Source organism: Notamacropus eugenii, chromosome 4 (genome assembly GCF_028372415.1).
Source record: "Notamacropus eugenii isolate mMacEug1 chromosome 4, mMacEug1.pri_v2, whole genome shotgun sequence".
NCBI classification, from domain to species: domain Eukaryota; kingdom Metazoa; phylum Chordata; class Mammalia; order Diprotodontia; family Macropodidae; genus Notamacropus; species Notamacropus eugenii.
In genome coordinates this window covers 75219416-75327399 of record NC_092875.1, presented here as the reverse complement: position 1 = coordinate 75327399, position 107984 = coordinate 75219416, and the positions used below count along the sequence as shown (strand labels likewise).

Here is a 107984-nt window from a genome sequence, read left to right as displayed (position 1 = left end):
ACCTGCTCTGTTACCCCTCTGGCTTTCAGGTAAGAAAAGAAAGGCTCATGAAATGAAATAAGTTGACCAAGGTCATTCGCTAATAAGTGGATTCTAGACAAAGCTTTTTGGGTCCAAATCTAGTGTTCTTTCCATTTCACACCAATAGTTGTACCCTCATTTTACAGGTGGGGAAACTGAGTCTCAAAGAAAGAAAACAACTTATGTAAAGTCTTTATTTGTAGATGTGTTACACATGTGATTCTGTATGGCTGAACATATCTTCTACATGTCTGGGATTTTGTGTCTCTGTCAACACACGACTGTGACTACCAGTGGGGATGTGTGTGTGTATGTATGTGTGTGTGAGCAAGAGCATGTGTGTATGCACCCACATGTGGTGATGGGGGGAGGGAGGAAGGATAGCGTGGAGCAGGAAGTGGTAAGGTTGACAGAGAGATAGGGCAGCCCCCCTCCAACCTGGGGGCCACCTAGCCTCTGTCAGGCAGGACTCAACCCCAGCTCATCTCTCCTCTCACCCCCTTGCCAACATTAAAGCTCCCTTTCTTCTTTCTGGCCCGTCAGAGCTGAGCTGTCAGGCTCTTTGCGGGCAAGGAGCACCCCCATTCTCAGGAAAGAACCCCCCCCATCCTCTTCTTTTATATCTTTCTTTAAATTGACTTCCTTCAATTAAGGAGGAAGCCAAAGTTTCATAAATTAACAATCCCGGGGCCTGGGCCTGAGAATTGATGAGAGCCCTCCTAGGGACCCTGAGTGGTCCCCCTCAGGCCATTCTCAAAGGTCCCTGCTTCAGGCAGTGCCTCAGCTCTGGAGAAACCCGGCTCCCAGCCTCAGCAGTACTCTGAATAGTCTTCCTCCACGTAATTAGATGGAAACCAGCCAATCTAAAAAGAGGCAGGAAGAGAGAGAGGGTAAGATTAGAACTGGCCACGGGCCCCCCTGGATGTGCCCTGCCAGCTCTGCTGGGTAGCATCTTCTGACATTGGAAGGAGGGCGGGTGTGGAGCCACCCTTTGCCTGCCTCCAGCAGTTCCCCACGGCTGACAGCAAGGTTTCTTAACCTGGGTCTGTACACTTGGGTTTTTTAAAATATGGACAACTTTTTTACAGTAAAATTATTTTTCTTCATCACCTTATGTATTAAATAAAATACTTTTGAAAATATTTTCTGAGAAGGGACTCCATAGGTCACCTAAAAATGGTGAAGAACACCCGGTCTATGGGATGAAGCCTAGACTCCAACCCCTCAGTTTAATATATGAGGCCTCTACAGTCTGGCCTCAGCCTCCTCCCCACCCCCCACTCCATCTGGCCCCCTTCCTTGCCTCCCGTACCCTCCCTGGCCTCAGCCCAGGCCCAGCTCACCCGGCCATAGATCTCCCCTCGCCACCAGCCCTGATGTCCCTTCTTGCTGATAATCTTAATGATGTCACCCTCCTTGAGGGACAGTTCCGAGCGATCCCGGGCACAGAAGTCATAACGAGCTTTGGCTGACCCAAAGTATCTGGTGTTCCCTGCAGCTGAAGACAAGAGCCACCTTACAGCCTGCTTGGTACCTCAATGCCAGAGGCCCAGATGAAGCAGCTGGCACATCAGAACAAGCAGGGGGGTAGAGGGGAAATGTGGACAGCAGGTGGCCCCCATAGAAAAGCTCCTCTTAGACAAAGATGCTGCCCAGGAAGACAGGCCTTTCAGAACATGTCTGCCTGCCCTGGTGAATGCAGCCCCCTCTGCTGCCCAGCCATTGCTGACTCCATCTGACCCTTCCGTTATAGCGGGGGACCCCAGAGCTGGACAGCGCTAAGCCTTCACTCGCCCTGGCCCCAGGGGGACACCCTCTGTCAAGTCCTGTTCCTTACCTCCAATCACACACATAAGCCCCAGATCTCAGAGATGGAAGGAACCTCCAAGGCCTTCCCTGAGCCCACCAGGAATCGTGCCTAGGAAGAGCTAAATCCCTCTACTCTGTGCCCCTGGAGAACCATGAGGCTTTCCCCCACATTCCCTGCAGACACGTCCTTAGCCACTACCAACCCATCAATGCTATCTCCTGCTATCAGAATGGAAGGTCCCTAAGGGCAAGGGTTGTCTGCTTTTGTATCAGTATTCCCCTCCTGCTCAGCCTGGTGCCAGGCACAAAGTAGGTGCTTAATAAACGCCTATTCACCACCCCTCCCTGGTTTCTATTCTCTGGAGTGAGGGTGGGGGGAGGGTATGTGGTGTGTGTGTGTGTGTGTGTGTGTGTGTGTGTGTGTGTGTGTGTGTGTGTGTGTGTGTGTTGGGGGCAGAAGGGATAGATTTAATATGTATGTTCTTTTCTGTGTGTTCTTTCAATAGGTGACTAGAATTACATGTGAGTGTATGAGGCAGAGACAGAGGGACAAAGAGACAGAGACAGATGCAAAGGAAAAAGAGAAACACAGAGAGACAGAGAGCATAGAAGAGGAGGTGTGCACAGGCCCACTCTCCTTGGTGTATTGTCTCCTCCCCGCTACAGTGGAATCTCCTTGCGGGCAGCACTGGATGTGTTGTTGTATTTGCAGACCGACGATAGCACTTAACTTGGTACATGGTAAGAACTTATTAAATACTTTTTCTTTCATTCATTTCTCTGGGATCCAGGTCACAAACTCCTAAAAAGTGAAGCTGAAAGGAACCTTAGAAACCAAATGGCCGACTGCCATGTTTTACAGACAGGGAAATTGAGGCCCAGAAATGGCTTGAGTAGGTCATGAAGAATTGGTGGTAAAGTGGGATTTGAACACAGGACTCAAGACTCCAGACTGCCCCTTAAGAGTCTACCTGGGGCTCTGGCAATGGCCCTCCTCTCAGGCTCCTTATAAGGGAACTGCAGCATCGTGTCCAGGGACTTGAAGCAATCCTTCAGGGAGTTTTGCTGATAAAACTCCACCAGCTCCTGGGAGGAAAACACAGGGAGCAGTTTGGAATCCTCGGTTTGGGGGCTGCCCCGAAAACGTGACCAAACTGGGCCTGGCTGAGCTTAAGAGAGCCATCCAGGCCCCTGGGAACCCTGAGACTAGGAGGGAAGACGATTGTCTCTGGGAGGGGCCTTAGGAAACACACATACCCCCCTTCACATCCTCCCAGGTACACGTACACCCATGCCTACACAAACACACACATGCACACACACACACATCCAGCCCCCCCAGACATGACACCAGACCCCTTTCCCACACACCCACCCCCATCCTGCAGGGTCCTCACCACGAGCCCCCTGAACGCCTTCTTCTCCGTGATCCGGTACAGCCCCTCCGCTGTCATGATCTTAATGTGCTTCACTTCCACATTGAACCTGCCCAGACAGACGGACACAGACAGAAATGCCAACCAGGACTTTTTCTGGGATCCCAGGCAGAATGCCATCTTCCTCCCCACACTTATGACCTGCCATGGGACAAACAGGGAATATTTGGACTCCAGGACATCTGGCCCATCTTTGGAAGCAGGACTGGCAACCTGTCAGGAGGGAGCATCCACTGGGCATACAGCCCCGGCCTCCATCAGAGAGCAGGGCACTCAGCTCCCTAGTACTGACCCAGAACCTCTTCCAACAGACATCACCTGGGGCTCTATTCTACCAGGGCTGGGCTGGTGCAAGCTATGGGACATCATAGAGAAAGCCTTGAACCAAGTGTCAAAAACTGATAGTGCCAGGTTGTAGGAGTAGCCATGCTACTGAATCCTGCATCAGTCACATAAGCTAGTGCCATTGAAGACTGATTTAAGAGAGGCACAGTGTCCAAAACAAGGAATGCAACAGTCCCATGATGGTCTGCCTGGTCAGATCCTGTCTGAAAGGCTGAAATTGGTTTTGGAATCACATTTTGGAGGAGTTGAGGCACAGAGGAGGACAGAGGAGGGTGACCAGCATAATAATAGCTAACATTTATGTAGTGCCCAGTTTTACAATTATCATTGTATTTGAGCTTCACAGCAACCCTCAGAGAAAGGTGCTATTATTATCCCCATTTTACAGATGAGAAAACTGAGGTAAGTGACCTGCCCAGGGTCACACAGCTAGTAAATGTCTGAGGCTGGGGAACACCAGGTTATATGACGACCAAATGATGGATCTGAGGATCTTTGGCAGAAAATGGGGATGGGATAACTGTCCAAATCTTCGAAGGGCTGTCATGAAGAAGAGCAGTTTTATTCATTCTGCTTGGCCCCAGAGAACAGAATTAGGTCCAGTAGGTAAAGGATGAAGAGGCAGCTGGAGATCTGATGTACAGAAAGATTTTCCTAGCAATTAGAATGGGGAAGCCTTGGCAGGGAGGGAGCCCCCTATCCCTGAAGGCCCTCAAATGGACATTGAATGGCGACTTGTCCAGGATGTTATAGGAGGGGTCCCTGGCTATTCACTGGACTTGATCCCCTTTAAGATCCAGTCCAACTCAGCAGCAAGAAGGGCACAGTAGAGCCCTGGCTTGGAAGTCCAGAGACCAGGTTCAAATCCTGTATCAAATCTGATACTGCCTATGTGACCTTGGGCAAGTCCCTTCCCCTTGGGTCTCAGGCTCCTCTTCTATAAAATGGCGGGGTGGCAGTGGGGGCCAGGGTGGGGTGGGACTAAATGGCCTCCAGGGTCCCTTCTCTCTCTGAGCCTATGGTCCCTTTGTTCTATGGGGGGAGTGGGCAGAAGGGCAGGGACAAATCTGGAGAAACCCAGGCCAGGGGCAAGTTACTTGATACTGATGGCAAACTCCGCACTGTCCTTCACCCTCTGCCGAACCAGGAAGGTCCCATCAGAACGATTGGTGAGGATGCTTTCTGCTCCTGCACGCTCCATAGGGCCTGCATACCTGCCAGACAGATAACCACAAAGGAAGGGGGTGACTGCAGGCCAGGTACCTCTCCCCACCACCCGTACCCCTAGCCAATCACAGCTGCAGAAACTCTTCATTCATTGGGTTAAGCAGGGCCCTCCCAAGGCTTCTTTAAAAATGCAGCCAAGAAGATGGAGTGGGATGGAGAAAAGGCATTAGAAAAGTACCATCAAGGCTCAAGAAGTCCTCAGCAGAGTTGAAATCTGAACCTGGGGTCTCTTGACCCCAAATACGATCACCACAGGAACACCAACCCTGCCCCCACCCCATTAGTCCCATAATATTTACAGCAGACATTCTGCATGGTGCCTTAAGGTTTGCTAAGCGTCTTAGATCTATTATCTCATTTGCCTCTCTCCTATGACGTAGATGTTATTATGATCCCCATTTTACAGAGGAGGAAACAGAGACACAGAGAGGAAATAGAGGAGACTAAGTGTCACAAAACTAATAATCAGCAAAGCCAAATCCAGCCCCCTAACCACTGAGCTATGCCACCCCAACGGGATGGGGGTGGGGGAGTACATAGAACTCAGTACACACAGTCATAGACAGACCTTGATTTAGACAAGTGCCCTACTCTTTCAACAATGTTGTTCAGCTGTTTCAATCATGTCTGACTCTTCATGACCTCATTTGGGGTTTTCTTGGCAAAGACACTAACGTGGTTTGCCATTTCCTTCTCCAGCTCATTTTAAGATGAGAAAACTGAGACAAACAGGGTTAACTGACTTGCCCAAGGTCACACAGCTAGTAAATGTCTGAGGCTGGATTTGAATTCAGGTCTTCCTGACTGAAGGCCCAGTGGGCACTCTGTCCACTGTGCCACTGAGCTGCCCCTTCCAACAATGAGTATTCATCAAATTCATATAAACTGAGCCAGTGAGGCACCTTGGGAAGGGCAGGGGATGTGGAGTCAGAGGACCTAGTTTCTCATTTCAGCTCCAGCATTTAGCCTTTGTGACCTTGGAAAAGTCACAACTCCTAGGCTTCATTTCCCTCATCTGTAAAAGGAGAAGTTAGGACTCAGTGACCTTGAAGATACTTTCCAGCTCTAAATCTCTGAGCCTCTGAGTCACAATTTAAACGCCTTTGGATAGCGGATGAGTCTTGTCCCCGCACCCCTCCCAGCAAGACTGTGGGCTCCCCCAGGACAGGGACTGGGCCGGATCCACCTCTCCTGGCCAAGCACAGCCCAGCACAAGGGCCTCCTCCCAGGGGTGTGCTGAGGGTTGCATTCCAGGATCAGATAATGGAAAAGAAAGTATTCAGTGAGAGTAGATGAGAGGCTATTATTGTGGTCATGTTTTTTAATTTGACTATGTCTCTAATTCTGTGTCTTGTATGAAGTAAGAGACTGAAGAAAAGCCAGACTCCACCTCATTGAGGCAGTGAAAAGCGTGGAAGATTGGAAGTCAGAGGACCTGGCAGTAGGAGAGAGGCAATATGGCGCCCTGGCTATTGTTGGAGACCAGGGTTCAGATCTTGTCTGATACACTTACTGGCTGGGTGACTTAGGCCAAAATACTGGTATCTCTCTGGGCACTTATTTGCCCATCTATAAAATGGAAATAATAATACCTGTAGAAACTATCTCACAAGGATATGGTAAGAAATAACTAAGATGATGGATATAAAAAAAACCTTATGAACTTTAAAATCATTTGTAAACTTCAGTTATTAATCAGTGTTATCCATTTCTTCCATGTGTGACCTTAAACAGCTCCCTTCCCCTCAGTTTGCTTATCTGTATAATGGGATTGGGCTGGATAGATGGAGAATCATTTATTAAACACCTAGGTGATACACTAGACTCTGTGCTGACCTTTGATGTCCCTTCCATCCCTATGATTTCATAATAATCCCAACACTAATGAAGATTTATATAGTACCTTAAGGGTCACCTTCTATAAGAAGCTTTTCCTAATCCCTCTTAATTTCAGTGCCTTACCACTTTTAATTGTTTCCTATTTATCTATACGTAACTTGCTTTGTAAATATTTGTTTGTACGCTGTCTCCCCCATTAGACTCCTTGAAGGCCACCTCTTGTATCCGTAGTGCTCAGCACAGTACCTGATACACAGTAGGTGTTCAAGATTGATTAATAGATAAGTGTTCTCCTCACTGTGTCCTGAACCAGGTCTCCATACTGCTTCCAGGCCAGCTCCACAACAGGTACTCTCAACTCTCCCTTGTCTTCCCCCATAAAAATGTAAGCTCCTTGAGGGCAAGGACTTGTCTCTCTTTGTACTTGTATTTGTGTTCCCAGCCCTGGCTTAGCCCTATGCCAGCCGTACATTTTTGTCACTGTTCAGTTATTTCAGTCCTGTCCGATGCTCCATGACTCCACTTAGGGTTTTCTTGGCAAAGATACTGGAGTGATTTGCCATTTCCTTCTCCAGTTCATTTTATACATGAGGAAACTGAGGCAAACAGGGTGAAGTGACTTGCCCAGGGACACAAAGCTAGTTAGCATCTGAGACTGGATTTGAACCCAGGTCTTCCTGATTTCAAGCCCAGAACGCTCTATCCACTGCACCACCTAGCTGCCTTATGGCAGATAGTAAGCACTAATTAAATACTTTATCTATCTAATCATCTTAAGGTTTACAAAGAGCTTTGCATATATTATTTCATTTGCTCTTCAAAACAGCCCTGTGACACAAACTCTATTATTAGCCCCCTTTTATAGATCAGGAAATTGAGAGACAGTGAGATTAAGTGACTGGCTTAAGTCACATAGCCAAGAAGGGTCTGAGGCAAGATTTGAACATGGTTCAGCCTGACACTGGGTCCAGTGTTCTATATATAATGCTGAATCTTGTGGCCCTGCCCCTGCCTCTCATACCATGTCCTGACACCTTGGCCTGAAGAGATCAGAACACCATTTGAGGGGAGGGAATTGTGTCCCCAAACTCACCAGAGATGGACAGACAGGTCCTGTGGGGGGCCCTAAGAAATACACAGAAGAGACAGTGGGATCAGATAGAACACTCCAAGACCATGGAAACCTCAGCTCCCCACCTCCTCCCTGCCCCAGGGGAACCTGGGATAGCTACACAACAATCCTCCCATGGTTACTCCCCCTCCCTGGCCCAACTGGACCTGGGACAGAGGCCCAGGCCACACTCACATGAACATAGGGCTTGACTTTCTTGCAAGGAAACCAGCCTGTCTCATTGGTAGCCGTGTTCCTGCCCTACGTATCAGGGGAAGAGGGATGACATTGAGAAAGAGGCATTATGGGGGCAGAGGAGGACAGAACAAGTGTGTCTAGCTGCTTCTCCATTAAGCTGCCTGTCAATCTTCTCATCTATCTCCTCTATTTGTCTACCCGCAATCTCTCACCTGCCACCAGTTCTGCTCAGCCTCTGCCTTGGTCAGCTCCACAATGTCTCCTAGGTTCAGCCTCAAGAAAGGGCCAAAGGCTACAGGGGGAGGAGGCAGCCCATAGTACTCCTGGCATACCTCCATCTTGGGCAAGCCTGAGGAACAAGGTAGGGGAGGAAAAGAGGAAGGGTAGTCAGCACTCAGCTTCCAGATGACTGGGGAGGCTAGGGGAGCACACGTCAGGTTGCTCCCAGGAGGAGGATGTGGAAGGTCTCTGGGGCATTTTCTTCCTCTCCCAGCCACCACCCAGCCCCATCTGAGCCCAGATAGGACTTCTTCCAGAGGGACTCACCCAGGTCATTCCTCCTCTTGTCCTGGGCCAATCGGCTTGTCTTGTGCTAAGAAGAAAAGGGAGGAGGGTGGCCCCTAACTCTTGCCATTCCTGCCCTCTTTCCATCCCATCTTCCTCTTCTAGATACCCAGGAAAAGTAGGGAGGAAAAGAGCACAAGGATGATCATCCCCATTTTACATAGAGGGAAACTGAGGCCCATAGAAATTAAGGGACTCAATGTCATATAGCTAGGAAATGTTGGAGGCACGATTTAAATATAGTCTAAGATCCCATTCATTCCAAATCCTTCTCTCCTTCCCAAACTATATATCCCATTCTACAGTCCTCAGACTCCTCTCCTAAATCCCAAGTCCAGACTCAGCCCCAAGCCAGACACTGTCCTATTCCCTGCTTCCCCATTTCCAGCTTTTGATCACTGGTCCTGGGTCTACTTTCCTGATCTAGATGCCACCATTCCCAGAGCTGGAAGACCGGATTTGTAGGTTCCAATTCTGGTCTTGACTTCTTCTCTTACCCCCAAGACCACCCTCAAGCCTGACCCTGCTGCTACTCTGGGAACAGGGACTTGCCTTACCTTTCTCATGGTTGTCCCATGATCTATGAGGAAGCAAGAAAAGGGAGTCACTCTGATGTCAGAGACCCTAGGGGAAAAGGGGAAGTATATCCCCCCACCACAAACACACATACACACTCTCCCCTAAATACCAAAAAGGCAAGCAGCCTGAAACTCCCCACACACACTTACCATGGTCCCCCATAGTTACCCCTGCTAGCCCCTCCATAACTGTGTGCCCAGTACAGCCTTGCCCCACTTACCTGAGCTATGTCGGCCACAGGGAGGCACCCTCCCCAGACACTCCTTGTGAGCAGGTGCCCGGCAGCGGTGGCAGCGATATCCCTGGTAGAAGGTACCTCTGGGAGTAGGGTTGGGGGTACTTTAATGAGTCCTGCCCTGCCTGCCTCTGAATCCCTCAATCTCCCTCCTATGGATAGGGGTGGGTGTGGGAGAAGAGGTACCCAGAGTGTTAGAATTAGAAGGGACCTCCTCAGCTCACTTTATAAATGGGGAAACTGAGGGCAGAGGACTCAGTGACAGAACAAAGGATTTGGTCTCTTAACTCTGAACCCTAGGCTGAAATCCCCAGGCCCCTAGTACCTAGAAACTTAAACCAGGGGACCCACCAGCCAGGATTTGGGAACATGGTTCCTTGGTGAAAGATAGTATGCAACCCAGAACTGGGGCCTCAGACCCTCCCCACACACACACCAGTCACTCTAGAAAGCATCGGCCCCCACCTCAGCAACATCTGGCAGGCTTTGCAGGAAGCTGTCTCCTCGAAGGAGAACATCTGGAAGTCATGGCCATTGGCAGTGGCATTCTCAGGGTAAATGTTGGAACTGGAGGCATCGAAAGAGAAGGGGTCAGTTGTGGCCCAGGGAGGGGGAAGGGAAGAGAAAAGGAGGCCTGGACTGGTGGAGCACAGAAGTTCCCCATGACTCTCCCTGCATAGAGCTAGAAGATCTGCCAGAGAACATTTAGTCCAAGCCTTGGAAGGCCCAGACAGAAGGAACCTGACTGAGGTCACCTCCAGCTCACCATTCCCTTCATTCAGCACCCTTCCCTCTCCACCCACTTTGCTGCTTCTCGGGGACCATCCTAGATTCCTGCAGCCTGGGCTGGAACAGGAGCTAAGGTTAAGGAGGGGCTGGGGAGCCTGGGGCCAGTTCTCACAGGGCCATCTCAAACTGTTCCATCCATTTCTTCTTCAGTTCTCTTGTCTTAAAGAAGAGCTCATAGCCTTGGGTGCCCTGGTCCTCGATCAGGAGAAACATGTGGGTCCACTGGGGAAGCCAGGAGAAGGTGGTCAGGGAAAGTTCTGGCTCTTACATCCCTCTCCCACCCAAGGGAGCCCCCAAACTGAGAGACCCAATCACCCACATATGTGAAGGAGATAGGGTGGCAGGGCTTCCGCCTCTGCCTATGGGGTGACCTTCATGTCTCCTCTTGTCAATTCCCCACCTCACCCCCACCAGGCAGGAGCCCAGCCATCCTCAGACAAGGTACCTTCTTGTTGTCTCGCTCCCCAGAGGAGTCGTCTCGGACCTGGTAGCTGGGCAGGTTCACAAAGTCCTTTAGGTCATAGATGTCTCCTCGCCTTTTACAGATGAGCAGGGCTTTGTCCAGCAGGAAAGCGTACCTGGAGCAGGGAATAGGAGGAGCCAGGCCCTAAGGTGGAGCCTCTGAGCCAGGGAATGCCAGTGGCTTTCCCCGTTCTTCTTCCAGCCTCACTTTCATTCATTCATTTCTTCATTAATTCATTTAACATGTTTTCATTACATACCTACTATGTGCCAGGCATTGAGCATACAAGACAAAAGTGAAATGTCCCCTGCCTTACGGAGCTTCCATTCACTCCACTGTGGGAAAACTACATGAACCCAAAGTTGGTTGGTTGTTGTCCTTCATTCTCAAAGAGGACCAAAATGATATCACTATGTTAGAGTCAAGTTACACTGTGGCCAACTGTGGCTGACCAGATCAACATGAACTTGGAATGCTCTACCACAGATCAGGGACAAACAGTCTGCATGAACATTTGGGGTGGATTCTCTAAATTTGCAGATCTTGCATTTCCAAACCCAAGTAAGTATATACTTAATGCATATAGACTATCTGCAGACTAAATTGGGGACCAGGAAGAGGACTGGGGGGAGGGAGGGGGAAGGATAAGCTTCTAGTATAAGGGGTCTTCACCTGGAGTCTATAGACTTCAAGGGCTTCATGGATAGATTTCAAATGGTCCATTTGCTTGGATTGGGGAAAAAAAATACATCTTTATTTCACTACAGTGGGTTTCCTATGTAATCCTATGAAACGCCTAAGAAGTCCATTATTAATGTTATTAACCCCTGCTCTAATAAGCGATGGTGTCTGGAGGCTTGGGAGGAAGCTGGGCAGAATTGGTACCTATCTATCTTGGATCTCCTCTCTGATGTGGTGATCTTGAGTTCCCCATCGATCTTGGGTCGTCCATAGGGTGCCAGGTTCTTGGTCTAGGGATGAAAGAGGGAAAGAGGACACAGGCTGGCACTGTGGATGACAGAATCTTCTTGCCTGTCTCCCCAGGCCAGTTCCCCACAGGGATGCCCTATTTTGTCCAGAGCCCCAAACCTCACCAAGTTCTCAATGGAGAGCTGGAAGGTGGTGATCTGCTTCAGCGTCTCATTGTCCCTCTTGACCTCATTCACACACTGGGCCAAATCCTGGGGGTAAAGAAGACAGAGCAGCCCTGAGTCAGGTGTGGGCAATAGGGGTCCTCAAGCGGAGGACGGGGGAGACCCCAGTTCCCAAAAGACCCCAGAACTAAGAGCCAGGAGGGCCTTTGAACAATTATCTAACTCAAGTTCTTCATTTCACAAAAGTGGAATCTGAGGTCAAGACAGAGAAAACGACTTCTCCAAGGTTACACAGGCAAGAAATATCAGAAATATTCATGTCCATATTCTCACTCAGATCCTCCAGCTATGACTCTATCACCCATTTTATCTACACCGGGAACTGCCTACCTTCTGTGTCTTATGTCTGTGTTTCTCAAGTCTCCCCCAATGCCAGGAGTTGTCCCTAGTCTGTTGTAGCTACACACACACACACACACACACACACACACACACACACACACACACACACACACACACACACACACACACCCTTCCCTTTCTCCTTCTCACCCTCATGGCATCCAGAGCCAGCCGCATATTCTCCTTCTCTGTGGCATCCGTTGTATGCTTCACCAGCTCCTAGGCAAGGCCAAAGGTTCAGAAGTAAGAGAAGGGTCTACCTGCCCAGTTTCTCCCATCACTCCCCCAAGTCCCCTATACCTTTCTCTAAGGAAACTGATTCACACCAGGTAAAGTGGAACAATTTCTCTTCAACTATTTTTGTACCCTCTCTCCCTGCTTTCCCCTCTCCCCCGCCACCCAAGCTAGTCACTCAGGTGCCCTGAACCACTCAAGCCCATATTGGTTGAAGTTGCTATGACATCCCTTCCCCTTCCCCAGCAGGGGCCACCCCATGGGAAGCTAGAGCACTCACCTGAAGGAGGAGATGGTATTTTAGCACCCGCTGCATGGGCACCATGAGGAGATCTCTTAGGGTGAACCGCCCATTGTTTGCTCTCTGGGAACATTCCTGGGGGGGTGGGGGGGAGAAGTCAGGGAACCAGGTCAGGTGAGCTCATGTCTCCCTGTGTCTAACCATCCTCTGGGCAAGAAGTCAAGCCCTTGAGAGGTTAAGAGGCAGAAAGATGCCTACTTCTAGAAAGCAGCAAGTTCACCTGGGAAGCCACTAAGGAAACAGAGCTCGTAGGCTATGAGAGAAAGAGCACTGGGCTGTCAGGGCACTGTGAGACAAATCTAGCTCTAATTCCTCAGAGGTGTCCTGGCGTAGTAGAAAATGCTGGTCTTGCAAGTTCAGAGCCGAGCCAAAGTCAAATCGGACCCATGCCCATCGGGAAGAAGACGTTCAGACTCAGCATTCACATCTTGGAAGTTCCACAAATGCTACAAGTCAGGGCTCGATTTATCAATCAATTCCTGATCGTCTAGACCAGCTATAGCAAACTGGGGCCACTCGACTGTATGTTAAGATCCCTGGGGGCAGCACATTGATTTAGAAAACCATATAGTAACATGATATTTATTTTGCTCAATATTTCCCAATTACAGTTGACTGGTGCAGCTGCACTGGGACATAGCGCACAGGCAACGAGTTTGACACCTCTGGCCTAGATTTAAAGTGACAGAAAAAGTGAACAATGCAGACTAAACTTAAAAGCGAGATATGGTTGGGGTTTTGTTGCTGCGGCTTGCTTGTTTTGTTTTGTTGGAGAGCTGGTTGTTGATCATCTACCAGCACACTTGCTGTCTGACTGCAAACATACTGACACTTACCAGCTGGGTAACCAGAGGCAAGTCACAGCCGCTTCTCTCCTCTCTGAGCCTCAGCTTTCTCACATGTAACATAAGAAGGCTAAGAATAATGTCTGTGTACCTAACACTAGTAGCCACAAGGCTACTCGTTGAACTAGAGGTTGAAGTGAGATAATGTATGTAAAAAGGATATCGTTGGTCAGTTATTATTCCAACTGTGTGACCTTACACAAGTCACTTCCCTTCCTCTGAACTCAGTTTCCAAATCTGGAAAAAGGAGATAATGATACTTGTCTTCCTCATGGTCTATTGTGACGACTGTGCTTTGTAAACTTATGAGAACTGGAGGAGAGGAATGATGATAATTATCACTATGGTGCTGTCTGGTACAAAGAGCACTAGCTCAGGAAGCTGGGGAGCTCAGCTCTTTACCAATCTGATGACTGTGGGCAAGATATTTAACTTCTTTAGGCCTCAGTTTCCCTAGCTGTAAACTAAAGGGTTTGGACTAGGTGGTCCCTCCCAGTTCCAAATCCTGTGATTTATCATTCATAGAACTTGACAATTTTCCAAAGGCAACTCAGTCCATTCTGCAGTTTCTCCTGTTCAAATCTGGTGTCATACATGTGTGCATGTATGTACATGTAGGCATACATATATGTGTGAGTGCCCATATGTGCGTATACATATACACCTATACTGACATATGAGTTCTATAGATTTTCCAACCAACTGTATGCCAGTCAGTCAGTCAACAAGCATTGTTGTTTACTATTTGCCAGGCACTGTGCTAAGTGGAACTGATACAAAGAGAAGCAAAAACAGTCCTTGTCCTCTTCATCCATTTAGTTTTTCCAGGTGGATAGTTAAGACAAACTCTTTTCTTGATGAAAGTAGCACAGTAGCATCCACAAACAGTAGCATCTAGAGTCCAGCATCCTATGGGGGAAAGCCCCTCTTCATCTTGAACTCTGAGCTGGATCGTTTCCATGACAGTAGCAAACCCATTTTCTGAGTGTAGACCTTCCACTTTTAGGTGTCTCCTTATCTCAATGATCACAAATTGGACAAACAAGGTTATCTGTTGCCGTATCTTTAAAGGAATCTTGTATTATGATGTGTATACATAGCAGACACTTTGTTGAAGGAGAGGGCTTAAGTCAGCATTTTACTTTACCAAATCAAATATTTTTTATAGTCAACAAACAACATGGGAGATTTGTATCTTTCACTTAATTTCATGATGAAAAAAATGTGGTCTGTGGTGGAATTTTGCTTGCAAAATTCTACCTGGTTCCTTCTAATCACTTTCTCAAGGATATCCTCAATGCGCACACATATATGTGTATGTATATACATATATGTGTAAGTATATGTCATGCATGTGTGTAAAATATGTGCATATGTGTAATATACTCAATGCACATATGCATGTATGTATATATTTGTGTATGTGTGTGCCATATGTGTGTGTAACGTGTGCACATGTGTAATATAGTCAATGTACACACATTTGCATTGTGTATATACATGTGTGTGTGTGTAAAATGTGTGTATGTGTAATATACCTGTGTGTGAAAAAGTAGGCTTCAATAGTTTATTATTTTCCCTATCTTTTTTTATAGTAATAAGGTTCAAGTTGCTGTTGGCTTCCACATCATTGGTATTTTCACCTCCTTCAGAAACCTAAATTAATTAATCTTTCAATGTCCTCGTAGTTATGTCACCTCCAGCATGGACCTCCTCTGGGAATACTTGCTCTAATCCAGTTTATTTGTCCATCTTTGTTTTCTTTAGTGACATTTCTTTCTTCCCTTTAAGCGCTTCCAGGAATGTAAGGCCAGAGTGATACTTCTACTGTCCTCCATGCTTATTTAGAGCTTATTTTTTTAAAGACCTCTTCAGAGTTTTCCCATTTGTTGTTGCCTTCTTTCCAGCTTCATTCTTGGGATGACTTTGCTTAGTTGAGTCTCTTGTTAAACTTTCTTTAATTGGTTTGGCCCGTCCACTTCCCTCCTTCTGTCCTGAGACTTCTCTCTCTAGGTTCGACTATCATGGATTCGACTATCATCTCTCTACAAATTATTCTCAGATATACATCGCCACTCATCATCTCTTTACTTGAACTCCAGTTGGACATCTCCAAGTCCTTGCTGGACATCACTACCTCAGAACTCATTATCATTCGCCTGAAACTTCAATACCTCCTAATTTCCCAATTTCTATCAAAGCGCCACCACTTTCAGTCACGTAGGTCCACAACTTAGGTATCATCTTCAACTCTCCGCTACCACTCATAGCTCCCCCTTCACTTCCATATATCAAGTCTTCCATGTGTCAAGTCTTAATAATTCCACTTCCTTGATATCTTTCCTCTGCCCCTTTTTTTCTTCTCTCTATTCACATTAAATCACACTAGTGTGAGCCCTCATCATGCTTCCCTTGGACTATTACACTGACCTCCTTACTGGTCACCCTTTACCTAGGCTCTCCTGTCTTTAACCCATCCTCTATACAGCTGCCAAATTGATATTTAATGTGCCATATAAACTGAATTGACTTATCAGTGAATATTTTATATATCCCCAGTAGGATGTAAGCTCATTACAAGTAGCAATCATTTCATTCTTTGTATTCGTATCCCCAGCACCTACCACAATGCCTGGAACCCAGTAGGCACTTAATAAATACCTGTTGATCAATTGTCTCTAATTTCTTAGGTATTACTCATAATCACCCCTCATTTTTATCTGTAAGATTCTGCAAATCAGTTTATGTCCTAAAGTGGCATAGTCCATGGGAGCCTTATCTTTCCTCCCGAAAAATTAGTCAGGTATGTGCTAAAGCACTTTTTTAGACTCCTTTGTTCCCTTTTTTATGATGATTGGTTAATAGCAGCTAACATCTATTTGAAATTATTATAGTTTGTGTCGATCCTTTTTTCCTCCCATATTTCATGGTATCATTGATCATTTGTCTCATATAATGTAAAAATAAAAGGCATCAATAAAATTTTTAAAGACTTGTTTGGCCATATCAGATTTGAGTTGTTTTAATTATACAATATATCTTTTCCTCACTTCTTTTCCTCACAACTTGAACCTTATTACTATAAAAAAAGATAGGGAAAATAATAAACTATTGAAGCCTACTTTTTCACACACAGGTATATTACACATACACACATTTTACACACACACACATGTATATACACAATGCAAATGTGTGTACATTGACTATATTACACATGTGCACATGTTACACACACATATTGCACACACATATACACAAATATATACACACATGCATATGTGCATTGAGTATATTACACATATGCACATATTTTACACACATGCATGACATATACTTACACATATATGTATATACATACACATATATGTGTGCGCATTGAGGATATCCTTGAGAAAGTGATTAGAAGGAACCAGGTAGAATTTTGATCTTTGCTCTAACAAGTTGGTGGCATAACCGTACAAACAGTTAATAATTCAGAGATGACTCCTCATATCATCAATGACTCATTTCTCTCTGCTAAGTAAAATAAATTTCCGCAGGAGGGAGAAAAAAAATTTGGAACTCAAAATATTATAAAAGTGAATGTTGAAAAGTATCTTTACATGTAATTGGAAAAAATAAAATACTATTCAGTGGAAAAATAAATAAAATAAAATAAATGTCCTTTTCTGAGATGCTATTCAGTCTTCTCCACGGCCAAAGTCTTCCAAAAGAAAGTATTTATGATGCATAAATGTAAGGTTTCTATGTAGCTCACCTGACATTGGCTTTTCTCATTCCTTACTCCTGAACCACATTTTCCATCATAGTTTTCACCATCCTCATCTACTCCCACTTATGCATTGAAGTTTCCACGTATCAAAGTATATGTTGATTTAATTTAGAAAGTTTTATTAGGTTTTTGTAGAATTTCTCTATCTCTTCATTCTCAAGATCAGCTGTTGGTGTTTTGATGGTGGTTCTTTTTGCAAATTCTTATCACAATGAGTACAATACCTGATAGCTAAATGTCCCATGAAATGATGCTCCTCTTTTCCTTTTGACACATGGCTAAAATCAATTCCACCAGCTCCTTTATTTGGCTATCTTTAAAACAAAACAATGAGCCATCATTCCATCCAGAGGCAAATTCCTTCTTTCTGCTGGTTTTCTGTAGGGTGAGAGTGTCAAGATGAATGTGATTCAGGACCCGTCAGTAGCATGTACCCTTGTTAATTATTGGACAAGGATCTCATTTTTATTGCATCATTGGCTAGGAGAAAAGTTGATTCAGGGTATTAAAAACTTCGATTCTTGCTGCATCTACCGCCTTTCTTCATGTGTTGCCATCATCACTGCAGAAGCAGGCAAGAAATGAAGGCCATTTTGCATTTTTGTTTCATGGGTGATCATGGCCAAATAACTCATTCTCAGTTGTTCTGTCTCTCCAGATTCTTCTAGGACTGTCTTTAGCAAGCAGACCCAGTCTGCGGTAACCTTTGCAGCTTTTCCTGAGTAACAGAACCTGACAGAATTTATGCTTTGCTGACATAACCTGGAAAACCCCCAGTCACTTTCATACTACAGTGAGGCATCAGAGAAAAGGACTTATTCCAGGGGGAAAACAAGGCACTATTCATTTAATGCTAATATACTCTCCTGGTATTCTTGAACAGCTATGAAACATGAAACACTACAGTCTCTGAAGAATTAAACATCACCCAGAGGGCAATGGACAGGCACATGGTGGGCATGGGCAAATTGTAATATATTACTAACAGAGAATCATGAAGGAAGACTGGGGTAATAGGAGTCATCAAAGAAACATATGAGTGAAAAAAAGAAGATAGAAGTGACAGTCAAGGAGAATGAAGCTCTGAATTTAGAGTCAAAGGAGCTGAGTTCAAAATCTACCTCTTCTACTCATTCCCTATATGATCATGGGCAAAGCACCGAATCTATTTGGATCTCAGTTTCTTACCTGCAAAACAAGGGTGTTGGATAGCCTATAGTATCCTCATAGTGTCAAGGGAAATCAAGAAAGACTTCCAAAACTTTGACTGATCCTCCTGTGGTAGACCACAGGAAGGGAGGAAACGTGAAAAAGAGCTGTACTGAACGAACAGACATAGATGGGTTGTAATCTGCATCATGGGAGAGAATGATGAATACTGATGAAAACAGTCATTTAGGTATTTTAAGCTATTGTTGCTGTTAGCTCAGCCTAATGTCATGAACCAAGCACTAGTTGTTCCTACCAGCACCTCCTTCCCCAAGCCACTTCAAGCCCACCAACCTCCAGCTTCATCTGCACGTCCTCCCGCATGTTGGCCACCCGGTCTAGGTGCTTGCTGGCTGACTCCACCTGGCTGCAATAACGTCCATATATGAGGAACCTGCAGTAGAAGAAAATCAAGGATGTGCTGGTAAATGTTTAACAACCAGCTCTCTAGGGGAGTGGAAATGTGTCCACAACATATTTTTAAGTTTGATCTATGTCATTAGCATTTTATCCATCATATTCTTAAGTCTAGATCAGCGGTGGAGAATCTTTCTAGGTCCTTGGCTACAGCCTTTTGACCAATTCCAAGTTTTACGGAACAAATCCTTTTATTAAGGGGATTTGTTCTATGAAGTTTGGATCTGTCGAAGGGCAAGACTTGAGGACCTAGAGGGCCACATGTGCCCTCAAAGCCACAGGTTCCCCACCCCTAGTCTAGACAATTAACAAAACAATAAATTAAGCCCTCATTTGTAAAGTTTGTCAATTTCTAATGTTAATACTCACACTGAAAATTTAACCATCAGCTCTCAAGAAGTGAATTGGCCCTAGCACACCCCTGAGAACCCAAGGGCATTTTAGTGCCTAGGTATCCCTTCCCCTAACCCCTGAGCACCATTCAGCCTTAGTGTACCCCCATTTGACTGTGGCAGAAATTGATGTCCAGGGAAAGGGAGTGATTTATCCAAAGCCACACAGCCAATCAGATCTATACAGTACCCCCAGTGGCTGAGCACTAGTAGTTCCTTTAAACTCCCCTCCCCCTTCCAACCTCACCTTTCCTTATAGTTGATGAACACCTGATAAAGGTCTGGGGCACCATTGGCTGAAAGCGCTTCCTTCAGGTCCCTCAGGAAGCTGCTATGGACACTGAGAAGGTCCTGAGCAGAAAATACAGGATCAAAGGATCTCAGAGGTGATCCCAGAGGGATCAAACACAAGACATGCAGCACCAAATTAAAATGTAATTGAGAAATATTTAATAAAATAAATAAAAATATAATTAAATAATATTCCATTTGAAAACCAAGTCTATATATGAGTGGGAGGGATCCTTATGGATGGACTGGTGGCCCTCATTTTTATTTGAGTGTGACCCTCATGGCTCTGGTTCAACCCACCCATGACTAGGAATCTCCTCCTAACATCCCCTGCAGTTGACCATCCCTCCTCCTTCTAAAGATTCCCATGTATGAGGAAACCTCCTACCTTCCATTCTGAAAAAGTTTTGATTGTTAGGAATTTGCATTCTTTCCTAAATCTATCTCTGGGCGCTTCCACCCACTGCATCTAATCTGTCCCTTTGGGGTCAAGAAGAACTATGAACATCAAGAGTCCATATTTCAGTTTTACATGGCATTCTGAGGTCAGACAGATCTTGACCTCTTCAAAGACAGCTATGCTATGTCTCCCCAAAGTCTCCAGTCTTCTCTTCTCTTCTGCAGGATAAATATCTTGGAGAGAACACTGAATTTGGACTCAGAGGAAAGAGGGAACCAAGGTTCAAACCTGCTACTTACTCCCTGTATGACCACAAAACATTTACCCTCCCTAGAGCCAAGTTTTGTATCTAACAAATGAAGGCCCCTTCCAACTCTAAATTAATGACCTTATTTCTTCAATCAGCCCTAAATCACCTGGTGTCCAAACCCTTGCTCTGCATTTGTTCCAGCTTGTTAATAGCTTTCCTAAAATGAAGCACCCAGAATGGTGTTCCAGCATTCCAGATGTGATGTGATCTGACCAAGGCACAAGAGAGGAGGATCAACACCTCCCTTCTGGACTCTGTGCCTCTTTTAAAGCAGCCAAATAGAATATCAGTTTGAGGGGCACCATGTTGGTTTTCACTGAGCTTGTCATTCACTAAAACACTCAGGTCCTTTTCACGTAAACTGCACTTGAGCAGTTTGTTTTTTGAACTCCAGCTAGAGAACTTTACATTTATCTTCATCAAGTGTCAACAAACAGAGGTGAGGATAGGTGGGGGGATAGATGGCTAATCTTGAGGTATGAGGGCTCCCTTAGGAACAGGTTAAACCCAGGACAAAAAAGATCGCTAGAGGCAGGTAGATGTCCCAGTGGATAGAGCCCTTGACTTGTACTCTGGAAGACCAATTCAAATCTTGCCTCAGACACTTACTAGATGTTTAACACTGGGCAAGTTACTTAACTGCTCTTTGCCTCAGTTTCATTATCTATAAAGTTGGAATAAGAACAGTCACCTCTCAGGGCTGTCATGAGGATCAAATAGGATGATATTTGTAAAATACTTAGCACAGTGCATAGCACATATTAGAGTTTGTTTTTTGAGGCAGTAAGGTTTAAGTGACTTGCCCAGAATCACATAGGTAGTAAGTGTCTGAGGCCAGAATTGAACTCAGGTCCTCCTGACTCCAGGGCTGATACTCTATCCACTTCCCCCACATAATACGTATTTTAAAAATTTCTGTTGACTTGGTTTGATCCTGTGAGGCAGATAATAAAAGTATTATATTTTACAGATTGGTAAGTGAGGCTCAGAGACCCTAAGTGACTTGCCTAGGGTGATACAGCCTATTAAGTGTCCATCAGGGACAGTATTTGAACCTGGGTCTTCCTAACTCTGAATCCTGTATTCTGGACACTTTACCATGCTGAATGAAGGGTAGAAAGAGTGAATGAGTGAATGAATGGAGAATGGGCCAGAAAAGTTGGTAAGACTTCAGGCAAGGTCTGGCTCAGCTCACCTCCAAGTTGATAAAGATGATCTCAATGTCTTCTGATCTTAGGAATCGTTGCAGGGGCTTCAGGAAGTGCTAGAGGTTGGAGAAGAAAAAGGTGAGCTAGGAGAAGAGCAAAAGGTCCCCTGCACCAGGCTGCCCCAGGCTGGGTGCTCACCTGCTGGATAGAGCTGAGTGTGTCAGTATATTTCTCTTCTGTCTGCTGGATTTCCCGGAGACAACAGATCCTCTTGTCCAGCTCAGTCATCTTTGGCTGAGAAAGAAAGGAGACACACACACATTAGTGGAGGAAAAGGGGGAGGTGGGAGAAAAAGAAGTCATTGATTAAATGAGTTGTAAGGATCTGGTAAAAGCAATTCTTGGTGAAGGAGGCATCAGAGACTTGGAGGGATGGGTATGGGTGAGAGAAGTTAAGTTAGACAAGGCTTCCTGGTGGAGGGGGGCTTTGAGGAGGTCCTTCCAGAGATCACTTATCAGCTACTCCCCATACCCAGGCCAGAGTACCACTTCCCACCAATACCTCAAACTTACTAGCATGGGTGTGGGTTCTGTCCGCATGAGGTCTTCATAGATTTCATCTCCCTCTTCCTCCTCATTCTCCACACAGTCATACAGCTCTTCATCTTCCTCCACGGTGTCACTTAGGGGAAAGCACACTCATCATACATAATACCTCTCTCCTCTGGTGCCCAAAGCATAGGGATCAAGATGGCCCTACCAAATCCCCTCCTCTGGGAAGCCTTCCTTGGTTACCAACAGTTCTATCTATGCCTTCCTCTTTTCAGGTCTCCCTTGGGGTAAAGCTGTCCCTGCTCTCCCTCTTTCTGTCAAGGAATGGTAAGAAACATAGTCTCCAGCTGCTGGTTCCTGATCCATCTCCCAATGTGGGGCACTCACTCGATCTGATCCGACAGTCCGCTGTAGATGTCGTCATCCCCAAGGTTGTCATCATTTGTGGGGAAGGGCCTGGGGAGGAGAGAGGCAGAGTTGGGAAGAGGAGGATGTGGAACATTCCCTGGACAGTGACCTGATGTTCTGTCCCAGGCTCAGGGATTTCTGCAGGTTCTGTCTGCATCATCATCATCACTCTCATTTATAGGCATTGTAAGATGTGATTAAAAAAACCAACCACAACCAAAAAATAAACCAAAAAAAGAAAACCCTGTATAAACTTTAGTCTCCACCGCAGGACAATAATATGGCAGCAAGAGGACCAAAAATGGAGGGTCTAGGTGATGGAAGGGAGGGGGGCAAGAGGAGGGGCTTAGAAACACAGGGCCTGAGGCTACCATGTGGAAGAAAATAATGATTGAACTCACATGATCCCCTTGTTCTGGGCAATTGTTGTCCATGATAGAGCTGACAAGGTGTAGATTACCTGGACATGAGAAAAGACTCATAAATGGGGACCAAGATGGGTCTGGCCAGATAACCACTGGCCATAATGGTAGGAGCACCATTAATTCTGATAAACCCTTAAGCCTAAACTCTCCTAGAATCTTAATTTCAACAATCCAATATTCTGATCTTCCTAGATCCCAGAATTTCAGACTCTTAGAGCCTAGGGTTCTAGACTTCTAAGAATCCAGGAACCTGGGGTTTTAAAACTCTATGAATCTGGGTTTTTGATGTTCCAGGATTTCCCAGTTCTAAGGCCTCAGGACTCCTAGAGTCTCCAAGCTAGTTATCCATTAACCTGAAGCCATATAATTTGCATCTCCACTCCCAAGGTTCAGCATTCCTGTGCAAGGACTACCAGTGCTCACCCTTTCTTTCTTCTTCCTTTCCTGACAAGACATGAATCCTCAGAGCATAAGCTCAAAGCCCCCTTCCTCCAAGAAGCCTTGTCTAACTGAACTCCTCTGCCACAAACCCATCCCTCCAAGTCTCTGATGTCTCCTTTACTAAGAGTTGCTTTTACCAGATTCTTACAACTCATTTATTCTTTTTCTCCCACCTCCCTGTTCTTCTCCACTAAATTAAGGATCTCTGTTTTCTCTCCTGTATAAATCCCCACCATGCCTCAGACTAAGCTCTCTCTACTCATATATAGTAGGTAGACTTGAAGTTTATGCAATTCAACTTTTCTACTCAGTCATCTTGCTCCTATGGCCACTCCCCATCCCATACACACATGCATCAGCTAGTTTCTTTCAAACTTTGGGATGTTGGACTTTCACTTGGAGGAGGTAGGGAGCAGTTAGCATTAATGATTTTAGATGGGTTCTGATATCTCTTCTAGTTCTAAATCCTGGGTACTAGTACCCAAGCCTCTAATGGGTCTAGGCCTCTTGGTCCAAGAGAAAGACCATGGGGCCCAGGGTCAGGGCAGAGATGGCCAGATGTTCAAAGGACTGACCTTCCCAAAGTCCTGCACATCAAAAAGGTCAAAGACCTCAAACAGCTGGCTTCTGTGAAGGCCAAACTTCTCACAGCAGGCCGACAGGAAAGTGCGGATATTCTTGAGACAAAGGAACTGGAAGAGAAAGAGAAGTAAAGGGAATTGGGGGGCAATGGGCCCTGAGCCCACCCCTCCTCCCCCACCCTCTCCATCCCACTCAAAGCTTAGCAGCCAGGCTCCTTCCCCAGTGCTAAGCCTGCAAGATCTTGGCCCATGTGCACAAAATATTATCCACATCAGCATTTTATGCTGTGGCAAAGAATTAGAAGCAAAGTGGGCGCCCATCAGTTGGGGAAAGGCCAGGCAAATTCTAGCATCTGAATGAAACAGTGTTTTTGTGCTCTAAGAAATGACAACAAGAAGAAACACAGAGGAATCTAGGAGGACACTGCTGGAATGTTGCTGAGAAGTGAGCAGAAAAAAATCAAGACAATTCCTACATTGACTGCAGTCGTGTCAAGTTAAACAAAACAAATTTATTTTGAAACTTCAGAGCTGGGACCATGCAATGCCCAAGGAAGGAAGGAAGGCCCATGCAAGGACCCACAGAGGAAGCATGCCAACCTCCCGCCTCCTGATAGAGAAGCGATGGATGGGCTAGAGACTCAGAGAGGGACAGACGTTTTTGGATGTGGCCAATGTGTTTTGCATGAGGGAGAATGTTTGAAGGGTTGGAGGGAGGTGGAGTTCGTAGTGACAGCGATACACACACAAAAAAGAAGAAACGAAAGAGCGACGAAACAAAAAATGTTCCAAAGAAAGCAGAAGGATATAGACAAGACAGTTTTGTTATTATTGTGTTTAACTTAATAATATCAATAATCATAGCTAGCATTTATTGCTGTTTGATGCGTCAGGCATTGTGCCAAGTCGTTTACAAATATTATCCCATTTTATCCTCAAAACAACCCATAGAGGGAAGTGCTGTTAGTATCCCCATTCTATAGGTGAAGAAACTGAGATAAAGAAAGGTTAAAATGACTTTTCCACACACACATGCACACGCACACGCACACACACATAGAGACAGAGTGCACAGAGTGAACTGAAGAGGAGGGGATCATATCTTAAAAAAAAAAAATGAAATCAAGCAGTGAGAGAGAAATATATTGGGAGGAGAAAGGGAGAAATGGAATGGGGCAAATTATTGCTCATAAAAGAGGCAAGCAAAAGACTTTTTAGTGAAGGGAAAAAGAGGGGAGGTGAGAGAAAAACATGAAGTTTACTCTCATCACATTCCACTAAAGGAAGGAATCAAATGCACACTCATTTTGGTATGAAAACCTATCTTACAATACAGGAAAGTGGGGGATAAGGGGATAAGCAGGGTGGGGGGGATGATGGAAGGGAGGGCATGGGGAGGAGGGAGCAATCTGAGGTCAACACTCATGGGGAGGGACAGGATCAAAAGAGAGAACAGAAGTAATGGGGGACAGGATAGGATGGAGGGAAATATAGTTAGTCCTATACAACACAACTATTATGGAAGTCATTTGCAAAACTACACAGATCTGGCCTATATTGAATTGCTTGCCATCCAAAGGGAAGGGGTGGGGAGGGAGGGAGGGAGGAAGAGAAGTTGGAACTCAAAGTTTTAGGAACAACTGTTGAGTACTGTTCTTGCCACTAGTAAATAAGAAATAAAGGTAAAGGGGTATAGGATGGAGACAAGGGCAGAGAGGGATGATAGAAGAGAGGGCAGATTGGCAGACAGGGGCAATTAGAACACTTGGTGTTTTGGGGTGGGAGGAGGGGACAAAAGGGGAGAAAATTTGGAACCCAAAATTTTGTGAAAATGAATGTTAAAAGTTAAATAAATTAATAAAATAAAATAAAATGACTTTTCCAAGGGTCACACAGCTATTAGGCATCTGAGGCTAGATTTCAACTCAAGTCTTCTTGAATCCAGACCAACACGCCATCCACTGAACCATCTAACTAACTGATAGATGCCTTAACATATGCTTTCTTTAAAAAGAAAATAGACTGTGTGACACAGAGAAGGTCACCTATAGTCCTCTCTTCTGTTCTTTGTGTATTGAAATGTTCATGTTTGCGAAGTTCATAATAAAAAAAGAGGAATTTTAAAAATAATAATTTAAATTAATTAAATTATTTAATTTATTAAATTAATTAAAACATTTAATTCAAATTATTTAATTATTAAATTAATTAAAATATTTAATTCAACTTAATTTTTAAATTATTTCATTCAACTTAATTTACTTAACTAATTAATAATAATAATTTAAAATAAAAATAATTTTCAGGCAAAAATGTATCAAGTCTCAGGTGATGACCTTTGAACAACTCTGGCTAGCCAGCTCTCAAGTACCTGTGAATCATCCTAGATCCTTCCCTCTCCCTCACTCCCAAATCCGGATAGCTGCCAAATTTGGCCTCCCTAGCATTTCTCACCTCTGTCTCAAGCCCTTGTTACCTGTCACTTGTTCTATCACAACAGCCTCCTCATCAAATTTCTCACTTCGTCAATCCACCCTCAGTCCGCTTCTTAAAACACAAGTCTGACCGTGTCATTGCCTTGATCAAGAAATTCCAGTGTCTCCCTATTTCCTGTGGAATCAAAGATGCATTCCTCTGGCATTTGAAGCCTTACATAACCTAGATCCTGATGAATATCTGATCACTGGATTCAGATGGCTCTGGAGGAGAAGTGAGGCTGGTGACCTGCGCAGCCCTCCCTCACTCAAAACAAAGTCAAGTGCAAGTCATGTCATCATTTCTCTGATGGTATGGTCTTCTTCGGCAACGAAGGACGAACACACAACCTAGATCCAAACCTACCTTTCCTGGTTTATCTACATGATTCTTCACTCACTCGACCATGGAACGTTCCATCTCCCCTCTGCATGTCTTTTCATTGGCTGGTCCCCCATGGCTGGACTACCCAACCCTTCCTCCTTCCCTCCGTCCTTCTTTAAAACTCCCACAAATAGCACTCCCTCCATGTCCTTCCTGATCCACTCCCCCCCAAAGAGGGGGAGCACCTCCACTAAATGACTTTGTAATTTTTTAATGTATTTATAGGAGAGGCAATATGGTCTATTCACAAACAGAGCGGTCTGCTTCATTAATACGTTTTCCTTCCCTTTCTTAAGTCTAGATGATCAACAAAACAATACATCAAGCTCTGATTTTTATCATTTTTAGATTTCCAAAAATCCCTCTTGCAAGGTGGGTTGGAGATGACTTCAACACATCCCTGATGTTCCGTCACACCCTGGTCTGGGCGGGGCTCAGATAACTTCAATGACTTATCAGGACTTGAAACCATCGTCCTCTCCCTGGGAGGGGAGCAAAGATGGAGCGAAAAAGAAATCAATAGACTTATATGTCTATGTGTTGTTTCTGCAGATGGAGTCCAAGCTGCTGGAGGTCAAGGACTGTTTCCTTTTTGATCCTGTAACTTCAGAGCCACAGTGCTTTTAGAGCCTGGCCCTCAATCAAGAAGATCTGAGTTCAAATCCAGCTTCAGCTATTTACAAGCTGGGTGGTCCTGGAAAAGCCTCTGAACCTGTCTTTGCCTCAGGTTTATCATCTCCAAAAATGGGAATATAAAAGCATCCATTTCACAGGGTTGTTGTGAGGGGGGAATGAGATAATATTTATAAAGCAACCGGGTCAAACGAGGCGCTATCTAAATGGTAATTGTTATTATTGGGTTCTTATTGGCAGGGGGAGCAGTGGGGAGACTAAGTGTACCCATCTCCCCCAGGCTCGAGGTGAAGTGGCCACTCACAGTCCAGTGTCAGAATGGGAGCCTGGGCAGGTCAGCCCCTCCTTAGACAGGCTGGGGGTCCGCATTCCAAGGGACTTCCCATACTGGTACCATTCTTAACGTGGACCCTGCTGTATCTCAGAACTTCCAAACTCAAGAGAACCACCAGCCTCAGCCTTCCAAGTAGAAGGCATGAGAGAAGAAGGAAGGGCAGGGGAGGGCAGGGGAGGAGAGGCTGGGGAAGTTTCTCCCTGACCTCTGGATGGTCAGCTGATGGTGAAGAACCCACTGATGGTTGCCCTCAGTCCTGTGACCAGGGAACTGTGATTTGAGGCCCAAGGCCCAGGCTCCCAGAGGCAGTAGAAGGGACCCTGGTTAGATACAGGGAGGACCCTCTCAACTAACTATACCCAGGGTGAGGGTGGGAGGGACCTCACAGCCCAGATCCCACAAGGGGATGGAAGAGGAAAAGCCATCCTTCTCTCCAGGCTCAGACAGGCTTCGGCTGGGGGGGTGGGGGGGAGGTTGGGGAAGGAGGGTACCCTATTCACTCCCCACCAACCACCGCCCTTGGGAGCAAGGCCGGAAACAGGAAATGACAGCCCAGAATAGGCCCTGCCTAGGGGGGAGGCCCCTTTCCGCCAGCAAACCCCCTGCAGCTGCTGTCTCCCTCTAAAGCCACCACCAGAGGAGCCTGCCTACCTGACCAGAGAACTCCTGCATGCTGTGCATCATGCTAGCCTCAGGACTGGACGCTGGAAATCTACGATGCTAGGGTCCCACATTCTTTCACCTCATTAACTCATGTTGCAGCAAAATCAGTCCCTTAAAGAATCCTAGAATCTCTGAGCTCTCAAGGACCCACAGAACCCCAGGTCCAACCTCCTTTCCCAGTACAGGAACCCCCTATAGCCTTCCTGGAAGGTAACATCCAACTTCTGCTTTGATACCTCCTATGTTGGGGAGCTCATTAACTCTCAAGGCAGTTCATTCTTTCTTAACTACTGATATTATGATAATAATGTTAGTATAGCACTTAACATCACAATAACTATGAGTATTGGTATCCTGAGTTTGCATATAGAGAAACTGAGACTCAACAAAGCCTTGCCCTAATTAATTCAGTTCAATCAGATGAGATCACAGACATTGTTGTAGATTCTGTGAAGAAATTCACAAAAAAGGTAGTTACTGATTACAAGTTTGAGTTCTACTAGGGAGAAAAATATGCATCCTGATCCATAAAGACAAAAACAGAGAGAAAATAATTTCAGTGTTACAGCATAGAATGAACTTGGCTCCAAAGAAGGGCTATGAGAAGTCACTTCCTTATACTCCTTTGCAGAGGTGGGGGGTTCATAGGTGCATAAGAATATACATAGTCAGATTTTTTTTTTGTTTTTTCCCCTCTTCTTTCTTTTTTATCTTTTAAACTAAATTATTTGTTATGCATTATAGCTCTCTAGGAGGTAGAGAGGAAAGGGATACAAGGGAGAATTTAGGTGATATAAAAATGAAAGACATCAACAAAAATTTATTTTTTAAAAATAAAATAATTTCAGAAGGTAAAGAAGAAGAATAATTAGAAAGTTCAAAGTCACAGAATTAGAAAATTTCTAAATTTTAGAATATTTAGAAAATTTAGAATAATTTCTAAAAAATTAGAAAAAAAGTCTCCTCAGTCCAGGTCCAAAGATCCTTCCTCTGGACCAGATTGTCTACCTATAGAGAGATATTCCTAAAGTTCAGGTCACTCTGACACTCAAGAAGCTTCAACACTTCCCTATTGTGTTCAGGATAAAATACGAACCCCTCTCTTCAACAGTTAAGAGCCCTTCGTAATCTGGTTCCAGCCAATCTTTCATGGATGATTCTAGGCATGTTATAGTTTAAGTTCTCCAGGTATGGTCCAGGGATCCCTCGTGGTCTCCTGGACCATTTCAGATGGTCCAAAATGATTTTCATAATAATACTAAGACAATTTTTGTCTATTAAAATGCTCCTCCCTTGTCCAACGACATATCTGTGCAAAGCCAGATGTTCTGCATATACCTCAACCAAAACAACATAATGCAACAGATTGAATGCAGAAGCAGAGATAAGAATCCATTTGTTTTCGACTATCAGACATTTTAAAAATATGTCAAACAATGTCAATCTTCCTCCAAAGGCTGCCGGTGGTTCAGTGGATGAAGGGCTAGAACTGGGGTCAAGAAGACCTGAATTCAAGTATGGCCTCGGAACAGATATCTACTAGCTGTGTGACCCTGAGTGAGTCATTTGACCTCTGTTTGTCTCAGTTTCCTAACTGTAAAATGGGAATAACAATAGTACCTGCCTCCCAGGGTTGTTGTGAGGATCCAATGAGATATTTGTGAAAAGTGGCACATATTAGGCACTATAAAATCTGTGTTCTCTTTCTCCCTAATATTTTTTGTTTTAGAAAACATAGCTTTTTTTAATAAAGAAGATGTTATTTCTATTAACATATAATGAGTTTATCATTACTATTTAAATGAGCTAATAAATATTTAATTGATCAGCTTTATTTTTAAATACAGCAAATATTAATAGATAACCCACAACATCAACAAAAGTTCTTTAATGATTTTAGTCATTTTTAAAATCTAAAAGGAGTCTTCAGATCAAAAAGTTTGAGAACCACTTGGTCTAGTGGAAAAAAACTATCTCTGGAGACAGATTCTTTCTCTCAGGCCTTAAGCATGTGACTTTATCTCCTTGGGTTTGATTTTCTAGACTGTAAATTGAGAGGGACTGGACTTTCACCAGATAAACTCTGAGGTTCCTCCCAGCTCTCCTCATAAACGCTCCATTCCAGCCAAACTGTCAATTGCTTCCTCCATTTGCAATCTTTCCATCTTTCCTGCCTTTGCATAAGCTATTCCCCCAGGTCTGGAATGTTCTGCCCTTGGGTTTAGCTCTACTACCACATCCTGCAGGAGACCTTTCCTAATCCTCCAACACTTCTCTGCCCACCTTTCAATTCCACTGTAGCTCCAGATCTGTGAACATGCCAGCTCCCTCACCGCAATAAATTATGAACTCCAGGAAGGCAGGCAGGGATCATCTTGGTTTTGTCTTTGAATCTGAAGACACCAAGCACCCTGCCTGGAAAACAGTAGGAGTTTAATAAGTGCTTGTTAAATTGAACCATCTTTAGGAAGCTCGGATAGCCAGTGAAAATCTATCTACCTCCTCCAATTTCCTCTCATTCACTCTCATTGTCTCTTTAGGGGAAAGCAGAATAAATAATCTTCCGCAATCCAGGACAGGAATAGTGAGCGAGGACAAATTTCTGTCTCTCCTGGTAGTTTTTCAGAACTTTAAAGATCTTCAGCCATTCACCCCCCAATATTTCAGAAGGCCAACCCTTATCCATAACATTAGCTTTTCCTCCCAACTTCCTGAGATCTACAAATTTGAGAAGCATTTCTTTTAGACTTGTGCTTTCATTGATTCCAAAAACAAGACCAAACCACACCATTGACCAAAATAGGCCAAAGGCAAACAAGTAGCTATGGTGTACTGTGGAAAGCACATGATTCAAAGTCAGGAGACCTGGACTTATATTGCATCTCTACCACTTCCTAACAGTGTAATCTTGGGCAAGCGATATGACTTTCCTGTGCCTCAGTTTCCCCATCTTTCTTCAAGAGGGTTATAATAATGTTTGCACTATCAATCTCATGAGGTTATTGTTACATACAGCATAGAGCATTTTGCAAACTAGAAAGGTCAGTTAGAATCATAGTCATCATCACCCCTGGGATATAACTTTATGAGAGATCTCCCTCCTGGAAACTGCCATTCCTGGAGTTCAGTTTTTCAACCAGTTCCAAATCCAATAACTGTACTATCTATCTACCTGACCAGGAATATCATGATAGACTCTGAAATGCTTTGCTTGAAATGTGGGATACTATATCTATGGCATTCCCCTGTTAGGTCAGTCTTGTACTATCCTCCTGTCAACAAAACAACGAGCAAACTAACAAACTAAAAAGGAAACAAAGTTTGGCTATCATAGTATAAGCTCATAGTGAATCCACATCAGCTCCTAATGATCACTTCTTTCTTTTCAAAGTGCCTACAGGTAATAATCCCTGGAATCAGAGGGCCTGAGTTTGAATTCTGGCTCTGTTGCCTACTCTAGATGCAACTTTAAACAAGTCAATTTATCTCACTGGACCTCAGTTTCAACATTTGTAAAATTAGGAGATTGGTTTATATCATCTCAATCTACATTCTGCACTTGCATTAAATATTTGCTCAGAGCTTCAACAAAGAGACTCATATCACTAATCTACCATGTTCCTCATTCAGTCATGCTGAGAATTCATTTGGTTGACACTCCCCCGTACCCCACCCTCAAAGTCTACTCTGTTTTCCTGGGTGTGAACATAGCTACACTGACCATACCTTAGGCCGCTAGTTCTCATACTTTTTCCCCTCATAGCACAATGTTCTTCACTTAGAGCAATCAAAGTATATTGAATGAGTAATTGTTGCTAAAACAATGAAATCTTCCCAGACTGAAAACCATGGTCTAGGCCTTAGGATTCTACCAGCAATCCTTCCCTTCCTTCATCTCCTCATCCTCTTCTTCACTTCCCCAGAGGAGGAAGTGACTTTGTGCAGGATTTGCTACGACCGGATCTCAAAGTCAAGCGAAGAAGAGCAGGTGGGGGGCAAGGACCGGAGATATCCACACATACCCAGAGAAATCCAAGGCACACCTTTGGAAAACTACACCCTTTAACAGTAATGGGGAATATTCTTGGTTATAGGACTTCAGAAAATTTGCTTTATCTTTCCAAGCCTCAGCTGTTTCATCTATAAAATGGGATAATAATACCTTCACTACCATCCTCATGGGGTTATTTCAGGGAAAGTGCATTGTAAACCCCAACATGCTATAGGACAGAAAGTTGCTTTTATTACCCTGGTGCCATCTTGGCCTTCCCCCGTTCACCAGAGAATGACATGAATCAGGGTCCCTCTGGCACAGAATCTCCCCCTCTCTATATTACAGATTCATCTTCTCTGGTCACAAGCTGAAACCATGGATCAAATCATAGGATTTAGAACTAAAAAGAACCCAAGAGATAATCAAGCCAAAAGGGTCTTATAATGGGAGGCAGGATTTGAAGGAAGATCTCCTGACTCTACGTTAACTCTTTCTCTTTCCTCCCAAACCATATCCTGTTGGTTGTCAGGTCCCGTTAATCCTTCCTCTATGACATCTAAGTCAATCAATCCCCTCCTCTCCAGACTCACTGGCTCCCCTGTAACCCAGGCCTCATTACTTCTACACAAAAATGTCACAACAACTTCTTAGGGATTTCCACATAGTCTGTTGTCTCTCTCTTCTTTTTCCCACTATAATAATCACAATTAGTATTTATTTAACACTTGAAGGTTTGCAAAGCACTTTATGTGCATTAATTCATTTGATCCTTACAACCAACTCTGAGGAAGGTGATTTCATTGTCCCCATGACCAGAGCACAGAGGCTAAAGCAACTTGTCCAAGATCACACAGCTAGTGAGTGGAATAGGTTTAGTGAAGACTTCTCAGATTGTAATTCTTCTCCCAGGGTGAGGTAAGACCAAGAGGCTCAAGGTTACAATATTTTTAGAGTGGAATAATTCCATATAAGGATATAAAACTGTGTAGTACATTAGGGTCTCAATGATTGGATAAAACTTACATAATTCTTCAATGTCTTCATTTCAAAAGGGATTGGTTAGATTTCACGTCTAGAATGTAAGATCATATTCTCAGCTAATGAGAATAATGGTCAGTGGGGGGCCAGGGACTTGCGTTAGGGTTTATATAAATCACTGCCTTTTCTTTGTCTTCGGCTTTTTCCTGCTCCAGGTGAACTGGTACAGGAATTGTCCAATTCTCGAGAATCTAGTAAATAAATCTTTCTGTCGTCACTTTGAGAGGCCTTTGAGTAATTAATTTAAGTAGGGATTTGAGCCATCCCACACACTAGTGTCTGAGGTAAGATTTGAATTCAGGACTTGGAGACTCCAGTTCCTGTACTCAATCCATCGCACCACTCAGTTGCCTGCATTGGCAAGCAATCCTCTTCCTGAGGTCCACAAGAGACCACACTGGACCACACCATTCCAGGAAAACTTTCAGACCTCTTCAGTTCCTATCAAGCTCTATCTCCTGAGTCCCCCCACCAAGTCCCTCATACTGATCCCTAGCCCTCCCAGGCCAAGTATCACTGGGAAACCCAAAGGCAGTGGCTTCTCATCCTCCCCCTAAAGAGTTCCTGTCCAGAGTACTCTCAAGGACATGGTCAAGGAGGTCTTGGCCTCACCAAGGGCCCTCAGAACATCTGCTGACCGGAGGCACCATGGAAAAGTAGCATGCTACTAGATGAGAGATAGGAGACCTAGGTTCGCATCCCAACTCTGCCATTTACTGGTGGGCAAAAGACCTTGATTGAATCATTTCCCTTTCTAGGCCCCAGTTTCATTACATATGAATGGAAGAGTTGAACTGGGTGGTCTTTAAGGGTCTTCTAGTTCTAAATCTTTGTGGTAGCTGAAACTTAGCTTCTCTCCACTGCCCATCTTCTGCCCTTCTAGACCCTGGTCACCACAGACAGACAGGAGCAGGGGGAGGGTTGGAAGCAGAAAAAGAGTTCTTTCCCCATCAGGGCTTAGACAAAAGGAGTTGTATGCAAATGATATGCAAATGAATTCAAATAAGCACCTGCCAGTCTCTCTACAATATATCCTGTGCATCCCTGAGGGAAGGGAGAAGGGAAGAGGCTGTTGCCTGGAATCTGGCCCCCACTTCTGATACTCCAAGGAAATTAGAGGAGACAGAATAAGAAGGCACCTGAGAGATCATCTAATCCAATCCCTTCCCTTTACAGAAAGGAAAACTAACATCTAATGGGGGCAAATAATTTCCCCAGGGATCACACAAGTAATAAGTAACAGAGCTCAGAATTCAAACCCACATCTTGTGGTTCAACACACAATGGTCTTCTCAGGGCCCTGTGTTCCCTGGGGCCAAAGTGTACAGGGTGAGAGTAGAGGAGGAGGAAGAAGAGAGGGAAGAGGAAGGACAGAGGAACTAGCAACCACCCTGTCCCAGATTAAGCCATCACTAAGTCTGGGAAAACCCCATAGACCCTTGAGGCTCATCTCTGGTCTCACTCTTTGATCATTCACTTCCCTTTTTCACTCAGCCCAACACTTCACCTCCTCCTCCAGGAAGCCTGTCCAGATTACTCCCTCAACAACTCTTTTCCTACTACCACTATTGTGTTCAAGTGGGGTCATTCTAACCATTCTCTCTTCCTGTGTCCTTCTTCCCACCCCCTACCTTCAGAGTCTAGAACCCTGGAAGATAAGGCCTACATGGAGAGAGGGCCTATGTCTTCTTGCTTAGACCTAACTTATGGAGAGCTCAGCATTTCTGGAAAGATGCCATAATATCTCCTCCTCACTTCTGGAGACTACATACATCCCCCTTGGGGAGCCAGACACCCTTCCCTCACCAGCAGGAGGGGTAGGAAACAGTAGGGTCCTCATAAAAGCCAAGGAGCCCAGAGGAAATGGAGGGGGCTCACAGAATCAGAGAGTAGGAAGGGACTCCAATAACCCTGTTTCCCGACTCTCACATAAAGGAGATCCCTATGAAAATAAGCAAGGGGTTATACAACCTCTGTTGGAAAAGCTCCAAGGAGAAGGACCCTACTATTTCTTGAGGCATCCAATCCACTTTGGAACAATTAGGAAGTTTGGGTTTTTGTTTTTTCTTTCCTGAGAAGAAACCTAAAAGTTTCTTTGCCACTTGTACTCATTGCTGTTGAGTTAATCCCTAGCCCCAAAAGCCCTTGAAGGACATAGAATAGGAAGCTTCAGGACCCTAGGGAGTTAGGCCTCAACCCTAAGGCTAAGAGCCCAGGAGAAAACCCAGGTGTCCAGGCTCCCAACCTCCCTCCCTGGGGAGCAAGAGCAGGCAGAGCAAGTGAGGCAGATCTGACCCCTTCACCTCCTAGAGGGGTCCTTCCTTAAACTCAGAACCTTCCCAGAGGTTGGGGCAGGAAGCTGCTGGGGAGAAAGGGGAAGAGGAAGGAAGTCTGGGGCAGTCTGGGAAAGAAGGGCCCCAAAGGGAAAGGGGGACAGAAACTGGGGGAGAGCATTATAGGGCCAGCCAAAACCTTGGTCCTAAGACCAATCACCTGATCTGGGAAGGACCACAGGTAGACTTCTGGGGGATTGTGTGTGTGTGTGGGTGTGTGGGTGTGTGTGTGTAAAGGTAGGGGAGGCAGGGATCCAGGGATAAATATCCTGAGGAAGTCACCCAGCAACCCAGTGAGGATGTCCCTGGAGGGAGGGGGAGCTGCAGCCTCCTATGCTGTCCCCCACTTACCAAGGGGGATTCATCCCACTACATCCCTCACCTCAGTTGCCTTAACCTTAACTGTGAGGGCTTCAACTCCATCAGCCTCCTCCTAGAATCCTCCACTATGGAGGATTCTAAACTATAGATCCAGAGGAGGGGAAATGACTTGCCTAAGGATATACAGTAAGTAAATGGCAGAGCTGGGATTTGAATTCAGGGCTCCTGTTTCCAATTCCAACAATCTGAAACCTTTTAGTCTATACCACTAGCCCTACCTCCCACTCCCAGCACTCCTTTCTTCTCAAGCCTCCCCTAACATATACCACAATGATTTCTATTCCGTCCTCCAAGTTCCCCTTACTATGGGGACTTCAATACCCCATGAGACCCCAACCAAACTTCTGGGTGCTTCTCCCCAGTCTAAAAGTGCCCCCCCAAGACGTGGGGACTTCAACTCTGAATGGGTCTGAATCAAGTTATGCTATTCAGGGTACATTGGAGGCCACAGCCCCTGCAGCTTGGGACTCAAGCCCTAGTGAGGACATACCCAGGGTCAGCCATGACCTAAGTTTCTGAGCCCATAAATGTCCAACAGGATACTGCCCTAGCCTAGGGTACAAGCCTAGCATCTTTGAGTTCCCAGCCCTCTCTGACCAGAATCCTCAGGTTCCTTTATGCTGACTGGGGGTCTCCCCAGCACAGACGTCAGGACTCACCTGGGACATTTGGGGGCGTAGGTTGATCTCTCGAAGATTGACCGCATGGGGCAGTAGGTTGTTGAGCAACTGACATAGGAGGACGCCATCACGGAGGGCCTGAGCAAGCTCACAGACCTGGGCCCCGTCCCACGTCACCCGGTGGTTGGGGGGCAGCACCCGGCACTGGATAAGCCAGTGGGCACACTGGCGCCACAACTCCATGGTGGGCCCCCCAACCTGGCCCAGGCAGACCCCAAGGCCCAGCCCCCCAGTCCCACCACCACCGCTGGCGCTATTTGCTCCCTGAGGCCTACAGTACCACTTCCTCTTCTCTACCAGTTACAAAGATGTTAACTCCTGGAGGAGGGGCCTGGGGGTAGGAAGGGGGAGGGGAGCACCCCCAGTGAAGGAGGAGGAGCCCTGAGCACCTGGTCACTCAATCCCTTGTCCTTTAAGCTCCAATTCTAACCTCACCTCCTCCAGGAAGCCCGGACAAATGAAAAGGGACAGAGGAGTCAGCAGGTCTGGCTGCCCCTGCTGATCTTGGCCAAGTCTCCTGTCTCAGCCTCATCTATTCAAATGACTGAGATGCAAGGATCTTCCTGCTTCTGTTCTCGTCTGGTCTTCCTGGGTGTCAGGACTGAGGATTTGAGAGGGCTAGAGCTTCCAAACCCTGGTCCCCCAATCAGTTCTGTTCAGAGTCAGGGGAAAATGACTCAAATGGTTTCTTACAAGTCCTCCATCCTACCCTTAAGAAGCTACAGAGAAGAACCTTCCACCCCCACCTCAGGACTCCAGGACTGAGGAATGAAGGGGTGCTGGGGAGGGAGAGAGGAGTTGGGAAATTCTAGTCTCCCTCCTCCTTCCCCATCATCACTTAGGGACTTTGAGAAGGAGCAAGTCCCCATGGGAAGACCAGCTAGAAGAGGGGTTGGACTTGAGAGGCCCTCAGAAGCCCTTCCCAGTTGAGTCTACCTATTCCCAGTTCCTTCTCCTGGGAGAAAGGAAGAGACTTAACTTCATGGTCCACCACCACCTCCTCCTCTCTCCTGTCTCTGGGCATGATATCAGATATTTGCACATATATGCAAATAGACAAACAGCCTCTGAGACTCTGGGTCTTTGGTAGAGACTCGGTTTGGCCTCAAGGCACTAGAATTGGGAGAGAGAAGGGAGGTGAGGGAATCAGAGCTCAGCTCTACCTGGGGAGGTGGGAGTAGGATCACCATAGGATTTAGAGCTGAAAAGACCTTGGAAATCAAGCCCAACCTCTTCATTTTCAGGGAAACTGAGGCCGAAGGAAGTTTCCTTTTTTTCTTTGACTCTCCAAGGCCTAGCACAGCGTCTGACATATAGCAGGCATTTCATAAATGTTTCTAATTGACTAAGTAATTTCCTGAAGCCCACACAGAGGTAGAGTTCAACTCAAGTGCTGATTCCTCCACACATCGCGCAGCTCCTCTGATGCCCCTTTGGAGAACTCGAGGCGTTCCTCTGGGACCCCTTGCCTGCCACATCTCTCCCCGAACTAGGGCCCAGAAAAAAATTTCAGCACCAGAAACGGGGTGGGGATTGGAATGGGAAAGGAACGGCAAAGGAACGGCAGAGGAGATGATTAACCCAGTCCAGGGCTCCGCCCCTCCCAGGGGGCTCGCTCTTTGGAGGAAATTGAGGGGGTGTGGCGAGGTGAGCAACGGCAGGAGCCAGCTCTGTTCTGAGGGCGGGGCCAGGTTGGGGCGGTGAGCGGGGCGGGGCCAGGTGCAGTCCAGTGCGGGCTGTGGGTCTGAGTCTCCGAGTTGGAACCGCCTCGACTGCCTTAAACCCCTCCAGGTGTGTTCTGGGTTTGGGGCAGAGGTTGGGGGGGGGGGAAGGGTGAGAGGGCGTTGCTGAGGGGGCCTCAACTTTGTGCCTGCGGGGTCTAGGAGGATGGGGAATCGAGATCATCCCCTCTCGAGGTTAGCCCGAGGCAATAGGGAATCTTCTACTCATCCACCCCTCCCTTCCCACATCCCCACCCTGGATATTTCTGTAGATTGGGGGTGGGGGGGATGTCGATGCTTGGGGTCTTGGATGAGGAGAAAGGGCTTGGAACTGAGTCCCTTCACCCTTTTCTGTCCCCGGAACTTCCTTCTGCTTCTCTCCACCCTCCCCATCCCACTTGACTCAGGGCGCTGGAATCCCAGGTACAGCCACAACCCCAACTCCACGCCCTAAGGTCCTGAATTCTCCCTACCCCTCAGGCTCAGCAGAAACACTGGGGAAACCCTCTCCACTTACTCCTTTCCCTTCCTTTTCTCTCCCAAGTTGTACCCTGCCCCTCCAACATGATTGGGAGCTGAGTCCTGAGTTCTGTCTAAAATCAGTGTTACTCTCTGTGGGACCCTGGACAGATAATGTCCCCTCTCTGAGCATCAGTAAATAAGGAAGGAAATAAACATTGAGTAAGCCACCTACTATGTGCCTGACACTGTGCCAAGTAAGCTCTTTGAATCCTCACAACTCTGAGACAGAGGCTCTATTATTCTCTCCACTTTACAGTTGAGGAAACTGAGGCACACAGAAGTTAAGTGAATTACTTAGGGTCACACTGCTAGTAAGTATCTGAGGCTGAATTTGAATTCGGGTCTTCCTGACTCAAAGTCTGGCTCTCTATCCACTGCTCTCTCTAGCACCTGAACTAGATGACCTCCTCTTAAGGTTCCTCTGGACCCTGGCCTTCAATGTTCTATGTCCTAAAGCCCCCCTCCAGTTCTGACATTCTATGTCCTAAGGTCTCATCTTGCTCTTACACCCCTTTAAGGGCACTCATTGCAGGGAAATGCCTTTGTAAACCTTTGGGTTTTGTATACATGTGGCATTGTTATTTTCTAAAGGCCTTGACAGCTCCGGAATGTTTTGATTGATCCTCATGCTTCCTTCACAGTGTGGCCTGGGCTTTTTTTTTTTTCTTTTTTTAATAAACGAAGGAACTGGGACCCCTTAGAAGGGAAGAGACTTATTCAAGGTATCCCAGTCAAGTTAGGGGCAGAACCAACCCTAGAATCTAGGACTCCTGGCTCCTAGTCCCCCCTCAAGGATCCCCATCCCCTACTCTGTCTTTTCGAAGTGGGGCTCAGGAGCTGCCAATGGAAAAGGGAGAGGAACCTCTGGACCCTGAAAAAGAGTTGGTTGAACAGACCTGGTACCATGGAGGACTGTCCCAAAAGGTAACTGCTGAGCACCCCCTGGTGGAGACTCCTGGCTGAGGGTATTGTGCTCTTGGTATCTGGTGCTCAGGCTTAACTTCTCGTAGTCTGTCTCTAGACATCTGACCTCCCAACTTGAGGTCTCCTCTACCTTCTGATAGCCCAGTGCCCTATCTCCCTACCCTACTACCTCTACTCCTCTTTCCAAAAATGAGGAGCCCCTGCCCGTTTACTCCAGTCTCTCGAGACTTCAGACGTCTGGGCCTACCAGTCCTTGCCATTCATACTCTATATCTCCTGTTGTTAAAGCCTCTTTCTCTGGGAGCTTTAGACAACTGAATCCCCGGCCACTATCAAGCCTGGCTCCCTCTATATGATGCTGTAAGTCTTGAGCTTCAGGTTCCCTGCCAATCTTGCCTTTTCTGTCCCTAGGAAGCAGAGGCCCTGCTGCTGGAAAATGGGGACTTCTTGGTATGGGCTTCCACTTCTACCTTAGTCTTGGGCCCAAGCCCCCTGATGCTGTCCTGCTACTGGGGTGGCCAACCCCTCCACTTCGAGGTGGTTCGTATCCAGCTGCGCCCACGTCCTGGCAGGCCTCATGCTCTCTTCCAACTGGAGGATGAGCGCTTTCCTAGCCTGCCTGCCCTGGTAAACTCTTATGTGGCTACACAGCGCCCATTGTCCCAGGCCTCAGGGGCTGTGGCTTCTCACCCCATCGCCCGCTGTGGACCTCCATGTCCTGTGACCTTTGACAAGCCACAACGCCGGCGGAGCCTAAGTGGAGATGGCTGCAGGGATGGTGCTCTCCAGATCCACAAAGGGCTGCTCAGGTATGAGGAATTGTGGTGACATTGGGGCCAATGGATGGGTAAAAGGAGTCAGGGAAGAGCATTAGTCATGGTGCTTGTCCCTGTCCCTTCACCATGACCATTGCTCAAAGAACCCTTGCAAAAGAAGAGGGATCTCCGTCCTTGAGATGGCACTTGGTGGTCCTTATGGAGACAGGAACTTGGGGATCAGCATCCCCACTACCCACCGGGGAAGGAACAGGGGAAGCAGCCATGGGAGGGAGAGACAAGGCAGCAGAGTACAGTAGAAAGAGCCCTGGACTGAGTCAAGAGACCTAGGTCCAAGCCCACCTCTGCCATCTTGGACAAGTCACCTCATTTCTCTAAGCACTGATTCCTTCATCTGTAGCATAAGATGTTTTGCATTGCCTACCTCATAGAATTGTGAGGAATGTACCTCGTAAGCCTTAATGAACCACCCAAGTATGAGCTGCTAAGATTCATTCAATCATAATGAGCTGGGGGAGTGGACTGAGGGTTCCCTGCTTCCAGAGGCAGCAACACCCTGCGAGGAGAGAAATCCTGTCTTATGTTGCCATTTCCCACTTCCATGCCTTTGTCTTACACAGCTCTCCCGAGTCTCTAAATGTACTCCCTTCCCACCTGTACCTTGTATACTCTCTGGCTCTCTGTAAAGCTCAGGTCCAATAGGGGAAGATGTTCTTTCCTTTGAATGTGAGGATCGATTCCTTTGTAACTAGCTAGCATCTTAGCACAATTCCTTGGGCAAAGTAGGCACTTTTCATTAATGCTTCTTGAATTGAATTGGCCACTAGGTCCAAAGAGTTCAGTGGTAGCCAGCCAGCCAGCCTAGACATCCTGGGCCACAAGGGAGGCCCCCTGAAGAGTAACAAAGAACCAGGTGAGTTGAGGAAGCTGGGGGTTTCCCCTCTTCCCTCTGCTTCTTCCCCATCTCTGCCTTATCTCCAAGTCTGTCCCCTTGTTTCTCTCTGGTTCTCAGGTTCCCTGGACAACCCTCACATGGCCAAAGTGGTACCTCCTGCTTCCCCACTTTTCCGTACAGGCAGTGACCCAGTCCTACGTAGGGCACAGCAACTGGGCATGAGCACCCTGCTGTCAGGCTCAGATGGGCAGCTGCATCCCAAGGTGCCACCCAAACCCCCACGGGCACCCTCTGTAATGTTACCTCCCACCTCCTGTGAGCTGGTGCCCCAGGAAATCCTCCAAGGGAAGGAAAGCCATGGGGAGGAAGCTGGGGCCGGGGAAGAGACCAAGGCTGGACCCAGAGATGGACCAGAGACTGAGTACAAGACAGAGGCTTCACCTGGGGAAGAAGCTGTGCAAAGGGAGGAGCAGAAGGATCTCCATGCACCCCAGGCCCATCTCAGCTACAAAGGTCTACAGGAGACTCCTTGGTGGGAAGAGGAGGAGCAGGAAGAGGCTTTAGATTTCATGAGGCCTCAAGGAGACGTCCCTGCTGCTCTCCAGCCCCAAACCTTCCCTTCCCGCCTGCTGGGCCCTGAGAACCCGCCCTTGGAGCCCAGCGCCCTGCAAACCCTTCGTTCCCTGTTCCTGCAGCATGATGTGCCCACCGTAGCCCAACACCTGCTTCTCACCAACTGCCAGGTCAGCAGGCCCAGAATCTGGCAGCATCATGACTCGAGATGTCCCAAAAGCACCTTTCCCTGAGCTCACCAACCCTCTCTTCCCAGGCAGCCCAGGTCCTGGGTGTGACTCGAACTCAGCGTCAGGCAATGGGCGTCCACTCAGGTCTGGAGCTCCTCACACTGCCTCACGGTCACCAACTTCGGCTTAACCTATTGGAGAGGTGAGCCCCTACCTCCCAGCCCTAACCCTACCCTTGTCTCCCCCAGGGGAACACCAGAGGATAACCATGCTACCCTCACAGCCATTCAGACTACCCCCTTTACTCACCAACCCTGCCCCAGAGTCAAAACTAGGGTGAGACAATAAGGACTCTGCCCAAGGGTGTTAAAATTTAAAGGGGGGGTAATGATGGCAACATCCTCTTGGCACAGAACATACCTGAAGAGCTCGGAGGGGCTCTTTGCAACATAGGTAGCAAGAATGAGTTAAAATAGAATGCAAAAATAAGACATCAGTATCTTGAGTTTTATTTCATGATGGCGATGTACACATACATTCACATTCCTCACTGGCCCTGTCATCGTCACCAAATTTATTTGAGTGTGGTTCATGTGGCTTGACCTGGACAGAAATTGCTAGTTCTGCCTTCCAAACCTTTGCAGCTTTAAATTTCCCTTCTACTCCCCACCTCCACCCCCATTGTCCCTTTAACCTCATTGAACTTACACCACTCTGCCCTCTACTTCCAATCCCCTTTTCTTCTCCCTGACCCCACAAACTTCCCCCAGGCACGAAGCCTTGGCCCTAGCTGCAGCCATAGCTGTGGTTGGATGCTCAGGGCCAGTGGCAGAACGGGTGGCCACCTTGCTTGGCCTTATCCAGCTGGCACTAGCCCTTCGGACTCCTGGGGGTACAGGAGACCTGTTTGCTCTTTCTTCAGTGATGACTGCCTTGCAGCTGCCCCAGGTAAAGTGAAGGATGGGGAAGGGGACTGGGTTCAGATGGGTTCAGGGGCTAAGCATGCCAGATCTCCCCAGATCACACGGCTAGAACGGACGTGGCGTCTCCTCCGGCAGAACCACACAGAAGCTGCACTGGCCTTCGAGAAGGAGCTAAAACCCTTTGTCCGAGCCCTGGATGAAGGGGCTGGTAAGTGGAGGCTAAACCTTTGCCTGGTGGCATTTTAGACCTGGAAGCAGAGAACTGGGGTCACCTAGTCCCTCATTGCACAGCTGAAGTAACTGTGGCCCAGGGAAGATGAGTGATTTCCCCAAGGTGGCCCAAGAGGCCCCAGTAGCTCCTTTCCTCTCCTCACAGGAATTAGTCAGCCAGGGGAAGTGGCCCTGCCTCACATAGTACCTGTGGCCCAGCTGCTGGAGGGAGCTCAGCTATGGGGGTCTGATGAGGAGAGCTGTGAACGGCTGCTTTGGACGCTGCAAGGAGCCCGGATCATGGCCAACAATGCCTCCCACTACCGTGAGGTGGCCAGAGCCAGACTAAAGGGTGAGTTCTGTCCTTCCCCCCAGAGGAAATCACCCCTCCCTCCTTTCCTCCCCCACCTAATCTTCTGGGCTCTTTCCCTTTCCCCTCCCAGGTTTCCAGCCCACCCCAGAACTGTGTGAAGCTTTCCAGACTGAGTTTGCCCTGAGACTTCTCTGGGGCAGCCGGGGTGCTGGAGCTGGACAGGCTGAGCGGCACAAGAAGTTTCACCTTGTCCTCAGTGCCCTCTCCCGGAGGCTGGAGCCGGAGGGCTGAGGACTGAGTGAGCACCCACTCTCCTCCGACATGAACCTCCTGGGGGCATGATTTGCTCCCGCAGTGCTACTTGGGACCTTGCCCCAGGGCACCCACACGGAGAGAAGCGAGAGCCTCTGGAGCACAGGGGAGGCAGGTGCAGCTGAGCCCTCCACCAGTTTCTCTTCCTCCTCTCCTTTGCTGGGACCAGGATGTGCTGCTGGCCCCTCTCTCTCTGCCCTTCCAGAACCCAGAGGCTTCCAATGACAAGGAACTTACTACCTCCTAGAAGTTACTGCTCTCAGGGAGTTGAAATCTGCTGCTCTGGAACATTTTCCCACCCCTCCCAGCTTTTCTTCCACAGTGGGAATGGCTATTACTAGGAAGCCCACCCCCCCTCCTCTGTTTGTGCCCTCTTGGATAAGCTCCTTTGTGCGGAGAAGGTGGGACCTGGCCACAGCCTTCCCACAAGTCACAGGGATCAGATCAGCAGAGAAGCTGGCCCAGGCTTAGATGGAGCGTGAGGCTACATTCCAGTGCCACAGAGACATTGGCCGGGCAGCTGGAAGGGACAGAGGAGGTCTTTATGGTGCCCACCTCCAGTGTTCTTCACACTGTCTGAAGCACTATCCTGACAGGTGGGTGAGGTCCCTGAGCAAGGACACAGCAGTCTGGGGGAAGAGTCCAGTGACACAGGCCGCCCACCGACTTCTAAATAAAGCTCCAAGTCAGGGGCTGCACACAGTCCATTTATACAAGTTTTGTTTTGTTGTTTTTAAAAAAAAACTGCACTTGCCGGAGCACAAGTATTTACATCGAGTGTAGGAGGCACAATGGGGCTGGGCCTGGCAGCAGAGGTTACACAGGTCCCAGCTAGAACTCTGGGCTGAGGAGCATGTGGGGAGCAGAAGCCCAGGCCACCCCAGGAATAAAGTGCATATATGGTGTGGAGTGAGGGGCAGCCAGGCCCAGCCCCACTCCTGGCCCCCTGGGCAGGGTCCTAAAGCAGCAACAGCCGGGCCCTAGGAGAAAACAAAGGGGCAGGACCAACTCCCCATTCAGGGATCCACCTGCCCCAAAGGAGGGCCAGGGGGCACCCCATTCAGGGATCTACCCACCCCTGGAGATAGCAAGGGGGTTCAGCTAGGTGTGACTCGAAGGTAGGAGGTAGGCACGTAGCCCTCACCCCCCTGTTTTCGCCGGACCCTCGTCCACCCATCGCCTTTATCCTCCTCCATTAGGCACAGATCCTCGCCTTCATCCATGGAGATGGTGCCCTCACTGGACCCTGATGTGGATAATGGGAGATATGAACAAGACTGAGGATGGGCCAGAAGCCCCGCCCCTCCCCCAGACACTGACCCAGTTACCTGTACTGACTCAAAGCTTCCCCCTAAAAGCAGGCCAATCAGAGGGTCATAGAATTTACAGCTGAAGGGGCCCTTTAGAGTGTGCCTGCTCAGAGTCATGCCCAGTACAAGTGGCAGAGTTCAAATTTGACACCCAGATACTCTGACTCCAAAGCCATGGTTCCCTCCATGCCAGTAGGCATGCAACCTGAATCCTAATGAAAATGCATAAGGTTGAGCTCCTGAGAGAGGAGAGTGTCTCCTGGCACAGGGAGCCTGCTGTCTAGCGATGTGCTGGGCGGCTTTTATAGGATATGCCTCAAGTGGAGTTCAGCTGCAGCCAGCCTGGCCAACTCTACCCAGCTTCCTTCTCACCTTCAAACTGGTAGACAGCAACACAGTGACCAATGGGAAAGGCTGGCTCCTCCTCAAAGTCTTCCTCAAACTCAGTGTAGATGGAAGTGTCCGTTCCCTCATCTGAAGGGGGAGCCTCTGGGCTGGGGACGAGGAGTTAGGAGTGAATATTTACTACCCACCCCTCACTGTACCCTAATCCCCTCTTTGGTGCAGCCCCCACCTACCCTGCCCTGCCCCCTCTGGCCAAGGCCCTTCTGGTCCCTCTTCTACCTTAGCCACCAGGGCTGGTCCCTCACTCCTCCCACTCAGGGCCCCTGTCTATTCTTGTCTTCCTGCCCATTTAGCCATGGTGTGCATCTGTCTCTATCTCCCCATCTCTCCCCCTCTCTCTCTTTTCCCCCAGGGTTCTTCTGTATCCTCCCATTCACTTCCCCCATCCTAGGGCCCTTCTCCAACAGACCAGCTGTTCATGTGTGTACACAGACACACACACAGACACACACACATGCACACACAACACAGACACACACAGCACACACACAACACACACACACCTCCCTCAGCCCCCTAAGGGCTAGCCTCCCTCCTAGGCCCCAACCCCTCACCTCTCCTTGTCAGGAGAACAATTATTTGTATCTGGGGGAGCCCCTGTTGGGGGTTCTGGGGGATGACCGTGGTGTCCCAGGCTGTCCCTGCGGCTACCCAGAACTCTGTTCTCTGCCTCGGCCAGCCACATCTAAAAGCAAGGAAATCAACATTTGGAAGGGCCTGGTTGGCCATGCACGCCACCCCCCACCCCCTCACCCCCTCCTCATCTCCCATCACCCTCCAAAGGCTGACAGGAAGGTTTCCTAAGGTCACTTCACTGCTTCCCTAGGCCATGATGGGAAACAGCTGGAGCCGCCCCCCCTCCCCCCTCCAGTGACTCAGCTGGGCTGGCTGCCAGGTCCTAGACCAGAGGAGCTCACCTCATACTTCTGAATCTCCAGCTTTAGCCGCTCAATGTTGCTCAGGGTCTCTGAGATGCGGGGCTCCAGGCTGGCAGGGTCGCCCATCTGTGGTGTCTTCTCATAAACATCCTTCATCTTCTTTAGGGCCTCCCTAGAGAGCAAAGAAAGGAGGTTCCTCAGTCTGCCCAGCTCCCGGAATCCCAACACAAGGGGCGGTGGAGGACGTCTGGTTCCACCCAAGCCTGAGCAGGGCATCCCAATAGTGATGGGGAACTCCCTCCAGGGGACAGCCCAACTGCACAATTCTAATTGAGCAAATCCTACATAGAGCGGCTACTTGGCAACATGCCCCCCGCCCCTCCAAGCTCTCCCATCTCAGTCAAGCAGAGCAAGGCTAATCTCTCACACAGTTACTCAAATACCCAAAGAGAACAGTTGTGCCCAAGGGAAATGGTGCTGGACAGGGAGGACCAGAGTGGAGCCAGTCTTTGCTATTGGCATGACGTTGGCAGGTCACCAACTGCCCTGGGCCTGGGTTCCTGGATTCTCTAGAGGGCGAGTGGCCCCAACGCCCCTCTCCTGGCCCCATTGTTCACCTCTGATCTATCTCCTTCTGGAGCTCCCGCCCTCGATCTTCCAATTGCTGTTTCAGCTTTTTTCTTCGCTGCTCAGGGGGCAGGTGGCTGAAATCCTCAGTGGCCACTGTCTAAGAGCAAGGACAGAAGGAGATTCAATCTTTCCCCAGTCTCCATATTCCCACAGGTCCCAGGAAGCCTGAATCTCCTCCCTGTCTCCAGCCTTCCCTGACCTTCAGCCCAGCAGCCCAAGGAGCCAAGCCAGAAGTCCCTGCCACGCAGCCCCTTGACCCTTCCTAATGAAATCCTAAGTGGGGAGAGAGGGGTGAAAAGGTGAGGAGGCAGGTGATCAGGGTGGAGCTGCCTGGCGCCCAGCCTGTCTTGACCCACCCCTTCCCTTGCCAGTGGGAGGGTCATCACCTCAGCACCCCCGAGGCCCCTTCCCAGGGGCCAAGCGCCCACTTACCCCTCGACTTCGGAGACTGCGGAAGGAGGCTATCCGGGGCTTGACTGACTTACTGATCTCACTCAGTAAGGCCAGGGGGTCCCGGCCGAAGCGAGGGGATGGGGGTCCATTAGCGTACGCCGAGGAAGGGGGGCCCCCCAGGGGGGACAGGGGTGGGGGGGGTAGCTACAGGCAGGGGCAAGGGAGGGGGGATGGGATGGGGATGGTCAAGAGCAGGGATGGATGGACAGACACACAAAAAAGGAAAAAAGGAAACACAAAATGGAGAAAAAAAACGGTAAGAAAACTGGGACACACATACACACAGGGACACAAACATGCACATTCCAGAGATCAACACAAAATACGAAGCGAAGGGTGGGGAAGAGAAGGGAGACAAGGCTGTGAGCTCCCAGGAGGACCAGAACACCCTCAGCAGTTTACTAAGCCTCAAGCCACCAAGCAAGGAATTGTGGCTGCCCTCCCCCCACCTCCAGCCCCTGTGAATCTCAGGCCTTGTCTCCCCTAGTCTAACACATGCAGAAGTAGCAGATCCAAGACAGGCAAAAGGTGGCAGGTCAAAGATGAAAGCCCATGGGATCAAAGGTCACCCTCAGTATCTGGGAAGGAAGCACTCACTAGTGGCCTGGGGCTAATGTCATAGAGGCAGGAGAACCTGAGAGGCAGCACTGGGGTGGCCCCTGAGTGAGCATTGGGGGAGTGGGTCGGCGTGAAAAGAAAGTCTGGCTTCCAAACCCCCCACCTGCCCCAACCCCCAAGATGAGGTCGTGTCCCCAAGACGCAGAGAGGGAAAAGTGGAATGAACAGCTTCTTCTAATAACCACTTCCCCTGCCCACCACACACTCTCACTCACACACACACACACTCACACTCACACTCACAAACTCACACACTCTCTCTCTCTCCCTTCCAACCTCAGTAAAAGCCAGCTGCATGCAGAGCAGAAAGAACCATATTAAATCTTCAAGCTGAGAACCCATCTCAGCCCCCTGCCCCCGCCCTGAAACTTCAGGGCCCAGGGGACTGGGTTCTCCATCCCAGCTGGGATCAGAGCCAAGAGGAAGATTCCAGCCCGGGACTTGGCGTTCTGGCCTGTGGTTCCCTGGGGCTTCAGGGGTGTGGGGGTGGAGGGGGGCTGACTCAACGGGGCCCCACCCTCCCCCAGGCATTCGAGTCTCTGGCTTGCTGACCATCCAGGGGAAGGGGTCAGAATGGAGCACGCCCCTACACACACAGCATCCAGCAACCCAGGCCTCTCTGACCCCCACCTTGTTCTTCCTCCCAAAGGGCCAGCGCTTGGGGCGGTTCCTGACTGGGCCTCGTGGGTCAGGGCGCCCATCAGGAGGTACACCTAGGCTGCTGTCTGATGGGGCACGGGTCATGGGCTGGCTGAAGTCCTCAAACTCAACATCACCAGGGCGAGTGAAGCCAGATTTATGCAGCCCGATGAGCACCTGGGAATCCTGGAAGCAGGCAGAGGAGACTGTGTTCGAGGGGAGGTGGAGCAATCCAGGCCCCCATTCATCCGGCTACTAGCCCCAGCCGGTCTCCTCTTGAACATGAGAGCAGAAATGACTTAGGGCTAGAGGGTTTCTGAGCAGAAGGTGACCTTTGGGAACATGTAAGTCCATCAACCGCATTCTACAGATGGAAAAACTGAAGCCTAGGGCAAGGAGGGACAAAGTGCAGGGTCCCCTGGGAGGGGAGTGAGGGGGTCAGTGGCAGAGCAGGACTTAGCTCCAGACCTGAGACCTTCCAGAGCTATCACCCCCGCCCCACCCCTCGGACCACCTTCCCCAATGGCATCCAGCCCTGATGCTGTAAGCTTCCTTCCTTCTCACACCCAGCACCCCTGGGGCCCAGCACCCACATTCTTGGGGTCCACAGCTGCAGCAGCCACCTTCATGCCATCTAGGCATTTCCCAATGATAGGCATCACCTGGAGCTCGGTCTCCGACAGGAGCCCATAACTAGCACCAAGTCGGGCTGTCCGCCGCTCATCCATGTCCTGTAGCTTCTGGAGAGGCATAAGGAATGAGAGACGAGGCTGAGAAGTGGGAAGACCAGAGATGGATGAGGGGTTAGGGAATCTGGGGAAAGGAGAGGGGCCTAGATCAGCTGGGGGTGGGAGGGACCCTGGGCCAAGAGGGCCTGGCTGCTCACATCGAAGATCTGAGGCATCTCTGTGAAGTAGAAGTGGGCCTGGTCACGGTTGAAACGCTGTAGCTGGGCAGCATATTCATTCTTGCTCTCCTCTGCCATGTGGCTGCGCACGTGAGCTTGTTGCTTGGCCTGGGGGAGGTCACTTAGGTCACAGCCCAGACTACAGTGCCTTGAAGACCCCACTCCACCCCCAGAGTCCCACAGCCCTCCCACCTTCTCCACATCAGCCTTGGTGGCATTGATGTCCTGGTCCAGCCGCTCGGCCGTCTGAGCTGCCTTTTCTGCCTCCCGACAGTCTCGTTCAAACTTCCGTTTGCTCTGAGGAACGCGACAAAGACAATGAGGTCACCTACAGGCAAGCCTCACATTCCCTGGCTTCAGCCCCACCACACCCTAGGGTTTGAGGGAAGAAAAGGGAGAGACTTACTGTTCCCATTTTACAGAGGGAGAAACTGAGTCCCAAGGAGGTGAAAGGACTTATTTCCTTATGGTCAAATGCGTGTGCGTGCGTGCGTGTGTGTTAGTAATAAAGCTGGGAAGTGCTGGCTTTTCCCACTGAATTTTCACAGTTTTAAGTGGGGATATTAGAGGTGGTCTACTCCCCATCACTAGGAGCCCACCCCTGCTGCTGGCCCAAAGGCTCAGAGGTATGTGGGACCTCCAGCTCTGCATTTCTGTTCGTTCCTCTACCCTCTCTCCTCTTTGTCCTCTGTCGTAGCACTCACATTCTCTAGCTGCTTGAGTCCGTTTTCCAGCTGCTGCTGTGCCCGGCGGCCCTCCTGGAAATGCTGCAAGATTAGGGGGGAGTGCTTAGAAATGAGGGTCCTGGGGACTCAACTGGGGCCCAGCTGCCTGAGAGAAACTGAGGCAGGAAGAGCCAGGGCCCAAGTTGACTATCTCGGTCAAGAGAAATGGGGTCAGGGGCCTTGCCAGGTTGGGGGGGATTCATCGGGAATGCCCAGGGACCCTTACCATCTTCCGCTCCTGCTTGATGTCCTGTGAATACTTGGTCAGCTCCAGACACACCTGCACGGTTAGGTTCTCAGCCACCAGCTCCCGCTGGCCAGCAAAGTCATTGAGCTCTTGTAAAACCTGCATGAAGGACTGTTGCTGACTGAACCTGGGGTGGGGACAGGGTTGGGGGAGAGGAGGAGAGAACTTAGCGTGATTGACTTCTGTCTCCAGGCTTCCATGCAGAAGCCAGGAGAAGGGTATCAACTCCACCACCCTAGCTATACCCCGCTCCTCACTTGGACTCCGGGTCATCCTTTGTCGATCTCTTGGGCAGGTATTTTTTCACTAGGCTCCTGTCAGGAAGATAGGTAGGAGAGAGAGGAAGAAAACCATTGAGTCTAGGCTCTGCCCCCTCTCCCCTAACAAGGATCCCAGGAAGGCTTGTCTCAGAGTCCCTCCCAGCATCGGAGTGCCGACTTCCCCCCTCCAGCTTCTTTCCCCCAGAGAGAACCTCCCATAACCTCCCCTGAGCCTGGTGGCTCCGAGTAAGCCAGCTCAGGATCCCCGAGCTCTGAGCCCTGCGGTCGGAGGCCCACCTGAGCTGCTTGGCATAACTCTGTTCCACTTCCGTCCGCTCCTTCACAAATTTCACATATTTGTCTAGCAGGTCCAGGCCCCATTGTGTATGGCGTTCAATCACCTCAAACTGGTCCTGAAGGGAAGCAGGAAATGTGGGGGGCTCTTTAAACAAGTTCTTTCCCCTCTCTGGGTCTCAGTTTCCTTCTCTGTGAAAGGAGGGATCTAGTATCTTTTCCAGCACCAGCCTTCTCCAATCCTATGACTTCAGAATGGTCGGGGAGACCAGATTCCTAGCTCCAATTCTTGGCCCATCCCCACCCCCGCCCCTTGCCCCCATGGGTGTAGCCATCAAAGCCCCACCCCTGAAAGACTGGACTGGGCGTGGCCAGGAAAATAGCTCTAACCCTTCTGGAGGAGAGGCCTCAGAAAAGAGAAGCCCAGGGCAGTAGGAGGTGTCTCCCCCATCAGTGTCCCTCAGCCAGAAGCGGGGAGACTGGTGGGAGTCCAGGGGGTTGAATCCCCCTCCAGCATCTAGATACTAGGGTTTGTCAGTGCAAGGCTCGAAGAGAAGGGGGGAGCCACAATAGCCTCAGAGAAGCCTTGCTCTTCTCCCCAGGGACAAAATTAGCCTGGAACCTGCCTGGTCCCTGGCTCTTACCCCTAAGGCCCCAGCTCCAGCCAGGTTACCCCACACACACCCCTAATCCCCCTCCATTCCGGAAAATCCGGCTGGGCGGGCAGGAGTGGGTGAGTCAGGCACTACAGAAAGACAGAGAGGGGGGCAGTGTTACTGGCAGGCAAGGGGCGGGTACTGCCCCATGGGCCAATAGTACTTAACCCCCCACCCCCCAGGGCCTGGAATCAGGGGTTCCTGAATTCCCTTCTCTTTGGGGGGACCAGGAATTCTACAGCTTAGGTAGGTCCTAGCTGTTTGGTCCATGTGGGACAGGAAGAATCATAAGACGTGCCTGGTTTAGAAGCCTGGTTGGTTCTCCTCCCTGTCTGACCTTGGGCATGTCACTTAATTTCTGTGGGCCTCAGTCTCCCCATAAAAGGGTTTCCACTCTGAAACCTATTAACCTATTACCCTTCCCCAATTACATGGCATAAGGGTCTTGAGGAAGAGAAAAGGAAATGTCACCACTGTCCTCTCCCTACAGAAGGAAAATTCCATGTTCTTTCCCTCCCTCCTCCTCCTCAAGAGTTTCAGGGGAAGCCCTATCCAGAGTCCCATTCATTGACTCAGTTCCCCCTGAGTCACAAAACAGTCTCCATAAAGTCCCAAGTATTTCTGGGCCCTCGTTTTCCCTTCCTGCTCCAGGCCCCATCATACAACAACATCAAAGCACCTTCTTGACCATATTTACTACTTCCCCACCCCATCTCCCAGCAGCACTGAGCTGTTTCATTAGGTAGCTCCCCACGGTAGATGGAGTTCAAGGAGCTGCCTGGGTTCTATCACCACTTCTGCCACTTCCTGGCTCCGTGACCTTGGTTGAGTTCCTGGCTTTCTCAGGACCTCAGTTTCCTCATCTGTAAGATGAGAAGGTCAGACTAAATGGTGTCTAAGATCTCTCTCAGTTTTGGCCTTCTAACACTCCCTTCTTAACCTGTCTCCCTGCCCTTCCTCAGCTGAGTCAGGCTGCAGAAAGTGGCAAGAAATTGGTGTGGCCATTCGTACTCCTCCCAGGTGGAGTGCCCCCTACCTTCCTGCAGAGCAGAGCTCCAGACTAGGAGATCCCCCTCCCACTCTCCAGCTCTAGTCTTTAGTAACTTGACTTGACCCCTCTGCCACCTTGCCCGGGGGATTTCTGGGGATTTCTGGAGGGACTTGGATTTTCCAGGCCCCTGAGAGTGGGAACTCCCAGCAACCAAGGGAGGTAGAGAAAGAGGAGCTCCTTGTACCTCCCATGGATAACTGGGCTCCTTCCCCAGAGTCCTCAGCCTCTCTGGCCCCTCCCCCTTCATGGAAGAAGCCCCTGTAGTGTAAAAGAAGGCAGGATAACCCCTCTCCCACTATTCAAGCCTTCCCTCCAGGGATTTTATCAGTCTCACTCCAGTCCTTTAGAGCCCAGTAAATGGATTAACCCCAGCCAGGAAGAGGGAGGAGCCCAGGAACCAGGCCCCCATCTCCTAAAAAAGAACAAGGGAGGGAAAGACATGTCTCCAGGTCACTGGAAAAAGTGTCAAGAGCTTTCCTGGGACAATATGGCTGAAGAAAGAGTTGTGGCACCAGACTGGAGACAAGGGTAAATCCTGGGTCCTAACAACCACCTGGTGGATGTCTGCTTACTACTCCACCCCACCCTCCACTCCGCTATGTACTGAACCAGCTGCCCCTGGGCAAAGACCCAGAGACCCAGTAAGATAAGAAGGGGTCTGACCTGGTCAGGGAGCTCAAAATAGGTGACCTATTCCAGCTTTCCACACACACGAGCCTTTCATCTGGCAAGACAACTTAATTCCTAGGGAATGACCCTAGTTCCAGAGCCCCCAGTACAGCCTAGGCCTCAGCTCATCCTCCTCCTATCTAGCCCAGGCCCAAAAGTGAGGGTGGAGAAACTGAGACCATGAAGGGTCAAGACCCACCAAAAATCATGTGTTTCTCCAAGGGAAGGCCTCAGCAACTGGGACCACTTGCTGCTGGTCAGAGCGCCTGACTGAGCCCTGAGGCCAAGAGTCCATGAAGTCAGTGTCCCCCCTCCCCATTTCCATTCCTCCAATCTATCACACTATCTATCCCAGGAGTTCCCAAAGCCAGAGAGTCAAGGAGAGCAGGGGGAGAGCCAGAGTAAGAGCTAGGGGTTGGAGGGGTGGAGAGGAATCTTCCTTCCACCCTGAGATTAGAAGCCCTCCCAGAGGTCCAGGCTGATCGGAGCCAAACTATGAGACATCCATCGAGGACAAACTGGTTTGCCAGGGAGAGGGAGAGAGACAAGAGGGCCAGAGGGCCAGGGGTAAGGAAAACAAAACAGGGGAGAGGAGGGCCTGAGGCCCAGCCAGGGGAAGGGACCCAGGCAGCCTAAGGACTGGGCCTTTTGGGGGTGGGGTGGGGGGAGGGCTGGGATCCCTGGCCCAGGCATTAGGCTGGGAAGGAAATCCACTTCCTGTTGGGGGGGTGGGAGGGGGAGGAGAGCAAGGGATGTAAACACAGTAGCTCAAGCCAAGGGAGGGGTCACTACTGACAAGTCCCCCCAACTCTACCCACCAAAAATCAAGGGTCAGCTGCTGAGTGGTCTGTCCCAACCACTGGAAAATCCTCTGGTTCTCCAGGACCATTAGTCCCCCTCCACCAAGTCTAGCCAGGCCTGGCCTCCTCAGGGCTATGAAGAGTATGGGAAGGAGAGGGATCCCTATAGGACTCCAGAGTCCAGCCTCCACGCACAGACCCAGGAATATACGCCCTCTTAGATATTAGGATCCTGTGTGGGTGGGACAAGAGGGTCAGGGTCCCACTGGCAAAGGGCGCTTTAGAAATGCGGCATAAATAACTGGTTGAGGTCAGCTAGGTCAGTACAAGGGAAAGGGGAAAGAGTTCCTTGGCCCTAGCTCTCTCTGCCACCCTTCCAACCCTATAGTTCAAAAGGGCGGCGAGGCCGGTGACAAAAGGCAGGACTCGAATTCCAGTGGGGAAGAAGGCAAGTGGGAGAAACTGGGGAGGGATAGGAAGGAAGACAAGAGGAGAAGCATACTGGGACGGGAGAGGGAACAGGAGAAAGAAAGAGGTAACTGAGAAAAGTAGGGGCTTAGAAGGACTAGGAGAGGACAGGGAAAGAAGCACCCGGGGAGGGGCAGCAGAGACCTTGCAAGAGGGTCTGGGCAAGGAACCGGGAGGCGAGAGGAGAAAGCAAGAGGAGAAGAGGAACTGGGACAACATTGGGAAGCGGGGGACTGAGAGACGGAGAGGGGGACGAGAAGAGAAGCTGAAATCCAAGTGTAGAGAGCTGCCCGAGGGCTGAGCTAGGGGGAGAGAACTGAGCGGGGGGCACCGGAATAGACGCGGGGGAAACGGAGAGGGAACTGGGGGGAACTAGGAGAGAACGTGGTGGGGAATGGGAAAGAAATGGAGGAGAAATGCCAGGGGGCCGGGGAGAGAGTTGGGAGAGGGGGCCGGCGAGAGAACTAACCCGGAGGGGGAACAGGAGAGGAGGGGGCCAGAACTGAACCGGGACAGGGGCAAAGGAGAAAACTGGAAGGGGGCCCCGAGGAGACTGCGGGGGGTGCCGATGGAAGAAGCGGGGGGGGGGGGGCCAGGAGCAGACTCACCCACAGCTCCGAGCCCCAATCCATGCTGCTCCCGCCGCCAGCCCCGAGACACTGCCCCAGCCCAGCGCGGCCGGGCCCGGCCCCGCCCTCCGCTTCCAGGCCCCGCCCCTGGCCCGGCATAGCCCCGCCCCCTCAAACTAGCCACGCCTTCTACCTCCCCAGCGCCACCGAACCTCGGAATGGAAAGTCGGGGAGAGGTGGGGCCGCGAGTGGGAGGGGAGGGGCATCCACCCCACCCCCTTTTAAAGACCTAGGACTCTTTCTAAAGCCCCGGAGCTACCTCCAGCCACTTAACCCATTCATTATCCAGCTCCAACTGATTTCCTGGGACCTCCCACCCCCTCATTCCCGCTCTCTCCCTCCCCCCAATCTCTTAAAGGGACGAGACGCTTTTTCTGCTTCCCCAAGAAGCCAACCCGTTGCCAAATTCCTTCCCCCCTTAAAGGGACATGGCCAGATTCCCCTCCCCTGCTCCCCAGACCAGACCACACAGAAGAGGAGACAGGAGGCTGAGGTCACTCGGTTATTTTGAGTACAGGGCCAGTTTCCAGACAGCTACCTTGTCGCCACTAATGGTCTCCGGCCACAAGGACAAGAGGGTGTGCGGTGGGAGGCGGGGGAGCGGGAGCGGGGGGAGGTGAGGGAAGGGGGGAACCGAGCCGCTTCGATCCTACCCCAGCCTGACCTCTTCCAAGGCCACCTTGCGGTCAGCTCCATTAGCCACCCCCCCTCCCCAAAAAAAACCCTCTGCTTCCTGGCCCGGTTTGCCCAAACCCCAAGGCCCCCAGCTCCTCTGCATCAGAAATGTAGAGACAGATCGACCTTGGCTGGTGGAGCGGTCCCCAGCCCCACTGCCTTAGCAGCTCTCTCGTCCCGCCTTGCTCAACTCCGTTTAACTCCATTCCATTTCCTGGGATTCAGACAGGCCTAATTACCACCTGATTCACTTCCACCTGGATCGGCCCCAGCCCCCTCCCCCGCCCCCACCCCAGACACCCTGCCCTGAGGGACTGGGAAGTTACTCTCACCTCCGTCCCAGGCCTGGAGACCTCTACCTCAGAGCCCATAAAAGTCAGTTCCCACCTTGTAAAACTCTTTGAGGCGCTGGGATAAAAAGAGAAGGATGGGGCGAAAGGTCCCAACCTGCCCCTTTCTTCCTTCTCCCTCGTCCTATTGCTTGGACTGGCTTTACTTTGTCTGTAGTCTTTAGCGCTGCCTGGGCTGGGGTCCAGGTCTCCCTGGTTCCCAGCCACTTTGGGGTCCTAGATGGAGCCAAAATCATCCCTTCCCTCAGACTACGCCCAAGACCCTATCAGTTGTTGTTCCTTTAAAAAAGTTAAGTGTTTACAGATCCTGGGGAGTGGGGAGAGACAGGTTGGGGGGGGTGTCTGCACTCTGGGGAGCCCACACCCCAAAATTTCGAAGGGCAGACCTGGGAGCCTTGAGGTTCAGTCACCACTGGGACACGTGCCCCACCTACTGGTCATTTGGGAGGCAGGAAACTTGCACCATGCCTAAATGGGGCCGGTGTCCTCATCTGGAAGCTAAAACAACCTAATCTATAATACTACCTCTGTAGGTTCTTCCTATCACCTTAACCTTGTACATATCCCAGGAGCAGTAAGTCCTGCTCCTGAAAAGACAGAAACAGAGCACTACTCCCTCTACTCTCTCATTTGCTTCTTTTCCTCAGTTTCCCCCTTCCAGGAAATGATAGGGGATAGAGACTAGGCCTGTGGTTTTATTAGTAAAGGGAACTAGTGAAATGTGGAAATTATCTCCGCCAATTTGAGTCATCTCCTTCTCTGCAAATCAGAGTCCAGAGCTGCACAAACCAGGAAAAGATTAAGAGACTTGTCCAAGATTACATAGTTTCATGTGTCGGAAGAGAAACTTGAACTCAAGTCATCCTGGCATTTCCATCATTCTGGGATCCAATAAATCCACTACACATTTATTACGCACCTATTATGTGCCAGGCACATAGGTACTAAGTGCACCTAGGGAATAAATGAATGAAATACCAACCAGTCAACTAACGAACATTTCTTAAGTAACTGATAGGTATAAGGTGAACCTTTCTTTCACACTTACTTTGTGCCAAGCACTATGCTCAATTCTGGGGATAGGAAACCAAAAGGGAAATAGTCCCTTCTCTCAAAGAGCTCACATTCTAGTAAAGGGAAATAACCACTTAAGGGGAAACCAGGGAAGGGGATTTTGGTTTGGATAGTTATAAGGATGTTACAGGTTTCAAGAACCAGAGGGAGGTGAACCCTCGTCCAGAGTCTCCCTCCATCTCTGCATCTGTCTCCTTTATCTTCACTCACTTAACTTGTCTCCTAATTCTGACCCTCACCATCCCAGGGAGGTAGATTGACTCATTCTTTCCAATAGCAGTGTTGATCTGATTACAGTCCCAGAGTTAGAGGGGCAGGGGTTTGGAGGCAGCTGGTGAGAAAATGGTGGGGGAGTGGAGCTGGCATGATTTAGTGGGCCACAGCCAGGACCTCACCAATCAGGGTCTCAGGGACCTGAGCTAAAAGGGTTGTGTTCCAGGACATGGTTTCTGGTCCAGGGAGCTGGGGAAGCTGTCATTTTTTTAAGATTCTACCTCCCTCATGCCTAATGCAGGGATTTGCTTTGCTTAACTACACATGTGTGGATGCAATGGATTTTGTTTTTCTTGCTTTCTTAATGGGGGGAAGGGAGAGAATTCAAAACTGGAAAGAAAACAAATGAATTATAAATAAATTTCTTTTAAACAGATTTTGTCTTCATAACATCTTTACATCAATATCTCTATGCCATCCACTTCAAGGCCCTCATTTCCTTTCTCCTGGACTAGCCTTCTAATTGATCTCTCTCTTTTCAGTCTCACCCATCTCTAATTCATTGTTCTAATAATTACAAAACTGATATCCTTAAAGCACTTGGGGGAAAGGAGTTGATCAGGATAATCCTGCTCAATTGTGTCTCACTGATCCACATGGTAAAATCACAAGATATAAACGCTAGGCCTGGAGTCAGAAAAACCGGAATTCAAATGTCACCTCAGACACTACCTATTTGATCCTGGGCAAGTCACTTAACCTCTATTGGCCTCAACTATAAAATGGAAATGATAAAAGCGCCTACCTCTCAGAATTATTTTGAGGATCAAATGAGATATTTTGTGGAGTTTAGCACAGTGCCTGGCCCATGGTAGGCACTTAATAAATACTTGTTTCGTTCTTTCCCTTCTTTGTTCCTTCTCTCCTTTTCTCTGTCCTTCCCTTCCTTCCTTCCTGCAACAAATGGGGAGATAGAATTTATTTCTCATCCTTCCCCACCTCTCATTGGCAGTGGTCCCTTGCAGACAAAGTACATCATAGAAGGGGTTGCATTTGTCCTTCGCTTTCAAAGAAGACCATGACATCAGAGAAATGATGACATGACTTGCACTTGATTTTGTTTTGAGTGAGGGAGGGCTGATAGCAAGGGACAGCTATGGTGTGAAGTGGAGTTGTTGAGTTATTTGAAAGGAACTAAAGTAAGGATCTTGATTGTGAGGGAGTAGGCCCCTGAACCAAGACTCATGCTGGTCCTCAATGGTGGACTCCAACTCTTTCTGAGAGTACCCTAGGCCTGGATGTCAATGGATACCAAAACTGAAGATTTTAGAGGCTTGCCTTGCCTCAGTACCATGCAGCCAATCCCACAGAAGTCCCAAGGGGCCCAGCAGAGATGGAGCAGGACAAGGAGACAAGTGATGGACAGGGTACCCTGCAGCTGTAGTTCCTTCCAGGTTTGTCACCACACTCCAGCATGCTCTGTGCATATAATATTCCTGATCCTGCTGGGTGGCCTGGTGGCAGAGTATACCCCAAATTTACGGAGGAGACATGTTTCTGCTTTTCTTAAGTCTGCTATTTTGTTTTGCTGTGAGCTAATTGTATCCTTGGACTGACTTCTGAAGGTAAACACATCATGCACCATAGCTTTAGGAGTTCAGATTCACAGAGTACCTTGAACCTGGGCTAGTCACTTGGTTATTTAGTACTCTCTGCCTCCTGAATTGACTTTGTATCATTTTACATGTAAATGCTGTTTTTCTAACTGTTTTCCCTTTCATCTGGAAAAAGCACTGCAGCTGGAGCAGAAGCATGGGATTGGGGAGCAACAAGGAACAAAGGTCATCAATTGTCAAATTGAGCAAGGTATTTAAAACCCCTTACCTATGGTGGGTGCACCTACCCACTACGTATTGTCTATACTGTATTTATTTCTCTGTATCCACACTGTATCTTCCCAATAGGATGTGACATCCTGAAAGGCAGGGACTTTTTCCATGTCATCTTCATAGACCCAGCACATAATATAGTGTGCTGCACAGGGTAGATGCCTGATGTTTGCTGAATATAACTGAATTAAGGGGCTAAGAAAGATGAGGTGATGGCAGGACCAAAGAATGTGGCATGAGTTGCTAGGGCTGAGAGAGGAAAGGCTGGGGGAGGGAGTCCAGAGGTACTGACTTTATATACTGAATGGTTTGAAGGGACATGAGATTTGTGGGAGATGGGGGAGAATGGGCTGAGGGGAATGAAAAAACAGAGTGAAAGGGTTGAGGATTCAGAAGGGCAGGAGGTATCGAGGGGTTTTTGGGCCCTGAACAAACCAAAGGAACAGTCATTGGCAGACAGAAGCCTTGTAAATCGGCAGCTCAGAAATGACCATTGAACCTCTGGGAGTTAATTAGATTAACAAGAGCAGACAGTGAGAAAAGAGAAGGCAGCTCAGGACAGAGAATGGAGGTAGTACTTATGGTTAGGGCTAAGGCCATGGATAATGGTACAGCAAAGGAGAAGGAGAAGAAAATGAAGAAAGAATTGTGTCATGAAAGTCAGGAGAGGAGAAAATGCTGAGGAGGAAGGGGTGGTCAACCATATCCAAGGCTATGAGGAGGTCCAAAAGGATGGACACTGAGGAAAAGTCTTCACATCTAACAACAAACCGGAGGATACCTCGGGGTCAGAGCTTCAGCACCAGAACGGACTTCCAAAGCCATCTCCGACATCCTCAATTTACATACAAGGAAACTGAGGTCTAGGAAAATTAAACTTGCCTAAGGTTACACAAGTAACAAGCATCAGAGGCAAGATTTGAACTGAGTTCCTCTGACTCTGTGTAGCTCTGGACCACATCACTCTCTCTCTCCTCTGAGTTTCTGAAGTGCTAATGGAATGAGAACTGAGGGACTGAAGGTTTGGAAAGGTGGCTACCGGCACATTATGTCATCTGATTCTGCTTCACTTTGCTCCCTCTGGGATGAGGGTGGATGATCAGTCCCTAGGGTGCCTCCCCACTCCTGTTAAATGAAATGGTGTATGTCTAATACTTTGGAAACTTTTCAATAATATATAAATGTGATTTTGTATATTATGGTACTTGGGACACCCACCATCTTGCAAATAGGTCCATTTAGAAAAGTTAAAAGGTATTCTGAGAATCCATACTAGTCAGAACTATAGCTCACAAATCCTCATTATTGTGTTTACTTTTACTAGTCAGCTAGTGAACACAATTAGTGGAGGGTAAAAGGCATTCAAAGAATGAATATGGTAAAAAAAAAATAGCAGTAGAATATTTCACCTATTGTTCAAGGACATTTGTTTTGTTGTTGGGTTGTTTTTGATACTTTGTGACCCCATTTTAGGGTTTTCTTGGCAAAGATACTGGAGTGTTTTGCTATTTCCTTCTCCACTTCATTTTACAGATGAGGAAACAGAGGCAAATAAGGTTAAGTGACTTGTCCCGGGTCACACAGCTAGTAAGTGTCTGAGGCCAGATTTGAACTCAAAAAGATGAGTTTCTCTGACTCCAAGCCCAGTGCTCTAGCCATTTTGCCAGAGACTAGCTGCCCAGACCTGGGACACACTCTCCCATGAATATACACACCATTAAGAGCTTAAATTCTAATTGGAGACAACACAGGCAGAAGAGTGGCAGTGCTTTGGTTGGAGAGTTACAGGTATGTAATCATATGGTTAGGGGAACCATAGGGGAGTAGACTGACATGCCCTTTCCAGGTGAAATTACACATCTGATTTGATTATAGATCTATAATTGGAAAGTGAGAAGGCTGGAACAAAGGGTACAAAGCAAATGGTAGTACGGTGGCCAATAAGAAGTCTGAGAGCCACGGTGTGTGTTAAAAACAAAATACATTTACGACAGTATCCAGGTCTGACGTCCTTGGTAGCATTTGAATCAAAGATCTACTCAGTCTTCCTTATATACAAGATTTTATTTTGGGGAAGACTCAATTTCCTAAAAGTAGAATCATTAGAGCATAATATAGGACTGGCCAATAAACCCAGGCCTTATGAGTCTGGACAAAGTATATCAGTGTGTTCAGCTGATGAAATTTCCCACATGGAAGAGGCTGGGAAACCTGTTTCTAAGGGAGTGCTGATGATATGAAATGGAAATGCCCAGGAGGGACTCTGGAGCATGCTTAGACATTTTGTAACTGGTTCTGGTCTGCTAACCATGGGGTTAGAAGTCTCTTTGCCTGCAATTTGCTTTCAACGCTCCACCCCTCAGGGGTACTCCTGTAACCCTGAGGGGAAATACAATCATCTGATTCTATGACTGGGAGCCCAGAGGGTGCTTGAGATAGCAATTCATCTTGTTTTTGAGGACCAAACTGAGAATGGACATATCTTTGTTTAATCTAATTAAGAGAGGTCTTCTTTGGCTCACCTTTGAACAAAATGAAAGAACTTTCCAAAATAATTGCTGTTCAATTGTTTCAGTCCACTCTTCGTGACCCCATTTAGGGTTTTCCTGGCAAAGATTGTTTGCTATTTCCTTCTCGAGCTCATTTTGCAGATGAGGAAACTGAAGTAAATGGAGTTAAGTGACTTGTCCAGGGTTACATTGTTGGTAAGTGTCTGAGGCCAGATTTGAACTCAGGAAGACAAGCCTTCCTGACTTTAAGCCCAGGGGAGGAGTTGGTTTCAGGAAGCTAGTTTCCCCAAGAGTGCCTCAGGCATTAACATTTCTATTGTTTTGTTTGGCAGATCATAAACCCTAAACTTAAACTATGTATCTCAGGTTTGATTTTGCCAGATCATTTTGTCTTGTGTTTCTCAATATAGGTTAGAAGATCCTTGAGGTAGAGTAGGAATTCTGATTAGTAGAGGGAATTCTGCCTATATGAACATCTTTCCAAAAAGAAATACTTACATATTAATAAATTGTGTCTGAGTTTGGCTTAAAATATGGAGTACAGAGTTTATCTTCTATATAGAAACCAGATGTGCGTGACATTAATATATAAGTAAATATACATAAGCATCAAAACCATTTGAAAAAGAGACATACAAATGAAGACATACAATAATAATTGACAAAAGTATGGACATTTATTAATATATGAAGTTACAGGGAACCAGAAGGGAAATCCACTGATGTGGTACCTCTGAGGGTATTTGTCAGATTGCACCAAGGGAAGATACATCTTCTCTATGACCGTGTGGGTTCTCAGAAATCCATGATGAAATGGACATTGGAAATGGCTTACTAAATTGCAAGGAAACTTACTGTTTGTTAATATCAATGTCCACTATTGTTCCCTTTTGGCTTTTTTTAAAAATTAATTTATTTTTAGTTTTCAACATTCACTTCTATAAGAGTTTGAGTTCCAAATTTTCTTCCCTTTCTTCCCCTCCCCCAATCTAATATAGGCTTTACATATATATTCATATTAAATATATTTTCACATTAGTCATGTTGTAAAGTAGAATGAGAACCAATGGGAGGATCCACAAGAAAGAAGTAAAAAAGAGAGAGCAAATAAGATGCCTTGATCTGCATTCAGTCTCCATCTTTCTTTTTCTGAATGTGGATAGCATTTTCCATCATGAGTTTTTTGGAGATGTCTTAGATCCTTGCATTGCTAAAAAGAGGTAAGTCTACCAAATTAGTCATCGCACAATGTTGCTGTTGCTGTGTAAAATGTTCTCCCGGTTCTGCTCACCTCACTCAGCATCAGTTCATGCAAATCTTTCCAAGTTTTTCTGAAGTCCCCCTGCTCACCATTTCTTATAGCGCAATAGTATTCCATTACATTCATATATCAGAACTTGTTCAGCCATTCCCCAATTGATGAGCATCCCCTCAATTTCCAGTTCTTGGTCACCACAAAAAAAGCTACTAAAAATATTTTTGTACATGTGGGTCCTTTTCCCATTTTCATGATCTCTTTGGGATACAGACTTAATAGAGATATTGCTGGGTCAAAGGGTATGCACAGTTCTATAGACCTTTGGGCATAGTTACAAATTACTCTCCTTAGTTTTTATTTTCTGTATTTATATACTAAGTTCCCTCACTTATCTTGATGCCTATGATTTCCCCCTATGGATTAGTCCCTGATTGTAAACACTCTTACTATGCCTTGTATAGCTCTTGGTTAATGGCTCTGATCTCACTTTGTAATTAAAACTATTCTTCATCAGGTCCATCCTCACCCCAGTGTAAACTGCTTGAGGTCTCTTGTTAGCTTTCTTTCCATTGACCTTTCTCCTTGTGAAATGTTTCTTTCCCTGAGCCTTTGGAGACCCTTCCTGGGTAGTATTCATGGTAATATTTTACCAAGTCCACTCTCTGTGTACCCAGGGGTCATCTTTGACCAACAGTGGTGAATGTTAAGGGGCTCCCTGAATTTGTGTGTCCAGACACACTGGACCTGGGTATGAAGGAGGGCCTGAATATGTCAGGGACAAAACCCCCTGCTCCCAGATGACAGAATTTGTTGTTTGCACCCCAAGCTGGACTTCCCTTGTGTCCTTTGGAATCAAGACAGGCACCAGTCAATCTGCACCAGACTGAGACACTGTTTTTTGTGCAGCTGGGACCTTATAGATAAGCAGACCATCCCATCTTCATGGTCTAGCACAGGGATGGGTCACCTTCAATCTGAACCCAAACCTCACAGAAAAAATCCCCTTAATAAAAGGATTTGTTCTATAAAACTTGGACTCAGTAAAAAGGCTGCACTTGAGGACCTAAAGGGCAACATGTGGACTCCAGGCTGCAGGTTCCCCATCCCTGGTCTAACAGTTCCCAAGGGAAAAGAATGCTGCTTTTTCGATCACCTTTCTCCTCCTCTTTGGGAGGAGATTAGTCCTTTTCCCCTCCCTATGATTTCCCTTTTTCCCCGGTAGGGGAAGGTTTTCCCTGCACCTCTGGCCTCCTTGGTTTAAGGAGTTTGCATATGCTTGTGCCTTTCTCTTGTAATAAGGCCACTTGCAACATGTGTCTCATGATTTATGATATTGTTTTTGGTTAACAAGAGAAAGGCTAGAAGCCTTTCCCATAAAATGGGGATGGCAGGGTATGCATAGATGTTTAAAAAGCAGCTCCCCAGAGGGAAAAACCTGTGCCCATGACACAGTTTTAAATTCAATCTGCATCATTCACATTTTCTCTACCACTTTCTCAAGTCTAGGCAATTAACAAAAAAATAAATGAAGGCCTGATCTGTGGCACTGCTAAATTTTTGAGGTATAAATGTTTACATAGCCCTGTGAGCTGACTGTAGTACAGTAGTACCCTTGGTGGGTAAGCAAGTATGGATATTATCACCATTACTATCTAGAATAGAGCTAGAAAGGCTAGCTAGCTATAGGAATAAGAAAAAGAAACCAATGGAATAAAAATGGGTAGAGGGAAACAAAAGTATCATTTTTATAGATAATATAATCTGTCCAGAGAACCCTAAAAAGTGAACTAAACTTAACAGAAATAACTTCAGCAAAGTTGTAGCATATAAAATAAATCCACATAAATCATTGGCATTTCTGTATATTACCAATGAAATTCAGTGCAAGATGTAGAAAGAGAATAATATACATATACATATATATGATAATATGCTAAATATTTACAAGAAAGCTATACTGTACATAATAGATACAATGCCATGTACAATTCTCTTCTTGGTTTTATTATGTAAATGAAAATGCCTCTCCTGCTTGATGTTTGTAAGTAAAGAATTTAAGAAAATTCTCAAACATGGAATACCACTGTGCAGTAAGAAATGATAAGTTGGTTGATTTTAGGAAAAGCATGGAAAGACTTGCATAAAATAATGAAGACTGAAATAAGCAGAACCAAGGGATTGTTTTATATAGTATCAGCAACGTTGTTTGAAGAACAACTGTGAATGAGTGTTATTCTGAGTAGCATAAACACTCAAACTACAAAAGACTCATGAAGAAAGATGCTATTTACCTCCAGAGAAAGAACTGATAAAAGAAGTATGCAGAGTGTGGTTTTATACGTGTGTGAGTGTGTGAGTGTGTGTGTGTGTGTGTGTGTGTGTGTGTGTGTGTGTGTGTGTGTATGTACCCGTATGTCAAATGATGACCCTCTCTAATTTAGGGTGGGGAGGACGGAGTCAGATGGTCAGGAACTTAAAATGTAACTGAAAAATTAAATATAAAACTAAATATAGGTCAGAGGGTTGCTGTCCAACCATTACTTGAAATGCAGCTCTATACATACACATGGACTCTCTTTGTGGCAGCCTATTTCAGAGTCAATATCTCAGTTTATGTATGGGATAGAGTTTCACCGTCCGGAAGTCCTCTCCCTCTCTTGGCAGGTGATTGTACTAAAGTCATCCAGGGTAGCATCTGTGTGCAGGACACAGGCTTTGCACCAATCTGCCCAATCCAGCACTGGTGCCCAGGTAAGGTCATTGACTAAGTCTTTAAAACTCTTTCCATCTTTACCAGTCCAACAGTCCCCAACTAGATTCATAAAGTCCAAGGCAGACTGACCTTTCTTGGCCCCTACTGCTTCTTCTTCTCTGTGGTTATACACCCACCAGGGAGACCCTTCAGTGATTTAGCAACAACGGCATAAGTTTTTTTTGTTTTTTAGTTTTTTTACAAATTTGTTGTAACATAGTGACCAACTCCTGGAAAAATCCTTAAGCCTGGAAGGCAAGGTCAAGACTTGGGAGGAAGCAGCTTCTTCTCCAGAAAAGTCTTCAAGCAAAGGCTAGAAAACCTTCCTTGTCAACTGGGTTTCAGAGGAAATCAGTGTTATATAGGGAACTATAGCGAGAAAGACGGATTGTGTCTGGTTTGAAATTAAACATTGTTTGTTTGAGTCCCGTTGTATTCTTCATGATTCCATTTGGGGTTTTCTTGGCAAAGACACTGGAGAGGTTTGCCATGTTCTTCTCCAGCTCATTTTTACAGATGAGGAAACGGAGGCAAACAGGGTGAAGTGACTTGCCCAGGGTCACACAGCTAGTTAGTGTCTGAGTGCCGGATTTGAACGCAGGAAGATGAATGAGTCTTCCTGACTCCAGGTCTGGCACTGCCCCTTGAAATTAGATGACCTAGGTTCATCTCTTTCTCCTAGTTATTAACTAGACGTGGGTTCAATCCTGTTTCTGCTTAATTAATAAGCAGCCAGGTGGTGCAGTGAACCAAGCTCTGGACCTGGAAATCAGTTCAATTCAATAAACATGTATTAAGTACCTACTACGTGCCAGGCGTGCCAGGCGCTGTGGCAAACGGTTTCATCCTCCCTCCAATACTCCCTGGCTTTGTGACCCTGGACAAGTGACTATATTTCTGTTTCCTCATCTGTAATAAGGCAATAATAACAGCACCAACGTCCCAGGCATGGGGACAGGAGGAGATAATATCTGTAATGCGCTTTGCAAACTTTAAAGAGCTCTATAAATTCTGTCTATTAGTAGGTGAAAGCTCTTGTGACACTTCATCTCTCCGTAAAATGAGGGGGATGAACTAGAAGATGCCCCCTGAGGCGCTTACATACGTGCCCTACGATTCGGGACTGGGAAACCCAGCGCCGAAGCCAGATCAGGCCCACAGGGCTGGGCGTGCCTGGATCTCAACTTCTGTACCCCAGCCAGAGGAACAAACATTCCGACGAGCGCCACCTGGTTTGCCTCCCTGTGCATTTTGGGAAATGTAGTCTTACCACCTCCCAGGCCTTTCTCGAGGGCTGTCATCCGAGATGTTGCATTCTGGGAATTGTAGTCCTGGCACTTGCTGTCAGTTGGGGTGATCAGGGATTTCTTCCGTACCCTACCGAACCGGACACATTGCAATTGGCTTATCCGCTTATCTGTCAGGCACACCCGATGGAGTCTCACCTCCTATTGGGTATAACTAAGGGGTCGGACGAGCGTGTTCAGCTCTTCGATTTGCTTTGGTTGCTGTCTGTCAGGTGCCAAGTTGTCGAGATCCAGGATGCGAATTGGCTCTTTCACCAACCCTAGTAGGCAGGGTTTGCCCTCGCGCGCTGCGATTGGCTGCGTTGGGGGCGGATCCTAGAGTGCCGGGGGCGTTGTCGGAGGCGGTGGCGGCTCCAGCGATGGCCGAGGACCGGAGGAGGGGGCTCGGCGGTGGGACCCGAGCAGAGAGGGTGCTGCCGCCGCTGCCGCTACCGCTGCTGTTGGGGCTGCTGCTGCTGGACGGCTGCTCCGGGAGGATCCACCAGCTGGTGTTGACGGTGAGGTCGCGGACGATGCAGGGGGCTGTGGGGGGGAAGATTTTCCTGGGGCCTCCCCCGACTCTTGTGGACTCGTCCAACCCCCCTCCTTTTCTCCCAGTGGAGCGATCCAGCTCCCCTCCCCCGACATCCTTCCTCCACCTCCTGTTCTAATGGACTAGTCTGATTAGAACCCCCCGACGTGGACCCTTTTTCCCGCCCAGATGGGACCGTCCACCTTCCTCCTCCTCTTCTCTGCTCCTCGTTTCCCCCGCCAATTTCCTGGTTTTTCCCGGGTGGGGTTGTTTCCTCTTTCTGGCTCCTCCTCCCTCGTGCGTGTACGGTCCTCACCTCCCCCACCCCCTAGCTTCCAAAACACGAATTACTCTGCCTCCCGAGGATCTCCAAGCGCTTAGTGGGGATGGATACGACCACCCTGAGTGAAGGAGCCCGTGTTCTAGGGCTTTCCAGTCGTGGCGCTTTGAGCCCACCACTTTCCGTTTCTGGGTGTCTTCGCATCTGTAAAATGGGCACAGTGACCTAACAGGGCTGTGATGAAAAAGAAAGGCGCTTTACGACCTTTTCTTGGGGGGTGTGGGAGGTGTCCGGCCTCGAGATTTCATCTTCTTACTAAGCAGCCCCGGGAGGAAACTCCCTCGGTGGATGCAGATACCCCTGGTCGTTCTGTAGCTTTTTTTAATTGCCTGTGTCTTACCCGAGATAGGTCCCTCAGATTCTTGTAAGTTACAATCGACTACACTATGTATCCAGTAGACAACTGTGCTCAGCTGGAGGGGGGAAAGAGATCTCTGGGTCGATCCACCGGGATTCCCAACCGGGAGTCCGTGAACTTGTTTTCCTAAATATTTTGATAGCGATTTCAATAAATTGGTTTCTTTCGTAATCCCATGTATTTTATTTTATGCATTTAAAATCATGATCTCGAGAAGGGGTCCCGAAGGCCAAAGAGGAGGACGTGACTTAGGATTTAAGAAATCCTGAGCTAGTCCAGCCTCTTCATTGATGCATGAAAATCATGGATGGCTATCTCCGAGTGGCTATCTGAATGGGAAAGCCCAGAGCGTTTGCATTACTTGTGTTAGTTCTGAATTGAGAGAAGAAGAGAATCTGGAGATAGGGTGAGTTGGGGAAAGGGAATGTAACCTCTGCACTGGTCATCCTTGCCCCAGGAATCAGGCCCTCAAGCGGCCCCCTGGAAGAAAGTTGGAACAGATATGAGGTTTCTTCCTGGAACTCAGGAAAGCAAGACTGAGGGTAGGGTAGTTCTGTGGAGTTGGGAGCTTTGGCCTATGTTTAGGATCAGGTGTCAAGTGGTCTTGCCCAGTCCACATTCACCATCTTTACTCTTTGCCCCTGTGAAGATTACCCATTCGATTCTGTGTCTAGGGCAAAGGTGGGGAACCTGTGGCCTCAACATCACATGTGGCCTTCTAAGGTCCTTGGGTGCAGCCTTTTGACTGAGTCCAAATTTTGCAGAACAAATCCTTTTATTAAGGGGGTTTGTTCTGTGAAGCTTGAATTTGGTCAAAGAGATGAACTTGAGGACCTAGAGGGCCATACATGGCCCAGAAGCCGAAGGTTCCCCACCCCTGGTCTAGGAAGTAGAGGTGAGATTGGATCCATCAGATGAGAGGAAGGTTTGTATCAAGGGACACAGACTGAGCCTTTGGAGTGCTCTTGACTCTGACTACCCTCCCTCCAGTGGCTGGACAGTTGGGTTCTCTCTTAGGGGGAAAAACGGGCAGACATCCAGCTGAACAGCTTTGGCTTCTTTACCAATGGTTCCTTGGAAGTGGAACTCAGCCTCCTTCGTCTCCATCTGGAGAGCCAGGAAGAACAAACACAGTTGGTGAGAATACAGATGTTTGGGGACTTCAGGGGACTCCCTCATCTGGAGCCTAGAGAGACTCCGGGCCCCAAAGCTAGGGGTGGAATCAGAATGGAAGGCCTGATGAAGCTGGATCTGAAGGAAGGAGGAGGGAGGGACCTAAATCTGGGAGGCTCTTGGAGGGATGAAGGGGGAGAAAGAGGGGAGGACCCTCTTAGGGGGTCCCCCAAATGACTCCCTTTTCTTTTTACCCTAGGTGGGCTTCAGCCTATCCCGAGCTCGAACTGGCAGCATCCGATCCTATTCTGTGAGTTGCTGACTGCTAGGCTGAGGAAGGTGGCCCACCACAGGGGACCATCTCCTTTCTATAGAAATATAGAGTTGATTATAATCCCTGGGAGAAGGGGTCCTTTGCCAGTATTTCTCCCTTCCAAATATTTCTCTTTGCCTTCATTCTTACTGTCTCTATCATATCTTCTTCCTCCCCAGGCCCTCCTCTGCTAGCAATAGGGAAGTGGGAGCGTGTGTCTGTCTGTCGATCTGTCTGTGTCTGTGTCTGTGTGTACCTGCTCCTGTATGGGGAATGAGAGAGCCAGGGTTGGAGGAGGTGCCTTTAGCAGAGCCCAGCCCCATCCTGCCTCTGTCCTCCCTCCTCAGGCCCCAGAACCCCACACCTGTGCTCTCAAACACAATGGCAGCAACCTGATGGCCACTTTCCTCATTGACCTCAAGGGAAAACAGTAAGTTTTATCATTTTGGAGCGTGGACATTCAGAGATTGGATATTTGGCCCCAGGTGGGAGTGGAGGGAGGTGTAGCCAAAAAGGGCCTTGGAGATTATCCAGGGCAGCCCCTATGTAACACATGGGGAAAGTGAGTCCCAGAAAGGGGGAGTTGCCAGATGAAAATGAACTTGTGTCAGGGGGAGACTAAGAACGCAGGGTTCTCAATCCTCCTCTCCTAATTGTAGGGTCCAGGTATCTCAATTTGGGGAGCAAAAGAAACTCCAAATTTCTCCAGGGCTTCTCCAGGAAGGTGTTTCCCTGCCCAGTCCAGTCAGTGGTGAGTTCCAGTGGGAGCCCTGTCTATCTGTTGACATCTGTCTGTCACTATTTCCCATCCCCCCATTTGCCATCACTGGTCAACAGGCCTGTACTTGCTTTGTAGGAACCAGTTCATCCAAGCAGAATGGGGCATCTCCATCAGTGTCTTTGGTGGGCCAGGTAAGGGGCATTCTGGGAGCATCAGGTAGCACTTCCTGGTCCCCCTAGGCCACACCAGGGGAGCAGCCAGAGTATTGGACATAGGCAGTAGCCAAACTGGTTGGAGGATGTGAGAGTCACACACAGTGGGTGAGGGGCATCTCTCACAGTTAAGAGTTTACAAGCTTCATTCCCCCCCCACAGCCACGTGAGAGCATGGTAGCATGAGGTTGAGTACCCCCATTTTACAGAGGGGAAAACAGAAACTCACAGAGGGGAAGAGGGATCCCACAGAGCAGTCTCACAGGACTGGAACCTTTTGTCTCCAAACCCAGAGCATTCTCACCACAAGACAGGCAGGGTGAGGGGACTTGGGCGGGGGGGGGGGAAGGGAGTGAGACTGGGAAAACTTCTTGGAGGAAAGCATTTGATCTGGGCCGCATTCAGCCAATCAGCCGGCATTTATTAAGCATCTACTCTGTGCCAGGCACCTGAGTACAAGGTGATTTGGGGATTCCAGCAGAGTGGAATAATTCCGTTTTTATGATGGGACTGGGGAGGAGAGTGATGAGAGACCGGAGTGGCTGGCAGCATTAAGAATCCTGGAGATGAAGGCAGGAAGGGCACTTTAAGCAAGAAATATTCTAGATGGAGCGCCTTGGCTGCCTGACACTGGGGCTCTTTTTTCCATAGAACTCCAACCATAACGAAGCGGGGCTGGTCTTGAGCTTGGGTTACAACAATGATTCCTACAACTTCAGTGTGAGTACCCTCCTGGTCCCCGGAGCCCCCTCCCTTCTCCAAGGTCCCATCCACTTGAACCTTGCCCCTCTGTAGCACAGCAGCCCCGAGGCTTGCCTAGGCCAATCCTCTGCTTTGAGGAAGGGGAAGGGAGGTCCGGGGGCTCCTGGGGGCCCTCAGAGGCAGGAGGCCTGAGGGGTGCTCTCTCTCTCCCCCAACAGTTCCATGTGGTGATTGGCTCCCCAGCTGAGGAAGGACTTTACAACCTCAACTTTCACAACTGCTACAATGCTATCCCTGGCCATGAGAGGCCCTTTGACATCACGGTGAGGCTGCTTCCCCTGGGAAGGTGAGGAGCCCCCAAGCCTGGCCTGCCCCTTATCCTGTTTTCTTCATCTAGATAAAGATCCAAGAGAAGAACCCTGAGGGCTTCCTGTCTGCTACTGAGATTCCCCTCTTCAAACTCTACCTGGTCATGTCAGCCTGTTTCCTAGGGGCTGGAGCCTTATGGGTTTCTGTTCTCTGCAAGCACAAGTAACAGTCCTACTTATCCTAAACTGGGAGCCATCACCCCCCTCCATAGCTCTGGAAGCCCCTAGTCCCTGGTGCTCCCCCAGACCCAGCCTTCCCTCTCAAATCCCAAGGGGTTTCCCCAGCCTCCCTTTCTTCTAAGCATGCCCCACTCCTCCTAGATACAACGTCTTCAAGATCCACTGGCTGATGGCAGCTCTGGCCTTCACGAAGAGTGCATCCCTCCTCTTTCACAGTGTGAGCTCCCAGCTGGGTCAAGGTGGGGAAGGGGCAAGGGGGATAATTAGGCCACGGGAAGGGAGGCTCCAGGCTTTCCCAGAGACCCTTGGAAGTCTGAGCTCATGGCCCTTATGTGGTGACAGCAAGCATTGTTCATCCTGGGACCCTCAGATAGGAGACCCTGCCCCTCCACATAGCCAGGCACCTGGTGTCCTCCTCATCCCCCACCCAATCTGCCCATGCCTGGGCCTCTTTCTCTAGATCAACTACTACTTCATCAATAGCCAGGGCCGTCCCATCGAGGGCCTTGCCGTCACTGACTACATCACCCACCTGTGAGTGAGGGCCCAAGCCTTTCCCTGGTCCCAGGGTGGAGGGAAGTGGCTATCTACCTCCTCCTCCCTTTCCAGAGTGGTCATCCTTGAACCCAGGGGAGGAGAAGGAAGGAAAGAGGAAGGAAAAAGAAAGGAAGGGGAGTGGAGGGAAGGGATGAAAGAAGAGGGAGGAAAGGGGCGATGGGAGGGGAGGGAAGGGAAGAGAAAGGGAGGAGAGGGGAGGAACGGGGAGGCTGTTTCCCATTCTGTGCACCAGAGCACAGAAGCTCTCATATTCCACTTGTTCTCTCCTCCATCTGTTGCCTCCCTCCTTTCCCCCTCTCCTTTCTCCATCCCAGGCTGAAGGGTGCCCTCCTTTTCATCACCATTGCTCTCATTGGCTCTGGCTGGGCCTTTGTCAAGTATGTCCTGTCCGACAAAGAGAAGAAGCTTTTTGGGGTTGTCATCCCCCTGCAGGTACCTGCCCCTCCCTGACCCTGAGTCTCCTAGATGGTGCCTTGCCCCCAAAGTGGATGGATACTTCCCTCCCCAAGTAGAAGAACACTTGGGCTTGGAGCTGGAGACCTGGTCTCTGGTCCTTAATAGCTCTAGGACTTCTAGCACATCCTTTCTACAATTTCCCCTTTTCTGAAACAAGCAAGTGTCTCAGGTCCCTTTCAGCTTTGCCTTCAAATCCACCCTGGGGGCAGAGAGGGGAAGTGCTGGAGTGTGAGGGGAGGTCAAGAGGTCACCCCTGCTCAACTCTGCCCAGGTTCTGGCCAATGTGGCCTATATCATCATTGAGTCCACCGAAGAGGGGACCAGCGATTATGCCCTATGGAAGGAGATTCTGTTCCTGGTCGACCTCATCTGCTGCGGTGCCATCCTTTTCCCTGTTGTGTGGTGAGACCCTGGTCTTCAGTCCTTGCCCTTCCCTTCCCTGCTAGCTTCCCAGGCCCCATCCCTTTATAGCAGGCCTCTAGAACTGGAGCCTCCACTATTGACCCTGACACTGAGGCTCTACCATGGGTCCTGGAGCAAAGCACCTCCTCTCCTCAGACCTCCTCTATTCTATTTTCCCATCTTTTAAATGAGATGATATCTGATTTCCCCTCCAGCCCTGGGTCTCTGATCCCAGGTAGAGGAGAGAATGGTCTGACAAATCAGGCAGGGGGTGCTTCCTGGAGAGAGTGTTGGTGAGTGTCCTGGGCTGTGGTTAGCATGGCAGATGGGAGAGAGTGCCACTATGGAGGCAGGTCTTCTGTTTACCCATGTGACCTTGGGCTTTGGTTCTTTATTCATCATACAGTGGGGTTTGACTAACCAAATCTCTGAGAGCCTTTGATCCTGGGATTCTAGGAGGGTGGCTGGAAGCCCTCTGCTCCCTCCCACAGTCAATACTGACCATGTGTCTTCTCCCTTCCCCACCTACCCAAATGGCAGGTCCATACGCCATCTCCAAGAGGCATCAGGCACTGATGGGAAGGGTGAGTGCCCATTCTGTGCTCCAGAGTCATCCCCCCACCCCTACACTGCCCCCATCCCCTCCTGGTCCCTGACTTCCTTCTTCTTTCCCCTCTCTCAGTGGCAGTGAACTTGGCAAAGCTCAAATTGTTCCGGCATTACTATGTCATGGTAAGGGCAGGAAGGACTGGGGCCTGCCTGGGTCAGGGGAGTGGTACTGAACCTCCTGGGCTGTGTCCCTTTTGTTCTCTAAGGCCCACATCCCTGGAGCTGTCCTAGTATCTCTTTCATTCATCCCCCTGGGAATTGATCCTGCTTCTCCAGTGCTATTCCCAGACCTGAACCTGTCCCCCATCCTGGGGAGCTGCCCCTGTCTGTCCATCCCTGCCCTGGGAGCTGCCCCTATCTAGCCCTTCTCTCTCCTTCTCCCTGGGCTAACTGCCTGCAGACGGTGTGCTACATCTACTTTAGTCGAATCGTGGCTGTCCTGCTCCGGGTCAGTGTACCCTTTCAGTGGCAGTGGCTGTATGAGGTGAGCAAGGCCAGAGGCCAGATGTTATCTGAAGCATCTTGGATCTGGGAGGCTGATCACTGACTCCTCTCTTCCTCCATTCCAGCTGCTGGTGGAGGTCTCTACCCTGGTGTTCTTCATCCTCACCGGCTACAAGTTCCGCCCAGCATCCAACAATCCCTACCTGCAGCTGCCCCAGGAGGATGATGAGGAAGATGTGCAGATGGACCAAGTGTGAGCAGCCTGGGAGGGACACTGAGCCAGAGACTCCCAGGAGATGTCAGCTGCATTTGAGGGGCCTGTTTCTCAGCCCCTGAACCCCCATCTCTGCATTTTTTTCCCTTGTTAGGATGACAGAATCTGGGCTCCGAGAAGGCTTGTCCAAGGTCAACAAAACAGCCACCAGCAGAGAGGCACTCTGAGACCCTGCATACCGTGTTGGTAGGGTGTCTTGGTAGCACATACCATCTGCTACCCACATTCCATGACCTCTACACTCCTCCCCGTTCTCCTTCCCAGGACAAGGCCCTCAGCAGGGGGAAGGGAGAACTCAGTTTGGGGGAAATGGGGATTAAAGGGCAATGTCTCACTATCACTGCCCTTGGTTAGTAGGGTGGGGCAGCCTAGGATGATGGTCTCCCTACCCCCTGATACACACACACATACACACACACTCAATCCTGCTGTATAATAATCAGTCTTTTTTGCTAAGTGGTTTGTGTAAGTCTGTTTTCCTTTGCCTTGCCCCACTCCTCCCCATCAGACTCAGGTGAGGCAAAGCAGAATTAATGGGTAGATTTCAGACATGCATATTTATTAGAACAGGGAAGGTATTCACCTCCCTCAGGGCCTCTCCAGACAATGAAGACCTCTCTCAAGGAGGTCTACATCCACCTAGGCTTGTGCTTGTGTGGCTATGTCTCCCATGCTGATAACATCCTAGTGTCTAGGGTTATTTGGGCCAGGCCTGAAGGCAAGCTCCTGGCCCTTTGGGAGGAACTTGGGGTGAGGGGGAACGGAGAAGGAGACTAAGAAAATGTGCCATCATCTGCAGTAGGAATTGGGAATAGGACCAGTCAATCTACTCTGCACACATAAAAATCCCAAGGCCCTAGGGCATCTAACAACCTAAGAAGAGGAGAAAAAGGTGGGTAGGTCTTAGCACCTTAAGACCTCTTTCTACCCTACACTCAATATAATCATTGTCAGCCTCAGGTCCCTGGGGATGTTGGAAGAAGGTGGGTGGGGCTGGGGGGGGTCAAAGGTAGGGACTAGGAGTCAGGGTGGAGCTGGAGGCCGAGGCAGAGGGCCCAAGTCTCGCCGCTTCCTCCATTGGAGCATCTTCAGGAGGCTGAGGCTGGCCCGGAAAAACCGGTCATGTTGAAAGACAAGATGATGGAAGGTGCTGAGGGGCAGCTGACCCGATGGATCTGCATGCTTGAGAGTGGTCAGCGGCGTGTACACACTGTTGGTCTGGTAGCGGAATGGAGGGTTGGCTGCCCCGATCACCTGCATTGCATGCTGGGAGAGAGCAAAGCCATTACTTGGGGCTGATTCTCCAGAAAGGGTGGTGATACCTAGTCACTGAAGGGACACATTCCAGGATCTGAGGAAAAGCGAAGGGGGCACCTGGGTTTTTACCCAGAAGCTGGCCAGGTTCTGGGGGTACAGGGGAAGGTTACCTCTGCCACCTCCTCAGGGGTCTGGCCCAAGGCAGAGAAGACATCTTTTGAGTAGGTCATGTAGAAGCCCTGGAACATGTCCCGAGTTTCAGCATCCACATTGGAGAAGTCCATGGAGGCTGCTTCTTCATACAGTTTCTTTTCAAACTCTGTCACCACAGGACCTGGTTCCACGAGGCTGATGCTGGGAATTGAGGGAATACAAGATCCAACTGCCTATTGGCTGAGAGCCTAGGACTCCACATTCCCTCACCCAACTCCTAGCTCCATCCCTTAGGGAACAGATCCATGAATGGGGGAGAGGATGTATGTGTGTGACCCTAGGATGGGATGAGGCACATTGGACCCTCTAGCTTTGTGACTCAAGTAGAGAACAGAGAGTTTACAAAGTACTTTCCCATCCCTCACACCACTGTATGGGACAAAGAGTGTGCTACTATTCCTCATTCTTCAGATGAAGCTCAGAGATCTCACAACTAAATACAAAAATCAGGAATTGAATCCAGATCCAGGGTGGGCAGGATTAATGGGATAAACCCCAGGTGTGGGCTGGACCTGTCCAAGGTGGCAAATCAGTGTGACCTATAAAGGTGATGTGGTAACTTCACTATGAGTATCATTTCATCCTCAGCCTCAGTTTCTTGATCTATAAATAAGACACTAATACACACACTCCATGCCTAATTGGGTTGGTGCAAAGAAAGACCTTGGCAACCTGAGAAGGTGAAGTCAAGTCATTTGTAAGTCTAGGTTTCTTGCTGCTCTGTTGAGTTGATCTTTGCTCCCCACCTTCCTCCCACATACCCTGGTCCCCATCACTCACTTTACCCCAAACTTGAGTGCCTGCAGGGCAAGGCTTTCACAGAACCCCTCCGTGGCAAATTTGGAAGCACAGTACACATCATTGAAAAGGAGTCCTGGGGGTCAGAAGGAAATTCAAGCTAGGGGCTCAAGCCTGACCTTCTTGAGGCCTCCATCCCTCCCCACCCTGACTCCTTAGGACCCAGGCCTCACCCTGCTGGCCAAGGATGCTGCTCATGACCACAATGTGCCCCTGGCGGCGCCGCTTCATACTGGGGAATACTTCCTGGACCAGCCGCACCAGCCCCAGAAAGTTGATATCTAGTACTCGTTGTATGGCCGCCATGCTGTGACACTCCAGGGGACCAATCAGACCCACCCCTGCATTGCTCACTGTCAAAGGATAGAGGGGCACAGAAAAGAAGAGAATAAAGGATTCAGGGCTGAAAAGGACCACAAAGTTCTTTCCAAAGCTGTACCTGGTCAGGAATGCCCCTCAAGGATGCCATCCAGCAGACAGGGGTGCCGTAATGCAGTACGTTCTCCTTGTCAGCTCTACATGTTAGGAAGTTCTTTTGCTTATGTTCGGTTGCAATTTGCCTCTCCATGATTCACCCTCTCCCCTATGCCCACCCCAAAACACATCCATTGTCTGGAACCAGACAGGACAAGATCCCTCTTCCCTAGCTCTTGAAATACTTGAAGACAGTTATTGCCATTTGATTCCTTAAAGTAAGAAGTATTGAAACATCTAGAGGGCGGTGACCAAGATTAAGGCAAGGGTTCCTCACTTTGTTTATGTCATGGACTCTTGGGCAGCCAGTGAAGTGTAAGGACTCCTTAGAATAATGTTTCTACGTGCATAAAATAAAACATAGGATTACAAAGGAAATCCATTTTATTGAAATATGTTTTTGGTTTGGGTTTTTCAAGTTCATAGACCCTAGGGTAAAAACCCCTGTTCTAGCTCATGTCACTCTAGAAACGCAAAAAGGAATGAGGAACTTTATCCTAGAGAAGACAAGACTTAGGAGGCACTTATGGCTGTCTTCAAGTATTTGGAGGCCTAAAATGGGGAGAGAGCCTAGCTTTATTCTGCTTGGCCCCAAAGGACAGAACTAGGAGTAATGGGTGGAAGTTATTACAAGGTAGTTTTATGGTTGTTTTCTGGAACAATTTCCTAATGATTCCAGCGTTCCCAAATAGAATGGGCTGCCTTGGGAGTTACGGGGTGGTCCCTCACTAAAGATCTTCAAGGAAAGATTAGATGACTAGGTTAGCTACATGGCAGAATGCGTTTTAGGTTGGATAAATGTTAGAGGTTAGAGCAAGTTAGAGACGATGGTTTCTGAGGTCCTTTCTTGACCTTGAGAATCTATAAGCAAGTTACATCTCTTTTGCATGCTAACTGTGCCCCCCTCCTCCCTGAAACTCCCCCCCAAAGCTGGAGGCAGGGCTCCTGCATACTAACCACTCCCTCCCATTACTCCCCCTTCCCACTGTCCCCAACACACATACACACACAAAGCTCAGGCTCCAAGACTGGGCCTCCTCTACTTTGAGCCCTCAAGACTAACTTCTCTTCCCCCATTCTAGGAGACCCTAGGGGCAAGAACTAGACTGTACTCACCCAGAACATCCACCCTTTGGTCCGGTATGGCAGCCACACACTGACGAACTGAGTTGTTACAGGTGACATCCAAGGGCTGGATCTGAAGCGTCTTCTCCAGCATCTCCCCAGCTTTCTCCTCCAGGGCCCCCTTCTTTGTCATGTCCCGCATGGTAGCAATCACTTTGGGGTAGGAAGGGAACAGAAATTTCCCACCAAGGCCCAGACCAGCAGCTGCCCCCAAGTCTCATAACACAATCCACCAAAACTCTACATACAAGTGAAAGTCCAAACTTTTCCTCCCCCTCCTCGCAAGTACACACATACACCCCAATCCTCCCACAGCTAAGCTCTTCACCTAACACATAATGTCAGAGTGGGAAGGGAGCTTGAGAAGTCATGGAGCTCAATCTTATTTTACAGATGGGGAAAGTAAAGCTATCACAATACTATTCTCCCCTCAGGTCTGCCCCCCTCCCAAAGTCCTAAGCTCCTTTCTGCTTCTGATGGGGGTAGAAGATGTGACCAGATTGTCTGAGAAGGCCAGGGCTGGGGTTGGGGTGTGGAGTCCTAAGCCCTCCTCTCCAGCCCCCCACAGCCAATGCTCCCTAGCCTATATGCAGGGGTGAAAAGAATGGGGAAGAGAGATGGAGAGATCAAAGCTCACCTTTGAACCTCTTCAGCTCATCCTTGGCCAGTCGCACAGCCAGGGCTAGGCCAATGCCCGAAGAGCAACCAGTGATCAGCACATTCTTGTAGGCCATTGCTGTCTTGGGTAAGATGGGCAGTGCCAAGCAGCTGAATCCTCAGGGCATCCCAGCTGGAACGATCCTTAGAACACAGAACATGAGAACTGGGGGAGTCTCAGAACATGGAGGAACATGTGCAAGACGAGTGAACACAGTGTCAGAACTGGGAAAGAGTTTAGAGGTCACCATCATCATGTCATCATAATATGAGTATGGGTTCCAAGGTTGACAAAGTATCACACACATTGATGCAGATACACAGGTTTTGAGGATCATAGATACACTGTCAAACTGCACTGACTTTTGGGACACCCTGTAGCTTGGCCCTTACAAGGTCATGTAGTCCAACCCACTCCTTTTACATCCAGGGAAACTGAGGCACAGAGACGTTAATGGATTTGCAAAAGGCCAAGCACTACATTTGACAAATGGGGAAATCAGGATCCAGACAGCTAGTGGCACTTGCACAAATTCAGTTGCAGAATTGGGACTATTTTCACTATTTCCCTGCTCCCTACCCCCAGACGACAGCTTTGTCTTCCCGGCTCGTTGCAGGAGGGCACCATCAACCCTAACAGGCACTTACTTCCTACCACCCTGACCCCCACCTCAGGTCAAGGGACTCTCCCTCCGACTCCACCTCTCTCTGCTGGGTCCCGAGATGCTGTCCGGGTGGGGAGGGGTAGGGAGGGCAACAATATCAGACAGGTGTGTGTGGAAGGGACAGTGCCTGGTATCCCAGATTAATGGCAAGGGGGAGTGATATCCATAGGATTAGGCAAGGATAAGACGGAGAGGTGGCCACCCAGAGTCCCTCAGGCTTGGCCGGGGGCTACGTTCCCCCTAACCCTGTATATTCTGGCAGGAGGGGGTGGTTCTGAATCATCCCCATGCCCTCCACCTCCTCCCATCCTCCCCTCCACGTAGCTCCTCGCCTGGCCAGGAACAGGGCTAACTCCCGCAGGGCTATTCCGGGCAGGCTTAGGTCCTGGATTTAGAGGCTTAATAGGGGATGGTTGAGGATGGGGGTTGGGAAGTGAGTCGGCCGGTGGATCACCGAGGCAGAGAACCTTCAGAGACCCCAGCCCCGGGGCTAAGGAGCGAAAAGACCAGGATCTGGGGGATTCGGGGCGGTCCCCAACCAAGGGGGGGAGGGGCTGGGGCTGTTCCCGCCTCCGCCCCGCTCCCCAAATCCGGCGAAATTTAAAGGGCCAGGCAGCCAGCCCCGTGACTCTTAGCACTGGCTCACCCCGGCGCCTCCCCCGTCCGTCCGTCCCACTGCCCCGCGATGTCGATGGCCGCAGCCCTGGCGCGGTTACCTGCGGTACCTTGGCTGCTGCCCAGGCTCGCTCTCCGACTCCCTGGACTAGGGCCCCGCCCCCTCCTGGCCCGAGGCAGGCCGGGGTTTGTAGTCCGGAGCCGGCACCTCCTCCAGGACGCCCTCGGGACAGGAGATGAGACTTAGAGTTCTAGAATGCCAAGCTTGGAATCCTGGGATTACAGGATTGGAATGCCAGGTCAGAGCGGGAAGGGACCAGTCTTTCATTTTTTTCAGACGAGTAAACTGAGCCCCAGGCAGACGCAGTGACTTGTTTTAGATCAAACGTTGAGTTCTAGCAGGGCTGCATCCCTCAGGCCTAATTCAGTTGTTGCTTGGTTTTGTTTTTTAATTTGTTTTTGTAGAGGCCATTCCAATCCCTCGTTTTACAAATGGGGAAATTGAGGCCAAGTGAGGAAAAGAGGTTTTCCCAAAGTCATATGTCAAGTTGGTGGCGGAGCCTGGAATCCTGTGGGATAGCCCCAGAACTCAGCTGTAGTCATCTCCCCTAGGAGTATGAGGGTACCTCGCCTGGTGATCACAGACTCTAGGGCTGGTACAAAGAGAAGGACCCCTGTGTGTGGGATGGCTCAGGTCCCTACATAAATCAGTTACTCAGAGGCCTCTCAAAGTGATGACAGAAAAGAGGTTTATTCGAGTCTAGAGAATCTGGACAATCCTACAGCAGTTCACCTGGAGTAGGAAAGCCGAAGACAAAGAAAAGGCAGTGATCTATATAGACTCTAACGCAAGTCCCTCCCCCCCCACTGACCATTATTCTCATTAGCTGAGAATATGATCTTACATTCTAGACACGAAATCTAACCAATCCCTTTTGAAATGAAGACATTGAAGAATTAGGTAAACTTTATCCAATCATTGAGACCCTAATGTACTACACAGTTTTATATCCTTATATGGAATTATTCTGTTCTAAAAATATAGTAACCTTGAGCCTCTCAGTCTTACCTCACCCCTGGGAGAAGAACTACAATCTGAGAAGTCTTCACTAAACCTATCCCACTCACCTGGGTACCAAATTTAGCCAGCAGAGCCAAAGAATGCTTCCAGCCTGGTGAGTTCATCTCCAGTCAAACCAAACCCTGTCTCCCTCCTCACATCCTCCACCTCAGTCTCTTCAGGAAAGAGAGGGAAACAAAGGTAGCACTTGGGGCATCCATACACACTTTGCCTAACATGGGTACCCCCATCCAAGTCTTTGCATGAGACTGAATCCTTAGCCTCTACTACTGTGAATTTTAGTTGAGACTCAAAGGAAACTAGAGAGGCCAGGAGGTATAGGTGAAAAGGGAGAACATTCCAGGTATCAGAAAAAAATGCAGTGGAAAGATGGAGTGTCTTGTTTGTGGATCAGCCAGGAGGCCAGTGTTATTGGATCAAAGAATACATGACAGGGAGGAAGGGTGTCAGAAGACTGGAAAGGTAGGAGAGGGCTAAGTTGTGAAGGGCTTTGGACACCCGACAGAGCATTTTGTATTTGATGTTGGAGGTCACAGTTCAGGTCACTGGAGTTTGTAGAATAAAAGGGTGACATAATTAGTCCTGAGCTTTAGAAAAAGCAGGTTGGTGGATGAATGGGGGGTGTATTGGATCAGGGAGAGAACTTAAGTCAGAAAGATACCAGTAGGCTATTCAAAAACCAGGGAGAGAAGGGAGTGTATTCAAAAGATGTTACAAAGATAAAATCAGTAGGCCTTGGCAACAGATTGTATATGAAGGATGAGAGATAGTGAGGAGTGGGGAATGACATCTCCGTTGCTAGCCTGGGAGACTGGGAGGATGGTCTTGCCCTCCACAGTATAGGGGAATCAGGAAGAGGGGAAATTCAGTTTGAACATGCTGAGTTTAAGATGTCTACCGGACATCCAATTCAAGATGTCTGAAAGACTTTTAGAGATGTGATTGGAGATCAAGGAGAGGTTGGAGCAGGATAGTTAGATTTGAGAATTATCAGCATAGTGATAGATGGCAGTTAAATCCATAGGAGCTGATGAGATCAGCAAGTGAAAGAGTGCAGAGGGAGAATAGAAACAAACCCAGGACAAGAAACTGGAGGGACACCTCCAGTTAGAGGGAATGGTGAGGAGAAAAATCTAGCAAAGGAGACAGAGAATGGATTCATAGGTAGGAGAAGAACCAGGAGAGAGAAGAGAGTGTCATGGAGAAGAGGGTGATCAACGGTATCAAAGGCTTCCATGAAATCAGGAAGGATAATACTTGAGAAAAAGATTTAGGGTGGAGGACACTGGGAAGAAGTCTAGAGTCCTAGGATTTAGAGACAGGAGAGACCTTAGACTTCATCTAGACCAACCCCTTCATTTTACAGATGAAAAAGGAAACCACAAGAGGTTCACCAGGTCATAGATTTAGAATTGGAGCCATCAAGCCTAACTCCCTCATTTTGCAGCTAAGGAAACTGAGGCTCAGAAAAATTAAATGACTTGCCCAAAGTCATGGAAGTCAAGAGTGACCGAAGTGGAATTCAAATCCAGGCCTTCTGACTTCAAAGTCAGGGCCCTCTCCTGCACCATTTTGGTTATTTAATATCATGCTCAATATGAAAGTGTAGAGCCAGATTGTAAGTCATTGACTACCAAGCTAAGGAGTTTAGAATTTGTTCGATATTTAATGCCCCCTTTTTTGTTACCTTCCCTTTAACTCACAAATTATGTTCCCTTGGGGGAACAACTAACCAAGGCTCAAGGTCTATGTTTAGACTCCCAAAACTATAGTTGTCAAGCCCCACTAATATGTTCCTCTAGCAATAGTCAGACAAAAAATCACAATTAGTTCGAAGAAAAGGCATTTATTGAAGTGTTCTAGTAAGAATCACAATGTCTCCCTTATAATCCTTTGATATATTCTACTATAAACATCCAAATCATCAGGGAGAAGGGATACTTACAGAGGTCTCAAGTAGGAGGCATTCACATATGGAAAGCAAATGACCAAGGTCATTCTGAGTCCTAGATATTAATCCCTTTAGGACCCACCCCCACCCCCCCCAAAAAAGAAGGAAATCATACAGCAAGCTATTTCTTTCAGGACAAGCATTATTTCCCTCGTCCCATAATTTTTCTTGTTATGGGACTAGCTGTTCTTGGTCAGAGACCTCATCCTATTATGGTGATTAGCCAATATATTTCCCAAATTTATATTTTTGAAGGCTAGGTTATAACCCAAACAATGGTTGTTTTCCTCAATAACCACAAACTCTCTCTGGTATCTTAGATTCTCCCAGGTTTTACTTATGAATTTCTCTCATTTGTCCATATAAATGAATTTGTTTGGGTGGGGGGGTGGAGAGAGAAAGGAGATTCACAGACTTTATTGTACTGGAGGCAAGATCATTGTCTCTGATTAGGGGGCCCTCGTTGAATTCCTGGACTGTCCATATGCAAATGATGCCCCTTAAGGTCTGAAAAACGCAAAGTCTAAAATAAGCTTAATATCACATCCTTATAGGTAGATGGGAGGAACTGTGGGAAATAGTGCATTAGGAGAATTCAGTCCTTTGGAAAAAGAATAAAAAATGGCAAATGTTGAGCTACAGGATGGCAGATAGACTAATGCATTGTTGGTGGAGCTGTGAATTGATCCAATTGTTCCTGGAAGATACTTTTGGACTGATATCCACAAAACCAGTAAACTGTATCTGCCTTTTGGTCCATTAATGTGACTAACAGGCACATGCCCTGAAGATGTCAAAGACAGAAGGAAAGATCTCATAGGTACCAAAATATTTGTCATCACATTTTTTGTAGTAGCAAAGAACTAGAAACAAAGTGAGCATGCACCTGTTAATTAAAGAGTGGCAGAACAACTTATGGTATACACATTTGATAGAATATTATTGTGCTGTAAGAAATGATGAATATGAAGAATGCAGAAAAGTAGGCAGACTTGTACAATGATTACATTCATGTAATGAAGGCATCAGAATTCTAATCATTGTGGTAACTAATCATGCCTCCCACCTTTGGGTAGAGAGGAGGCACACTCAGTGTGTCAGATGAGACAGATGTTTTCATTCAGGCCCAATTTGTTAATTTGTTTTGATTAAATGTATTTATTTGAGGCAGCTAAGTGGCACAATGGCTACAGCTCAGAACCTGGAGAAAGGAAATTGTTCGGTTTTTTTCAGTTATGACCTAACTCTTTATGACCACATTTGGGGTTTTCTTGGCAGATACTATTTCCTTCTCCAGTTCATTTGACAGATGAGGAAACTGAGGCAGACAGGGTTAAGTGAATTGCCCAGACCTAAGTTCAAATCTGTCCTCCCATACTTATTAGCTATATGACCGTAGGCAAGTCACTTAACCTCTGTGCTTTGGTTCCAACTATAAGATGGATAATAATAGCACCTACCTCACAAGATCTTTATGGGGATCAAATACATTAATATTTGTAAAGCATTCAGCACAGTACCTGGCACACAGTAGGGGCTTAATAAATGTTTGTTTTTCCTTTTGTGAGGACCTCCAATTATAAGGGACAGATCTGTGATGGGAGTGGGTGAGGGAAGAAGACACAGGAAAATGACCAAAAAAATTTAAATAAAAAATACCAACAAAACGTTATTTTACGAACTAACGTAGCCACCTCTGCTCTCAGAGCTTGGCTTTGCAGGACTGACTCCCCACAGTGATTAAAGAAAGCTCTAACAAGAGGAATGCTAGAATGGAAATCAAAGTACCTGTGTTCGAATCCCTGCTCTCCCATTAATGGGATTCAGGATCTTTTTTTTTTTGTCTGTTCCCATTCTTGAATCTTGCTTTCCTCATTTATAAAATAAGATCACCACAATAATTCCTAAGGTACTTTCCAGTTCCAACATCCTACATTCTAAAATTATGCTGGAAAAAAATATATTGGTAGCAGAGCAAAGAATTTATTTATTCACTTAGTAAACATCGATTAAACACCTACTTTGTACAAAGAGAGTCCAGTGCTGAGTATTAGGAAAGACAAAACTCAGCCTCACTAGTCTTCAAAGATTTCATGGTCTCATAGGGCAATAAGTCACAAGCACAGATAACTGTCATCCATGTAAGATGGGAGACGTGTCCTCTCCACTGGAGAATCTACCTTATATGAGCACTGAAAGAAATACCAGTGAGATGGGCAGGAGTAGCTGCTCAGTGTGTGATCTCTGCACAAGCCACCAGGTGGCAATCCCAATTCAAGCTGAACCCCCTGAACCTCTGCACCAGCAGGTGGCCCCAATTTGGATCTCTGAGACTTCCATCTGGAGTCTCCTGTTTATCCCACCTCCTCTCTTCTGATGGAAACACACTAGCTGTGCTTTTCTCTTCTTTTCTTTTTTTGTAATGGGGGTTTGGTGCATGCACAGATCTCCTTGGCTGGTATTTCCCCATGAGGAGACACCTACTTCCAGGAGAGCAGTGATGATCTGGAGCTAGCTGGGAGACGCTGGAGCATATGTGAACATTTTGTAGTTGATTTCAATCCACTAACCCTAAGGTGAATTTGGCTGGTGGTTGTTGTTTGTCATTAAATCTTTCTAATCCTTCATGACCCCATTTGGGGTTTTCTTGGCAAAAATACTGGAGTGGTTTGCCATTTCCTTTTAATTTGGCAGATGAGGAAACTGAGGCAAATAGGGTGAAGTGACTTGCACAGGGTCACAGAGCTAATAAGCTTCTGAGGCCAGATTTGAACTCAGATCTTCCTGATTCCAGAGCTGGTGTTTTATCCATTGTGCCACTTAGCTGCCCTGGATTGGCTCTGGAGGCATTCTAAAGTCTAATTTTAATTTAATTCTAATTAATTCTAAAATTCTTAGTCAACTCCTGCCATGCTTTTTGTCTCACTCTCTTCAGCTGCTCCATTTCACAGCTTCATTGAAAAATAATGCAAGAAGTGAGGTCTTGGGGCTTTCCTCTCTGTCAAGACTCTGTGGCTTCTAAGAAACAGACCCTTGGGTCCTTGATCTTTATCCTTGTTCTTTTCTGCCTGTCAGTTTCATTAACTGTTAAGGATTATAACTGCACTTTTGTCCTAGGGCTGTTGTGAGGATTGAATGAGATAATATCTGTAAAACACTTAGTAAGCTGGCTAGCAGAAGTAGACTTAATAAATTCTGTTTCCTTCCTCCTCTCCTTGTTGAACACTTTTTTCTTTGTTGAATTTTGGTGTATGGTTTCCACATTAAACTTTGGGGTGTAAACGCATGTCTGCCCCTCCTTTGTTTAGTTCTGATAGGCGCAAGTTTCCCCAGATGCCAATTATGACAGATAATAAGTTGGACCCTCTTTTACTTTCTTCATTAGCATATTCCCTTTACTCTCCCTTTCTTTCTCCTCTTAAGACCCTCAAGAGAGAATCAATCCTCCCCTAGTTTCTTTGTTTTTTTTATTTGACTTCTTCCATATCCTTTGTATACATAATGATTTTGAAGGGACATTGTTTTTTTGTTCTCCCCCTATTAAAATGTTAGCACTGCATCATCCTACAATCCTTTCCATTTGTTCAAATCAATTTACCTTTCTAGGTTTCTCTTGACTTTTGTGTTTGTTTAATTTTAAAATTTCTGTTCAGCTCTGGTCTTTTCATCAGAAATGCTTAAAAGTTTTCTGTACCATTAAAAATCCATTTCTCCCCCATCTAACTGTATTAACCTCTCAAGGTAAATTATTCTTATTTGCAAGCCTGTATCATTTGTTTTTTGAAATAGGAACAATTCTTGATTTACATAAATTTAAATTATGCAAATACCATAGTGATGTGAAAAGGGTGGGGCACCTCAGAGCCTCCTGAGGGAAGGGAGAGGTCAGTGGAAAGGTCCACTTAAGTGAGAACTGTGTGCATGTCCTATTCCAAGATTTCTTTTCATTTGAATTAAAGCTTCCAAGTCTTATATGATCCTAACTGTGTTACACAGGCACTCTTTCTTTCTGGCTGATTATAATTTCTTTTTCTTTCATATGGCAGTTCCAGATTTGGACTATGACATTCCTGGGATCCTTCTGAAGGTTTCTTTTATGAGGTGGTGGATGGATATTTTCTATTTTCATGTTGATCTTCAGTTCTAATGGACCTGTACAATTTTCATTTCTTCAGTTGTAGTATTCAGGTTTGTTTGTTTTTTAGTCATAGTTTCTAGGGAGTACAATGTAAAATGATCTCTTCTTGACCTATTTTCCAGGTCAGTTGTTTTTGACAGCAGAGACTTTATATTTTCTTTTTATTTTTTCAGTCTTTTGGTTTTGTTTGAATTTTTCTTGCTGTGTCATTGATTTTTGTCTATTGTAATATTCAGAGAGTCTGTTACTTGAGTAAGCTTTACTATTTCCACCTAAACTATTTATTCTCCTCTCATTTCTTCCTCCAGAGCTCTTAATTTTTTTTTTAATCTTTTCCTACAGGCTTTATGGATAATCAATTTTTTTCGAACTTTCTCCTTGTATTGTCAGGAAGTTTTTCTTTTTCGTAGGTTGGATTTTCTAACTACCCCTAATAATGAGAAAGTTCTTAGAATTTTTTGTTGAGGCTTTGGATGTAGCAATTCTGAGTTTATTATCTTCTGAGTTTATGTTTTCATCTTCCCTGTCACCATAGTAACTTTCTGTGGTCAGGTTCTTTTGTTGTTGTTTGCTCATTTTCCTAGCCTATTTCTTGCTTTTAATTTTGTGGAAAAGTTGGTCTCTTCTCCCAGGGTGGAAGGGGCATTGTCCTAAGATTCAGGGTTTTTGAGCAGCTGTTTTGGGGTTGAAGGGGGAAATCTGTAAGTTTTCGGTTTTTCCAAGGTGGTATGATGTAAGGGGAGGCGTGTTTACTATTGCTTTGGTCTGTGAGTAACCGCAAGCACCCTTTTCTGCCCTAAGACTGTGACCAGGGTCATGCTCCCCTTCAGCCACAAGCTCTGGTGTGCTAGTGCCCTCCTCACCCTGGGACTGTGACCCAGGACTGCAACCTGATTTATGTATGCAAAAGAGTCCTACATCCAGTGCCCGCAAAGGAACCCCTTTGATCTCCTGACCAGTTGTCTAATCCCTTACCATCTGTGGGCTGAGAGCTCTACAGCCCCTGGGGCTGACTAGTGGCCCTCAAGTTCTGCTGCTATCTTTCCAACCTGGGTGCACTCCCTGGTGCCCCACTCTTAACTCCTGGTACATCAGACCTTGCCTGCTGACCTTCTAAGTTCTCTTGAGCTGAAAAATTGTTTCATTCTGTCCTTTTGTGGGTCCTGTTACTCCAGAATTTGTTTAGAGGCGTTGTTTAAAGTTGTTTAGAGGGAACTTTGGGAAAGTTTGGGTGAGTCTCTGCCCTTTCTCCACTGTCTTGGCTCTGCTCCTTATTAACACTTTCTTAAGTCTAGACAACAGAATATGAATCAAGCTCTTATTTGTAGCACTTGATTTCTGATATGTAAATGCTCAAGCTGAAAATTTAGCTATGGCTTGTTGACTCCAGCATGGAGATGAGGGTGAGACATTGCCACGGTAGAATTGGCAGGATGATTTGGCGTGAAGGAAAATGAGGGAAGGAAACGGGTTTTAAATATAATTTCTTATGATGTTCAAAGTGTTCTACCAAGCAATGAATTATTCCTTAAGTCCTTGCAACAGCATGAAAAGAAACCAGAGCAAATTGTAGCTCCCCTCCATGGTTCCTTTTCAACTCCTACTACCATTAGTGGCCCATGTCCTGAAAGGTCAGTTGCACTGCTACCACTCTTTCTCAGGGTTCTAGGGGTAACTCTGAGGGGCTAGGGTTTCTATTACCATTGCTCACAAACCTCCCACTAATATGCTTCCCATTTCAGTCAGCCAGTAGACAAATAGCTTTTTTAGCAAAGGGCATTTACTAAGCTGGTATAGCAAAGTCAGTTGTTATAGAAACATCCCCCAAAACTGGGGGTGCATTCTTCTCTTCCATGAACAGAGTCCTGGGGGTGGGAAGAAGGCTAAGGTCTAAGTTAGAGAACACACGGGACAAAAGAGTAAACTCAGAGCTCTTCTTTCATTGAATCCTTATGAAGTTCACCTTATGTATCTCTTTGCTTGGCTCTGAAAGTTAGTACCAGATTCTAAAGTTGACTTTCTTTAGTACACTTAGTGTGTGTATTTGTCCTTCATTGCTGAGGAAGACCATGCCATCAGAGAAATAATGACATGACTTGTACTTGACTTTGTTTTGAGTGAGGGAGGGCTGTGCAGGTCACCAGCCTCACTTCTCCTCCAGAGCCATCTGAATCCAGGGACCAGATATTCATCAGGATGACTAGAGATGACCCAAGATGAGGCAATTGGGGTTAAGTGGCATGCCCAAGGTCACACAGCTAGTGAGTGTCAGGTGTCTGGGGTGAGATTTGAACTCAGGTCCTCCTGACTCCTGCACTGGTGCTCTATCCATGGCATCACCTAGCTGCCCTACTAGTGCCATACTAGTGCACCTAGTATATTTATCTCTCAGCTCCCACTGCACCAATGTTACTGTCAGTTGCTGCTGTTTCAAAGACACAATTTTTTAAAAAAATTATTCATTCATTTATTTATCTTTAGTTTTTAACATTCACTTTTATAAGACTTTGAGTTCTGAATTTCCCCCCCCTCCCCAAGACAGTATGTAATCAGATATAGGCTATACATGTACAATCATATTAAACATTTTCAGAAATATTTTCAGAAAGAAAATAGTAAGCTTCAATCTGTATTCAGACTCCATGTTCTTTGTCTGAATGTGGACAGCATTTTCGATCCGTGAGTCTTTTGGAATTGTCCCAAATCATTGCATTGCTGATGAGAGCTAAGTCTATCAGAGCTGGTCATCACACAGTTGCTGTTACTGTGTCCAATGTTCTCCGAGTTCTCCTCACTTCACTCAGCATCACTTTGTGTGGGGGGGGATAGCATGAACCCCCTTACTCAAATTGACTACTCAGAGGCGTCTCAAGGTAAAAACAGAAAATCTGCTTTATTCGGTTCTCACAAGAGAGAAACCGGGCAGTCCCTTCACCAGTAAAGCTGGAGTAGGGAAGCCTTACAGCAGCAGAATGGTAATTTATATAGACCCTGACAGGAAAATCCCCCTCCCACCACTGACCATTATTCTCATTGGCTGAGAAGTAAGGTCTTGCATTCTAGGTGCGAAATCTAACCAATCCCTTTTGAAACCTGCTCCTAGATGTTACAAAGCCCACGAAAATACACGTCATTATATGCAAATTAGGCATTGACGAGTTAGTGAGTCATAGCCAATTGTTGATCTTAAAGAAATACATAGCCTTATATGGAAATCACCTGACTGGAGGAATGGAAACCTGGGCCTGTGTTAAGGTAAGCTCAGTTCTCACGTGAATGGTCTTGGGTCAGGTATGAGGACCCCCAGAGAACAGCTGGGAATTGAGGAGTGAGACACAAGTTATCTCATTTTCCACCTCTTCTCAGTGGAAACTTGCTGGGGAAGAGCATCCCACCCTTGAGATTGGTCCGTGGTCTGAGCACACCTTTTGTTTATTAGCTAAGGGGCTGAGAGCATGCACGGTGTCCACCAGTGAACTATGCAGCTGGGAGAGCTTAAATGGGGATAGGAAAGCCTGAGAGGTTGTTGTTGTCTTTTTTTCTTGCTCCTTGGGAAGGAAGGAGAGGGCTCTGGTGGGGAGAACTCGCCCTGCATGCTGACATGTAGCTTGTATCAGGAATAAAGCCTACACCTCTGTTTGACTCTGGAGGTCTCTTCTCTCATTTGTTTATCCAGCTGGCCACCGAAGACCTGAGATAGGTAAGAGGACCTGGCAGCCCACGGCATTAGGCGGGACAGGCCTAAGGTCTCTTCCACTCCAGGGAGAAGACTCCATATCCCTGAGAAGTCTTCACCAAATCTGTTCCCATTCAAGTTCATATAAGTCTTTTCAGGTTTTTCTGAAGTTCGCCTGCTCATCATTTCTTATGGAACAACAATATTCCATTACATTCATATACCACAAGTTGTTGAGCCATTCCCCAATTGGTGGGCATCCCCTTAATTTCCAATTCTCCGAAAGGAGTTGCTATAAATGTTTTTGTACATATGGGTCCTTTTCCCTTTTTTAATGATCTTTTCCAAAGATACTATTATTATCACTGATGGATGATGCTCCAGATGCTGATTGGAATTACAAAGCTTCTATGTTTCTGAAGTTCAAAATGTCATTATCTAGTCGATGGGAAGGGGAAGGCAATGCAGCTAGAAAATGCTCTCTCCCCTCCCTGTTGGCAATTTCCCCTTAGTAATCCTTCACCCTTTATATAGATGACTTAACTTTCACTCAACCTATACAATACTGGAATATCTGCTTCCAAACTGACTCTGTTATACACAGACCCAGAGTTTGATTCTTTCAATTAGTCACAAGAAATTTCCTGCTGTTGAGGGCCAGGATGGAGTGCAGTTGGCAAGTTCAGGATAGACCTTCGGGAAAACTATTCTTTGAGACTGTGCTCATTATCATCTGGAATGGATCTCCATGCCCCCCAGATGTTGCTGTCTCCAGGAGATAAACAAGAGAGCTACAGAATACAAGGGATATGTAAAATAGATGCCCTCTAGGCTAACAGTCTTTAAGACAAGAAGACTGGCCAAATCTCTAGGACAGGAGACAAGCAGAATGTCACGTAGACTTGCAGTTTCTATCTATAAATACCCTGACCCTCGGATCAATAAATGGAGTTGCCTTGTCTTCTTCTGCCTGCTGGTGTCTTTCTTCTTCACCACATCACCAAGCCACGTGAGAACCCAGGCCGTCCTGCCACATCCTGCATTGTGTCAACTGGTCCAATCATGATTCTTTAAAATTGGTTAAGGACTTAATCACATTTAGGCCTAGTTTACTTTTGATTGATTTCAGTTTTCAAACCAAAACCTTGCTGATTACATTATTGGGTGGGGATGGGGGGCAGAACCCCACCCCTACCCCTGTACATCATTATCTAGATGATTCCAAGATACATTTATCCAGCTGTAGGCTTTCATCTGAGTTCTACTACCATGTTCTTAGTACAGGATCTCATAGGTACCTCAAACTCAAGATGATCAAAACTATCTTTGCTGTCAAACCCTCCACTATAGTGGATTTCCCCATTTCTTTCCCTTTCTCTCTCCTCTCTCTCTTTTTCCTTTTCTCTCTCCTTTCTGTTTTCTTCTCTTTCCCTCCTCCCTCTCTCCTATTTTTCCTCCTCTTCCTTTCTTCCTCTCTTTCTCTCTCTCTCTGTCTATCTCTCTGTCCCCACATTCAATCAGTTTTAAGACTTCTAATCTTTTGTAATCTCTTTCTCTCTATCTTTTGCTCACATCCTCTTCTTTCTACTTATATAACCATCAGCGTGCTTCAAGCCTTCAGGTCTCCCTAGACTATGGTAATAGCCCTCTATTTCCCTACCTTAAGTCTCTCCCATTTCAGTCCATTCATGCCACGGATTTTTCTAAAATGTAGTTATGACAGTCACCACTATATGAAATCAACTCCCATGACTTTCTATGACCAATCATCTTGCTACCCTAAAGGAACTTTTGCTCTGGAGCTCACTGTCCTGATGGGTGACTGTCATTCTCTGACTAATATCTCAAGAAAGTCCCAGTCACCATACTTAACTTCACTGCCTACTCTCTAGTCATCTCTTCCACAGCTTTTTCAACTGCTTTATCATATACCCCTTCCTCTCTAGCACCTCTTTCAACCCCTCTCCATGCTCAACTTGTTCTGAAACCAAATCACTCTGTCCTTGTTCCTGGGTGGGCTCTATTTATCTATTCCCTTATGGTCCCATCAGCATTCTGCTAACTCTTTGGACCAGAGACCCCTCCCTTGCCTCCCCATGTGTGTTGTCTCCTCCCTGTCAATATTAGAATTTAAGCCCAAAAGACAGAGTCTATCTTTGCTTTTGTATTTGTATTTCCTAGTATTTAGCACATAGTAAATGCTTTATATATTATCTTTCTTTCTTTTTATTTATCCATTTAGTCTAATGAGTCGACAGTACTTCCAGATCAGCATCTAATCCTTTGTAATATATCCCTTCCTAGACATGGAACCAAACGACCAATCAGATATGCTCGTTCAGCAAAAGGCTTTGTCACTTACATACTTTCCTGCCATCAAATGTGGCCATATCATGAGACTACTGAAGGGAGTAGGATATATTCCCATCCTGGTGGGCAGTCAGAGCACACATGTACCCGGAATTGACCAGGGCACACACTCAGGTCCATGGGATGCACCTCAGCCAGAGTAGATTGGGAGAGGACTTCTGCACTTCTGTGACAGACTCAATATCTATCAGGGTTCTCCCACCTTCCATGAAGGTTAGGTAGGTTCTTGCCCTGAAGTCAAGGAAGCTCCTCTTAAGACTTGATTGGCCCAAGGAGACTAAGGCTCAAGCTTAGTTTCCATTGACTTGGCTGACATTCCAAGGCTGAAGGAGTCATCGTCCCTTACTCTTCTGAACAAATGCATTTAGGTAGCAAGAGGAGAGGATGGAGCACCTCCTGAGTTAAGTGCTGTAACCTTGCTGATTCAGAGTTATGGCTAATATAATGAATGAGGGGACAATCCAATGAGCCCAGTCCTTATGATCTGGAGCAGAGTGTATCAACTTCCTTCACTCATGCAGTTTCCCATGTAGAACTATGGGAAACCATTACATGATGACATGTAATGGAAGTGCCTTGAGGACTTTGGACCATGATTAGACATTCTTTAACTGCTTCTGATATGCTAACCACATGTTGAAGAGTGGCCTGACCAGCTACCATTGTGGAACGGGAGCTGAAGGTGACTTCAAGAGGCATTAGTCAGCCCTGGCCTTTTTTTCTCTTAATCAGACCTCTTTTCTTGATTTAACTCAATGGTGGCATCCAATGAGTGACAATACTGTAAGGGGACAGGATTTAGATCCTCTCCCCCCAAGGTAAACATATGACCCCATGAACATGGGCCCCATTTCTGTGTTTAAACTGGAGGCTATGAACTTATAAATTTCAAAAGGGTTAGAGTGATAGACTTGGGGGGCAGCTAGGTGGCTCACTAGATAGAGGACAGGCCCTGGAATCAATAGGACCTGAGTTTAAAATCTGGCCACAGACACTAGCTATGTAACCCTCAACAAGTTGCTTAACCCTCTTGACCTCAGTTTCCTCATCTGTAAACTGGGCTAGAGAAGGAAATGGCAAAGAACTTCTTTATCCCTACCAAGAAAATCCCCCAAAAGGAGTCATGAAGAGTCAGATACAAGTGAAAAAATGACTGAACAACGTGGCTTCTAGAATCCAGTTTGGCTAATGAGTCATTTTCCTTTTTAGTTTATGGTCTTAAGATTTGTAGCAAATACCTCTCTCCATTTGCCCCACTTCCTTTTCAAGAGTTAAAGGTGTTTGTGGTCAGAATTTCACCCCATCTGCATTCGCAGATCTTACAGTGAAATGGAAGGATTAGGAAAGGGAAATGACTATCTTAACAGGAGGAGTATTATGTAGTTTTCTCTTTACCCTTTGTATTACAGCCCCCTTCTGGGCTACTCTGTCTCTTTACTCCCTCAACCCCCAACTAGCATTTGAAAATTGGCTTCTCAAGTGGGCATGTACCCTAAGTTCAAGGTACTCTGTGGAACTGCACGTCACAGTTCAAGAGCTCTGAACTATCCGTTCACCTTTCAGGAGTCAGCCAAAGGAAAAACTTAGCTTAGAGCAAAAGACATTTACAGGAGTAGGATAGTCAAAGGATTTGCATTAGAGCATTCTCCCATAAACCTACAGTAAATTATCCTGTAGATATATATGCATATATACATATATATGGTGAGAAAGTGAGCAAGTATGGAGATTATGGAGGGACAACTTACATATCTGATGCTGCAGAGCCCTTTATACCTTTTCATAGTGTCTTAGATCTACTTTTCACTGGGTTCATGTCTCTATGAAGTATGCATCTCTGCTCAGCTCCCTGGGCTTGCTCTCTGCTGGTCACAACATATACACTTGGCTAGGCTTTGGTGCTGGGCCATAGTTTCTACTAGGCAGGCAGGCAGGCAACAAACATCTATTAAGCATTTACTATATGCTAGGCACATTGCTAAGTACCAGAGATACAAATACAAACAAAAATAAAGACAGCCTCTGCCCTTAAAGGAGTTTATATTCTAATGGGAGAAGACAACACGTAAAAGATAGCTAAAGGGAATGGAGGAAAAGAAGGTACCATGGACAAGGACATGGTGATGGATTCTGTAGAGTCAGAAGCACGGCCAACCTGAGCCATAAATAGAGGCCCCAGAGGAATTCAGGGGTGGGAGAAGAGGATAATGGAGGGTATATTCCAGGATGAGAGTGAAGTTCTGGGGTGAGGAGGACAATGAACCATGGGAGCAAAGTCCACACAGTTACATTATGATTCAGCTGAAGTCATTAAGCTAGGACCCTATCAGGCAGCTAGGTGGTTCAGTGGATAAAGTACTAGACCTGGAGTCAGGAAGAGCTGAGTTCAAACATGGCCTCAGACACTTACTAGCTGGGTAACGGTCAAGTTATTCAACTTCTCTCTGCCTCAGTTGCCTCGAATGTAAAATGGGTATAACAATAGTAGCGTTGTAAGGACCAAATGAGATCATATTTATAAGACAGTGCCTGGCACATAGTAACTCTTTGGACCAGAGACCTCTTCCTCACCTCCCCATGTGTGTTGTCTCCTCCCTGCCCCCATTAGAATATAAGCCTGAAAGGGCAGGGTTTTTGCTTATTAATATAAATTAACTAAAAATTAATATAAATAATTTGCTAATTAATATAAATATTTATTCCTCTCTACCTCTAAGAGCAGTGGAAGTTCATTTCATTCCTTTAGGGTCTTAGCAGTATTCTGTTCCCAGGGTTCTGAGTTCTCTCTCTTCTAATGTACTCTCAAAGGTTTTTTAAAAACCTACAGAGGCTATGTCCATCTCTAGGACAAGGTCCATTGTTTCTTGTCTATTTTCAGGTGTTTTGCAGATCCTTTCATAAGTGAATCAGTCACTCAAAGCCCTGCAGTACAGTATAATAGCTATAGGAATCCAGACCAACGAAGACTTAGAATGTAATTTGCATTTGATAAGAAAGCTGGGAGAGTAAAATCTTTTACCAGGTAGGGGTATATATGATCTAACATTTGGATCAATATTTCATTTCTCCCTTAAACTTTCTTTTAAAATAAGTTTTGATTGATGTCTCTTGTTTTTTACATCACCAATTTCCCCCAGTATCTTTCCCAAAGAGCCATCCAATAATGGTATTTTTTTAAGACAAAAGAAGAAAAAAATCAACATAACTGACCAATACATCGAAAAAGTCTGAAAACATGTGCAATGTACAAGAACACTTTAGCCAGGTGGCTGGATAAAGCACTGACACTGGAGTCAGGAGGATCTGAGTTCATATACAGCCTCACATACTTGCTAGCTATGTGACCCTGGACAAGTCATGTAATCCTGTTTGCCTCAGTTTCTCATCTGTAAAATGAGCTGGAGAAGGAAATGGCAAACCAATTCAGTACCTTTGCCAAGAAAACTCCAAATGGAGTCACGAAAAGTTGGACAAAACTAAAACAACTCAACACCACCATCACAATATCTTAATTAATAACTTCAACTTATTAAATAAAGTCAATCAGCATTTATTAAATACTTACTTTGCCCTTAGCACTGTGCTAAGCACTGAGAATAGAAATACAAGCAAAAAATAGTCCCTGCCCTCAAGGACTTTACGTTCTAATAGGGGAAAGACCATATTAAAAAGGAAGTTGAAAAGAGGAGGCAGGGGGTTGGAAATAACGTACCAAGAAGCCTAAAGAGTCAGCTTTGGTTTATTGTTTAGTTGTAACTGACTCTATAAGACCCCATGGACTTTCCCTGGGGTTTTCTTGGCAAACAGATCAGTTTGCCATTTCTTTCCTCTAGCATGTTCCCATTTCATAGATGAAAAACTGAGGCATATAGGGGTTAAGTGACTTGCCCAGGATCAGGGCAGATCTGAACTCAGATCATCCCAACTCCAAGTCTGGTGTTTTATCCACTCTACCACCTAGATGCCCCTGAAGGGTCAGAAGTGGAACCCAAATACAGGAGTGAATGTAAATGAAGTGGGCACTTCCTTAAAATGAAAGTTCCAGGAGGAACTGACCAACCAGAAGAAAGGGCCATATCTTCCAAGATGAAAACACCAAAGAGGAGGGTTTAATAAAAGATGCATTTCAGAGATCTTCGTGGCGGAAAGGATAGTAACCTTGGTGTTGTAATCTTGAAGTCCCTCTAGTGGCCAGAGGGAATACTGTGGCTTATCCTCTGGAGTATGTGTTGGCAAAGGCCTGGGAGGTCTGGGCTTGTTCAGGTAGACCGCAGCAGGGGTGGATAATTAAGATATTGTACTGAACTAATGAAACTCTCTTGCTAAATAATGAAAGTGGTTAAAAAAGATTTTTCCCTTCATGCTTAAAAAAGGCAGATGGGTCCAAAAGAATTGCTACATGTATTTCCTTATACTGGTGGGGTTTTTTGGTTGGTTTTGCTTTTTCCTTGACTTCTAAAAATTAATCAAATTGCCGTTCACCCCTGTTGTTTAACAAGAACAACAAATTCAGTTGTAATTCTTCCATTTTGGATTTAGGCAGACGGGAGAATCCTTTCACAGATCCAAGCCCAGGAAATGTTAAATTTGGCTTCTGATACCATGAATCTCAATATGATATAGACCTGCTATATGATATAGCAGGGAAAAAGGGAGAGACACCCCAAAGAACAAGTTAGAAGACTGCTCCTTTTTTGTATATAAGATGTTAACTGTCAAACTTTTCAGGATTTGTAATACGAAAGACAAACAAAATGAGGCTGCATGCACATGTTTATTCTCCCAAAGTGGGTGAACATGCCTATATATATACATACACATACAGGCCAAAGAAAGTTCAGTTGAAGAAGACTTTTTATCCTTAGGGGATATAGCAAGGCATTATTTCCTTCTTCCTCCCTTCCTGGTTCAGGATGCCAAAATTATAGTCTCCATATGTGTGAATCATAAACATAGGCATGAAACATGAATGTCATAACAGTACATAACAGTACCCATAAAATAACAAGATAAGAAATGCCATTATTCAAGATAGTGTCTGGTTCCAGCTGCCTTGTCCTTGGCAGAATGTTCCCACTCAGCAAAATCCAGCAGGATAGCTTGGGTTCACTCAGAGAGCAAAGTGAAGCATGTCTTTTATGCCAGAGCATATAAAGCATCACAGTAGGTTAAGCTCAGAGTGGGCCAAAAATGTCTTTCTCCTGATTGACCATCCAGGTTTTAGACCTTTTTTAGGAGAAGGGGGGTCTCAAGCTGGTTTGGGGTAGGGGGAAGCTGACTTACAAAGGAAAGATGAAAACATCACTTTGGGGTTACTGCACATGTCTAAGAGCTACCTTGAAGCTGTGACCACTTCCACCAATGTGATCAACATTTAGCCCAAAGCCTGGGATAACGTGTTCCAAATGGAATCACTCCAAGCTCATCAGTAGCTGAGTTCCCACATACCAAGGGCCAACTGATTATACCCCTAAGATATCTTTCGATATATTTGGCTACAGATTCATCAATTTTGTGGTTTGTTTTTCATTTCCTGCTGTGGCTGCTCATTCACCACACGAAAGATGCTCATTTAGAAAGTATTCACTGCTATGTGGCAGGGAAGATGGAGCCCCCTGAACCCCAATTCACTTTGGACTACAGCAGAGGCCTAGTAGATGGTAGCAGCAAGAAAAGTCCAGCAGAGGTGGGAGGGAAAGGAAAACAGAGACACAGAAGCACAGAGACATGATACGTTGGGAACAGGCCCAGAAGAAAGCAACGTGATGACATTACCAGAGTGCCCCAGGTTTATGGAGGAAATGCTCTGTTATTATTTTTCTTACTCTATTATTTTATCAGGAAATACTTTCGCCTCCATGTAGGACATTTCCCCATGTGGAAGGGAATAAGTTTTTATACAGTGCCTACTATGTGCTAGGCACACTATGCTTTAAAAATATTATCTCATTTGATCCTCATAACAACCCTTTGAGGTAGGTTTCCTCATTTACAGTTGAAAAAACTGAGCCAAGCAAGGTTAAGTGATTTCCTCAGGATCACAGAGCTACTAAGTAATTGAGGTAGAATCTGAACTCAGGTCTTCCTGACTGTAGGCCTAGCACTCTATCTACTGTGTCACTTAACTACTTTCTAGGCAGGTTGCTTGAAATACTGTATTTACATGTGCAGAAAGTCATTCATTGTCCCCATATATCCATTTTTTCCTCCTCCTACTTTCTAGGTTCCACATTTCCATCTAGAGGTATGTGTATTTAAATAGAGATTCATAACTCATTTAGTTTATGTCCCCCACCCATGTACTACTGTTTCCCATTTTTTCCCTGCCTTAGTGTGTCCCTAAAGAACCTATTCAAATGGTATGATAACCCCTGTTTCAATGCCCTTTGGCATGGGACTCTCACAGTCCTTCTTTGAGACTTTGAGACCCAAGTTGGAGTTGGGTATCTGACTTCCAGCTTCAAAGAGGAAGATGGAAGAGGCCAACCCCACTTCAGGTTGCTGAAGGAAGCTCTAGAAAGACATGAAAGTAGCTGGTAATCTCCATCACTTTCCCCATCTCCAGCTTGCTATCTAGAGATTTAGGGGAGTTTCCTCTTGGGTGAGATTCAGAACCCTCTCTCTAGATTTACTAAGTTATCCTGTTTGAATACCAAGAGAAGAGCTCCTTCCCTTTGTTTTGTTTGGTACATTTTCTCCTATGTGTACCTTCTCTGACTTCTGTTTTCCTATGATTTGGATGAATGGATTTCTTTGCTATGTGTATTCATTGTGGAGCTGGCATTTGATAGGAAAGGGGCTGAGCCTTGGATACAGAGTTTGGGGTCCTCCTTCCCATCAAACTGACAAAGCAATGAGAAGTTAAATGGAACTCAATCATATCCCTTTGACCGGGGGTAGGGAAGCTATGGCTCTGAGGCTACATGAGGCTACGTCCTCAAGTGCAACTCTGACTGAATTGAAACAAGGGCTGTCCTAGAGGACCTAGAGGGCCACATGTGGCCTCAACGCCGCAGGTTTCCCACTACTGCCCTTTACTAATAATATTTAAGGGAGCAGAAAGATATAATTCTAGCTCAGTAACCCCTCCCTTCCATCTTTCTGAGGAGAACAGATAGTAACTTCCAGCCCCTGCTGCCTCTTCGGGGCAGGAATTAAAATTTCCCTTGGAGAAGAGGGGTAGGAGAAGAGACTAGAGATATCCACTGTGACTCCTTGCAAATCACACAAGGAGAACTCTGAACACAGGTGGGCCTCCCTATACATGTGGGACCCACTCGTGTTTCAACATATTGGCAGGGGTGTGCTGGAGCCAACGAGCCCAATTGTTAAGGTCTCAGTGTGAGTACAGACACTTCAGAAATCAGCAAATGCTTGGTGCTTGGTTTTGTTGGTTGTGTAGATTTTAGAAAGTAATCGAGAAAATAATAATGAGGCAGATTAAACTAAAAATGGGTCTTGTATATTTTTTTTTCCTGGGACCTATTAAAACATGTAGCAGCATACCTCTGCATAGAGGCTAACATAGAGGCTAAATTGTAGTTACTACATAGAAGACAAAGTAAAATGTAACTGAACTAGTGACTCCGCCCTGGCCTAGCTGCATTAAATTTCATCCCTCCCCTTGGTGTCCTTAAAGGGATCAGGATGTGCTTGGGCTCTCTCTGCCAGAGGTTCTAGTTTCCACCAATGGTGTTCCTTCAAGTGTAGAGGAAATCCCCTGAAGCTTTTACAAAGAAATATGTATTTCAAAGGTAAAATAACAAACCTGTACCGAAGTTCCGGGTTCAAACCTCACCTCAGCGTCCCAGGCATCCTGATTTCTCCAGGGGTGCTAGCTATCATGTTCCCCCTGGAATCCTAGCTCCAAGATCTCAGTGGCATCTGAAACTGATAAGAAACAAATACTGCAGGCCCATTTCTCAGACTCAAAGTAAAAGAGAGGGAATAAGAAGGTATCCTCCCTCCCCAGTTCTGTTCATGGTACCTAACTGTCATCTTACCCCTCCAGTTGCAGCAGCAGAGTGATTAGAATAGTGGGGGGGAGGGAAGACATGATATAAGCAATGAACATTCATTTGCTTCCTTAATATCATACAATAAAGTCTCAAAACAGCCAGTGTTGTGTGCTCATATACAATCCCACATGTATGGATGAAAATCACAGTTATTCCAAATACAAAGTTGTATGTATTCAACAAAATAAGCATTTTGCCAAGTTTAACAAATATGTCTTAGTCAAGCAATCTGCCCCAATCTGATGAGTTTTAAAGATGTAGCCTTTTGGCTACACAGCCAATCAAAGGAGGTTTCCCCCACTCATGCTATAAGGGGATGCAGGGTGACTGATCTGGGCATGGTCCAAGACCCTCATTATGAAATAGTAAGATTTGGGACCAAATACTACTCTTTAAAATAGCTAAAAAATACCTCTGCCTATTCTTCATAAATTTGAATTTTCAACTGCCCTTTAATGTCTTCTTTTTCATAGTTTTTCATTCTCCCAGGTGTAGGAGAGACAGATGAACCCAAAGACCATTCCAGAGATGTACTTCGATCATCCTCCATTTCAAAGTCATGGGGGAAGGAAAATCTTAACTTGACCGAACTCATTCCATCTTGAAGCTTTTGTGGAAACTACATTCATTTTCTAGCGAGTTGCCAGTCAGGTCAATCTACTGCTCAGCTGTGGGCCCCAGGAGGCTGTCAATAATTCAGCAGGCTGGCTCTGGGCCACCCATGAAGTCAACTTCCTTCTCTCTATTTCATCCTAATGTGTGGCGGGCACAGCCGGAAACCAGAGGGTGGTTCAGTCATTTGGTGCTTCCATGAGCTAACTCCAGTTTCCCCTCAGGCCAGTTACACGGTCATTTATGTATCTTCACCAATGTCATAGCTATGCTCTCAAGAGTACCAATCAGCTATGTGAAGAAACCAAAAGCGATTCAAAGAGCCAGTCACTCAAAAATTACATACACTCTTTTAAAAGTCCCACAAGAGTATATAACCCAGTGCAATCCTAACAGTTGCCTTTTATGAGTACCCCAAGCTTTTTCCACTTTGTGGCACAGGGGATAGAGTTAAGAATAGAGGGACAGGAAAGGAAGTGAAGTCTACACCTACTGTAGATGACCTTTTTGAGGACTTCAGCTACAAAGATAGAGGACAATAATTAGCAGGGATGGAAGGATCAAGTGAAGGGAGAGATGGTCATGTTTGTAGGCTGCAGGAGGAGACTGAAAATAAGTAATGGAATGAGGGTGACAGAGGGGGCAATGTGTTGGAAGAGATGTGATGGAATGAGATCACTTGAGTAGGTAATAGGGTTGGCCTTGGCCTTGGTAAGGGATAAGGCTACTTCATCATGTGAGACAAGGTGAAGGAGAGTGTGGCAGAAGACACCTGAGTGACAGGAGATGAGGAAGAGGGAAAAAGAGGGAATTCATGGTGAATGGCTTCCATTTTTTTGGCAAAATATGAAGCAAGGTTCTTAGCTGAAAGAGTAGAGAGAGGAGGTGCCACAGGAGGCTTGAGTTTGGAAAAAAAAAGTTTGGAAGAACTGCTCTGGTGAATGGGATAATGAGTTGATAAGGGAGGTACAATATGGTAGGATTGCCTAGCAGCAGGGAGAGCCCGGTGGAAGTTATTCAACATAAATTTGTAGTAGACCCAGTCAGAATGGACACATGATTTTCTATACCTTCATTTAGAAGCACCTGTGTAGGGAGGAAGGCAATGAATGGGGGAGTGATCCACGGTTGTTGAAGCTAGGCAGGGTGTAATTAGTGAAATGATAAGGGGGGCTAAGGATTCTAGAGAAGAGGACAGTGTAGAGTTGAACTGGTTCACTAAAGATGCAAGATGGGGAGAGGAGGAGAGAGTGGCCCTGCTTTACTAGTCCTTTCCCCTCTGAAGGGTGGAGATTAGGCAGGAAAAGGGTGCAATAGGAGATGGAAATCAAACTTACGCAATAGGAGAAAGAAGTCTTGTTCCCCACCAATTTTCCTCTTACCTCAGGAGACAGATGGCCTGAGGTCAAAGGGAAGGTTGTACTCTTTGTACCTGAGATCCTCCACATCCTCACTGGGAGACTGGGCTGGTGACAATAGGTGGAAATCCCCTTGTTCTGTCTTAGATGGAAGATATGCGACAAGTGCTCTTTCCACTTTTCCTCAGGGGACACGTTGAACCCATCAGGATATTAAAGGCAGGACAGGTGAAGGTTTGGCTCTTCTCTCACCTGAACAGGCTGGAGATGAGGTAGCAACAGAATGTGATAGACTTTTTGAACAGATGGGAGACACCTTGGCAGGTCCCTTTGGGGGCCCTGCTGTACCTATCAGGAGGTGGAAGGCACAAAGCAAGACGTCAGAGGAATGTTTGGTCCCTTCAAGGAGATACTTGTGTAGAGGCAAAAATTTCAGGAACACGTGGAGGGATAGTTCATACCTCAGATGCTAAAGGGCCTTCTTTCTCTCCCTCCCCCATCCTTCATGGATGCTCTTTGGCTGTCTGTATTGGTAGGGTTCATTAGACACAGCTCTGCTGGGCACTGCTCTACTGCCTCTGGCATAGCAGAAATCCTTGGTGATCTCTCAAGGGAAGAGTGAGCGCTGCCATGCCCTTTTTGCTTAAAGACCATATACTTCTTCTAGATGTGGCTCTTTTACTGTCAGCCTTCCAGGCTACCTTGGACTGGAAATCTTACTCTGTCATTTTGTGGCTTCTCTGCTCTAGAATTTGTTTAGTCATTTTTTACAGGTATTTTATGGGGTGTGGGGGAAGAGCTAGAGTAGGTGCGTCTTTCTACTCCACCATCTTGGCTCCATCCTGAGATATGGCTCTTTTGGAAGAAGCAGAAACCTTTGCCTGGCACACCAGGTAGGAGAAGGATGACATGGGAACCATTTTCACTTAAGCTGTGAGCTTTATAACTGGGTCAAGGACAATAGGGAGTTAATGAATAATCGAAGTTCAAGTGGAGTGGAGAAGATCCATTTGGTCTTTAGTGTGCTTAGAGATGATCAGAGAACTAATTGGGGAAGGAGTCTGGTTGGTTCTGGGCACATTCATTCCTCCATGAGGTTCCAAACAACATGAATGTAGGGAGGAAGAGCTCACCCCAAGCAAGTCTCTCTTTTTCTCCTCCTCCCTTTTCAAGGGAGACAAGAGTAGCCACATTTTGAGTTAGTGGCCACATTTCTGGATTTGATATTAAATTCTGGCTCTGATGTAAGAAAAAAAAATCCTAACCTTTAGAGCTATAGTGAGCTAGAATGAACAGCACCTAGAATCAGAGACTGGGTGCCAAGTGTACAACAGAGTAAATTCTGGCTTCGGTATGGATTGGACCAAGATAGTCCCTTGCAATTCCAAGATTGTTGAGTTCTGTTACTCATTGTATGATTTAGAGCAGGTCATTCCTTTCTCTAAGGCTCCATTTCCTTCTTGATAAAATTGGTGGGGGGAGGTGAGGAAGGCAGGACTAGATGGCAGCTAGGTGGTACAGCAGACAGAGGGCTGGGCTTGAATCGATCCATGAAGATCTGAAGACACTGACTAACTTGTGTGACCCTGGGCAAGTCATTTAACTTCTATGTGCTTCAGTTTCCTCAACTATAAAATGGGGATCATAATAGCACATAATTCCCAGGGTTGTTGTGAGGATAAAATGGCACAATATTTGGGAACACTTAGTACAATGCCTGATAAATAGTAGGTGCTTAATATATATTTGTTTTCCTTGCCTTTTATCTATACAGTCTGAGGTTCTTCAAGCATTTGAACCTAGAACCTATGTTCTAGGTTTTCCCAAACTTCAATCTTTTCCTCTCCTCTGGGAGGTGAAGGGTGGAACCTAGTCAAGGGGAGGCTCCATAGGGATGGGGCAGGCTGGATCTGAAAAGATAAGCATGACTTAGGTTGGCCCGGATCCCCAGCAACTGGGAATTGAGGACTGCGCATGGGAAAGAAGGGAGGAAGGTAGAGCCAAGATGAACTAAAAACTGATCAAGCTTAGGAGAGATGAGTGTTGCAAGAGGGAGCCCCCATGAGCAAGTGTTGGTGTTATCTTCTCTTAGGTAGGTGAGGACAGTACATATTGACTCAGCTGAATTATCTCCTGGTTGGCCTTTCCTGCTACTTTCCAGAGAATGGTGTTTGCTTTTATTGACAGGAATAAGTCCACGTGAGAGGAGGGGTCAAAGACCTCAGATGGACTCTTGTACAGCGTCCTTGAGACTGAACCCTGGACCCTGCCTCCCCAGTTCCTGCTTTGGTCCTTAATTGGTCCTAATTGGTCCATTCCTGCTTTTGAGCATGAGGTCTTTCAGCTGTCCTCCCCCTTCCCCAAGACCCTTTATTCCTGTTCATCATCATCCCCTTTTCCTAATACTGGAAAATCCCTGCAAAAGTCTCCCCTTCATCCCTCTCTTCCCAATTCTGATGTCACTCCCACCAGTCAGTAGCCAAAGACTCCAGGGACAGAGAATATGAGTTCAAATCTCAGCATTTCCTGTATGATTTTGGGCAAATCCCTTCCTATCTCTTGGCTTGTTTACTCAATGTATAAAATGAATGGGGTGTAAATTCTCTCTATCAGTTTAGGGTTGGAACTATAGCCAATGACTATATGGTTCCTTCGCGTTAAGCCTTCTGAAGTCTCAGCTTATAACTTTCACACCCCCCATAATGTGGGGGAAGAGGATTAGCCATGGAGGGATTGAAACCCAGAAATCTGATAGGTGAACAGGAAACCAAGGAAAAATCTTGAAGGAAAAATGGAGGAGGGGCTGGTTGGGAATTTCTCTTCCCTCATTCCCTCACTCCTCTCCCCAAATTCTTGAAGGTCGTGTCCGTTGTGATTTAAAGAACCCTGGGCTTAGGAACCAGGAGATCTGATCTGCCCAGCACCTTCATCTCCCTGGGTCCCAGTTTTCTAATATGCCAAAAGATCTCTAAGCAGCCTCCGGCTCTAATGGTCAGCTGTAACTCAGAGTTCCCTTTCCTCTCAAAGGCACCGTGTTGCAATAGGTGGAGGGGGGAGATGGAGGAGATGGAGGTCAGGCCTGTTTTCTCCTAATCTTTCCATTCTACTGCCAGCCTAAATCAGTGCCAAGAAAGGGGTGGGGCTTACCGGGAAACTAAGCCAGCATTCTCCTTGAGCAGGGGGGCAGAGAGGTTGGGATGGGGAATGGTGCAGAGGGGGCAGGGCTAGGGCTTTTGGTTCTGAGAATTGGGACCTTCATGCATGCTTGCTGTTCGTCCCTGGGGAAATGAATTACTCTTTCTGAACATCATCTACTCAAAGGGCCAAAGAAGTTTGTACCAAACAGGTGCAGTGAAGATGGAAATATTGGGGAGGGAGGGGCTGCCACGTGCTCCAAATAATTCCATGCTATTCCATTCAATAACCTGTATTAAGCATCTACTATGATCCAAGAACTAAGCTAGCTGCCCAGGATCCAAAAACTATACAGTCCCTGACCTCAGTGAGCTTACATTTGTGGGGTAGGGGGTGGTAGAGAACAGCATATAAACAGATAAATAAATGCAAAATGTTAAGAAAGTGAATATAGGAGGAGAGGAAGACATTAGCAGCTCGGAGGATCAGGAGGATCAGGATAGAATTTGAGTGAAAACC

At 47.1% G+C, this 107984-nt stretch overlaps 5 protein-coding genes across 18 annotated transcripts; 2 read left to right on the top strand and 3 right to left on the bottom strand.

Annotated features, from left to right (window-relative positions):
* Positions 1-201: 201 nt before the first annotated feature.
* On the bottom strand, positions 202-38381 carry VAV1 (vav guanine nucleotide exchange factor 1). The gene is made up of 27 exons (XM_072602045.1): positions 36735-38381; positions 23835-23951; positions 22795-22853; positions 22373-22441; positions 22007-22115; positions 21633-21728; positions 21482-21550; positions 19533-19636; positions 18771-18870; positions 12627-12722; positions 12263-12331; positions 11711-11797; positions 11502-11587; positions 10599-10731; positions 10266-10375; positions 9830-9931; positions 9350-9447; positions 9108-9130; positions 8533-8578; positions 8199-8335; positions 7984-8049; positions 7771-7802; positions 4709-4825; positions 3228-3315; positions 2802-2916; positions 1365-1519; positions 202-884 (listed from the first exon to the last, which is right to left on the bottom strand). The coding sequence occupies exons 1-27, from the start codon at positions 36936-36938 to the stop codon at positions 831-833; spliced, it is 2541 nt and encodes an 846-aa protein (XP_072458146.1). The 5' UTR covers positions 36939-38381; the 3' UTR covers positions 202-830.
* Positions 38382-38466: 85 nt separating this feature from the next.
* Positions 38467-44810, top strand: SH2D3A (SH2 domain containing 3A). The gene is made up of 10 exons (XM_072602046.1): positions 38467-38546; positions 39823-39922; positions 40334-40731; positions 41526-41611; positions 41711-42336; positions 42423-42538; positions 43107-43284; positions 43356-43467; positions 43636-43821; positions 43913-44810. Exons 2-10 carry the CDS (start codon positions 39842-39844, stop codon positions 44071-44073), a joined length of 1944 nt encoding a protein of 647 aa, XP_072458147.1. The 5' UTR covers positions 38467-38546; positions 39823-39841; the 3' UTR covers positions 44074-44810.
* Positions 44789-56794, bottom strand: TRIP10 (thyroid hormone receptor interactor 10). 5 transcript variants are annotated; one of them, XM_072602048.1, is made up of 15 exons: positions 56741-56794; positions 51464-51579; positions 51164-51220; positions 50886-51033; positions 50639-50701; positions 50127-50231; positions 49914-50042; positions 49621-49767; positions 49019-49213; positions 47750-47914; positions 47305-47414; positions 46727-46859; positions 46364-46494; positions 45777-45898; positions 44789-45340 (listed from the first exon to the last, which is right to left on the bottom strand). In XM_072602048.1, the coding sequence occupies exons 1-15, from the start codon at positions 56777-56779 to the stop codon at positions 45192-45194; spliced, it is 1809 nt and encodes a 602-aa protein (XP_072458149.1). In that variant the 5' UTR covers positions 56780-56794; the 3' UTR covers positions 44789-45191. The 5 variants fall into 5 exon arrangements, with proteins under 5 accessions (XP_072458149.1, XP_072458150.1, XP_072458153.1 ...); XM_072602049.1 differs by lacking the exon at positions 56741-56794 and adding an exon at positions 55713-55809; XM_072602052.1 differs by lacking the exon at positions 56741-56794 and adding an exon at positions 54655-55401.
* Positions 56795-68055: 11261 nt separating this feature from the next.
* On the top strand, positions 68056-75778 carry GPR108 (G protein-coupled receptor 108). The gene is made up of 18 exons (XM_072602034.1): positions 68056-68258; positions 69988-70107; positions 70343-70393; positions 70744-70826; positions 71056-71147; positions 71253-71308; positions 71981-72049; positions 72250-72354; positions 72429-72562; positions 72721-72796; positions 73040-73113; positions 73452-73569; positions 73865-73995; positions 74536-74579; positions 74678-74727; positions 75005-75088; positions 75174-75301; positions 75417-75778. Exons 1-18 carry the CDS (start codon positions 68121-68123, stop codon positions 75487-75489), a joined length of 1626 nt encoding a protein of 541 aa, XP_072458135.1. The 5' UTR covers positions 68056-68120; the 3' UTR covers positions 75490-75778.
* Positions 75779-75860: 82 nt separating this feature from the next.
* On the bottom strand, positions 75861-81935 carry LOC140499964 (retinol dehydrogenase 8-like). 10 transcript variants are annotated; one of them, XM_072602035.1, is made up of 7 exons: positions 81228-81935; positions 79827-79990; positions 79181-79342; positions 77764-77943; positions 77573-77666; positions 76750-76933; positions 75861-76588 (listed from the first exon to the last, which is right to left on the bottom strand). In XM_072602035.1, exons 2-7 carry the CDS (start codon positions 79921-79923, stop codon positions 76346-76348), a joined length of 960 nt encoding a protein of 319 aa, XP_072458136.1. In that variant the 5' UTR covers positions 79924-79990; positions 81228-81935; the 3' UTR covers positions 75861-76345. The 10 variants fall into 10 exon arrangements, with proteins under 10 accessions (XP_072458136.1, XP_072458139.1, XP_072458141.1 ...); XM_072602038.1 differs by having other exon boundaries at positions 81237-81935; XM_072602040.1 differs by having other exon boundaries at positions 79827-80012; positions 81228-81316.
* Between the last annotated feature and the right edge of the window lie 26049 nt (positions 81936-107984).

Coding starts and splice junctions, on each gene's coding strand:
- TRIP10 (XM_072602048.1), bottom strand. CDS start 56,779: ATGGGCTCTGAGGTAGAGGTCTCCAGGCCTGGGACGGAG. Junction 47,415..47,749: donor GCAGTCTCCGAAGTCGAGGG/GTAAGTGGGCGC, acceptor CCTTGCTCTTAG/ACAGTGGCCACTGAGGATTT. Junction 46,495..46,726: donor TGGAGATTCAGAAGTATGAG/GTGAGCTCCTCT, acceptor CCTTGCTTTTAG/ATGTGGCTGGCCGAGGCAGA.
- LOC140499964 (XM_072602035.1), bottom strand. CDS start 79,923: ATGGCCTACAAGAATGTGCTGATCACTGGTTGCTCTTCGGGCATTGGC. Junction 77,667..77,763: donor CAGCATCCTTGGCCAGCAGG/GTGAGGCCTGGG, acceptor TCTGACCCCCAG/GACTCCTTTTCAATGATGTG. Junction 76,934..77,572: donor GCACTCAAGTTTGGGGTAAA/GTGAGTGATGGG, acceptor CTCAATTCCCAG/CATCAGCCTCGTGGAACCAG.
- SH2D3A (XM_072602046.1), top strand. CDS start 39,842: ATGGAAAAGGGAGAGGAACCTCTGGACCCTGAAAAAGAGTTGGTTGAA. Junction 40,732..41,525: donor ATCCACAAAGGGCTGCTCAG/GTATGAGGAATT, acceptor ATTGGCCACTAG/GTCCAAAGAGTTCAGTGGTA. Junction 43,285..43,355: donor CTGCCTTGCAGCTGCCCCAG/GTAAAGTGAAGG, acceptor AGATCTCCCCAG/ATCACACGGCTAGAACGGAC.
- VAV1 (XM_072602045.1), bottom strand. CDS start 36,938: ATGGAGTTGTGGCGCCAGTGTGCCCACTGGCTTATCCAGTGCCGGGTG. Junction 23,952..36,734: donor TACGCCCCCAAATGTCCCAG/GTGAGTCCTGAC, acceptor TTTCTCTTCCAG/TTCCTTTGTCTCAAGAATAT. Junction 22,854..23,834: donor ATGTGCAGGACTTTGGGAAG/GTCAGTCCTTTG, acceptor TCTCATGTCCAG/GTAATCTACACCTTGTCAGC.
- GPR108 (XM_072602034.1), top strand. CDS start 68,121: ATGGCCGAGGACCGGAGGAGGGGGCTCGGCGGTGGGACCCGAGCAGAG. Junction 72,797..73,039: donor CATCCCTCCTCTTTCACAGT/GTGAGCTCCCAG, acceptor CTCTTTCTCTAG/ATCAACTACTACTTCATCAA. Junction 74,580..74,677: donor ATCAGGCACTGATGGGAAGG/GTGAGTGCCCAT, acceptor CCCCTCTCTCAG/TGGCAGTGAACTTGGCAAAG.